General features: G+C 38.0%; 5 protein-coding genes and 1 long non-coding RNA gene across 6 annotated transcripts; 5 read left to right on the top strand and 1 right to left on the bottom strand.

Moving 5' to 3' along the window:
- The first annotated feature begins 62,421 nt into the window (after positions 1–62,421).
- Positions 62,422–64,446, top strand: LOC149610736 (uncharacterized). The gene is made up of 2 exons (XM_089858812.1): positions 62,422–62,440; positions 62,548–64,446. The coding sequence occupies exon 2, from the start codon at positions 62,840–62,842 to the stop codon at positions 63,653–63,655; it is 816 nt and encodes a 271-aa protein (XP_089714938.1). The 5' UTR covers positions 62,422–62,440; positions 62,548–62,839; the 3' UTR covers positions 63,656–64,446.
- Positions 64,447–79,610: 15,164 nt separating this feature from the next.
- Positions 79,611–82,744, bottom strand: LOC149610735 (uncharacterized). Its single transcript, XM_089859406.1, has 5 exons — positions 80,565–82,744; positions 80,195–80,500; positions 80,002–80,130; positions 79,910–79,939; positions 79,611–79,843 (listed from the first exon to the last, which is right to left on the bottom strand). The coding sequence occupies exons 1-5, from the start codon at positions 80,603–80,605 to the stop codon at positions 79,696–79,698; spliced, it is 654 nt and encodes a 217-aa protein (XP_089715532.1). The 5' UTR covers positions 80,606–82,744; the 3' UTR covers positions 79,611–79,695.
- Positions 82,745–82,754: 10 nt separating this feature from the next.
- On the top strand, positions 82,755–87,435 carry LOC149610734 (uncharacterized). The gene is made up of 2 exons (XM_089859405.1): positions 82,755–87,204; positions 87,294–87,435. Exons 1-2 carry the CDS (start codon positions 83,762–83,764, stop codon positions 87,298–87,300), a joined length of 3,450 nt encoding a protein of 1,149 aa, XP_089715531.1. The 5' UTR covers positions 82,755–83,761; the 3' UTR covers positions 87,301–87,435.
- Positions 87,436–87,541: 106 nt separating this feature from the next.
- On the top strand, positions 87,542–90,169 carry LOC149610733 (uncharacterized). Its single transcript, XR_016376753.1, has 2 exons — positions 87,542–88,295; positions 88,389–90,169. It is a non-coding gene; the product is annotated as an uncharacterized LOC149610733 (long non-coding RNA).
- A 6,374-nt stretch (positions 90,170–96,543) lies between these two features.
- On the top strand, positions 96,544–98,594 carry LOC149610732 (uncharacterized). The gene is made up of 2 exons (XM_089858695.1): positions 96,544–97,953; positions 98,433–98,594. Exons 1-2 carry the CDS (start codon positions 96,544–96,546, stop codon positions 98,592–98,594), a joined length of 1,572 nt encoding a protein of 523 aa, XP_089714821.1.
- A 5,460-nt stretch (positions 98,595–104,054) lies between these two features.
- On the top strand, positions 104,055–138,892 carry Pnn (desmosome associated protein-like protein pinnin). The gene is made up of 9 exons (XM_089858767.1): positions 104,055–104,270; positions 104,740–104,826; positions 109,627–109,674; positions 110,766–110,850; positions 110,910–111,007; positions 121,677–121,752; positions 131,141–131,296; positions 131,381–131,519; positions 136,950–138,892. The coding sequence occupies exons 1-9, from the start codon at positions 104,137–104,139 to the stop codon at positions 137,420–137,422; spliced, it is 1,296 nt and encodes a 431-aa protein (XP_089714893.1). The 5' UTR covers positions 104,055–104,136; the 3' UTR covers positions 137,423–138,892.
- The last annotated feature ends 5,287 nt before the right edge of the window (positions 138,893–144,179 follow it).

The following is a 144,179-nucleotide window of genomic DNA, read 5'->3' as shown; positions in this document are numbered from 1 at the left end:
AAAAATGTACCTCGATTTTTAATAACATTTTCAAAATCGACGTTTCACGGCCAGAGAAGCATATTTTGAGTATTTCTTCATTATTTTCAAATTTAACCACTGAAACCATAATTTTTGTACTTTTTGCTTTAATTCAAGCAAATGTAACGATATTCATTCAAAAAACTTTTAAAATTCAATTTTCAACAGGAAATCGTAGTCACGGATTTTGTATCTTGAAGAAAAAAAACATGCGATTTTTTCGGTACATTTTTGAATGCATTTTTTTCTGGACCAATTTTTTACCGAATTCAGCTTAATTCCCTATAAAATACTCCTTAAAAGTGATTTCATCTCGATTGAACAATAAATAAAAATGTACCTCGATTTTTAATAACATTTTCAAAATCGACGTTTCACGGCCAGAGAAGCATATTTTGAGTATTTCTTCACTATTTTCAAATTTAACCACTGAAACCATAATTTTTGTACTTTTTGCTTTAATTCAAGCAAATGTAACGATATTCATTCAAAAAACTTTTAAAATTCAATTTTCAACAGGAAATCGTAGTCACGGATTTTGTATCTTGAAGAAAAAAAACATGCGATTTTTTCGGTGCATTTTTGAATGCATTTTTTTGGACCAATTTTTTACCGAATTCAGCTTAATTCCCTATAAAATACTCCTTAAAAGTGATTTCATCTCGATTGAACAATAAATAAAAATGTACCTCGATTTTTAATAACATTTTCAAAATCGACGTTTCACGGCCAGAGAAGCATATTTTGAGTATTTCTTCACTATTTTCAAATTTAACCACTGAAACCATAATTTTTGTACTTTTTGCTTTAATTCAAGCAAATGTAACGATATTCATTCAAAAAACTTTTAAAATTCAATTTTCAACAGGAAATCGTAGTCACGGATTTTGTATCTTGAAGAAAAAAAACATGCGATTTTTTCGGTGCATTTTTGAATGCATTTTTTTGGACCAATTTTTTACCGAATTCAGCTTAATTCCCTATAAAATACTCCTTAAAAGTGATTTCATCTCGATTGAACAATAAATAAAAATGTACCTCGATTTTTAATAACATTTTCAAAATCGACGTTTCACGGCCAGAGAAGCATATTTTGAGTATTTCTTCACTATTTTCAAATTTAACCACTGAAACCATAATTTTTGTACTTTTTGCTTTAATTCAAGCAAATGTAACGACATTCAATCAAAAAACTGTTAAAATTCAATTTTCAATAAGAAATCGTAGTCACGGATTTTGTATCTTGAAGAAAAAAAACATGCGATTTTTTCGGTACATTTTTGAATGCATTTTTTTCTGGACAAAGTTTTGACCGAATTCAGCTTAATTCTCTATAAAATACTCCTTAAAAGTGATTTCATCTCGATTGATTAATAAATAAAAATGTACCTCGATTTTTAATAACATTTTCAAAATCGACTTTTCACGGCCAGAGAAGCATATTTTGAGTATTTCTTCATTATTTTCAAATTTAACCACTGAAACCATAATTTTTGTACTTTTTGCTTTAATTCAAGCAAATGTAACGACATTCAATCAAAAAACTGTTAAAATTCAATTTTCAATAAGAAATCGTAGTCACGGATTTTGTATCTTGAAGAAAAAAAACATGCGATTTTTTCGGTACATTTTTGAATGCATTTTTTTCTGGACAAATTTTTGACCGAATTCAGCTTAATTCTCTATAAAATACTCCTTAAAAGTGATTTCATCTCGATTGAACAATAAATAAAAATGTACCTCGATTTTTAAAACATTTTCAAAATCGACGTTTCACGTCCAGAAAAGTATATTTTGAGTATTTCTTAACTATTTTCAAATACAACCACTGAAGCCGTTATTTTTGTACATTTTACTTTAATTCAAGCAAATGTAACGACATTCAATCAAAAAACTGTTAAAATTCAATTTTCAATAAGAAATCGTAGTCACGGATTTTGTATCTTGAAGAAAAAACCATTCGATTTTTTCGGTACATTTTTGAATGCATTTTTCTCTGGACAAATTTTTGACCGAATTCAGCTTAATTCCCTATAAAATACTCCTTAAAAGTGATTTCATCTCGATTGAACAATAAATAAAAATGTACCTCGATTTTTAATAACATTTTCAAAATCGACGTTTCACGGCCAGAGAAGCATATTTTGAGTATTTCTTCACTATTTTCAAATTTAACCACTGAAACCATAATTTTTGTACTTTTTGCTTTAATTCAAGCAAATGTAACGATATTCATTCAAAAAACTGTTAAAATTCAATTTTTAATAAGAAATCGTTGTCACGGATTTTGTATCTTGAAGAAAAAAACATGCGATTTTTTCGGTACATTTTTGAATGCATTTTTACAGGACCAATTTTTGACCGATTTCAGCTTAATTACCTCTAAAATACTCCTTAAAAGTGATTTCATCTCGATTGAACAATAAATAAAAATGTACCTCGATTTTTAATAACATTTTCAAAATCGACGTTTCACGGCCAGAAAAGTATATTTTGAGTATTTCTTAACTATTTTCAAATACAACCACTGAAGCCGTTATTTTTGTACATTTTACTTTAATTCAAGCAAATGTAACGACATTCAATCAAAAAACTGTTAAAATTCAATTTTCAATAAGAAATCGTAGTCACGGATTTTGTATCTTGAAGAAAAAACCATTCGATTTTTTCGGTACATTTTTGAATGCATTTTTTTCTGGACAAATTTTTGACCGAATTCAGCTTAATTCCCTATAAAATACTCCTTAAAAGTGATTTCATCTCGATTGAACAATAAATCAAAATGTACCTCGATTTTTAATAACATTTTCAAAATCGACGTTTCACGGCCAGAGAAGCATATTTTGAGTATTTCTTCATTATTTTCAAATTTAACCACTGAAACCATAATTTTTGTACTTTTTGCTTTAATTCAAGCAAATGTAACGACATTCAATCAAAAAACTGTTAAAATTCAATTTTCAATAAGAAATCGTAGTCACGGATTTTGTACCTTGAAGAAAAAACCATTCGATTTTTTCGGTACATTTTTGAATGCATTTTTTTCTGGATAAATTTTTGACCGAATTCAGCTTAATTCAATATAAAATACTCCTTAAAAGTGATTTCATCTCGATTGAACAATAAATAAAAATGTACCTTCGATTTTTAATAACATTTTCAAAATCGACTTTTCACGGCCAGAGAAGCATATTTTGAGTATTTCTTCATTATTTTCAAATTTAGCCACTGAAACCATAATTTTTGTACTTTTTGCTTTAATTCAAGCAAATGTAACGATATTCATTCAAAAAACTTTTAAAATTTAATTTTCAGTAAGAAATCGTTGTCACGGATTTTGTATCTTGAAGAAAAAAACATGCGATTTTTTCGGTACATTTTTGAATGCATTTTTACAGGACCAATTTTTGACCGATTTCAGCTTAATTACCTATAAAATACTCCTTAAAAGTGATTTCATCTCGATTGAACAATAAATAAAAATGTACCTCGATTTTTAATAACATTTTCAAAATCGACGTTTCACGGCCAGAGAAGCATATTTTGAGTATTTCTTCACTATTTTCAAATTTAACCACTGAAACCATAATTTTTGCACTTTTTGCTTTAATTCAAGCAAATGTAACGACATTCAATCAAAAAACTGTTAAAATTCAATTTTCAATAAGAAATCGTAGTCACGGATTTTGTATCTTGAAGATAAAACCATTCGATTTTTTCGGTACATTTTTGAATGCATTTTTTTCTGGACAAATTTTTGACCGATTTCAGCTTAATTCCCTATAAAATACTCCTTAAAAGTGATTTCATCTCGATTGAACAATAAATAAAAATGTACCTCGATTTTTAATAACATTTTCAAAATCGACGTTTCACGGCCAGAAAAGCATAATTTGAGTATTTCTTAACTATTTTCAAATATAACCACTGAAGCCGTTATTATTGTACTCTTTGCTTTAATTCAAGCAAATGTAACGATATTCATTCAAAAAACTGTTAAAATTCAATTTTCAACAGGAAATCGTAGTCACGGATTTTGTATCTTGAAGAAAAAACCATTCGATTTTTTCGGTACATTTTTGAATGCATTTTTTTCTGGACAAATTTTTCCACAATACCTGACGACCATTTCATTTCTGAGCTTCCTTGGCTCCATGGTTAGCGCGTTCGGATGTTAACCAAAAGGTTGGTGGTTCGAGCCCACCCGGGAGCGGTGTTGTGAAGTCTCAAATGTAGCGTAAAAAGCCAAAGTTTTTACACAATACCAGACGACCATTTAATTTTTTGGGCTTCCGTGGCGCAATGGTTAGCGCGTTCGGCTGTTATCGAACCACCAACCTTTTGGTTAACATCTCAACGCGCTAACCATGGAGCCAAGGAAGCTCAGAAATGAAATGGTCGTCAGGTATTGTGGAAAAACTTTGACTTTTTACGTCACTTCTGAGACCTCACAACACCGCTCCCGTATGGGCTCGAAAAAACAACCTTTCGGTTAACAGCCGAACGCGCTAACCATTGAGCCACAGAAGCCCAAAAATTAAATGATCGGTTGGTATTGTGGAAAAACTTTGACTTTTTATGTTACTTCTGAGACCTCACAACTCCGCTCCCGGTTGGGCTCGAACCACCAACCTTTTGATTAACAGCTGAACGCGCTAACTATTGCGCCACGGAAGCCCAAAAATTAAATGGTCTTCAGGTATTATGGAAAAACTTTGACTTTTTACGTTATTTATCACAAAACACACCAACGTTCCCGGGTGGGCTCGAAATAGCAATCTTTCGGTTAACAGCCGAACGCGCTAACCATTGAGCCACGGAAGCTCAGAAATTAAATGGTCGTCAAGCATTGTGGAAAAGCTTTGACTTCTTACGTTTATTTTAAAACTTCATAGTGCTTAAAATTATGAACTGTTTCTTCTTTTATGACATCTGATTGCGATATCTTCCCGCAAAATCGTCAACAGTTCATTGAACGTCGTATTTACTTTCAGTTATTAAATTTGATCCGATAAGGTGATAATTTTCATCCGACCTAGCGCTATCTGAACGATTTCTAATCTTATATCTGTTCAGAAATCTTTAAAGTTTTACAGATATCCGTGTTTAACTTTATACACTAAGTTCCATTCCAGTACACATGATTTTGCGGCTTCTGCTACCAAAACGACAGCCGTGGAATTTCTAATCAAATCTTGATCTAAGTACTTTTAGTGCTGGCTGGTTCCTGGAAAGTCCATTTGGAAGTAAATACAGTGATAGTTAATCATTTAAATATAAAATGACCTTTTACGCGTAATGAGCCCTTGACCAAAATTAAAGAGCACTAGCATGCGCGTGTGACTACTTGGTCCGGCTTTTAAGTAAACACTGCTAAAGTGACTAACAATATGAGGATGTTTGAACCACTATTTTAAGCTAGAACAGTCGCATGAACGAAAGGGGTATAGAGGAAATCAGAGTATTAAGTTAAACACGGATATCTGTAAAACTATAAAGATATCTGAACAGGTATAAGATTAGAAATCGTTCATATAGCGCTAGGTCGGATGAAAATTATCACCTTATCGGGTCAGATTTAATAACTGAAAGGAATTATGACGTTCAATGAACTGTTGACGATTTTGCGGGAAAGATATCCCATTTAGATGTCATAAAAGAAGAAACAGTTCATAACTTTAAGCACTATGAAGTTTTAAAAGTAACGTAAAAAGTCAAAGTTTTTCCACAATACCTGACAACCATTTAATTTCTAAGTTTCCATGGTGCAATGCTTTGCGCGTTCAGCTGTTAACCGAAAGGCTGGTGGTTCGAGCCCACCCGGGAGCGGTGTTGTGAGGTGTCAGATGTAACGCAAAAACTCAAAGTTTTCCACAATACCTGACGACCATTTAACTTTTAGGATTCCGTGGCGCGATGGTAAGCGCGTTCGGCTTTTAACCGAAAGGTTGGTGGTTCGAGCCCACCCGGGAGCGGTGTTGTGAGGTGTCAGATGTAACGCAAAATGTCAAAGTTTTTCCACAATACCTGAAGACCATTTAATTTTTGGCTTCCGTGGCGCGATGGTTAGCGCGTTCGGATGTTAACCTAAAGGTTGGTGGTTCAAGCCCACCCGGGAACGTTGGTGTGAAAATTTATAAGTAACTTAAAAAGTCAAAGTTTTTCCACAATACCTGACAACTATTTATTTTCAAAGCTTCCGTGTCGCAATGGTTAGCGCGTTCAGCTGTTAACCGTAAGGTTGGTGGTTCGAGCCCACCCGGGAACGATGGTGTGAAGTTTTAGAAGTAACGTAAAAAGTCAAAGCTATTCCACAATACCGGACGACCATTTAATTTCTGACCTTCCATGGCACAATGGTTAGCGCGTTCGGTTGTAACCGAAAGGTTAGTGGTTCGAGCCCACCCGGGAGCGGTGTAACGTAAAAAGTTTTTTCACAATACCTGAACACCATTTAATTTTTGTCCTTCCGTGTCGCAATGGTTTGCGCGTTTGGCTGTTAACCGAAAGGTTGGAGGTTCGAGCCCACCCGGGAACGATGGTGTGAAGTTTTGTTAGTAACGTAAAAAGGCAAAGCTTTTCCAAAATACCTAACGACCGTTTACTTTCTGAGCTTCCGTCGCTCAACGGTTAGCGCGTTCGTCCGTTAACCGAAAGGTTGGTGGTTCAAGCCCACCCGGGAGCGGTGTTGTGGGGTCTCGGATGTAGCGTAAAAAACATAATTTTTCCACAATACCTGACGACCATTTAATTTTTGGTCTTCCGTGGCGAAATTGTTTGCGCGTTTGGCTGTTAACCGAAAGGTTGGTGGTTCGAGCACACCCGGGAGCGGTGCAGTGAGGTCTCAGATGTAACGTAAAAAGCCGAAGTTTTTCCACAATACCTGACGACCATTTAACTTTTAGGATTCCGTGGCGCGATGGTAAGCGCGTTCTGCTGTTAACCGAAAGGTTGGTGGTTCGGGTAGGATTTTACTTTACCTACCTAACCCAACCAACACTTGATTCTGATTAATTAGGCCACGGGGAGTTCGAAAAAAATAGTGAAAAAATTCTAAACCCGCCGCAAGTTGGTGAAAATTTTTTTTGAAAATTTGAAAATTGCATGTACTTACCGCCATTAAGACCGCTACGCGCCTAAACATTCTGCCCTCGATCTTGAAAAACTACCCGGGGGGGGGGTAAATATAATAACTAGGACTCGCGACGGAAATCAAGGAGCACATACTGCTGAAATATAGCTATGAAATTTTATACACCCGCTGAAACATTTACAATTCTCAAAGAAGAATATTTCAAAGAAGCTCCAATTTTAAAAATAAACAGCGATATTTTGCTAAATTGCGTAGATTATTTCGGAAGTAAATGAAGATAAACCACAATATTTTGGAAAAGGCGTAACATTATTTGGGAAGTAAATAAAGATAAACAATAATATTTTGGAAAAGTCATAATATTATTTGGGAAGTTAATGAAGATAAACAATAATATTTTGGAAAAGGCGTAACATTATTTGGGAAGTAAATGAAGATAAACAATGATATTTTGGAAAAGGCGTAACATTATTTGGGAAGTAAATGAAGATAAACCATAATATTTTGGAAAAGACGTAACATTATTTGGGAAGTAAATGATGATAAACAATAATATATTGGAAAAGGCGTAACATTATTTGGGAAGTAAATGAAGATAAACCACAATATTTTGGAAAAGGCGTAACATTATTTGGGAAGTAAATGAAGATAAACAATAATATTTTGGAAAAGGCGTAACATTATTTGGGAAGTAAATGAAGATAAACAATAATATTTTGGAAAAGGCGTAACATTATTTGGGAAGTAAATGAAGATAAACAATAATATTTTGGAAAAGGCGTAACATTATTTGGGAAGTAAATGAAGATAAACAATAATATTTTGGAAAAGGCGTAACATTATTTGGGAAGTAAATGAAGATAAACCACAATATTTTGGAAAAGGCGTAACATTATTTGGGAAGTAAATGAAGATAAACAATAATATTTTGGAAAAGGCGTAACATTATTTGGGAAGTAAATGAAGATAAACAATAATATTTTGGAAAAGGCGTAACATTATTTGGGAAGTAAATGAAGATAAACCACAATATTTTGGAAAAGGCGTAACATTATTTGGGAAGTAAATGAAGATAAACAATAATATTTTGCAAAAGGCGTAACATTATTTGGGAAGTAAATGAAGATAAACAATAATATTTTGGAAAAGGCGTAACATTATTTGGGAAGTAAATGAAGATAAACCACAATATTTTGGAAAAGGCGTAACATTATTTGGGAAGTAAATGAAGATAAACAATGATATTTTGGAAAAGGCGTAACATTATTTGGGAAGTAAATGAAGATAAACAATAATATTTTGGAAAAGGCGTAACATTATTTGGGAAGTAAATGAAGATAAACCACAATATTTTGGAAAAGGCGTAACATTATTTGGGAAGTAAATGAAGATAAACAATGATATTTTGGAAAAGGCGTAACATTATTTGGGAAGTAAATGAAGATAAACAATAATATTTTGGAAAAGGCGTAACATTATTTGGGAAGTAAATGAAGATAAACAATAATATTTTGGAAAAGGCGTAACATTATTTGGGAAGTAAATGAAGATAAAGCACAATATTAAGTAAATGAAGATAATTAGCAATATTTTTGAAAAGGCGGCCAATTATTGGGAAGCAAATGATGGCGAACAACAATATTTTAAAAAGGCTTCAATATGTTGGAAGGAAGTGTATATTAAAAAATTATACACTATTAACTGCAAAACTGTTTATACCGATGGCTATGCAGTAAAGTGTGGCACTTAGCGTTACCCGAGAAACACCACTTGGAGGTGGCCACACGTCGTTTCTCATGAGGAGTTTTGATAAGGCAGGCCCCCTTGCCTACTGCCGCTATAACCCAACCGGGGAGTTTTGATAAGGCAGGCCCCCTTGCCTACTGCCGCTATAACCCAACCGGGGAGTTTTGATAAGGCAGGCCCCCTTGCCTACTGCCGCTATAACCCAACCGGGGAGTTTTGATAAGGCAGGCCCCCTTGCCTACTGCCAAAAACTAAGAAAACGTTGCCTTATTCGTCAGTGAATTCGGCAGTGTTTTCTTCGTTTTGACCAGCAATTAAAAATGCTGGTTCTGCCTCGGGATCGAGAGTAGCCAGCTCTTCCTCCGAGACCCCGATTTCAATTAATTCAAGGCCTTTTTTGCCCGGTCCAGGGTAGCAAGACTTTACGTCTTCCAAGAACCGAGCAAAATTGGTTCCAGGAGGAAGCCAGTTTCCATCCTGGTCCTTGAAAAATAGGCATCGGTACCAATAAGAAGCCATATAGCTACTTAATGACCTGTCTGTTCTGTGGGACTTAATGGCATCCTTCACTTGTCTATTTCGGTTCTCGATGTTGTTCGTATGGGCGCGAGAATCTTCCGAGTTGACAAACTCGTACTTATGAAGCACGGTAAGGTGCTCCCGAAAGCCCATTAACGTACAATTCATGTACATAGGGGCTCCGTCAGACACGATGATGGACCCAGGGGCTATATATTTTGCCATTTGCGTCCACAGAACAGCACGGGACTTATTTTTGACTTTCAAAAATAGACCATCTTTTGTATCCCGGCAATAAATTCCAAAGATACAAATGGTTTCTCCGGCTAACTCCGCCCCTCGGTTGTATTTGCGAGTATGAAGGTAGGTTTCGTCCACCTCCACAAACAGTCCTGGTACTCCAATCTGGACTTTGTCGGCCCTATTAGAAATGACAATTTCCGTTACCTCACGACACATGGAAAAATAATCCACAACTGTTCGTGAGGAACATTCACTATGGGTTGTAGCGTCAGTGACGCTCATTTTACAAACCCAAAGGAAAACGAGGAAAAGATTGTCGGTAACCGACAAATTTTGATTATAGAACCATGTGTTTTTGGAGGGGACGAAAGCCTTCACACACTCGGAAACCAAATGATCGGGAACCTTTTTCCTCGATGCCCTTAAAGCCTTTCGCTTGTTGGCTCGAGATTGCCCAGTGGAACATCGGATTACGTATCCAAACCGACTTTGGTTGTTAAACACCCCCACAAGAAATCCATCGATAATTCCATCGTCGGATTTATTTCCGCAAGTACAAGCGATCTTTCTTTCATTGAAAGAAGTAACGCTTGGAACCAAGTCCAATGAAATCACCAGAGTTTTAGCGTCCCTTTCAGATTTGGCCCTTAACTCTTCGTTCATACATGGAAAAAATCCACCCCAATTTTTTAACGAAACACTGTGGAAAAACTGTTCCGCAGTTTCAAAATTAGGGTTTTCAAAAGCTGGATTTTCCATTTTTGATAATAGGCCAGCCACAAAACCAAATGCTTCCCACCAAAAATGTGTTTCTTCCCACCAGAAATGTCTCTTCCCACCAAAAATATCTCTTCTCAACAAAAATACCTCTTCCCAACAAAATACTGCCACAAAATTGAGTTTTATTAAACCTCTCGCTTAGCTCGCTCAAACGCGTCTGATGAGTAATAAAGAATTGTCTTAAAAGGTCACCTGTTACTTAAAAACGGTTCGCGCATGCGCGAACCGTTGCCATGGCAAAGAAGAAGGTTGCCACGTTACCATGACAACCATGGTAGGATTTTACTTTACCTACCTAACCCAACCAACTAATTAGGCCACGGGGAGTTCGAAAAAAATAGTGAAAAAATTCTTAACCCCCCGCAAGTTGGTCAAAAAAATTTTTGAAAATTTGAAAATTGCATGTACTTACCGCCATTAAGACCGCTACGCGCCTAAACATTCTGCCCTCGATCTTGAAAAACTACCCGGGGGGGGTAAATATAATAATGACTCGCGACGGAAATCAAGGAGCACATACTGCTGAAATATAGCTATGAAATTTTAAACACCCACTGAAACATTTACAATTCTCAAAGAAGAATATTTCAAAGAAGCTCCAATTTTAAAAATAAACAACGATATTTTGCTAAATTGCGTAGATTATTTCCGAAGTAAATAAAGATAAACTATAATATTTTGGAAAAGGTGTAACATTATTTGGGAAGTAAATGAAGATAAACCACAATATTTTTGAAAAGGCGTAACATTATTTGGGAAATAAATGAAGATAAACCACAATATTTTGGAAAAGGCGTAACATAATTTGGGAAGTAAATGAAGATAAACCACAATATTTTGGAAAAGGCGTAACATTATTTGGGAAATAAATGAAGATAAACAACAATATTTTGGAAAAGGCGTAACATTATTTGGGAAATAAATGAAGATAAACAACAATATTTTGGAAAAGGCGTAACATTATTTGGGAAGTAAATGAAGATAAACAATGATATTTTGGAAAAGGCGTAACATTATTTGGGATGATAAACAACATATTTTGGAAAGGCGGTCACTTATTTGGAAAATTATATAAAATTTGCTTAAAATGTGGCACTTAGCGTTACCCGAGAAACACCACATGGAGGTGGCCACACGTCGTTTCTCATAAGGAGTTTTGTTTAGGCAGGTCCCCTTGCCTACTGCCGTATATATTTACTGAAATTCCACCAAATCTCGTAAAAATCGGTAAATAATAAATTTATTAAGATGACTCAATTCGAGAACCAAAATATCTAGTAGCCCCATCGTAATATTTTATAAGTCCTGAATGAATATCATATGAATAAAATCTACCCTGATTTTCCGGTTTTTTCATGTAAATGAAAAGATCTGCAACCTTACGTTCGTCCTGCCTTGAACAATCTTTCCAACGAATGATTCGCCAAAAATTGTATTCCGATATTCCATTCAATATTACTTCGGAAATAATCTACGCAATTTAGCAAAATATCGTTGTTTATTTTTAAAATTGGAGCTTCTTTGAAATATTCTTCTTTGAGAATTGTAAATGTTTCAGTGGGTGTTTAAAATTTCATAGCTATATTTCAGCAGTATGTGCTCCTTGATTTCCGTCGCGAGTCATTATTATATTTACCCCCCCGGGTAGTTTTTCAAGATCGAGGGCAGAATGTTTAGGCGCGTAGCGGTCTTAATGGCGGTAAGTACATGCAATTTTCAAATTTTCAAAAATTTTTTTGACCAACTTGCGGGGGGTTAAGAATTTTTTCACTATTTTTTTCGAACTCCCCGTGGCCTAATTAGTCAGAATCAAGTGTTGGTTGGGTTAGGTAGGTAAAGTAAAATCCTACCCAATCAATTGTGCAATTGTGTGTTATTACGAGAAGAAATTATTACAAACTTACCTTGAAAGGAACCGAGATAATTCCAACTTTACCATTAAGAGTGTTCTCTCATCGCGCTCAAAAAACTTCAAATCAGTGGGCAATGTGAGTTTTAACGTTACTGCTCCCTATACCAAGACGAGAAATAAAGAATTTTACTACTGAAAGGCCACATAGAATAGAACACGGCTCCATCAATTTCTAGACACTGCAGGGCCGGAAATAAGAAAAATTTGTTATAGGACATGTGTCCAGTGACCCCCTGTTTGACTGGAAAATTTATAGGACATTGTCCACTGGAGTGTGCAAAAATGGTGTCGCTTCTCCATAGTCAAGCTATCAAAACTTCGGAAAATTTATAGGTCAAAATGTCCAGTGACCCCCTTAGTTTTTAAAAAAATTATGGGACATTCTAAAATTTTATTGGACAATGTCCAGTGTCCTGTGCTTATTTCCGGCCCTGAGTAAACTCTCCTGAGTCCAAGGTTCGTGTCCTGACCAGTCTGGGAAATAAGGATATTTTTGAAACTGGTCCTTGTGACCAGTGACCCCCTAGTGTCCTAAATAATAAACTGGTCTCCGGAGTGGTCCTAGCCTTTGTTCTCCTATAGATTTGCAATTAATATACCGGGCCGAGGACCAGTAACCCCCACTTTTTGAATTAAAAAACTAGTCCAAGCAATTAATAAACTGGTTTTGGACCAGAGGAAGTGTGCTATTTCCCAGACTGGTCCTGACTCCTGAGTCGCCTCTACCAATGCCTAGTGAGCAGACTACGTTGGCGGTTATACTCTAGAGTTATCTCCAATGTGTAGAGAGCAGACTACGTTGGCGGTTATACTCTAGATTTCTACCAGTGTGGGAAATAAGGCACAATCACAGGCCAATAGCCAGTTTAAAAATTACTTGGGCCAGTTTAAAAATTAAACGCTTTGGGGTCTACTGGCCCTGGTGGCCACTTAATTAATTCAAAGTTTTTAACCCTCAACATTTTGGTTCATTAAATAAATACTATGGGATTAATCCCTAAAATTGTCTCGTCTTTGCTTCTATGCTGTTTGCTTGTTTGGCCTGAATTGTGTATTTGGGAGTGGGATTATGGGTGGGTTTCGTATGTCTGTCTACGCTCTTCACACAGTGTAGAATCTGTAGATGAAGTGAAGCTAAAGGGAAGATAATCTCTCGGTAGTCTTGTTTGGGAAAGGCAGCCTGCTGATTTTGACTGTATTAGCGTGTATGGGAAGATAACAATGGAGTGCCAACTCCCTCCTACCTACGGGTCGAATTTTTTAATTTAGCATTACTCAATAAAGACTAATAGTTCTTAATTTAGGACTCCAATATTTTGAAATACCCATACCTCTAAAAACTAACCTACTAAGCCTATGCCATAGCACATATTGTCAAGAATAGATAATTTGGCCATAAATTACGAAAGCCTGATTTTTGAGGCTAAAAATGGTAGGTGGCACTGTGGCCAGTTTTTTAATTAAAATACCTAGGCTCTACTGGCCACAGGTCCAGTTTTAAAAAAATCCTTATTTCCCACACTGATTTCTACTAATCTACTTACCTCCAATGTGTAGAGAGCAGACTACGTTGGAGGTGACACAATAGCCTCTAGTAGGCCTAGATAACTCGGTTTTTCACCTCCATACTTCAGCCGCCATATTTACAATCTCGCGATGTAAATATTTTATTATGTATGGTTTTAGTTTTAGTTTGTTTTAGGTTCATTAAACTTAGAGAAACTGCTATTAGCGAGATTATTAATGTCAGAGAGAACATCATCATTATTTGCGAGACATTTAAAAATCCAAACTCTACATTTTATTTAGGTAAGCTGAATGTTTTTAGTATGGATGTTAGAAGTTATGCATATTTAATGATAGACTTGATTGATCAACGATGACTAAATTCGATCTATGGTCATCACATGTGAACTTTAATGTTTAGATATCTCATATATATAACTTATAAAAACTTATTTTTGTAACCGTTTGTGTCGGTCTACAAAATGACGTTCATTCATGAACTTTTATAGGCAAGTTTTAGGTCCTAGCATAGACCATGCATAGACATTTTAAACACGAAAATTGTTGAAGTGTTTTCAAAAACCCATGCAAACCCGATTACACATTATTATTATGTGTGCTTATTAAATTTTATCCTCAACTAAGCCCTAATCAGTACCAATTTCATTAATAGTCAAGCTTGACTTGTCTTCTATCTTAGAAACCATTCCATTGTGGTGGTTTTTTACTTTTGCACGCCAGATGGCGTTCAAAAGTTATATTTTTATAAACGGAAGACTTAAAGCCCGTCGAGCACGCTCGGGTGTCAATTGAAATATACGGGCCCACGAGAGGGAAACGATGAAAAATTCCCCAGTGGAATACCGGCGGTGGTTTGCTGACGTCATGGTGTAACCAAGAATCTGATACGCATGCGCGAGCTTTATAAAAAAATACCCCTAGAATATGAACTTGATTAACTACGCTCGTGGTATGGTGGTTAGAGCCGTTGCCTTTTGCGCGGCAGAACCATGGGTCGCAGTTCGAATCCACACGAGGAAATATTTTTTTTTTTAAGTTTTATTTTAATTAAGGATATTTTGAGACGAAATTCATCTTAAAATAACGAGGAAAAAGTTTTAAAGTTTTAACAAAAGTAAATTTATTATTAATACAGGCCTAAGCGCGCTATCTCAGGGAAGGCAGTCAAGGTGTATTTGGTCACCACGCATAGTGGCTTGGATAACTAGGCTATTGGTATGGTGGTTAGAGCAGTTGCCTTTTGCGCGGCAGAACCATGGGTCGCAGTTCGATTCCACACGACGAAATTTTTTTTTTTTTAAGTTTAATTTTAATTAAGGATGTTTTGAGACGAAATTCGTCTTAAATTAACGACGAAAAAGTTTTAAAGTTTTAACAAAAGTAAATTTATTATTAATACAGGCCTAAGCGCGCTATCTCAGGGAAGGCAGTCAAGGTGTATTTGGGCACCACGCATAGATGTCGCTTTTCGAAACCTCAAATCTAGAAAATCCCCGCGAATTTTTAAAACCAGCAAAACTTTGAGATTGAGGAATTTTAAAAATATAAATAAAATATTGCCACATTTTAAAAATTGGAATAAAATGGAGTCATATTTTAAAAATAGGAATAAAATAGAGTCATATTTTAAAAATAGGAATAAAATAGAGTCATATTTTAAAAAAAGGAATAAAATAGAGTCATATTTTAAAAATAGGAATAAAATAGAGTCATATTTTAAAAAAAGGAATAAAATAGAGTCATATTTTAAAAAAAGGAATAAAATAGAGTCATATTTAAAAAAAAAGGAATAAAATAGAGTCATATTTAAAAAAAGGAATAAAATAGAGTCATATTTTAAAAATAGGAATAAAATAGAGTCATATTTTAAAAATAGGAATAAAATAGAGTCATATTTTAAAAATAGGAATAAAATAGAGTCATATTTAAAAAAAAGGAATAAAATAGAGTCATATTTTAAAAATAGGAATAAAATAGAGTCATATTTTAAAAATAGGAATAAAATAGAGTCATATTTTAAAAATAGGAATAAAATAGAGTCATATTTTAAAAATAGGAATAAAATAGAGTCATATTTTAAAAATAGGAATAAAATAGAGTCATATTTTAAAAATAGGAATAAAATAGAGTCCCATTTTAAAAATAGGAATAAAATAGAGTCCCATTTTAAAAATAGGAATAAAATAGAGTCCCATTTTAAAAATAGGAATAAAATAGAGTCCCATTCTTAAAATAGGAATAAAATTGTTCACATTTTAAAAATAGGAATATTATTGTTTTAATGTGGCACTATATTAATACTAGTTTTAAAATGTTTTAAAATAATCTGAATCATTTTTGTTTGACTTACGTAATAAAAATTAATGTTCTGTTTTAACATTCCTGTTTTTAAAATGAGATAAAAAAACTTAGGCATTCGGCGAATTAAAAGGTACCGAAAAAATTCTCGGGGGAGCGCGCTCAGGCTGGGCGCGTGGTATAGGTGGTATATCGGTTAGAAATATTGAGTTTTGCTCGGCAGAACCATGGGTCGCAAGTTCGATTCCACACGAGAAAATAATTTTTTTTTCACGTTTTATTTTAATTAAAGATGTTTCGGGACGAAATTCATCTTAAGATAATAAGGAAAAAGTTTGAAAATTATAACTTAAGTAAAATATTTGAATGATTGCGCTGTTAAAGAATTCACAACGAGGGCATACTCACTCACTTCTATTACTGTGTTGCACTATTAGAATAATAATAGAAGTAAATAAATTAACGTTAGAATTACGGGTAATCGTTTTAGCATAGTTACGGCTATTCACGTAAATTTTCTATACGCCTTTTAAGTTCGGTACGCTGTGGCTAATATTATGAGTCCATCCCTGGGCCATTTTTTGATAGTAATAATAGTAATTCGACAGTTGCCGTGCAAAAGTATTCTGTGCCCAGCCGGGCACATCTTGTTTTTTTTTTTTTTGGTTTGCCAGACGTATGGATATTTTTAGAAAGGGTTGAACGAGTGGCCACACTTTTATTAATTATATTTGGAAGATTCGGGTAATCGATGAGCAATGTCTAACATCGTCTATAGATAAACGGATAAACAGTTGGATCTCGGAAAGGTTTACGCGATACTGCGAAAAGTTGAATCCGGGAAAAGAAAGAAATATGTTTTGACCGAACCTCCAGTTAAACCTAAAGCTGGGGAGGTATACCTCTACCGATGCAAAAGTTCCACGGACAAGGACTACACACATTAAGCTAGATTAGCGATTACAGCTAATTAAGCTAGTTTAGCGATTACAGCAAATTAAGCTAGATTAGCGATCAGAGCTAATTAAGCTAGATTAGCGATTACAGGTTATTAAGCTAGATTAGCGATTACAGCTAATTGAGCTAGATTAGCTATTACAGGTTATTAAGCTAGATTAGCGATTACAGCTAATTAAGCTAGATTAGCTATTACAGCTAATTAAGCTAGATTAGCGATTACAGCTAATTAAGCTAGATTAGCGATTACAGCTAATTAAGCTAGATTAGCGATCACAGCTAATTAAGCTAGATTAGCGATTACAGGTTATTAAGCTAGATTAGCGATTACAGCTAATTAAGCTAGATTAGCTATTACAGCTAATTAAGCTAGATTAGCGATTACAGCTAATTAAGCTAGTTTAGCGATTACAGCAGATTAAGCTAGATTAGCGATTACGGCTGATTAAGCTAGATTAGCGATTACGGCTAATAAAGAAACAATAGTGATTACAGCTATTTAAGATAGATTAGCGATTACAGCTAATTATGCTAGATTAGCGGTTACAGCTAATTAAGAAACATTAGCGATTACAGATGATTAAGCTAGATTAGCGATTACAGCTAATTAAGCTAGTTTAGCGATTAAAGCAAATTAAGCTAGATTAGCGATTACAACTAATTAAGGTAGATTAGCGATAACAGCTAATTAAGCTAGATTAGCAATTACAGCTGATTAAGCTAGATTGGCGATTACAACTAAGTAAGAGAGTTTAGCGATTACAGCAGATTAAGCTAGATTAGCGATTACAACTAAGTAAGAGAGTTTAGCGATTACAGCAGATTAAGCTAGATTAGCGATTGCACATAATTAAGCTAGAATAGCGATTACAGCTAATTAAGATAGATTAGCGATTGCACATAATTAAGCTAGATTAACGATTGCAGATAATTAAGCTAGATTAGCGATTATAGTTAATTAAGCTAGATTAGGGCATACAGCTAATTAAGCTAGATTAGCGATTACAGCGAATTAAGCGAGATTACCGAACACGGGTAATTAAGCGAGATTACCGAACACGGGTAATTAAACTAGATTACCGAACACAGGTTATTAAGCTAAATTACCCAACACAGATTATTAAGCTAAATTACCCATCACAGGTAATTAAGCTAGATTACCCATCTGAGGTAGATAAGCTAGATTATCCATCACAGGTAATTAAGCTAGATTAAAAATCACAGGTAATTAGTTTATATTACCCATCACAGGTAATTAAGCGTGGTAGGAATGACATGTGACGGTGCACAACTTTATGACATGTGACGGTGCACAACTACATGACATGTGTCGGTGCACAACTACATGACATGTGTCGGTGCACAACTATATGACATGTGTCGGTGCACATCTATAACACATTTGTTCGTGCACAACTATATGACATGTGTCGGTGCACAACTATATGACTTGTGTCGGTGCACATCTATAACACATCTGTTCGTGCACAACTATATGCATGTGTCGGTGCACAACTCTACATATGTCGGTGCACAACTCTACATATGTCGCTGCACAACTCTACTTGTGTCGGTTCACAACTCTATGTCATTTGTTGGTGCACAACTATATGACATGAGTTGGTGCACAACTATATGACATGAGTTGGTGCACAACTATATGACATGAGTTGGTGCACAACTCTATGTCATGTGTGTGTACAACTCTATGACAGGTGTTGCTGCACATGTCTTCGGTATTTGTTAAGTTAAAGGAATCTGTTAACAGGTCCGCGGAATCTTTTTGCGCACAGGTCTAAAAATCTTTGTATGCACAGGTCAACGGAATCTTTTTGAGCATAGGTCTACAGAATATTTTTGTGTACAGGTCCATTTACATACTGCCAAAACTGTTTCTCTTGCAACCCGAAAATCTGACTTGCCAAGCTGTCAAACAGTAGTGCTGACTTTATGGTGTTGAAAGTGCGCATTGTCTTTTTGAAGCCTTGAAGAAGTTCAAATTTTGTCGATGAAGGAAGTTTTCTGGAAAAAATTATAAAATCATTCCCCAAAGAGATCCACAGGAGAAGCGAAATTAGACCAAGGTATTTAATATGTTTTTTGATGTTGGTTAAATTGATAAATGTAGGGTAGTAAAAACATCCTTTATGAGTATGAAACTAAAACAAACGTATACAATTTCGATCTCAAAAATGTAAATTTGTAAGAACAATAGAGTTAAAATCGAGGGATAACTCCGAAGAATCATTAGGACTGTTGTTCAAGTTCTCTTCGTTTTATAGCCCATTTATGAACGTGTTAACTATTTTTTTAACGAAGAAATCAGTTAGTGACGACAAAATACCTGTAGGCCGTGCCTGTCATCTTCATACGTAGGACAGTTCACGAGCTCGAGCCAGGTACGACTCGTGAGCTAGATTAGCGATTACAGCTAATTAAGCTAGTTTAGCAATTAAACCAAATTAAGCTAGTTTAGCAATTAAAGCAAATTAAGCTAGATTAGCGATTACAGCTAATTAAGCTAGATAAGTGGTTACAGCTAATTAAGCTAGATTAGCGATTACAATTAATTAAGCTAGTTTAGCAATTAAAGCAAATTAAGCTAGATTAGCGATTACAGCTAATTAAGCTAGATTAGCGATCACAGCTAGTTAAGCTAGATTAGCGATTAAAGGTTATTAAGCTAGATTAGCGATTACAGCTAATTAAGCTAGATTAGCGATTACAGCTAATTAAGCTAGATAAGCGATTATAGCTAATTAAGCTAGATTAGCGATTACAGCTAATTAAGCTAGATAAGCGTTTACGGCTAATAAAGAAACAATAGTGATTACAGCTAATTAAGATAGATTAGCGATTACAGCTAATTATGCTAGATTAGCGGTTACAGCTAATTAAGAAACATTAGCGATTACAGATGATTAAGCTAGATTAGCGATTACAGCTAATTAAGCTAGTTTAGCGATTAAAGCAAATTAAGCTAGATTAGCGATTACAACTAATTAAGGTAGATTAGCGATAACAGCTAATTAAGCTAGATTATCGATTACAGCTGATTAAGCTAGATTTGCGATTACAACTAAGTAAGAGAGTTTAGCGATTACAGCAGATTAAGCTAGATTAGCGATTACAACTAAGTAAGAGAGTTTAGCGATTACAGTAGATTAAGCTAGATTAGCGATTGCAGTAGATTAAGCTAGATTAGCGATTGCACAAAATTAAGCTAGAATAGCGATTACAGCTAATTAAGATAGATTAGCGATTGCACATAATTAAGCTAGATTAACGATTGCAGATAATTAAGCTAGATTAGCGATTATAGTTAATTAAGCTAGATTAGGGCATACAGCTAATTAAGCTAGATTAGCGATTACAGCGAATTAAGCGAGATTACCGAACACGGGTAATTAAACTAGATTACCGAACACAGGTTATTAAGCTAAGTTACCCAACACAGATTATTAAGCTAAATTACCCATCACAGGTAATTAAGCTAGATTACCCATCTCAGGTAGATAAGCTAGATTATCGATCACAGGTAATTAAGCTAGATTGAAAATCACAGGTTATTAAGCTAGATTGAAAATCACAGGTAATTAGGCTATATTACCCATCAAAGGTAATTAAGCTTGGTAGGAATGACATGTGACGGTGCACAACTTTATGACATGTGACGGTGCACAACTACATGACATGTGTCGGTGCACAACTACATGACATGTGTCGGTGCACAACTACATGACATGTGTCGGTGCACAACTATATGACATGTGTCGGTGCACATCTATAACACATTTGTTCGTTCACAACTATATGACATGTGTCGGTGCACAACTATATGACTTGTGTCGGTGCACATCTATAACACATTTGTTCGTGCACAACTATATGCATGTGTCGGTGCACAACTCTACATGTGTCGCTGCACAACTCTACATGTGTCGCTGCACAACTCTACTTGTGTCGGTTCACAACTCTATGACATTTGTTGGTGCACAACTGTATGACAGGTGTTGGTGCAAAACTATATGACATGTGTTGGTGCAAAACTATATGACATGAGTTGGTGCACAACTATATGACATGAGTTGGTGCACAACTATATGACATGAGTTGGTGCACAACTACATGACATGTGTCGGTGCACATCTATAACACATTTGTTCGTGCACAACTATATGACATGTGTCGGTGCACAACTATATGACTTTTGTCGGTGCACAACTCTACTTGTGTCGGTTCACAACTCTATGACATTTGTTGGTGCACAACTGTATGACAGGTGTTGGTGCACAACTATATGACATGAGTTGGTGCACAACTATATGACATGAGTTGGTGCACAACTATATGACATGAGTTGGTGCACAACTATATGACATGAGTTGGTGCACAACTGTATGTCATGTGTGTATTCGGTATTTGTTAAGTTAAAGGAATCTGTTAACAGGTCCGCTGAATCTTTTTGCGCACAGGTCTAAAAATCTTTGTATGCACAGGTCAACGGAATCTTTTTGAGCATAGGTCTACAGAATATTTTTGTGTACAGGTCCATTTACATACTGCCAAAACTGTTTCTCTTGCAACCCGAAAATCTGACTTGCCAAGCTGTCAAACACTAGTGCTGACTTTATGGTGTTGAAAGTGCGCATTGTCTTTTTGAAGCCTTGAAGAAGTTCAAATTTTGTCGATGAAGGAAGTTTTCTGGAAAAAATTATAAAATCATTCCCCAAAGATATCCACAGGAGAAGCGAAATTAGACCAAGGTATTTAATATGTTTTTTGATGTTGGTTAAATTGATAAATGTAGGGTAGTAAAAACATCCTTTATGAGTATGAAACTAAAACAAACGTATACAATTTCGATCTCAAAAATGTAAATTTGTAAGAACAATAGAGTTAAAATCGAGGGATAACTCCGAAGAATCATTAGGACTGTTGTTCAAGTTCTCTTCGTTTTATAGCCCATTTATAAACGTGTTAACTATTTTTTTAACGAAGAAATCAGTTAGTGACGACAAAATACCTGTAGGCCGTGCCTGTCATCTTCATACGTAGGACAGTTCACGAGCTCGAGCCAGGTACGACTCGTGAGCTAGATTAGCGATTACAGCTAATTAAGCTAGTTTAGCAATTAAACCAAATTAAGCTAGTTTAGCAATTAAAGCAAGTTAAGCTAGATTAGCGATTACAGCTAATTAAGCTAGATAAGTGGTTACAGCTAATTAAGCTAGATTAGCGATTACAATTAATTAAGCTAGTTTAGCGATCACAGCTAATTCAGCTAGATTAGCGATTACAGGTTATTAAGCTAGATTAGCGATTACAGCTAATTAAGCTAGATTAGCGATTACAGCTAATTAAGCTAGATTAGCGATTACAGCTAATTAAGCTAGATAAGCGATTACAGCTAATTAAGCTAGATTAGCGATTACAGCTAATTAAGCTAGATAAGCGTTTACGGCTTATAAAGAAACAATAGTGATTACAGCTAATTAAGATAGATTAGCGATAACAATTTATTAAGCTAGTTTAGCGCATACAGCTAATTAAGCTAGATTAGCGATTACAGTTAATTAAATAGTTTAGCGCATACAGCTAATTAAGCTAGTATAGCGCATACAGCTAATTAAGCTAGATTAGCGATTACAGCGAGTTAAGCTAGACTACCGAACACAGGTAATTAAGCTAGATTACCGAACACAGGTTATTAAGCTAAATTGCCCATCACAGATTATTTAGCTAAATTACCCATCACAGGTAATTAAGCTAGATTACCCATCTCAGGTAGATAAGCTAGATTATCCATCACAGGTAATTAAGCTAGATTAACCATCACAGGTTATTAAGCTTGGTAGGAATGACATGTGACGGTGCACAACTTTATGACATGTGACGGTGCACAACTTTATGACATGTGTCGGTGCACAACTATATGACTTGTGTCGGTGCACATCTATAACACATTTGTTCGTGCACAACTATATGACATGTGTCGGTGCACAACTATATGACTTTTGTCGGTGCACATCTATAACACATTTGTTCGTGCACAACTATATGCATGTGTCGGTGCACAACTCTACATATGTCGCTGCACAACTCTACTTGTGTCGGTTCACAACTCTATGACATTTGTTGGTGCACAACTGTATGACAGGTGTTGGTGCACAACTATATAACATGAGTCGGTGCACAACTATATGACATGAGTCGGTGCACAACTATATGACATGAGTTTGTGCACAACTATATGACATGAGTTGGTGCACAACTATATGACGTGAGTTGGTGCACAACTGTATGTCATGTGTGTATTCGGTATTTGTTAAGTTAAAGGAATCTGTTAACAGGTCCGCGGAATCTTTTTGCGCACAGGTCTAAAAATCTTTGTATGCACAGGTCAACGGAATCTTTTTGAGCATAGGTCTACAGAATATTTTTGTGTACAGGTCCATTTACATACTGCCAAAACTGTTTCTCTCGCAACCCGAAAATCCGACTTGCCAAGCTGTCATACACTAGTGCTGACTTTATGGTGTTGAAAGTGCGCATTGTCTTTTTGAAGCCTTGAAGAAGTTCAAATTTTTTCGATGAAGGAAGTTTTCTGGAAAAAATTATAAAATCATTCCCCAAAGATATCCACAGGAGAAGCGAAATTAGACCAAGGTATTTAATATGTTTTTTGATGTTGGTTAAATTGATAAATGTAGGGTAGTAAAATCATCCTTTATGAGTATGAAACTAAAACAAACGTATACAATTTCGAGCTCAAAAATGTAAATTTGTAAGACCAATAGAGTTAAAATCGAGGGATAACTCCGAAGAATCATTAGGACTGTTGTTCAAGTTCTCTTCGTTTTATAGCCCATTTATGAACGTGTTAACTATTTTTTTAACGAAGAAATCAGTTAGTGACGACAAAATACCTGTAGGCCGTGCCTGTCATCTTCATACGTAGGACAGTTCACGAGCTCGAGCCAGGTACGACTCGTGAGCTAGATTAGCGATTACAGCTAATTAAGCTAGTTTAGCAATTAAACCAAATTAAGCTAGTTTAGCAATTTAAGCAAATTAAGCTAGATTAGCGATTACAGCTAATTAAGCTAGATAAGTGGTTATTATTATTATTGTTGATGAGGAGGGTACGCGCCCTAGCACCGATGCCAAAGGCATATTGTGCATCCTCGTAATCAGGCCTTGAATAGGCCTGTAGCTGCAGCGTAGCTAAGAATTCGCTCCACCGTGAGAGAGGAGACCCTCGAGGGTTCCAGGGTGTGTGAATCAAAATATTCTAATCTAAGCGAGGCGAAGTAGTCGCACTCGCAAAGTACGTGGGCGGATGTTTCTTCCATCTCCTGACACGACCTACAGAGAGGGTCGTCGGCAAAACCCATCAGATGGAGGTGCCTATTAAGCCGGCAATGCCCGGTCAAAAGACCGGTGGCCAGCCTAATATCCCATCTGCCGAGCGAAATTAGGTCCCTAGCACGAGACCTGCAGGGACCATCGACAAACAACTTTGTCTGTCTCTGGCCCTCCATGCTGTGCCAGAGCTGATTTTGTATGACAGTCAACCTGTCATGCAGACACCGTTTGACGTGCCTGTAGGGGATGGGGACGGCCGGCTCCGGCCCCAAGAGCTTGGCCTCCGCACCCCTTTTCGCAAATCTATCGGCTTGCTCATTGCCATAATATCCGCTATGCCCTGGCACCCAGTACAGCAGAACCCTGTTGCAGGATGCCAGTCGCGCTAGCAGGTCGAGGCAGCTACGCACCAGTTGAGAAGAAATCTGACACTGGTTCAGAGCGTTCAGGGCAGCCTGACTGTCAGAATAAATTCTCACAGTCCGTCCGGTATACCCTTTGTTAATACAGTAATCTGCGCAATAACAGATCGCGGCAATTTCAGCCTGGAACACACTAGCGAAGGTGCCCAGGCAAGCAGAAAAGCCGACCCTTGTGGTTTGACAGTAATAGCCGGCGCCAGCGCCGGAATCAGTCTTGGAGCCATCGGTGAACCAAATGGTTTCACCCCCAGTGCCAAGAGGCAGCAGGTTAGTCCACTCTGCCCGACTGGGGAAGTGGATACTGAATGGCTTAGTGAAATCAAAACTGGTGACGGTTTTGTCAGAGCACATCGTAAGCGACGGCTCAAGTGCGGCGTACTCCCGAAAGAGCTTCGTATGGCTGTAATCCCAAAGTCTTGGAACCCAACAGCCACTAATGTTGAGCCTGTAGGCTCCCATGACAGCCTCCTCCTCAATGAAGAGATGAAGAGGAAGCATGTCGAGGAGCACCTCCAGGGAAGCAGTTGGGGTCGATCTCATGGCCCCCGTAACACCAATGCAGGCAAGCCTTTGAAGCTTGCGCAGGGCAGCCTGCACCGTCTTAAGCCGGACCCTTGTCCACCAGACAAGTGCCCCGTAAGATAGTATGGGTCTGATGATCCCAGTATAGAGCCAGTGTACAGCCTTGGGGTTGAGGCCCCAAGTCTGGCCGACAGAGCTCCTGGTCCTCCAGAAGAGCATCTTGGCCTTCTTAATACACCGATCAAGATGCGGCTTCCATGTGAGTCTACAATCAAAAGTCACCCCCAGGTATTTCACCTCGGAGGACTTTGTCAGGACCTGGCCAAAGAAAGAGATATCATTGAACAGATCCTTAGTATTCTTCCTCGTAAAAGGAACAAGGACAGTTTTATCAGGATTAACGGTGAGGTTAACCGCCTGACACCATTGCTCCACGCTAGAGAGAGCAGATCTCATAAGCGCGGTAACAGTATCCGGGAACTTCCCCGTAAAGACTATCGCTACATCGTCCGCATACCCGAAGCAGCAACAGCCCCCAGCACCCCCGAGCCTCCCCAGGAGCTCGTCCACCACCAGGCACCACAACAGGGGGGAGAGCACTCCACCCTGAGGGCAGCCCCTGCTGGTAGTCACCCCTAGAGAGTCCCCAAGGAGGGACGCCGACACCTCGCGGTCGGTAAGCATGGACTTGATCCAGCGGCCAAGAGTGGCGCTGATGCCAAATCTCTCAACAGCTTCAGTAATAACCGAGCTAGAGACCTTGTCAAAGGCCCCCTCGATATCGAGGAAGACAGCCAGTGAAATTTCCTGAAACTCGAATGCCCTATCCAGGCAATTCGTAAGGCCGTGAAGGGCCGTCTCAGTGGATTTGCCTTTTTGGTAGGCAAATTGTGAAGAAGAGAGAGGAGTTACCGAAAGTACCTCGTCTCTGATGTACCTGTCCACCAACTTCTCCAGAATTTTGAGGAAGAAGGAGGTCAGGCATATGGGTCTAAATGCTTTCGCCTCGAGATAGGAAGCCTTCCCGGGCTTGGGAATAAAGATGACCCTAGAGCGTTTCCAGTCACGAGGTATGTGACCGAGAGCAATGCAAAGTCTGTAGATCTTGCATAGCGGAGAGGCGATGTGGTCTAAGCCCTCCTGCAAAAGCAGAGGGAAGACCCCATCGGGTCCCGGAGACTTGTAGGGCTCAAAACAGTTGACAGCCCACCGAAGCTTGGGAATCGTGACAACCTGTCTGGCTACAAGCCAGTCTTCCCTCTTAGCCCTGTACAAGACAGGGTAGAGAGAGTCAGGGTTTGTTGGATTAATAAAAGTAGAATCAGGAAAATGGACCTCCAGCATATGCTTGAGAGTCTCAGCCCCAGATTTAGTGTACACACCCTCCCGTAGCTTAATAGCATTAAGTCGATGTGTGCTGTCGTGCGCTAGAATCTTCATGACCCTAGCCGTGGCAGGGACATTGGAGATTTGCTCACAGAAGGTCCGCCAGGAGTCCTTCTTAGCAGCTCTAATGGCCCTGTTGTAGGCGTTAAGGGACTGCCTGTATCCAGCCCAGTCACCCGTGCGCTTGGCTTTGTTAAAGAGCCTGCGCGTGTATTTACGAAGCCGGCTGAGATCCGCGTTCCACCAAGGGACAAGCCTCGAGCGGTTGACGGTCTTAAGTGGGCAGTTCCGGTGGAACGACTCCATGATGGAGCACTGTAAATCACCAGCAGCCCGATCAAGATCCTTAGGTGAAGTAAGTTTAAGAGTGTGACCCCCTCCGTAGCGTAGGATTAGGTCTTCCCTATAGCCGGCCCAATTAGTCCGTTTTGGGTTGCGTATCTCCGTCCCCGCCGGGACAGAAGTAATCGCGACAGTAAAGCAGATGTGCCTATGATCCGACAGAGACGGTTCATTTGACACATGCCAGTTAGACACGGAAGACACGAGGTTTTCTGTGGCTAGCGTGAGGTCAATGACCTCCCTTCTATTAGAAGTAACAAAAGTAGGTTCATTGTTTTGATTAAGAATATAGAGTTTACAACCAACTAAATATTCTAGTAAATCATCACCCCTCTTGTTGCAGTCAGAGCTGCCCCACGTGATGTGATGAGCATTGGCATCGCAGCCAATGATTAGCTTGTCCCCTCTCTTTTCACATTGATTGACCAAATTGATCACCTCAATTGTCGGGAGAGAGTCCGCGTCGTGGGCAAAGTATGCGGAGGCAGCCGTGATAGTCAACTTGGCATGCCCAGTGGCCAGGACTAGATTCACGGCCGCCGTGTCCTGGGAAGTGTACAGCGGTAGAGAGATACAACAAAGATCCCTCCGAACCAAAATACACGCCCTAGGTCTAGCAGCAGTTTGGTCATAGAATAGTGACCCCGCCGCGTCAAGACCGAGGATTTTGCCATGGCAAATCCACGGTTCTTGTATGAGGGCCAGATCAAGACCCTCTATAGCAAACCTCCTGCAGAGTACCGCAGAGGCCGCCTTACTGTGGTGCAAGTTGATTTGAATTGCACGTAGCGTCCCCATGGTCCCTAAGAGAGGGGTTCAGAAGGGACCTAGCTACACCTCATCGGTCCCGAGAGGGCTAATGGCACCTCCCCCCCCGACAGGCGAGCTCCCAGTCCCAAGATCCTCCCCCTCACCAGGACCACTAGGACGCTCATCGGCTGAACCCCGAAGGGTCCCATCCGATTCTTCCAGTAGGGTGGACTCATCCATGGAAGAACAGACTTCCGAATGAGCCACCCCCCCCTCCCCCTCTGTGCCTAGAGCGACACCAGAGAGCTCCTCCGCGAGATCCCCCATCTCGCTAGTCCCACCCCCCGCCGCAGACTCGGCTACAGTGGTTTTAGTGGTTTCCGTGTTCTGAAGGAGTTTGAAGGAACCCTTGTCCACTCCAGTATAGCCCACGAAACCAGCATTCTTAATGGCTTCCAATGAGGAGCCATCAATTAGCAGTACCCAGTACCGTACGGCCCTGTCCACGTACGTCCGGATACATTTCCAGCGTTCAGTGGCAAAACCTGCATTAAGGACCTTTAGGCGCCGAAACAGCACCGCCGGCTCCTTGGTGATCTGGTCCTTGGTGCGGAACATTACCTTAAACGGCTTAGGGAGTTCGCTAGCTCTCATTACTGAGAGCACCGCATCCCCCACCACCGAGTAGGCTAAGTTGTCCTTCAACCATTGCCCAGTGAACGAATCCTCACAGGAGTATACTAGGGCCCCGGTCGTCAGGCTAAAGTTCGCAAGGCGCGGTAGAGGGCTCCCCGAAGGTATCCCATCCAGCGCCCTTAGAATCGCCTTCTGAATTGGGCCCACGTCTTCCTCCGTGATGACCGCCGTCGGATAGCCTTTTTTGACAATGGCCATCTTTTCTGAGCTGGCGGCGTCACTATAGGACTTAGCCTTTTTCGACGCCGCCTGCGAGGTACTTGGTGAGGGAGTCGAATCCTCCGCTCTGGGCCTCTTCATTGGGTTGTCACGAGCCATCGCACCCCCAGCGGCGGTGGAGACCGTTTCAGACCCCGATTTGACCTTTTGCCGAGCAATCCGTCGTTTGAGACGACGACGCAAGGTACTTTTCGAGGGCTTGCCAGACACACGCACCGATAAATCGTCACGAGTATCGCTGGATACAAGCCCTTGTGAAGTGGTATCAGTGTGGGTTCTGCCTTGAGCAGACCCCTGCACTGTAGGTTTGGTAGTGTTAGAGTTGTTTTGATTTAATTTATCCATGGGAATCCCACGAGTAAGGGGGCAAGTAAAAGGTCACCACCCGGTAGTCCCCCACCCGGGTGGAAGGCTAGATACAACGGGGTGTCGCCCGGTGCCCCGAGGGGATCGTTAGCGATACCGAAGTTTTACTTCCCCAGTACCATGCAGCCCTCGGCACGATGCCTCAACACCTTGGCTTGGGAAGGGCGCGTATCCGCTTAGCCCACACAACGTAGTGGTTAACCAGCTCTCACCACCGAGGAGGTGTGATACTCCGCATCGATGAGGACCCAAGCTAGCGTGTGTGAAGTTAAAAACGCGAGCGGGAAGCCAAAGCAAGGGGGGGAAAAAGATACACCCCATCTAGCTTGCGTCCCCAACTTCGAGAGCCTAGATAAGTGGTTACAGCTAATTAAGCTAGATTAGCGATTACAATTAATTAAGCTAGTTTAGCAATTAAAGCAAATTAAGCTAGATTAGCGATTACAGCTAATTAAGCTAGATTAGCGATCACAGCTAGTTAAGCTAGATTAGCGATTAAAGGTTATTAAGCTAGATTAGCGATTACAGCTAATTAAGCTAGATTAGCGATTACAGCTAATTAAGCTAGATAAGCGATTATAGCTAATTAAGCTAGATTAGCGATTACAGCTAATTAAGCTAGATAAGCGTTTACGGCTAATAAAGAAACAATAGTGATTACAGCTAATTAAGATAGATTAGCGATTACAGCTAATTATGCTAGATTAGCGGTTACAGCTAATTAAGAAACATTAGCGATTACAGATGATTAAGCTAGATTAGCGATTACAGCTAATTAAGCTAGTTTAGCGATTAAAGCAAATTAAGCTAGATTAGCGATTACAACTAATTAAGGTAGATTAGCGATAACAGCTAATTAAGCTAGATTATCGATTACAGCTGATTAAGCTAGATTTGCGATTACAACTAAGTAAGAGAGTTTAGCGATTACAGCAGATTAAGCTAGATTAGCGATTACAACTAAGTAAGAGAGTTTAGCGATTACAGTAGATTAAGCTAGATTAGCGATTGCAGTAGATTAAGCTAGATTAGCGATTGCACAAAATTAAGCTAGAATAGCGATTACAGCTAATTAAGATAGATTAGCGATTGCACATAATTAAGCTAGATTAACGATTGCAGATAATTAAGCTAGATTAGCGATTATAGTTAATTAAGCTAGATTAGGGCATACAGCTAATTAAGCTAGATTAGCGATTACAGCGAATTAAGCGAGATTACCGAACACGGGTAATTAAACTAGATTACCGAACACAGGTTATTAAGCTAAGTTACCCAACACAGATTATTAAGCTAAATTACCCATCACAGGTAATTAAGCTAGATTACCCATCTCAGGTAGATAAGCTAGATTATCGATCACAGGTAATTAAGCTAGATTGAAAATCACAGGTTATTAAGCTAGATTGAAAATCACAGGTAATTAGGCTATATTACCCATCAAAGGTAATTAAGCTTGGTAGGAATGACATGTGACGGTGCACAACTTTATGACATGTGACGGTGCACAACTACATGACATGTGTCGGTGCACAACTACATGACATGTGTCGGTGCACAACTACATGACATGTGTCGGTGCACAACTATATGACATGTGTCGGTGCACATCTATAACACATTTGTTCGTTCACAACTATATGACATGTGTCGGTGCACAACTATATGACTTGTGTCGGTGCACATCTATAACACATTTGTTCGTGCACAACTATATGCATGTGTCGGTGCACAACTCTACATGTGTCGCTGCACAACTCTACATGTGTCGCTGCACAACTCTACTTGTGTCGGTTCACAACTCTATGACATTTGTTGGTGCACAACTGTATGACAGGTGTTGGTGCAAAACTATATGACATGTGTTGGTGCAAAACTATATGACATGAGTTGGTGCACAACTATATGACATGAGTTGGTGCACAACTATATGACATGAGTTGGTGCACAACTACATGACATGTGTCGGTGCACATCTATAACACATTTGTTCGTGCACAACTATATGACATGTGTCGGTGCACAACTATATGACTTTTGTCGGTGCACAACTCTACTTGTGTCGGTTCACAACTCTATGACATTTGTTGGTGCACAACTGTATGACAGGTGTTGGTGCACAACTATATGACATGAGTTGGTGCACAACTATATGACATGAGTTGGTGCACAACTATATGACATGAGTTGGTGCACAACTATATGACATGAGTTGGTGCACAACTGTATGTCATGTGTGTATTCGGTATTTGTTAAGTTAAAGGAATCTGTTAACAGGTCCGCTGAATCTTTTTGCGCACAGGTCTAAAAATCTTTGTATGCACAGGTCAACGGAATCTTTTTGAGCATAGGTCTACAGAATATTTTTGTGTACAGGTCCATTTACATACTGCCAAAACTGTTTCTCTTGCAACCCGAAAATCTGACTTGCCAAGCTGTCAAACACTAGTGCTGACTTTATGGTGTTGAAAGTGCGCATTGTCTTTTTGAAGCCTTGAAGAAGTTCAAATTTTGTCGATGAAGGAAGTTTTCTGGAAAAAATTATAAAATCATTCCCCAAAGATATCCACAGGAGAAGCGAAATTAGACCAAGGTATTTAATATGTTTTTTGATGTTGGTTAAATTGATAAATGTAGGGTAGTAAAAACATCCTTTATGAGTATGAAACTAAAACAAACGTATACAATTTCGATCTCAAAAATGTAAATTTGTAAGAACAATAGAGTTAAAATCGAGGGATAACTCCGAAGAATCATTAGGACTGTTGTTCAAGTTCTCTTCGTTTTATAGCCCATTTATAAACGTGTTAACTATTTTTTTAACGAAGAAATCAGTTAGTGACGACAAAATACCTGTAGGCCGTGCCTGTCATCTTCATACGTAGGACAGTTCACGAGCTCGAGCCAGGTACGACTCGTGAGCTAGATTAGCGATTACAGCTAATTAAGCTAGTTTAGCAATTAAACCAAATTAAGCTAGTTTAGCAATTAAAGCAAGTTAAGCTAGATTAGCGATTACAGCTAATTAAGCTAGATAAGTGGTTACAGCTAATTAAGCTAGATTAGCGATTACAATTAATTAAGCTAGTTTAGCGATCACAGCTAATTCAGCTAGATTAGCGATTACAGGTTATTAAGCTAGATTAGCGATTACAGCTAATTAAGCTAGATTAGCGATTACAGCTAATTAAGCTAGATTAGCGATTACAGCTAATTAAGCTAGATAAGCGATTACAGCTAATTAAGCTAGATTAGCGATTACAGCTAATTAAGCTAGATAAGCGTTTACGGCTTATAAAGAAACAATAGTGATTACAGCTAATTAAGATAGATTAGCGATAACAATTAATTAAGCTAGTTTAGCGCATACAGCTAATTAAGCTAGATTAGCGATTACAGTTAATTAAATAGTTTAGCGCATACAGCTAATTAAGCTAGTATAGCGCATACAGCTAATTAAGCTAGATTAGCGATTACAGCGAGTTAAGCTAGACTACCGAACACAGGTAATTAAGCTAGATTACCGAACACAGGTTATTAAGCTAAATTGCCCATCACAGATTATTTAGCTAAATTACCCATCACAGGTAATTAAGCTAGATTACCCATCTCAGGTAGATAAGCTAGATTATCCATCACAGGTAATTAAGCTAGATTAACCATCACAGGTTATTAAGCTTGGTAGGAATGACATGTGACGGTGCACAACTTTATGACATGTGACGGTGCACAACTTTATGACATGTGTCGGTGCACAACTATATGACTTGTGTCGGTGCACATCTATAACACATTTGTTCGTGCACAACTATATGACATGTGTCGGTGCACAACTATATGACTTTTGTCGGTGCACATCTATAACACATTTGTTCGTGCACAACTATATGCATGTGTCGGTGCACATCTATAACACATTTGTTCGTGCACAACTATATGCATGTGTCGGTGCACAACTCTACATATGTCGCTGCACAACTCTACTTGTGTCGGTTCACAACTCTATGACATTTGTTGGTGCACAACTGTATGACAGGTGTTGGTGCACAACTATATAACATGAGTCGGTGCACAACTATATGACATGAGTCGGTGCACAACTATATGACATGAGTTTGTGCACAACTATATGACATGAGTTGGTGCACAACTATATGACGTGAGTTGGTGCACAACTGTATGTCATGTGTGTATTCGGTATTTGTTAAGTTAAAGGAATCTGTTAACAGGTCCGCGGAATCTTTTTGCGCACAGGTCTAAAAATCTTTGTATGCACAGGTCAACGGAATCTTTTTGAGCATAGGTCTACAGAATATTTTTGTGTACAGGTCCATTTACATACTGCCAAAACTGTTTCTCTCGCAACCCGAAAATCCGACTTGCCAAGCTGTCATACACTAGTGCTGACTTTATGGTGTTGAAAGTGCGCATTGTCTTTTTGAAGCCTTGAAGAAGTTCAAATTTTTTCGATGAAGGAAGTTTTCTGGAAAAAATTATAAAATCATTCCCCAAAGATATCCACAGGAGAAGCGAAATTAGACCAAGGTATTTAATATGTTTTTTGATGTTGGTTAAATTGATAAATGTAGGGTAGTAAAATCATCCTTTATGAGTATGAAACTAAAACAAACGTATACAATTTCGAGCTCAAAAATGTAAATTTGTAAGACCAATAGAGTTAAAATCGAGGGATAACTCCGAAGAATCATTAGGACTGTTGTTCAAGTTCTCTTCGTTTTATAGCCCATTTATAAACGTGTTAACTATTTTTTTAATGAAGAAATCAGTTAGTGACGACAAAATACCTGTAGGCCGTGCCTGTCATCTTCATACGTAGGACAGTTCACGAGCTCGAGCCAGGTACGACTCGTGAGCTAGATTAGCGATTACAGCTAATTAAGCTAGTTTAGCAATTAAACCAAATTAAGCTAGTTTAGCAATTAAACCAAATTAAGCAAGTTTAGCAATTAAAGCAAATTAAGCTAGATTAGCGATTACAGCTAATTAAGCTAGTTTAGCAATTAAAGCAAATTAAGCTAGATTAGCGATTACAGCTAATTAAGCTAGTTTATAAATTTAAGCAAATTAAGCTAGATTAGCGATTACAGCTAATTAAGCTAGATAAGTGGTTACAGCTAATTAAGCTAGAATAGCGATTACAATTAATTAAGCTAGTTTAGCGCATACAGCTAATTAAGCTAGATTAGCGATTACAGTTAATTAAGCTAGTTTAGCGCATACAGCTAATTAAGCTAGATTAGCGATTACAGATAATTAAGCTAGTTTAGCGCATACAGCTAATTAAGCTAGTATAGCGCATACAGCTAGTTAAGCTAGATTAGCGATTACAGCTAATTAAGCTAGACTAGCGATTACAGCTAATTAAGAAACATTAGCGATTACAGCTGATTAAGCCAGATTAGCGATTACAGCTAATTAAGTTAGATTAGCGATTACAGCTAATTAAGTTAGATTAGCGATTAAAGCAAATTAAGCTAGATTAGCGATTACAGCTAATTAAGCTAGATTAGCGATTACAGCTAATTAAGCTAGTTTAGCGATTAAAGCAAATTAAGCTAGATTAGCGATTACAGCTAATTAAGCTAGATTAGCGATTACAGCTAATTAAGAAGCATTAGCTATTACAGCTGATTAAGCTAGACTAGCGATTACAGCTAATTAAGAAACATTAGTGATTACAGCTGATTAAGATAGATTAGCGATTACAGCTAATTAAGAAACATTAGCGATTACAGCTGATTAAGCTAGATTAGCGATTACAGCTAATTAAGATAGATTAGCGATTACAGCTAATTATCATTGATAAGCGATTACAGCTAATTAAGCTAGATTAGCGATTGCTTACAGCTAATTAAGCTAGATTAGCGATTGCTTACAGCTAATTAAGCTATATTAGCGATTACGGCTAATTAAGCTATATTAGCGATTACAGTTAATTAAGCTAGATAAGTGGTTACAGCTAATTAAGCTAGATTAGCGATTACAATTAATTAAGCTAGTTTAGCGCATACAGCTAATTAAGCTAGATTAGCGATTACAGTTAATTAAATAGTTTAGCGCATACAGCTAATTAAGCTAGTATAGCGCATACAGCTAATTAAGCTAGATTAGCGATTACAGCGAATTAAGCTAGACTACCGAACACGGGTAATTAAGCTAGATTACCGAACACAGGTTATTAAGCTAAATTGCCCATCACAGATTATTTAGCTAAATTACCCATCACAGGTAATTAAGCTAGATTACCCATCTCAGGTAGATAAGCTAGATTATCCATCACAGGTAATTAAGCTAGATTAACCATCACAGGTTATTAAGCTTGGTAGGAATGACATGTGACGGTGCACAACTTTATGACATGTGACGGTGCACAACTTTATGACATGTGACGGTGCACAACTTTATGACATGTGACGGTGCACAACTTTATGACATGTGACGGTGCACAACTTTATGACATGTGACGGTGCACAACTTTATGACATGTGACGGTGCACAACTTTATGACATGTGACGGTGCACAACTTTATGACATGTGACGGTGCACAACTACATGACATGTGTCGGTGCACAACTATATGACATGTGTCGGTGCACAACTATATGACATGTGTCAGTGCACAACTCTACATGTGTCGCTGCACAACTCTACTTGTGTCGGTGCACAACTGTATGACATTTGTTGGTGCACAACTGTATGACAGGTGTTGGTGCGAAACTATATGACAGGTGTTGGTGCGAAACTATATGACATGTGTTGGTGCGAAACTATATGACATGTGTTGGTGCAAAACTATATGACATGTGTTGTTGCAAAGCTATATGACATGAGTTGGTATACAACTATATGACATGAGTTTGTGTACAACTATATGACATGAGTTGGTGTACAAATATAACATAAGTTGGTGTACAAATTCTACAGGGCCGGTAGGCCCTTGTAGATATGACTTGATACTCTTTTGTAACGTTAAAGCAAAATTCTCATGCTTTTACCAATTTTCCTATGGAGATTAACATGGGGTTTTTCATGATATTTAGCCACCTCTAACTGAAAAACTAGAGCGAAGTTACTTTTCGGAATACTCTTAATTTAACAATTAAGTATTCAGGGTGTGCCTTTTGCAAGTGTCATGAAAAACAATTAAGTCTAAGTATGTTAATTTTAGTTAATTACGGAAGTACGGCTCTTGAGTTAAACGTCAGGTTAACCTGTTAGCGCGCTGATACCATTTCTTCAATTTTCAACCAGATTGAGAACAAGGGAGGGCCTAGCTTTGTGGCTGATGACAAGTTATGTTGACGTTTCAGTTTGCTTCATTCTGTGGAAGTTGAACCTATAGCGCGAGCAGCCTGCGTCCGCGAGTCGCGTGATCCAGGTACTTGTGGGTACTTGTAGGTGCTTGTGGGTACTTGTAGATGCTTGTGGGTGCTTGTAGGTACTTGTGGGTGCTTGTAGGTACTTGTGGGTGCTTGTAGGTACTTGTGGGTTCTTGTGGGTACTTGTGGGTGCTTGTAGGTACTTGTGGGTTCTTGTGGGTACTTGTGGGTACTTGTAGGTGCTTGTGGGTGTTTGTAGGTACTTGTGGGTGCTTGTAGGTAATTTTGGGTACTTGTGGGTGCTTTTAGGTACTTGTGGGTGCTTTTAGGTACTTGTGGGTGCTTGTGGGTACTTGTGGGTGCTTGTAGGTACTTGTGGGTGCTTGTGGGTACTTGCCCCGGGTGCTTGCCCAGGGTACTTGTGGGTGCTTGCCCAGGGTACTTGTGGGTGCTTGTCCAGGGTACTTGTGGGTGCTTGCCCCGGGTACTTGTGGGTGCTTGCCCCGGGTACTTGTGGGTGTTTGTAGGTACTTGTGGGTGATTGTAGGTACTTGTGGGTGCTTGCCCCGGGTACTTGTGGGTGTTTGTAGGTACTTGTGGGTGATTGTAGGTACTTGTGGGTGCTTGTAGGTGCTTGTGGGTGTTTATAGGTACTTGTGGGTGCTTGTGGGTGTTTATAGGTACTTGTGGGTGCTTGTGGGTACTTGTGGGTGCTTGTAGGTACTTGTGGTTACTTGTAGGTACTTGTGGGTACTAGTAGGTACTTGTGGGTACTTGTAGGTACTTGTGGGTTCTAGTAGGTACTTGTGGGTAATTGTGGGTACTTGTAGATACTTGTGGGTGCTTGTAGGTACTTGTGGGTATCTGTGGGTGCTTGTAGGTACTTGTGGGTGCTTGTCGGTGTTTGTAGGTGCTTGTCGGTGTTTGTAGGTACTTGTGGGTGCTTGTAGGTACTTGTGGGTGCTTGTAGGTACTTGTGGGTGCTTGTAGGTACTTGTGGGTGCTTGTAGGTACTTGTGGGTGCTTGTAGGTACTTGTGGGTGCTTGTAGGTACTTGTGGGTGCTTGTAGGTACTTGTGGGTGCTTGTAGGTACTTGTAGGTACTTGTGAGTGCTTGTAGGTACTTGTGAGTGCTTGTAGGTACTTGTGAGTGCTTGTAGGTACTTGTGGGTGCTTGTAGGTACTTGTGGGTGCTTGTACGTACTTGTGGGTGCTTGTAGGTACTTGTAGGTGCTTGTAGGTACTTGTGGGTGCTTGTAGGTACTTGTGGGTGCTTGTAGGTACTTGTGGGTGCTTGTAGGTACTTGTGGGTGCTTGTAGGTACTTGTGGGTGCTTGTAGGTACTTGTGGGTGCTTGTAGGTACTTGTGGGTGCTTGTGGGTGATTGTAGGTACTTGTGGGTGATTGTAGGTACTTGTGGGTGATTGTAGGTACTTGTGGGTGATTGTAGGTACTTGTGGGTGATTGTAGGTACTTGTGGGTGATTGTAGGTACTTGTGGGTGATTGTAGGTACTTGTGGGTGATTGTAGGTACTTGTGGGTGATTGTAGGTACTTGTGGGTGATTGTAGTTACTTGTGGGTGCTTGTAGGTACTTGTGGGTGATTGTAGGTACTTGTGGGTACTTGCCCCGGGTACTTGTGGGTGCTTGTAGGTACTTGTGGGTGATTGTAGGTACTTGTGGGTGATTGTAGGTACTTGTGGGTACTTGCCCCGGGTACTTGTGGGTGATTGTAGGTACTTCTGGGTACTTGCCCCGGGTACTTGTGGGTGATTGTAGGTACTTGTGGGTACTTGCCCCGGGTACTTGTGGGTGTTTGTAGGTACTTGTGGGTACTTGCCCCGGGTACTTGTGGGTGATTGTAGGTACTTCTGGGTACTTGCCCCGGGTACTTGTGGGTGATTGTAGGTACTTGTGGGTACTTGCCCCGGGTACTTGTGGGTGTTTGTAGGTACTTGTGGGTACTTGCGGGTGTTTGTAGGTACTTGTAAGTGCTTGTAGGTACTTGTGGGTGCTTGTAGGTGCTTGTCGGTACTTGCCCCGGGTACTTGTGGGTGTTTGTAGGTACTTGAGGGATTATTTAGTGGTTCCAAGCAATCATTTTAGCACTGTTAAAAGCAACGCGTCGAGGGGCTATTCACTAATGAAGATTTTCTTTCATTGGTGATTTTTATTGATGCTTTTAAATGTTATAGGGATTTATTGATGATTTAAAATGGATGGGGATTAAGGGTAACTAATACCTATTCCAAAGATAGAACGTCCTCGATAGATGGAGCCTTACAAACGATGGGGCTCTAATTTGGCCGGGGCCATCTTGTTAAACTTTCATAAATAAAGTACAACATTATATGCTTATGAAAATCAATGTTATTGGATATAAGTTAAATGTAATTAACTATAATTAAGTACTTCTTTAAGCAATTAGAAATTGATCAACCCCAAATGTATGACGGTAAAGCAAAAATAAAATTATTCAAATTTTAATTACATTAAGACTGAAGTGACAGATATTATAAAAAAAACGTCTTGGTTTAGACCAACGCCGAAAAAACAAACGATATGTGTGAGGTTTATCATTTGACTGAAGTTTCAGATATTGCAATTGTTTTAGTTATTTTTATCCATTTAATCCTTAATCAATATTAAATTCAATCAACTGATTTTACTGTTAATCGATCCATTCCCTCTAAATTAATTGAAAAATTACATATCTACGCTTTTTCAAGAACAATTACATTTTCCGAAAACATTTTATCATGAAATTAATTATTTTGAAGGGATTTCGTGTCGACGATTAATAACTTGAAAGCACCTTGACGGGCATAGTTTTAATTAAGGCTGGCTTGACAAATTTTGAAGTTTGCACCAAAAAAGTTTAAATCTGTAGTAAGTTTCTGAGAAGACTGATGTTCAAGAAATTATGATAAATAACTTATTCCGGACTTGCCCGCCAACCTTAATAACCTAAAACTATAAAACATTCGTGTACATGAATGATTACGGTTGTGGCTTGACACTCGCTAGCGCCTGAAGGACCGATCACTCAGTGTAATTGGTGTTCATTTGTAAGTGAGTGGACCATTTTGGAAATTACATACAGATAATTAAAACACAGCCACCATTGAGGTCTTCTCTCTCTCTTGCCTAGAAGCCCCGCTATAGGCGGTGAGAGTTGACTAGCCTCTTGCCTGTAGTGAACTTTGGCACAGTCTGGCAGTGACCCTTGGTGTGAGGGAGAATACCCCAATGGTGGCCTCGCCCCTGTGTGTTTTTCGAAATGGTCTTTATGCGTACTAAAATGATTACACATAATACGTAACCGGTGTACAAGTAGCGCCAACAATGTAGAAATGACGTTTCAATTGAAGACTGAATAGCCCCTTCCAAAAAGTTTTGAAAAAATGTTCTTAGTCTGAGTCAGTTCAGTTCTTCCTACAAACAGGGAGTAGTTTCCCCGCATAGCCTAGTTCACAACCTAGATATGACGTTTTTTACCTCCAAGTGCGCATGCGCGAAGAACTTAAACAACAAGATGCACAAGGCAGTCAAACTTTTTGGAAGGGGCTATTATGACCAAGAAATTCTAAAGCACGGAGAGGGAAATTGCAGTGCAATCTTTTCTTCATAGAGGCGACAATTGAAATGTAGCATTTCGATTAACGAAATTAAATGTATAAATTCATGCAACACCCTTGTTTGGCATCCACTATTAAATATTTACATTTTCCTTTCGAATTATGTCAAAGTTCACCTGCTCTTTTTTGAAAGTCAGTAGAATATTTCAAATATTCAATATTGACCCCTTAACACGTACTCCCTTCAAAATAATTAATTTCATGATAAAATGTTTTCGGAAAATGTAATTGTTCTTGAAAAAGCGTAGATATGTAATTTTTCAATTAATTTAGAGGGAATGGATCGATTAACAGTAAAATCAGTTGATTGAATTTAATATTGATTAAGGATTAAATGGATAAAAATAACTAAAACAATTGCAATATCTGAAACTTCAGTCAAATGAAAAACCTCACACATATCGTTTGTTTTTTCGGCGTTGGTCTAAACCAAGACGTTTTTTTTTATAATATAACATGAGTTGGTGCACAACTCTATGACATGTGTGTGTACAACTCTATGACATGTGTTGCTGCACATGTCTTCGGTATTTGTTAAGTTAAAGGAATCTGTTAACAGGTCCGCGGAATCTTTTTGCGCACAGGTCTAGAAATCTTTGTATGCACAGGTCAACGGAATCTTTTTGAGCATAGGTCTACAGAATATTTTTGTGTACAGGTCCATTTACATACTGCCAAAACTGTTTCTCTTGCAACCCGAAAATCTGACTTGCCAAGCTGTCAAACACTAGTGCTGACTTTATGGTGTTGAAAGTGCGCATTGTCTTTTTGAAGCCTTGAAGAAGTTCAAATTTTGTCGATGAAGGAAGTTTTCTGGAAAAAATTATAAAATCATTCCCCAAAGATATCCACAGGAGAAGCGAAATTAGACCAAGGTATTTAATATGTTTTTTGATGTTGGTTAAATTGATAAATGTAGGGTAGTAAAAACATCCTTTATGAGTATGAAACTAAAACAAACGTATACAATTTCGATCTCAAAAATGTAAATTTGTAAGAACAATAGAGTTAAAATCGAGGGATAACTCCGAAGAATCATTAGGACTGTTGTTCAAGTTCTCTTCGTTTTATAGCCCATTTATAAACGTGTTAACTATTTTTTTAACGAAGAAATCAGTTAGTGACGACAAAATACCTGTAGGCCGTGCCTGTCATCTTCATACGTAGGACAGTTCACGAGCTCGAGCCAGGTACGACTCGTGAGCTAGATTAGCGATTACAGCTAATTAAGCTAGTTTAGCAATTAAACCAAATTAAGCTAGTTTAGCAATTAAACCAAATTAAGCTAGATTAGCGATTACAGCTAATTAAGCTAGTTTAGCAATTAAAGCAAATTAAGCTAGATTAGCGATTACAGTTAATTAAGCTAGTTTAGCAATTAAAGCAAATTAAGCTAGATTAGCGATCACAGCTAATTAAGCTAGATTAGCGATTACAGGTTATTAAGCTAGATTAGCGATTACAGCTAATTAAGCTAGATTAGCGATTACAGCTAATTAAGCTAGATTAGCGATTACAGCTAATTAAGCTAGATTAGCGATTACAGCTAATTAAGCTAGATAAGCGATTACAGCTAATTAAGCTAGATTAGCGATTACAGCTAATTAAGCTAGATAAGCGTTTACGGCTAATAAAGAAACAATAGTGATTACAGCTAATTAAGATAGATTAGCGATTAAAGCTAATTATGCTAGATTAGCGGTTACAGCTAATTAAGAAACATTAGCGATTACAGATGATTAAGCTAGATTAGCGATTACAGCTAATTAAGCTAGTTTAGCGATTAAAGCAAATTAAGCTAGATTAGCGATTACAACTAATTAAGGTAGATTAGCGATAACAGCTAATTAAGCTAGATTAGCGATTACAGCTGATTAAGCTAGATTGGCGATTACAACTAAGTAAGAGAGTTTAGCGATTACAGCAGACTAAGCTAGATTAGCGATTTAACTAAGTAAGAGAGTTTAGCGATAACAGCAGATTAAGCTAGATTAGCGATTGCACATAATTAAGCTAGAATAGCGATTACAGCTAATTAAGATAGATTAGCGATTGCACATAATTAAGCTAGATTAACGATTGCAGATAATTAAGCTAGATTAGCGATTATAGTTAATTAAGCTAGATTAGGGCATACAGCTAATTAAGCTAGATTAGCGATTACTGCGAATTAAGCGAGATTACCGAACACGGGTAATTAAACTAGATTACCGAACACAGGTTATTAAGCTAAATAACCCAACACAGATTATTAAGCTAAATTACCCATCACAGGTAGATAAGCTAGATTATCCATCACAGGTAATTAAGCTACATTAACCATCACTGGTAATTAAGCTAGATTAACCATCACAGGTAATTAGGCTATATTACCCATCACAGGTAATTAAGCTTGGTAGGAATGACATGTGACGGTGCACAACTTTATGACATGTGACGGTGCACAACTACATAACATGTGTCGGTGCACAACTACATGACATGTGTCGGTGCACATCTATAACACATTTGTTCGTGCACAACTATATGACATGTGTCGATGCACAACTATATGACTTTTGTCGGTGCACATCTATAACACATTTGTTCGTGCACAACTATATGCATGTGTCGGTGCACAACTCTGCATGTGTCGCTGCACAACTCTACTTGTGTCGGTTCACAACTCTATGACATTTGTTGGTGCACAACTGTATGACAGGTTTTGGTGCAAAACTATATGACATGTGTTGGTGCAAAACTATATGACATGTGTTGCTGCACAATTATATGTCATGAGTTGGTGCACAGTTATATGACATGAGTTGGTGCACAACTATATGACATGAGTTGGTGCACAACTATATGACATGAGTTGGTGCACAACTATATGACATGAGTTGGTGCACAACTATATGACATGAGTTGGTGCACAACTGTATGTCATGTGTGCATTCGGTATTTGTTAAGTTAAAGGAATCTGTTAACAAGTCCGCGGAATCTTTTTGCGCACAGGTCTAAAAATCTTTGTATGCACAGGTCAACGGAATCTTTTTGAGCATAGGTCTACAGAATATTTTAGTGTACAGGTCCATTTACATACTGCCAAAACTGTTTCTCTCGCAACCCGAAAATCTGACTTGCCAAGCTGTCATACACTAGTGCTGACTTTATGGTGTTGAAAGTGCGCATTGTCTTTTTGAAGCCTTGAAGAAGTTCAAATTTTGTCGATGAAGGAAGTTTTCTGGAAAAAATTATAAAATCATTCCACAAAGATATCCACAGGAGAAGCGAAATTAGACCAAGGTATTTAATAAGTTTTTTGATGTTGGTTAAATTGATAAATGTAGGGTAGTAAAAACATCCTTTATGAGTATGAAACTAAAACAAACGTATACAATTTCGATCTCAAAAATGTAAATTTGTAAGAACAATAGAGTTAAAATCGAGGGATAACTCCGAAGAATCATTAGGACTGTTGTTCAAGTTCTCTTCGTTTTATAGCCCATTTATAAACGTGTTACCTATTTTTTTAACGAAGAAATCAGTTAGTGACGACAAAATACCTGTAGGCCGTGCCTGTCATCTTCATACGTAGGACAGTTCACGAGCTCGAGCCAGGTACGACTCGTGAGCTAGATTAGCGATTACAGCTAATTAAGCTAGTTTAGCAATTAAACCAAATTAAGCTAGTTTAGCAATTAAAGCAAATTAAGCTAGATTAGCGATTACAGCTAATTAAGCTAGATAAGTGGTTACAGCTAATTAAGCTAGATTAGCGATTACAATTAATTAAGCTAGTTTAGCAATTAAAGCAAATTAAGCTAGATTAGCGATTACAGCTAATTAAGCTAGATTAGCGATCACAGCTAATTAAGCTAGATAAGTGGTTACAGCTAATTAAGCTAGAATAGCGATTACAATTAATTAAGCTAGTTTAGCAATTAAAGCAAATTAAGCTAGATTAGCGATTACAGCTAATTAAGCTAGATTAGCGATCACAGCTAATTAAGCTAGATAAGCGATTACAGGTTATTAAGCTAGATTAGCGATTACAGCTAATTAAGCTAGATTAGCGATCACAGCTAATTAAGCTAGATAAGTGGTTACAGCTAATTAAGCTAGAATAGCGATTACAATTAATTAAGCTAGTTTAGCAATTAAAGCAAATTAAGCTAGATTAGCGATTACAGCTAATTAAGCTAGATTAGCGATCACAGCTAATTAAGCTAGATAAGCGATTACAGGTTATTAAGCTAGATTAGCGATTACAGCTAATTAAGCTAGATTAGCGATTACAGCTAATTAAGCTAGATTAGCGATTACAGCTAATTATGCTAGATAAGCGATTACAGCTAATTAAGCTAGATTAGCGATTACAGCTAATTAAGCTAGATAAGCGATTACGGCTAATAAAGAAACAATAGTGATTACAGCTAATTAAGATAGATTAGCGATTACCGCTAATTATGCTAGATTAGCGGTTACAGCTAATTAAGAAACATTAGCGATTACAGATGATTAAGCTAGATTAGCGATTACAGCTAATTAAGCTAGTTTAGCGATTAAAGCAAATTAAGCTAGATTAGCGATTACAGCTAATTAAGCTAGTTTAGCGATTAAAGCAAATTAAGCTAGATTAGCGATTAAAGCAAATTAAGCTAGATTAGCGATTACAGCTTATTAAGCTAGATTAGCGATTACAGCTAATTAAGCTAGATTAGCGATTACAGCTAATTAAGCTAGATTAGCGATTACAGCTAATTAAGCTAGATTAGCGATTACAGCTAATTAAGCTAGATTAGCGATTACAGCTAATTAAGCTAGATTAGCGATTACAGCTAATTAAGCTAGTTTAGCAATTTGGTCAGGGAAATTTGTGTAATTTAGTCATAAAATTAGGCATGCAGAAAATTTGACTGAATAGCCCCTCGATGCGCTACCTTTAACTGTTTTAAAATTATTCCTTTTGTTACTTCCGTTATTATTATAATAATGTGATACGAACGGAAAAAGTGAGTGAGTACCTCCACGATGCGCATCCTTTAATAGTGGTAGAACGAAATAACCGAAAATAACCATTAAAAGAAACACTGAAGATCAGACTGAAGAGCCCCTCGATGTCCTGGCAAAAAACTATAACCCTTAATGCTTACTTCAATAAATTTACTCACGTTATAATTGTAATATCTGGGGCCCTAAGCTAGCATCTTCTTTTAAAACTCTTCTCGATTTATGGAGAAATAGACGTAACTTCAAATAAAAAACACTACCTTATAGCCATTCTAAATATAACGTCGGTACATACTTCCTTTTGCTTATTAAAAATGCCCCTCGATTTCTTTGAATTTTGAAATAGGGGAGCGAGATTGAAAGCGTGAATTTTAAAGGGAGTATTAAACCGTCCATTTAAATTTTATCCTCTCTCTCGCTTTAAATATATCGAGCAAACGTAAAACACAATTGTCAATGCTTAACTTCACTAGTACATATAAATTCAATGACTAATCTTACTGTTATAAATCCCTTCCTTTTAAAATACATGAATGAAAAATATCACCCCACCACAAGTCTCTCCTATTCACTCTCCCTTCAATGAGGATCGAAAAATTTTATACTGTTTAAGGCAGTTCTCTTTCACGACGCCACCACCACCACTATCACCGCCAACAACAGGTCAGATCAAACTAAGACCCACATCGTAGATGCTCATCATACGATGTGGCTAAAAATTAAAGGACACAGACTTTTAAAAATGAGTCTACATTTCTTTTAGCCAAAGTTAAACAATGACAAAATTGGCTGCCAAAGCAGACCTTATATTTCTATAAAATGTTCTCATATTACAAAATCCTTTTTTTTTTCTTAGAGATATTTCAAGATGGACGAGGAAGATTTTGGAAGAAAGTAAGGTTGTGAATTGGAAGAAGTTACACAAAAATCTACATTAACCATCATTTTTGAAACTCTAGGAAACGAAGATCTGCGAGCGCCGAAAAGGAGCTTGAAAAAAAAAGGGTTGAAGAGGCGATAAGGTCCGGGAAAGAGGAGGGATTCGAGGTAAGATATAGTTCGAACTCACTGAGACGCGAATTTAGAAATGTCTGGCTTAACTGTTCAGAAGGAACTGTTTTGCCGCAATCGAGGAATTCAACTGAAATCCGTGGAACTAAATATTAATTACATTTTATATAATAGCTAATATGACAGCTAAAGGGCCTTAACATTTATCCGGTTGTTACGCGCGTGGTGGGACCTTTAAAATTAGTTGCCCTCAGGCCAGAATCAATGTCGGAAAGCACTTTTCTCAAACTTTTATCATGTCTTCCTAAGCGATAATCGTCTCTTAAAGGGTTATTGTCAACCTCACGTGAACGAGAAGTCTTTGTTGCTATTATAACTTTGAGCGAAAAGCGAAGGTTTTCGTTCGTCAAAATAAGCATTTTACCCTACTTAATTATAACTCGCGTGATAATTTAAAAAAATAGTTAAAATTACAATGATAAAATGCACATTGTAGGTAATTAAAAAGGTAATTTTTTAATCTGACTTGTTATTTGCTTAAATAGCACGAGTGGAATCGAGGAGCAACGACCGTTTTTCTTCGAGGTTCAATGATAACTAAGACATCTCTCTTATTAAAAATTGGAATCTCGCGCTCTCGCAGAATCGCACGTTTGACGCCAACTCTTTAATTTTTAGTTATCGCTTAAGTTAGGGAGGAGTAGAGAAAGAAGAGGAATTATGTTGTGAATTAGTCAATTTCAACAAGTCTGACCTCGCACAGTGGGAGAAAGTGCGCCACTAAAAAGACAGGGTACTTTGTTTCCTTCTTGTCACATGTCCCCTCTTCAATAGAAAAGTCGTATTGCCCAATTAACCATGCACCTGTGTTAGTTTCGTCAGGGATTCATGTAATTTTAGAAGCAGGAATGGAGAACATGGTAATATAGGCGCGCGGCAAAGGCCACGACACCTTTCCCCGGGACGGGGGGGGGATATGAAAAAAGAGGCGGTCATAGTGACGGAGGTTGAAAGGAACGGCAACGTCATCAAAACGTACTTTTAGTGAGCCAATAAGATAATTAAAAATTTTCGTTACATGTTGGAGGGAGGGGCTTTGTACAGGGCTATGAGTCGGACTGAAATAAAGGCTAACCGTTCTCCATTAATGCTTCAAACATTACATGGATCCCTGAAACTATAATTGGCCGATTCGTAATGGGGAAATTGAGAGTTGAGAGAAGTGAGATATCCCATGGGAATTGTGAGAACTAATTCTTTTGAAATTCGTAAAATCAGCGTCAAACATAACGTGTTTACTATTTTTCACTCCGCCAATGTGCGCTCGTTGGATATAGTCTGTGTTGCAGAAAATCCAAAATGGAAGAGCTTGGTAAAAAAAATGGTCAAACCATTGCGGTTGGTCACTGAAATAGTTTGTTTTTGCAATGAAAAACTAATGGACCTGCGCTTTCCCCTTTTTTCAAAACTCGCTCTATTCAAGAAGGAATTTATATAAGAAGGCCTAAAATAGCATGCGGTGCGGGTCTGATAGTTGACAGTCCCCCTTCATGGTGGAAACGGAGGCGAGACTTAATATTTTAACCAACTCTGTTTTCCACCATCTTTCTCTTTTATATTTTCGTTAAGCCTTGGTTTGGTTTTAGGAACTCACGAAATCATTAGTTTAGTACACTTGATTATATAGAACGAACGACTTTCAGGTATATTCAAAATCAATCAAGATAGGTTCAAAACCTTTAACTAACTTGTTCATGGCAATTAAAAACAACCGTCGTACCGTTTCAGCACCGCGGGCAGCCTCCATTTTCTGTTTTCTTTGCTCGAGATTTGTTTTTTCTCTAGTCGGAATACGTCATTCGCGTCTGTATGACCTATTCCCCACGGGATCCAATAGGAAAGGAATGACGGGTATGAAAAGGGTGGGGCTTACTTGTCCGCTGACACCGGCGTTAGAGTAAAATCTCGCGACTTAGGTCTTCTTATATAAATCCCTTCTTGCTCTATTCCATTCTTTGGGAAAACTTAGTGCCAACATTACGTGAAACAAATTAAACGTTAGTCCAGGATCTAAGCGGCTAACCAGTTATCACGATTTTAGGTTCGTTGGACGGAGGAAAAAGGCAGAATATTGATGACGTCAAAATCAATTACAAAGGGTCAATTCGTTATTGAGTACGCGGGAGAGATTTTGATTAAGAAGGAAGCCGACGCCCGCGAAGCGAAGTACAGCGAAGAGGGACTTGGCTGTTATATGTACCATTTTAGGTACAACGAAAAGCCCTACTGGTGAGTGTATTATTTCTTGTTACGTTGAGCACTACTAACTAGTGCTGTGCGAGTACTCGATAAGAAATTTTCTCAGACTCGAGAAAAATCCGAACCTGCATTTGGAAGGGCTATAACTCTGAAAATGAAATGAACTAGTTATAAACACTACAAGGAAGTCATTATTATTAGTTAGCAGACGAAAGTTAGTGCTGATTTGGTAGTTTAAAATATAATGTCAATGTATTGAAGTCAAGGATTGTAGTAGAGTAGTAGCTCCTAGTTGTTTCAATAGGGGCAATAAAGTAGTAAAAAATGAAGTTTTTTATTTCGAAGCTCAGCTTAGAAATTTTCGTTTGAGCTTAGCGCGCGAAGTATAACAATGGCTAGCAGTGTCTTAGGTGAGGAATTGGTTTCCGCTAGATTCAACTAATGAAAAATTAGTTGGTTTAATTTAAAAGGAACTTGGCTAATACCGTCTGGGAATGATTTTAAGTAGTTGGTACGCAAATTTTGTGAGGTTTCAATGCAAATTAGGTCCATAGGTCCGCGTCAAGGATGCGATTAATCAAGTTTCAGTTTGTGTGTAAGCAGCAAAGGAAATGAGGTTAACTTGGGAGGTGACGGAAGGGTTGTGGAGGTCAGGTCACCACCAGCGGACACGGGGCAGTCGGCACCTATAGGGTGGGATCGCCGACATGTGTCTTATTCCCTAAAATTATTCTAAATGTCTTTTATGAGAGCGATAAATTAACAGAAAGTGTGATATTACTAGGAAAAAAATTCTTAATTACTCGATAAATACTCGAAAGAAATTTTCCAATTACTTGATTGTCGATTCGAGTAACAGAAGTTTTCGATACTCGAGAAACACGACTCGAAAACCAAAAATTCAACTCTCGCAATTTAACTTCGCAAACTAGACATGGTTACTATTCTTTCATAAAATATCAACCCTCAAAAATCGCCAGCATAAACAATAAAAATTTTGTTAATGAGAGCAACCTTATGTTTATTTTTAACCTAAAAATTCGCCTAAGCACACTACTCGTGTTGCAACTCCAACTTTGAACATCATCTTTCAATTTACAAACCCTATCACTTGGGAAAAAATCCTCTGCAGAAGTAAAACAGCAGTTCTTCGTTGATTAATAACAACTGTCTTTGTAGACAAAGACGGGAAAAAGTAAGAGATAAGTGTAGAAAATTAAATGCCTGAAGTAACAGATATTCAATTTTCACTTTTGAACACATGATTATAAAACATCAATTATTTGAAAAAATTCTTATCTTAGTTTTTTTCACCAAAATTACTTTAGTAAAAATATTTTAATATGACACTTATAGATCATTTTAAAAATAATACACGTTTTCCATTTTTTCTCTCAAATATTTACATTATGGTTGAGCCCTACAAGGGGAATAAAATGGACAGAAAAAAGTTAATAGCTGATAAAGTATAAACCGTATCAAAAGAAGTGTTCGTTAATTCGAAGTTTCAAAAATTGACCTAATGTATAGCTCCCTAAAGATCACGGTCAATCTACAGATCTTTTCGACACTAATGTATAGCTCTCTAAAGATCACGATCAATCTACAGATCTTTTCGACACTAATATCAACATCAAAATCAAACTGCCTATGTTACTTTCCGCTTCGCAATATTTCTCATTTAAAAATATAAAAATTAAACTCATAAATCTCAATTTTTTCAGATATGCAAGTATTTGAACCTTCTTAAAGACCATGTCAGTCGAAAGTAAAACCAGGGAGGAGAGACTTCAGTCTCAAGTCTCTCCTCCCTGGTAAAACGTAGTGTCAAGCTAGTATCCCTTAAAAAATTCTTGAAGAAGCCTTTTTCTAGAGCTAATATTTGAAGCAAAATACAAGGGGAAATAATATTGAAAAATATTTTTCGCATATGAAATTTTGGGGAAAAAAACTAAGATAAGAATTTTTTCAAATAATTGATGTTTTATAATCATGTGTTCAAAAGTGAAAATTGAATATCTGTTACTTCAGGCATTTAATTTTCTACACTTATCTCTTACTTTTTCCCGTCTTTGTCTACAAAGACAGTTTTTATTAATATCTGTTACTTCAGTCTTAATATTAATTAAAATAGTTTAGATACCTTAGGAGAGAAAACGTTTTAGGGCGTTGCACTTTTATTAGTTAAAGCTTATGAACTGACCAAGCATCTATTACATAACTTCAATCCTCACTGCTTGACTTGACAATCAACGTCCAGTCAAACTCAAATTGCTTTCCCGTCATTTTCACAAGCAAATTACAGAGCAAGCGGTAGTTATGCCACAAAAAGATAAAGTAGGCCTGAGCATAAAAAGATTTCATAGATCTGAGCACCAACAGATGTCATAGAATTGTGCAATGTGCACCAAGTCATATGCTTATCGGCAATCTAGCTTAATTCCACGCCACCAGTAATGTAGCTTAATTACCCGCCACCGGTAATGTAGCTTAATTACCCGCCACCGGTAATGTAGCTTAATTACCCGCCACCGGTAATGTAGCTTAATTACCCGCCACCGGTAATGTAGCTTAATTACCCGCCACCGGTAATCTAGCTTAATTACCCGCCATCGGTATTCTAGCTTAATTACCCGCCATCGGTAATCTAGCTTAATTACCCGCCATCGGTAATCTAGCTTAATTACCCGCCATCGGTAATCTAGCTTAATTAGCTGTAATCGCTAATCTAGCTTAATTAGCTGTAATCGCTAATCTAGCTTAATTAGCTGCAATCGCTAATCTAGCTTAATTATCTGTAATCGCTAATCTAGCTTAATTAGCTGTAATCGCTAATTTAGCTTAATTAGCTGTAATCGCTAATCTAGCTTAATTAGCTGTAATCGCTAATCTAGCTTAATTAGCTGAAATCGCTAATCTAGCTTAATTACCTGTAATCGCTAATCTAGCTTATTTACCTGTAATCGCTAATCTAGCTTAATTATCTGTAATCGTTAGTCTAGCTAAATTACCTAAAATCATTCAGTTTTGCAACGAAAGAGAGTAAAATCAAATAAAAGTCCGCGTTAAAACAGCGTATGTGCAAGAGTGGCTTTCTCTTAGGCTTTATCCACGGTAAAACGCCGTAAGTGCAACAGTATGACATATAGGGTGCAACAACGTAAGTCAAAGGGTGATTAAAAAACATGAAATTTAGCACTTAAACTTAATTTTTCGCAAAAACCTTAAAAATGGACCTAGAAAAAGGTTTATATTTTGATATAAAACCGTTCCCAAACGTAACAAACGAATATTTCATTTCAAAACGGTTACGACAAATGGGTAAAATGGAGAAAAACTCCCATGTTATTTCTATGGGAAAATTTGAACGTTTTCACCAAAAACACTGACTAATTTTATTGAAATGAAAACCACCCTTAGCAACTTTACTATTTATAAAATTAACTAATGCGTGGATCTTTTTGAAATTTTAACCACATGTTGAGGGCCCGAATTATAGTTCTGTGGAATATTTTCAAAACAGTTGAATCAATACGAAAAAAGTAACATCCAAACAAAAAACCCCCCTTATACATTAAAGTCAGTATGAAGTCTTATCTAAGAGAGCTATCGCTCTCCTAGAATAGTCGCACTGAGCAGAACATTTAAGTAGAAAGTTTAAGCCTGCGCTAAAGATCGTACGTCAGACATAACCCAGAAAGACGATACCTTTTTATGAAGCTTACCTAATTCCTGAAGTCCATTAATTTAGCCTAAGAAGTTAACAATTACTATAGCTGGTATATCCTACGTCACTGCTGGGGTAAGAACTCCTTTTAACGCCATGGATGGGGGTTTATTTTCCCCCCTTCCTAACACTGTTAGAAATCTTGAGTTCCGCTCTTGGAAATCTTTATTATAACGTGAGCGGAGCCTGACGTCTTCAGCCCATGGATCTATAAAGGGACCGAAAAACGGGTTGGATTTCCCTCTTTAGCATGTTTGCTTTATAAATAAACAAGATGACCCAGTCATATAGTTTTTACCGCCTTCTAGTGACAAGAATTAGTATTACTATATGCATTATAAGATGACCCCAGCTAATTTAGCATTTCGGGTTTTTTTTTTCATTGTTTGTAAAATAGCATTCCTATTATGAATAAAATCAATCTAGTAATAAACTACAGTAACTTACTCATTAGGTTCATTTTAAACTTAACCTACAGAACTTTATCTTAATTAAATTACAGAATAATATTTTTTAAACTAGGGTCGGTACTGGTAAATGTGAACGATTCTATTTTTTCTTTAACATTTTGTAGCTAATTTTTGGGCGGCTTAAATTCCTTTTAAAAGGGCTCTATTTGTAGATTGAATATTGAGGATTACGATTAAAATGGTATGAACATTGTAGGAATACGTGGATGAAAGATACGAACCTATATACACACCAACTCGGACTAATCAACTTAAGTTGATGCCAATTTTAGGTGTTGCTTAATACAATACCATCGGGGAATAAGCTCTAGGAAGAGTTAAAATAATCCCACGATAACAAACCTTTAATCGTTAGATAGATCACGTTTTTCACTATAAAATTGATATTAATATCTGTGGTTTCGATTCGGAATTCGATTTTAGAGTTGGAAAAAACCAGGTAAAAATTCAATTGTTTCAAGGTTAATTAGATTCCTTTTTAAGCTATTTTACTAAAAAATAAAAGTAAAAGTTATAATATTAACTTTAAAATACATCATTGACCCAAAAAAGACTCAAATTTCGCGCCATTAGTAAGTTTATCAATTTAGCGGTAAGAGGGCGGTAGCTACGACTACTTATTGGGCGGGAAAGCGAGAAAATGAGACAGCTGTTATGCGAGGTATCGAAATAAATAGGACTTCTCAACAAATTATTGAACATTTTGACTCGGGTATTGATTTAACTATATTATCCTATTATGACTTATCACATCTGCGTAAACTTTAATCTAGGTGCATGGATTTAGGCCCTACGTAATGGTAGCTCCTTCAGGGTTGCCACGGAATTTTCAGAACCAAATTCCCTGACCTTTTTCTCAGATTTTCCCTGACCTTTTAGGCCGAAAAAGTTTACTGCACGTTTCAAGTGGTTATAATTAAATAAACTCTCAACATTAAATTTTCCCATGTATTTGTTGCACCAATACAAATAAGAAACATTTTAACTATAAATAACAGTCTAAGAGAGCATTTACTTTACAAAAACAATTCTAGACATTTTTAAGGATTAATCTAGAGTTTTCTGTGTTGAGAGAGCATGAGGAGAAACTTTCATTACTCTTTCAATAAAGACTTATTCCCAGAAGTTTTACCCACTAAATCAAATTCCCTGACTTTTCCCTGACCTTTTCGGCCCATTTTTAAATTCCCTGACTTTTCCAGATTTTCCAGGATTTCCAGGTACTGTGGCAACCCTGTCCTTTCCTAGGGCCTTTTTTATTCCTCCCATTTGATTATCATTGTTGTTCACATTTGGGTCCAGTGTTCATTCACTACCTCCTTCAGTATTTAGGGTCAGGGTGTTTACATTTACCAGTGATTGTTCACAATTGGGGTCCTCCGAGGGGATTGGGAAATAGGATATTGTGCAAAATTTAAGAGAGTTAAAAAGCTGAAAACAGCGAATTGTGTATAAAGAATCATATTTCATATCCTGAAAGTTTCTGGTGTCTAACGTTAGCTCCACGGAAGTTATTCAAAGATTTGCAAAAAGTGTTCACAATTACCAGTACCAACCCTATAGTAACTTCCTCAATCGGTTAGTTTTAAACTTAACTAAACTACATCATTATTTGTAAAGTTATCATAAACTATAGTATCATGATAATATTAATTAAATTAAAGTATAATATTAATTAAATTAAAGTATAATATTAATTAAATTAAAGTATAATATTAATTAAATTAAAGTAAATTCCTCAATTAACTTACTTGAAACATCATTATTTATAATTATCATTAATCTCACTCGTGAATTTATATTTATTTTAATCTTAATTAAATTACAGAATAATATATATTGAACTATTGTAACTTCCTCAATTTTAATTAAATTAAAGTATAATATTAATTAAATTAAAGTATAATATTTATTAAATTAAAGTATAATATTAATTAAATTAAAGTATAATATTAATTAAATTAAAGTATAATATTAATTAAATTAAAGTATAATATTAATTAAATTAAAGTATAATATTAATTAAATTAAAGTATAATATTAATTAATCTACAGTGAATTCCTCAATTAACTTACTTGAAACATCATTATCTACCATTATGATCATTAATCTCACTCGTGAATATATATTTATTTTAATCTTAATTAAATTACAGAATAATATATATTGAACTATTGTAACTTCCTCAATCGGTTAATTTTAAACATCATTATTTATAAAGTTATCATTAATCTCACTGGTAAACGTGGACTGCTCGCTTAACTAAGTAGAGTAGCAGACGAGTTTTCAAGAGACGATATCATTGGTTAACTCATGGTGAACTTTGCCTGCTAATTCGTTTCTCTCTACATTCAAGACTGATAAGGTTTTAGGAAAAGAACTCTAAGCTTCAGACGTGACTTTGAGGCCGACTTAACGTCATATTAACGTGGTAGTGGGCGATTATTTAATTTCTCTCTCTTAGCGCGAAACGCCGCAAACGCGCCTAGACTCGAGATGGATTTCTATCCCAGCTTATATCTCATGAAAGCAAAGGTTTGTATAAGCATTCTGTGGCTCAGTTCTAGCGTACCGGGTTTCCGAACTGTAGCGTTAACGTTGGTACGTTCGAATCCCATCGGGGATTTGGAAATTTGCGAAATAAAATCATATGATGCTTAGCTACCCTAGGTCCATCTGTTAGCGTTTTAGAGCATTATTTATGAATTATGAATAAATTTGAATAAATTAACGCGAAAAGGGTGGGGTTAAGACGCCCAACCAGCCGTAACATAGGATATAATGGGGGAAAAAAGGGGGTAATATAGGGGGGAAAGGCACTAAAAAAAGGGGGAAATGGGGGGAAAAGAGGGGGGAAAGGGGGAAAAAGTGGGGGTGAAAGGGGGAAAAGTGGGGGTAGTAAATCTTCGGTATAAATGCATTAGTTTTTAGCCCATCAATAGATGGCGCTAAAAACTAAAAAGGAACGGCCACGGTCGTTAAATTTGTTTTTTTTTCGATAGGTTTACGAAGCATCACAAAAGACCGAAAGGCCTTAACTGTTTCTAAATTCACAGCCCCCATCCCTTCGTCTGATGCTATGCTTGAGAGGACTCGGTTTGTACAGTGGAAGGCGGGCGTTTTCCAGTTAATTTTCACCCAATAGCTCTTACTCTCCCAATAGGGCAAATTTTGGCGTGCAAGTTGCACCTAAACCGGAGAAGGGAATCCCAAACCCTTTCTTTTCGTTACTTCCTAGGCTAATTTAATGGACTTCTGCTAATTCGTTTCTACTGGAACAGGCAAAATAGGTTTTGATTCTGAACAAGTTGCAAGAAAGCTGAAACTTTCTGATTTATTTTTATTTTTGGGCGCTCTTTCACATGGTGGGGTCTTCTACACTCTTCCAGTGGTGGAAGTTACGTCCTATTTGAATATGGCGGCCAAAATTAAAAAAAAACTATTAACCCAATTTGCACGTAATTATGCTTAAAACAAGGCTTCTATTCAACGCCATTATTCACCTCATAAGAATGTTTGTCCTATAAATAACCGGAAGTTCAAGATATGGCCGTGAAACTAACACAAAAATGTTTATTGTCTTTTGAAAAGTTTCAAACGTATTAGTTAATCTTTATTATGTAAAATACTTAATCAGCAATATCTATATCTATATAAATCAAACGCCTGACTGACTGACTGACTGACAGACTGACTGATAATCAACGCCCAGCCCAAACCGGTTGCCCTAGAAAGCTGAAAATTTGCAGGAACGTTACTCATAAGCAGGGCCGGATTAAGGGGGGGGCTGGGGGGCACTGGCCCCCGGGCGCAAGGCTTGTTGGGGGAGCATTGAGTTTAACTATTCCCCCTTAGGGACATTTGCTGTTCCGTTTCTTCCGACACACTATCTCGGCCCCGGGTGCAAAATTACTTAATCCGGCCCTGCTCATAAGCGTACTAAGAAAGATTTTTCCAATCCGCCGCCATCTTAAATAAATGGCGACCAGAAATGTAAAAAACTTCTCTATGCAACAAAGTCCGCGCGTTTCAACCTATTTCACAAATATTTAATACACTGGTTTCCTTTAACCTATAGATAGGCTGAATGGGCTTTTGGGTTCGATTTGTTGCCATCTTTTTAAATGGCGGTCAAAAACTTAAAAACCCTTCTTTATGGAATAATGTCCGCATGAAAAATAATAAAAAATGTCCCGACGGGCTGACGGGGATAGCCGAGTACATTCGCTTCTAGGGTGCTACAAAATTATTAGTCATCAGTAAAATCTACCCATTTTGATATAAAGAATTCTTATTACACGAGAGCGGCATATTAGTATTTTAATCAAAATTAATCAACGTCGTCGTAAACTTCAATCTCTATATTGCTTTGAAAAAAATTTAGAAACACAGTTTTTCGGCATTCACATTTCAAATCACAGACGTCTTTGCCTTTTGTAAGAGTTTAAGTGCGTCTGGAGCAGGTTCAAGAGTGATTACAATAGGTTTTAGTTCGAATCCTACTGTAGGCGACACAGGCTAGAGCTCACTTTTCGTTTCACTTTGGGGGCCAAAGAACTCCGTAAGGGGCACAGTAAGGCCCTGTTAATGTAAAATATTTGGAGCCTAGCGCTAGAACACTAACCTAGAGACGGGGAATTTTTAAAACCTATTGTTTTTTCAGACAAAAAGGATGAGAAAAATTACGCGTCAAAATATATGTTGGCTTCATATGTCTAAGAGATCCTCCATAAACTACGTCGCACTCATGGGGGAGGGGTTCTAAATTTGTGACGGTTCATGACGAAGGGGGAGGTTGATAAGTGATGCCATATATAACATTTACTTGGTTACGAGGTCAGTAAGAGGCTTATTGGCTATCTTTTGTTATAAAAGCAAAATCACAACATTCTACCTGGGAACGACCACTATAAAAATTTACCAAAATTTCTATTCTATCATCGCTTAAATATTAGAAAATTAAAGCAATGATCTCCTACTTACGCGTACGTGTAGCATATATAAAACAAACAGACCAGTTCACTGCAGTACTTAGGTAGCTACGTGTACCCGTAAGGATTACTAAATAGAAATAGTTTCAGCTTAAACTCTCTTATGCCACTGTTTATACGACATTAGCATAAAGCATGGTTATCACTAGGCGTAAATCACGACTTTTCGCCCGACGTCAAGCGACAAACAAAAAAAGTAGTTACGCTGGAGTGGCTGGACAGAAATTAAGTTGCGTGTGGCGATATTGGCTTTCTATTTTTTTCGGCCGCGTTCAACGTTAAGGCTCTGCGCGAGCCAACCAGCAAGAAGCTTGTGTTGTGACGTCATTTTTGACCACGCGTCTTCGGAAGAGGACGTTCGTGGTCCGACATGTTTTTATATATTTTGTTGCTAATCCAGCCAGTTACTAGTACAAATCCCCGAGAATGCCGAAGTTCAATGCTGAAAGTTTTATTGAAGAGGTTGGGAACCATCCATTTCTCTATGAGATGGGACATAAATATTACAAAGACCAAAATAGAAAGACAATAGATGGGCCGCAATTGGTGCAATGTTCAGCTTGTCTGGTAAGCCATTGTTCCATTAGTTGCGGGAACTACGCTAGGTGAAAATGCTATAACGCTGGGCGACAACGTAAAAACGAATCTGACGTTTGACGTACAGCTGCCATGCATTTTTTTCGGTCAAGTGAAAACCATGCTTAGCGAGGATGAATCTGATCCCCCTTCCGATGGGCCATAAAAAGTGTGCAGAATTGGGCTATGATTCTCGAAAATTGTGCGGAAATGGGCATCCTTGTCTCTGCGGATACAACCCTAATCGAATTTGAGCTATTTTCTTCGTTAGTCCCGCGTTGCACTTTTCTAGTGTTTAAAAAAAAAAGAAAAAAAAGTCATTTTTATTATTTTCATTATTATTATTATTATTATTAATTTTAGCTGGTTTCATTATTTAAAAATTTTTATTGTTGCCAACGTTCTCCCTGTTCAAAAAGGGATCTCTTCAAGAAATCGATGAGACTAACAGTTTTACCCGAGTTGGATAGTAGTAATTTAATAAATAATGGTAATGAGGAAGTGTGGCGTAAGCGATGTGTGATTTATATTGCTTCGCAGCCATTGAAAATTTTTTTCCTCGCACCCTTATATTAGGGGTATTTCACTAGAAGTATATTTATTGCAGTAGGCATGTCGAGAGTACCTTAAAAATTTGCTTAATATGGACTAGACCATCTTATTTCCTTGCTGCTATTTTAACCACCCATAGTAATTTGCAACATCTCTTCGTAGCGTCGACGCCACCGCTGAAAGTGGCCGTTTGGGTCGGCTGATTTCTCATTCCTGCCAACCGAACCTAATAACCAAAGTCTACGCAATGGTTGGTCGTCCATTCCTTGTTCTTCTTGCGGCTAGGGACATTGCTGCGGGAGAGGAATTGACTTTTGACTACGGAGAGCGGAGAACGATGGTCCTGGAGAACAATCCCTGGCTTCGCCGGAACCCGACAAAAAGCTCCGTCTCCGTAGTCGAACCAAGCGCTAATTTCCCCTTGGCATCTAACAGCGATGCCGTTTACGAGCGTGCAGTCTCGCAAGTAATATTTCACTAAGTTAAAACATAGGATTGTAACATTCAACTTTTTCCCTTGATTTTAGGAATTTACATGCACGTTTCCGGACTGCCATCGCTCTTACAAATGCCGTAGCAGCCTGTAATTAGTTTTATAATTATACATATCCTGAAACCATTTTTAACCGTCGTTGCATTTCGTATAGCAAACTACATGAAAAAAAGCATAGAGACCAGCTCTACATTCCATGTAGAGTGGATGGTTGCCAGAGTTATTTCGGATTGACAAACGAACGTGTACTACACGAACTTCGGGTTCACGGCGTGTGCCCAGACCAGGAACGTTTACCACTATACCTTCCTCCGGTTAGTACAATTTCTTTCAAAATCCCTAAAATATACAGAGTGTGAAGGCTCATTTACATGCACGCTTGTAGCTCGTAAAAGCAGGATTTTGCTTGAAATATATTTTAAATCTTTTCTGCACAAGCTCAAGCTCGGCCATTTACATGACTGCTTGTAGCTTCGCTTGTTCCTTGGTTTGGTTTTTTACAAGCTCAATCCGCAACCAAAACGAATTTGGTTTTTTTCTAGCAAGCGCCAAAAAAAGCTACCGCCATCAATGAAATATCAGTTTTTAATCATTTTGACAAAATTTTAACTGGATATTAGGCCTCTTTGAAATGTACCGAATTGACGTTATGAATATCAAACAAATATTTGAATAATTAGGCCAAACACATATTTATAAAATTAGGCTTAGCAAAAGTTTGAAAAATTAGGCTTAGCAAAACTTTGAAACATTAGGCTTAGCAAAAGTTTGAAAAATTAGGCTTAGTAAAATTTTGAAACATTAGGCTTAGCAAAAGTTTGAAAAATTAGGCTTAGCAAAATTTTGAAACATTAGGCTTAGCAAAATTTTGAAACATTAGGCTTAAGAAGAGTTTGAAACATTAGGCCTAACGAAAATCTGAACAATTTCAAGTTATATCTTAAAATATATTTTTAAAAGCATGTAAATCAAAAAGCTTGAAGCTTGCGCTTGGGCCTGTAAAAACGTAAATAAAAAAATCTCAAGCTCTGTCACTAGCAAAAAGTTCACGCACAAGCAGATTTTTAGAAACCATGTAAATCAGCCTTGAGTGATCAGACGAACAATTATTTATTTGACTGTATTATTCAGAGATTGGCCGATACAAATTTAAACCGATACCGATATATCGGTTTAGCCAAATACTGGTACCGATACCGATATTGGTATCGGATCGGCCAATCTCTAATATCTTTGCTAAACTTTTTATAATTGATTGTTTTACGGAAAACCATCAGTATGTTAGAAAGGCTAGAAATAATTAGTAGTACTGCGGCATTGTACTCATAGTCAATGTGTCTACCTTGAATATTAATATCAAAAACTATACCGTTGTAAGGGTAAAAGAAATGGTTAGACAATAATGTTTGTTGGTGTATTTTGATCAATGAGAATACGATTTTCCCTTCGATTCTAAATACCCGAAAAATAATAATATACTAGATCAACACCTTCTACTCTTTGTTTCAGTAGCCTACTTTTTTATTTCTAATATGTTAAGTAATCCCACAAACCTTAATATTTTAATTTTTCACAATATATATATTATATATATAAACTGTATTTATACACAATCCTTGACGACTCTTTTTCAAACCCACAAAGGGCGAGAAAAGGTATTGCAATTGGAATTTAAGTGAAATCGATTTGAAAAATTTGGTTCCAATTGTGAAGTTCAAATATTTGATATGATTCGAGATTTTAAAACAAAAACGTGTATAAATGCGGTGCTTCGAGATAAAGGGAGCTTCGATTTTCACATACGAAATCGTATAGAATCAATTTTTGAGAAAACTAAGATAATACAAAATGAGCTTTTAGCATTATATTCATTGTGGAAAATATAAGAAGATCACTTATTTTTAATAGAATGTGGCGCGCGAGATAGCGCATGATTTAAAAAGTTTTTTCAAACCTGCACAAAAATGTCAACTAAACTTTACACTACTAGAAATGAGATACTATACCTTTACAGCCTTTGCTAGCCTGTATATGTAGTCCTGATCGGTCATTAACTTCTATTCTATGTTCGTATTCACGTTTTGTGCGGTTAGACACAATCCAGCTTTAGTATTTTAAAAATTTAGCAATAAAGCTATATATTGTTGAGGTATAACGAGAGGACAGTGTTTACACGTCAACCGAGTGGTGAATATTAGTTTTTATAACGCATTTAATTGATAATTTTCATTTTGACGTTAGCAGTTTCTTATCAATAAAAAGCAATAATTGCAACTCCAAGTAAATAAGTGGGTAGATAGTAGAGATGTGCGGTTAACCGTTTCAATCGAATAATTCGATCAAATACCGAACCGAATAATTCGATTCGGTATTCGATAAGCCCATTTTCACTATTCGATTCGAATATCGAATACCAAACTGAATATTCGGTTAAAGTTCGACTACCATAAATTTAGGTCCTTGGCACTAGAGCGACCTACCTTATTTAAAAAATATCATCCCAATTTTATTTGTCTCCCAACAAAAACTACCAGCAAGTGCATAGGAAAATTTTAAGAAATACTTGACCACCAATGAGGAAAGGTATTTTGAAATTTAGGAGCTTCTAAATGTTCTTCTCCTTGCTTTGTATTGACTATTGGCGAATATTAGGGTTACTACCCGATTAACCGCGAATATTTGGCCTAGTATTCGCGAATATTAGGGTTAAATATTCGCGGTTACTAGGCTTAACTATTCGCGATTAATCGGGAAGGAAAAAAATTACCAAGGCCCAACTATTCGGTATTCGATTCGGAATAAACTATTCGATTCGGTATTTGATAAGGAAAATTTTTGGGTATTCGATAACCGGTTCGATACCCAAAAGTGGTATTCGCACACCCCTAGTAGATAGATATTTTCTCGCATCAGAAAGGTGTAATTTTGCTTACCCAACTTGTTCATTAATTAATTAATTTTTGCTGGAAAATAAATATATACTATTGAAACGTCTCTATTTTAGACTCCAAATAGTCGTAAAGGAAATCCCGCGTATAACCCTGGAAGGCCACGGAAGAGAAGGGCCCCGAAAAAGTAACAACGCCCTTGAAAAGGCAGTGTGGTGAAAAGGTTAGTTTTAATCTTTCATTATAAATAGTCTCAAAAGTAAAAATATTTTTTAAAAACAAACTATCACGCTTTATTAGGGAACAACTAGCAAGTAATCACAACAAAAATCATGTAAATAGTCAAAATGATTCAAGATTGTAATAAGAAAGTTTTTTTGATGTTGCAACAGTATTTTATAGACTATCCCTTTAAAATGGCACTCTCCCTTTATTTTCTAGCCTGGCTGGTTTTACCTATTTATACCGTGAAGTGTTTTCGCAATACTAACGCGCTGATAAATACTGTGAAGAAAAGACCATTCAAGTGGGACATGATGACAACGAGGCCGAAGAAACTGGAGCTAGTAAGACGCAATCTTGAAAATGCTACAGCTTTCAGTCGATAAACCGAGTCGTCAGAATTGTCGATACACCCGGAATCGGAGATACCAGGGGTATCAAGCAAGATGCCAAGAACTTCGAAAACATTTTGCAATTCATCTCCCATTACTCCAGTATTCACGGAGTCCTTATGCTGCTGAAGCCTACTAACTGCCGTCTTTCAATCTTCTTTCGGTTCTGCATTCAAGAACTTACCTCTCATTTGCACAAAAGCGCGAGCGAAAATATAGTCTTCGTTTTCACCAACGCTAGAAGTACTTTCTACCGTCCAGGAAACTCAATACCTCCGCTCAAGCAGCTGTTAAAAAAAATCAAAGACAAAGAACCTTTGAGCCACGAGAGAATTTACTGTCTCGATAACGAAGCTTATCAATTCTTGGTAGCCATGAAAAATGATGTCGAATTTGACGATGATTATAGAGAGAATTTTTCATTAAGCTGGGAAAGGTCTGTATCTGAATGCGAAAGATTGATGAAACACATCGTCGGACTGGAACCACACTCTGATCGAGATACAATATCCCTTAATGAAGGCAGAAGATTAATTAAGGCTTTATCTAAACCACTGGGGGATATAACTCAAAATATTCAGTTAAACATTTCAATGGTACAAGATCAGAAGGACAAAATCCAGAGGGCTGGTGACGACATCGTACAATTAAAGAAGCAACTTTACGTACCGGTCGTGGATTTAGAGCCAGTGGCATTTAATTACCCGAGAACCGTATGCGCTGCCCCAGAGTGCTACGAACTTCACACAAAAGACGGTATTCAGAAAATTAACTACAAGCAAGTTTGCCACGCTCATTGCTACCTTACGAATGTCACATCCGAACTGGTAAACAACCCTGCACTAAGAAGCTGTAAAGCCATTATTGATGACTACTGTCACCATTGTGGCTGCCATTTTGAGAAGCACATGCACATCTACTATGAGAACAAGTAGGTCTACACTGAAATATTAGACTCGACTGTTCAAGAGGAAATTGACAACAAGGAGGATCGTCAAGAAAGTGTTCAAAAGGTTATCGATGATTTGGAAAATAGAAGCTTGAAATTAGAAGAAGAGCAGAAGATAATCATGAGAATCAGTGCCAAGTTTTCCAGTTTCCTGAAAAATAATGCTATAACACCTTATAATGATGCTCTCAAAGATTACCTGGAGTATTTGATAACCGTCGAAGGGCAAAAGAGCATCCAAGATACTGAAAGAAAGGTAATATCGATATGTTGAACTTTTATTGGTATTCTTAACTGTTGAGTGTGTTATTCATAATTTTCATTAAATCGGTTTTCCTTGTTTTAATGTTTCACTGGCTAGAAAAATGATGTTCAACAATTATTATAGAGTGACACTAGATTTTCTATATATTCATGGTACTAGAAGCATATTAGACTTAAGAGGATGTACAATCCGTTATGTAAGGGCGTTGCTTATATAAGGCTTTCCTTCATCAAACAGAGCGCTACTGGGCATGCGTGAATTTCGTAGCATTATGAATGCGTTAGAATTCCCCTTGAATCTATCCGCCAAGGCTTTCCACGCTTACAGTCTCTTGACATTTCCAAATCACTACTCCAAGAAATAGAAGTACCACTACTTCAAAATATATTTATTGACACGCCCCTAAATAGTGGATTGTACATCGCTTTAAGAGAATGATTGGCTTATGATGGTACTCGTCACACGTCGTCACCCCATGAAATCTAATATACAAATGAGAAAACGGGATACTTTTATAACCCTGGATTCGCTGACTACACTAGTGTCTTTAAATATAAAAGGGAAAATATTGGAAAAATAAGTTGTACCTTATTTCAAAATAATTAGCATTTAACTAGTCTTAAAAACAAGAAGCACTGTGCCGCCATTACTTTAGTGTCGTCTGCTAAACCGAATCTCTTACATTACTTCTCTTAGCCTGAAACCCAATGTGGTTTCGGGTGAATGAGAAATCAGAATTTTGGGTACGGTTGAATGGAATTGCGGTCCGATGGGAGGAAATCGGCCTAAAGCAAGTTATCCGTGGAAACAGTTATCACAACCGCCTTCAATTAGAAGGATTTCATGACCTGATTAGTAGGGGTGTGCGGATGTTGATTTTTGGATTTCTAATCGGTTTCGGGTAATCAAGAATTGCTTGCTGGGTATGTGGGCGGGAACCCGAATATTTTTCAGGAATCCATCAAATTATGGTTAGTTGAATGTGGTTGTCATGTACCAGTCTGGTTTTAAAAGTTACAAGCAATAACTATGGGGTAAAATGTTTAAAATTGGCGACAATCATTCAAATTAAGTTAAAAATCCTTGTTTCAACCTAGAATTTTTTTTATAATGAAATAAGGGCGCAGACGGGTCCCACGCTGCCTGGGAAAATTTTCAAATTCCAATATTTATCTGGATGATACTGTCACAGGGTGCTTAGTTTAGGTGAAATAAATTTAACCTCTTCACATGGTTTCACATACTGAATAAAAAAAGTGTATGTTGTCCTTGGAATTTTAACTGGGGGAGGAGGGTGTCCCACCTAGTTTTTCCTCCCTCCTTTCTTGTTTACAACCTGCGAATAACAAGAAAACCAGTTTGAACTTGACACGGGTAGTAGGACCAAACATTTTCTGTACCTGTATATCTTCGGGTAGTTTGAAAAGTTAAGCCCGACCCTTGACGAGTTTCAAGTACCCGCACACCCCTAAGGTTGAACCCGACGGTCTGAACCTGAAAATTCTTTTTAAATTAATATTTGTGGGTCAAAAAGCTTGCCAATATAATTTCAACCCATTTTTTGCAGATTACGTCGTAAAAATAAGTATGTCACTTAAAGTGAATAGTCGTTTGGCTTTCGGACGGGATGCAAAAATTGGACAACTATTCAATGCGAGATCTGAAAGTCTTCTTGAAACCTGTATCTACGACGAAGAAAGTTGGCCTGGTGTCACTGTCACCGATTTTGAAAGTTCCAAGAAATGCCACTTGCTCTACTCTCGTGATCATCCACAGTTTAACATCTACGAATTTGCCAACTTGAAAGCGGATCAGCAAGCAAGTATCATGGCTGGTTTGCAAGTTGCAACAGGATCTGGAGCTGTACTTCGTGATGATGCGAAACCCAACACGTTCAACGCTTACGTGAAATACAGCGTCCGTACTCAGGGTCACCACTTGAAGTTATCGGACACTAAAATGAAAGGTAGGCTTCGAAGTTCGAACTACTTAAAGAAGCAGTTGCCAATTTGCGTTACTTCCCCTTAAAGACCATAAAGGACACTGATTTTGCCCTGTAGTAGAAAAACTGCAGAGTGAGATATATTATAAAACGACGGCGGTTGGTAACCTTGGGAATCTTGCTAGTTTCTTATCAGACGTTTTTCACAAACGTGAAAAATATAAAGTTTGCTCTTTGCTTCCTTTCTCACTGAAAGCGGCCAAGCTAATAACATAATAACCCAAAAAGGCACTCAAAGCCATACCTGCTGTGGCGTATGCTCTTTCGAGCAATTTTTCAGTGTAATAGAGACATAGTACTCGATTGCCGTACGTTAGACTTTTAAATACAGGATCTGCGTTAGAAAATATTTCACGCAAAGGCTCACAGTTTTGCACCCTCTAATCTTTTTGCTCTTTGTGTACGAAATTCTGGATTAAGCTGCAGACAGTTCAACTATGTTCTGTTCTGATTATTGAAATCCTCCTTATGTGGTGCAACTCTCTTTTAGAAGCATTTATAGAGTGTGACACTTGGAATACTTTTTCTGTTTTTCAAGGGGAAAATGTTAAATTTTTTTACATATAAAATCCATGACAATTCCGCCACCATTTTGGCCAGCGGTGCCACCCATATGATCTGCGGTATTATCTACGGAGCTGATGTTGTGGCCTCTTACAATGGCGTTTGGTCTTTGCGAGATTATGATAGCCACGCGCTAATACTTGAAAACGTCATTGACCAATTCAAAGAAGCAGTTGAAAAGAACGATTCCGCCAATTTTATTGATAACGACCTGACTGATATCGAACACTTAAAAGCTACAATATACAGCGACGTCAAACTGGAAAAAGAAATTTCAAACATCACTTTAAAAGAATCCCTGTTGTATTTTCAAGAAACCTTCGATTACGTAAAGCTTGGAAATGGGCGGGGTAGACCGATTATCTTATTGCTTTTACCACTTCAAAAATTACTTGGCATCGAAGGAGCGCAATTGCATTTTCACCCAGTTAGCAAGATGGCCTTGTTTAAATTTTTCGGATTCCTTAACAACTTGCGGATTTTCGATGATTTCTACAACCTTGTCAGCAAGCACGGATCGCTTGTCATGTCCGACAGTGTTCTCAGGGAGATAACTACTTTCAAAAAAGGTCTTACAATTAATATGCGCCAAAAGCTGGATCACTTCAAAAAGTGGTTATTGGAGTACCGTGAAAAGGAATCCAAAATGGAGTTTTCATTTGTTGATTCCTAGTTTGATGTTATTAGAATTATAGAGTTACTACATCGATTCGCTGCCGAAGCGAATGATCTTAAATGGCATAATGAGTTATCTTTACGTGGAATTGCCTACCTGAAGAAAGAGCATAAACTTTGGGGAAAATATCCAAGACTGTGACGAAGTCTACGTTTTCAAATTTGACAGCATTTTCAGAAAGGAGCGTAAACGCGAATTTGACGCAAAGTACTGGTATTTTTTGACCCTAATGAAGGAAGTGAAAGAAAGGATGCAGGCGCCTTTGTTGAAAATTAGGGATGATGATTTTCCATCGTTCGTTGCCTTGTCTAATGAAGTTACCGTTTACTTCATCGTCTTTGAGAAAATAGAGGAACAAGCCAACAATTTGAAATCCATATTTGAAATTGATGATGATGTTGATGATAAAGCAAGTTCATCAAACACTGGCGTCATTGAAAGATATCAAAACGGCGAGTTGGTTCATTTTATAAGCCGTATCAATCAACGGTTAATGATGAATTCGGAAGCTTAGCCACGGCCGTTCCGTACGATGACGTTGATAGTTCTTCAAGTTCATCAAGTTCTTCGGAATCGGAACATGCACCACCATCGTCATGCCGATGGGTCATTGAGTTTGACAATGATTATAAAAACATCAAGCCAACAACAAATGCTGTGGCTAAAATAATCTGCCCTGGTACCCTGCAAGGTAAATGCAAGACGACGGAAGTTCAGATCTGGACTTGCGAAAATTGCGTCAAAGTTCTGGAATTTGATTTCGACGAAAGCTTTTATTGCGGATGCGGCGTGGGTCCAGTCACCAGTTGCACATTTAAATGCGACAGCAAATCTCACGAAGGAGATTACTACACTTTGTAAGGAGATTTAAATTATTTATAATAAAATATAAGATAGGGGTTGATTCATATTCATGATGGTTTAGAATTAACCCACGTGGTGGTTGATAGTCTCCCTACAAAGGTTTTAATAAAAGCCCGGGTAACCGCTAAGTTTTCACTATTGGGACTTGCGGAGTAGATAGAAATTAATACGTTGTCTAGGGGATGATTTTGTTTAATTATAGATATATAGTGAGAGAAATAACTAAGAAGTTTTAGGGTTGCCAAATAACATAAAAGTTTAATACTAATGATTGAGAGAAATAAAAAAAACTAACGTACGTACGTGTCTAAAAATATACACAGGTGATTATCCGAATCTTAAGGATCCGGATTAAACAAATATAAAATAATTGAAATAAATGGAATTAAAAAAATAATAAAATAAACCCGCGAACGGGGAGGTACTCAAATTTTGAAAGTAGGGAGTCATCTCTAGAGTTTTATCCACGGTGATCCATAACGCATCCTAGGATTTATTCCACGCGCACCAAAAGATAATTGTCGCGTACAAAAAGATATTTTCGCGCACAAAGAGGTAATTACACTTTCTCTTTTAAAATAGAGGTTTGTCGTCTATTTTCCGTCGACGCGGGACGGTACGTTATTCGGACTAGCGGGTATACATGTAGTTACGGCGCGAGAGCCCGACGTATAAAGTGCGGGGCCTGGTTTTAACTTAGAATTAACTTAGAACCCATAGTCTGACCATAGTCGCGAGAGTGCGCTTGGTTCTGACCTCCGTCCTTCGCGTCCAAAAAGAGAATCTCTTCTTTAACTATCCTTCGCCCTGGTCCTCTTGGCTCTGGTCCTCTGGGCTTTTCCATTCCATTGACCTTATCCTGTTTTTCAACGACTCCGTGCGTCATGGGTTTATTTTTCGCGTACGTCAGAGGTATTTGCCTCTTTTTAAAAATATGTTTACACCTTTTCAAATTGCAGGTGTTTTCTTAACTTACATACATATACAAAGGTTTAGGTTTGGCAACCCTATTTTCTAGTTATTGTAATGGCATGGGGCATAGTGACAAAAGGGGGAGATGGGTAGAGGTTAAGAAACTACTGTCGTAGTATCCCAATAGATGAACTGCGGAACAAATGGGTAACCTCTGCAGCAGGTCAACCACGCCCGTTGAGTAAAAGAATTCAATAGATATTGTTCAGCTTAAGATCCCAAACGACCAGCATCAGGGACCCCGTGGCTAAACAATACTATTGGAGTTCTTTGAGCTTTAAATTTGACTTATGGAATTTAAGAATAGTGTTTTTGAAATAATTTGAGTGCGTGAATTTTGAATTTGGAAGAATTTTAAGTCATACCAACATGAATATTTATTAAATTTGGAAAATAATTAATTTGGACGTTACACTCTCCCCCCACTGAAAGTCCATGTCCTCATGAGACTCAATGTTAACGCATAATTAAAGGGGAAAATTTTGAATAAGTAAAAAAAACAATTTGAAATAATCATAAAGAGCGCAATATATTTACATGGTACCAGAAAAATTTATACAAGGCCAAAAAAAAATTGGGACTAAAGTCCTAGAGAGAGAAATATACTGGACTCAACGATCACGCCATAGCGCAACCGTCCAGAAAAAAATTAGTCCGCTCTGGGTTTTGGAACCTCTTGAGGGCAAAAACATATTGGGATAAAAAAAATTAAGGCCGCTCTGGGTTTGTAACCTCTTGAGGGCAAAAATATATTGGGATATACTCCCTAAACAGTCGTAATGACTTACATAAAATAAACTACCTGGGTCAGGGACTATTCAATTGCGATTGACCCTCCCAGTCGTACCTCTTGGCCTTAGATTATGACCTCCGTAGGACTTGGGATCTGTGGCATTTGTACTAGAGATATCGGAGTCGACCGTATCGTCGGCTAAATCTGACTCTTGTAAGACAAGGTCACTGCGAGCCACACAGGGCTTCAAGTCTCGTATGTGGTATGTGCCTTTTAAAGGTCGACCTTTCTGGGTTTCCAACCGATAAGTGAGGCTAGATAGCTTTTGCTTTATTATAAATGGGCCATCATAACGAGGGGCTAATTTCGCAGAAAATGCATCTGGGGCATTAGATAGATAATGTGATTTCTTATAAACAAGGTCTCCTACTTCAAACTCGATGTCCCTATGACGCTTATCGTAGACCGTCTTCTGAGAGGCTTGGGCCTTACGTATATTTTCTTGCGCTAATTTAAGGGCGTCCTGAATTTTTGATTGAATAGTTAACCCGTTAACTTTTGAGGTTTCCCCGTTATCATAATAATCGGGGTCTTGGTTGGAGAGAGGGGTCGCGGCTGTTTTCAGCTCTCGACCAAACATGAGATAGGCCGGGGTGAACCCGGTGGTGTCTTGAACCGCGGATCGTATAGCCATTGCGAATTGCTGTAGGCCACGATCCCAGTTTTGTTGGTTACCAGATATATATGAAGAAATCATTGTTCCTATTGTTCGATTAAATCGTTCCGTAGGATTCGATTGGGGAGAATAAACTGAGGTACATCGGTGTTTAACCTGTAGTTTTGCAAAGACGTCTTCAAATAAATTGCTTATGAATTGACTCCCATTATCACTGACTACCGTATCCGGTAGACCGTACCTAGTAAAGACGTCGTCCACCAAATGGCGAACAATAGGTGTGGTCGTAGCTTTCCTAAGCGGGAAGATTTCCACCCATTTAGAGAGGTAGTCTGTCACCACTAAAATATACTTAAATCCGCTTTTTGAGCGGGGGAACGGCCCTTTAAGGTCGAGAGAAATAACTGACCAGGGGGTTCCTATTTCACTAGATTTCATTAATCCTGGGGGTGCCTGGTTAGGAGCTTTTCGTGTTTGACAAATTGGACAAGAACGCACGTAATTGACAATGTCTAATGTCATTCTGTCCCACGTATACTGGCTTTGAATTCGGCGGAGGGTTTTCTTAATACCAAAATGTCCAGAGGACGGGATATCATGACTGATATGCAAGAGCCGAGCCTTAAGGGCGGAGGGAAGGAGGATTTTAAAATTATCCCATCCATATAAGTCAATTGTGCCAGTGTCTTTATATAAAATATCGTTCCTTATGTCGCATTGAGGAGCCAGTTGTTCCACTTTGGCGCAAATTTCGCTATCCTGTGGTATTTCATTGTTCTCTAGATATCTAATTAACGGGCCTAGTTTCGTGTCCGCGCGCTGGGCGTCTATCAGCTCTCGGTTGTCAAATTTAACTAGGCGCGGGGGCGCGTCATTTGCGGCTAGGGCAGAAATATGGCCTTCTTCTAGGCTTTCGGGGATTCTCGATAAGGTGTCAGCGACAACATTGCTGCTGCCTGGTACGTGTAAGATATTAAAATCATAAACCTGTAGACGAGCGTTCCAACGGGCAAATTTCCCAGTTGGATCCGGAGCTTTGTGAAGCCATTTCAGCGCGCTGTTGTCTGTATAAAGATCGAAGTGGGTACCCTCTATATATGGTCTAAAAGTTTCAACCGCGAATAACACTCCCAGTGCCTCGCGTTCCACGGCAGAATATTTCCTTTCCGCGTCATTTAGGGACGTGCTTGCATATTGTATGACGCACTTTTGTCCATTAATCTTTTGGCTAAGGACAGCTCCTAAACCAACGTTAGACGCGTCAGTATGTATAGAGAATGGGTGGTTATAATCGGGTGTACAAAGTATTGGGGCTGAACCAAGTTTAGTTTTCAAGATATTAAAGACGGTTTCTTGCGCCGTGGTCCACTCCCATTTTGCATCTTTTCTTAATAAACTATTTAAGGGGTTTGCAACTTTTGCGAAGTTTTCGACGAATCTCCTATAGTAAGAAGCCATACCTAAGAAGCGCCGCAGTTGACGGACGTTCTTAGGGGCTGGAAAACTGCGAATAGTCTCAGTTTTGTCGGGGTCTACACTTATTCCTGATTCAGACACAATGTGTCCTAAAATCTTGGCTTCAGTCTGACAAAAATTGGTTTTGGAAGCTTTGATTGTTAATCCGGCTTTTAATAGTCGGTCGAATACTTCGCCTAAAGTTTGTAGGTGGCTTTCAAAATCGGAAGAAGCGATTATAAGATCGTCAAGATAAGCGCACACACCACGTTCCGAAAGGTCTAAAAATAATGCGTTTACCATTCGTTGGAACGTAGCGGGAGCGTTCGTCAAGCCGAACATTAACACCTTTGGGCGAAAAAGTCCTTTATGCGTAACGAACGCGGCCATATCTCGATGCGCTTCATGCAGCGGAACCTGCCAATAGCCGGCGCGCATGTCAAGGGTCGTTATAAATTTTGGATTATGCAACGATTCCAAAATATCGTCAATTCTGGGCAATGGGTACACATCTCTACGTGTAACCTGGTTTAATTTGCGATAGTCAATGCAAAGTCTGGATCCCCCATCCTTTTTAGGAATGATTATAATGGGGCTAGCCCAGGGACCATTAGCGGGTTCGACGATATCTTGTTCAAGCATTTCATTTATTGTTTCTTCAATTAAAATACGCTTAGGAGGGGATACGCGATAAGGGGGCGCAGAAATTGGCCTACTGTCAGTTAAGTCTATATAATGTTCGACGGAGGAGGTTCTTCCAGGTACCGTAGAAAATATTTGTTTATATTGCTCCACTAGATTTTCTAGAGCATGTTTTTGATCAGATGGCAAATTTGCCGTTTTAAGAGCCTGAGAAATACCTTCCTCGTCGATTAAATGCTTAGGATCGTGATAAACTTGCTCCTCAAGGAGTAAACTATTTATGGCGGCTAGTCTACAAACACTACCATGACTAAAAGCTGCGAAGCCCTGTTGAAACGAGGGTCGCTGGTTTAATGAATCGCTAAAATAGTAACTATTAGTGCCATAATCGACTATCATACCTAATTGGTTAAGAATATCTTTTCCTAAAATGCATGGGTACTTTAAATTAGAAACGTATACAGCTTGAAATTCAATCTGCTTTCTTGGGAGACAAAATGGAAGCTTAACTGCTCCTTGTGTAGCTAAGAGACTGCCGTCAGGTTGGTGCAAGGCCAACAAGCCGGTAGTCAGGGTAGGGTATCCTAATCCTTCCAAAATCGGCTGTAAATCAGTATTCAAAATTGTATGGGTGGAACCTGGGTCAATCAGAGCCAAACACGGTAAGGTTCCTAAAAATATGTCAAGGAAATCTTGAGATTCCTTGGGAAAATTCCCTGAATCCAAGGATGGCTCCGTGTTGGCGAGGGTTGTACTATTTAAGGACGAGCAGGCGGACCTCCCACCCTGGGGGCGGCCGCCTCTAGCGAGTTTCCCGAACTAGAAGAGTTCGTGGGGGCTGTTGCCGTTTGGGTATGATTAGGCTGGTGATTGCCATTGTTTAAAGGTCTTGAGGGATACCTATTTGGGCACCCTGGACTGAGATGCCCCTCTCTTCCACAAAGGTGGCAAGTGGGAACAAAACGTCTTTGGGTATTTTGATTTGGAAAGGTTTGGTTGGTTTGTTGAGGTCTGGTATTGTTTCCAGTTACTTGATTATTAGGATTAACTGAGGGCCTTGAATTCCCTCTGTTTACATTTTGACTTGCATTGTGAGAAATAGAATTATTTTGGGCCACTCTAGTGTCTACTACCTTAACTACGTTACGCTTTTGTTTGTTTAAGGACCTTTCAATACATGCTACATCATCTAATAAATCCCTAAGCGTGTCGAAAGTTTTTGTTTCTAGATATGGCTTAATATCCTCACGAAGGTTTTGAAAAACTTTTTTAATTTGTTTCCTTTCTGGTAAAGGTTTAATTAGTTGGCTAAATAATTTTAATTGGGCTTCCGCGTACTCGTGGACTGTTTCATGGGCCCTATGAATTCTGTCGCTAATTTTGCTTTTGACGTGTTCGTCATTTTCACGTCTTTCGAACCTAGTTCTAAGAGCGTTTTCAAATTGGGCGAAATTAATAAAATCAGGCTGCGAGAAAAACCACTCTTGGGCCGGACCAGTTAGAAGTGTCGGGACCCATTGTTGTACAAATACGGTTTCCGGTATATTATACGTTTGCCGCATTTGGTTTACCCTTCTAAGAAACATTTTTGGGCCGGGATCCGTAGGATTCCCGGAATAGGTAGGCGCTGGCAGCCTGGTTCGAATACATTAAGGGCATAGTAGGGGGGCAATACGCAGGTGGATTTTGCGCGGGCGCGCTCATGCTGGGCCCTATTGTATTGTTCGAAAAACTACTCGCTGCGGTTGAAGGAGCGAAATTAAACTGAGGGGCATTGACTGTTGAGCCTGAATTAGGTAATTGCGTCATATTCCCTTGGCTAAGAGGTATTGGCGGTGCAGTACTTTGCACTTGAAATCCCGTATTGGGGTGGTTAGCAGCAACTGCAGAAAACGTGTTTGGTGGTGTTTGATTTACCACTGGAGGAGCTACATTAGTATTTTGCAAAGTGGCTAATTGTGTCTGGACTTGTTGATATTGCAGAGATAAAAATGATAATTGGTTCATTATCTGCGTCAAAACATCACCTGGTACGGTTACTGGAGCTGAACTCGTCGAAGCTAAGGGGACGCTTGGAACAGCGCTAGGCCCTTGGTTATTGGTTACAGTACCAGCGGGAGTTTGAAAATTAGGGGCATTGTTGTTAACGCCTGTGGGTGCGATATTCCCTGTGGGTGCGATATTCGCAGAGTTCGTGGGATTTCCCAAGTTAAAGTCTGGTAAAATTTTATGGTGGACGCTAGGGGGTTGCGTCGTGGGTGAGCTAGCACGAGACGAACTATTACTGTTAGTGGCCATGGTTACGTTTCTAGTACTCTTACGAGAAATAGTGCGCTTTTTGGGTAGATATTTTGGTAAAGTTTCGCGCCTTTCTAGACGTGCTTTACGTAACTTATTGCAATAAAATATATATTTGGGATCTGGCTTATTACTCATTAGATAAAAAAAACTAGTTAAAAATTTTTGTCACTAAAAGATTTGCTTATTCCAAAAATGGGCAAAGAAAACTATAAACAATGAGAGAGGTGTGAGACTAATTATCCTGGGATGGCCAAAAACGCAATTTAAGCGAGATAAATAAAAACAACTGGGTTTGAGAGAGAAAAATACTGCACAATTGTGCTTAACTGGCAAACCATGGATATATTTAGGCACTCTACACTACTTCACACATAGAATTTAGTAATAAAAATGGAACAAATAGGTTCATTAACTTCGTTTAACATTGAAATATCCCGGACGGACCGACCCCCAATTTGTAAGGAGATTTAAATAATTAATAATAAAATATAAGATAGGGGTTGATTCATATTCATGATGGTTTAGAATTAACCCACGTGGTGGTTGATAGTCTACCTACAAAGGTTTTAATAAAAGCCCGGGTAACCGCTAAGTTTTCACTATTGGGACTTGCGGAGTAGATAGAAATTAATACGTTGTCTAGGGGATGATTTTGTTTAATTAATAGATATATAGTGAGAGAAATAACTAAGAAGTTTTAGGGTTGCCAAATAACATAAAAGTTTAATACTAATGATTGAGAGAAATAAAAAAAAAACTAACGTACGTACGTGTCTAAAAATATACACAGGTGATTATCCGAATCTTAAGGATCCGGATTAAACAAATATAAAATAATTGAAATAAATGGAATTAAAAAAATAATAAAATAAACCCGCGAACGGGGAGGTACTCAAATTTTGAAAGTAGAGAGTCATCTCTAGAGTTTTATCCACGGTGATCCATAACGCATCCTAGGATTTATTCCACGCGCACCAAAACATAATTGTCGCGCACAAAAAGATATTTTCGCGCACAAAGAGGTAATTACACTTTCTCTTTTAAAATAGAGGTTTTTCGTCTATTTTCCGTCGACGCGGGACGGTACGTTATTCGGACTAGCGGGTATACATGTAGTTACGGCGCGAGAGCCCGACGTATAAAGTGCGGGAGAGAATATAGACCACCGTATAGCGACAAGATTGTCGCCATACGGTGGTACTGTGAGGAGGAGGAGGGGGGTCATTTCTGCCCCTTTTCGTTCTTCTCTCTCTAGGTCGTGCCGTACCTTAGGGGGAAAATATGGTGGGGAAGGAGGTGGGGGGCATAACCATAGTAACGCCCCCCTCCTCGTTGTGGCGGGAGATTTAGTTGATTATTAAGGTGATGGCGCGAAATTTGAATTTATTTTTAGTGTATTGGTATGACGTCACGTGATTTATCGATGGTGACGACATGCATTGTCCATAGAGTTATTAGGATATGCTTTAGGATATTGTATGCGTTTAGGGTATGATTTATTGGTAATTCTATACGTTCTGTGGGCGCTTACTGCACATAACCTTCTAGTATTGCATTACTGTGTATGATTTTAACGTTTCTCCTGGTATGTTTATGTTATACTAAAGAACTAGATTAGGTTTACGTAGTTTATTGAAAATTAAGCAGCGACTAAGTTCTACAGTAAGGGTGTATGTTTTGTATTGTTATTATTAGGTGTATCTTTAGGATATTGTGTACATTTATGGTATGATTTAATGGTAATTCTACGGATTCAGTAGGCTCTTTCTAAACACACCCTTCCCGTAATGTTGTTCTTTGTACGGTTTTAAGGTCTCTACATGTAGGCTTATGTCATACTAAAGAACTAGTTTTAATTGAGATATGTTTACATTGCAAAAGGGTACAAATTAAGCTACTACGTGGTACTACAATAGGGTGTTATAGTTAGTAAACGAGATACATGGGCTAGAACAATAGTGCATTTTAACAACATGAAAGAGGAATTACGACAGTTTTTACACATTTTAGTATTTGGTAAGTAGTTAAAATGAAGCAGTACTGCTAAAACATCAGAACATAAGGATTACATTAGTTTTAATACGAATTTGAAGAATAAGTACAATTACTGGAGTTAAAATGCAAAGTAGTACTAAAAAAAACATCATAAAATGCTGATCCTAACTAAAGTATACACGAATATAGCTTGACTGTTTCGTATATTTTCTAATTAGCACACATTTTAAGGGATATTTTTACGAAAAAAGAATTACATATTACGTAACGCGCATCGGAGGAAACACATGATTTCTTACTAGCCTTGCCCCCCCCCCACAATTTCTCTCCAGAATTCGGAATTGAAAGTGACTCTCTATAGTTTACAAAATACCCTTTTGGGATCACCCTCCAAACGTAGGTTATATGACATTAAGAGGGAGGAGGTCGAACTTGGTACATAACAAAAGTATTTATCCCCTATCTGTTTTTATTTATACGTAAACACATTCAAACGTGTCTAGATTTTTTGAGATAGGGGGAGGGGGGGCAGGGCCAATTGATTCCTTGTATTCTTATCAGTGGAATTTATTTTTCTTTAAGTGGACCACCAACCAGGTGGTTTAGGGCCTTAAAAGGGGGCTTGGTCGAACCAATTGTATTGTTATCAATGGAATCTGAGTGATTTATGACTCACACAACCGTGTTAAGACATTCCATTCGTTTTTTATTTATACGTAACCACGCTCAGACGGGTCTATGACCATAAAAAGGGGCAGAACTTGAACAAAAGAATTTATCCCCATCCGTTTTTATTTTTACTATAAAGACGTGTCTTAATGTGTTTAGGGGGGGGGTCGTACCATTTGTATTGCTGTGAATGGAATCTATTTTCGGATTTATTGCTTTGTTAGTTGGTGACTCAATCTACCACCAAAACATTTAATTGTTTCCAGATGTTTGCCCCCGAAGGCATTATCCGGACAAGTCTCAACGAGTTATGTTAGACCGAAGCATTAACCTAAACGTACTATATTTATCAAAATTATCAGCAGCGTAATCAAAAATTTGTGGAAAACGTAAAACCGGTAATGTATTCGCAACGCATTTCGTGTTAGAAGTAAAAAACAATCGAAACGTTTTTGATCATTTAGGTTACATTTTTTCGAACCGAAATTGATCATTTGAAATTTTTAAAATCCCATAGGAATACATGTAAAAACGAATAGACCACCGACACAAAATCAGTTGTTTAGCATACATTTAACCGACACTAAAAGCGTAATTTGAAAAACATTTCAAATTGTTAAAAACGTGTCGATAAATTTGCACCGCATTTATCAAAATTACTCTATGTTTCACGAAAAACACTTTTGTTTTAGCAAAATTTCACCAATTATTTTCTATTTAAATAAAAATTTAACACCTATTAAGAATTTGTGATGCATTCCCTAGCGGTGTATTCTCAAGCCGCTGGGTGGAGGTCAATAGAGATCTTGAGGGCATAACAAAATGATTGTAAAAATAACTCTCTCTGGCAAGCTGAAGGGTCCGCTACCATTAGGTGCGGGAGGTTTCTACGTTCTCCCCATCTCCATTGTATTTCATGAATTGTTATGGAGTCGAGTACACAAAGGTTGACAAGAATACGTCAGATCTTGGCGATCAACCCCCTAAAATCTACTTATTGTACTATTTATTTTATTGGTCTTGGGAATGCTGGAATTCCTTAATCTTCAGAACTTTGACATAAAAATACGCTTACAGTCTAACATTGCAATAACTAAGGACAATAAATATTTCGTAATAGCTGCGTAAAAAATTTGGTATAAAAACCCCCTGACTCAGTAGAGTCGAGTATCATTATTCGAGAAGACCTTAAACTTACAAGATGGAAAATAAAGAAACGGGCAAAAGGAAGATAGGTGTGACTAACGAACGTAAAATTAACGGGAGATTCCACATCTCGAAAGAGTTGTTCTTAACAACAGGATTTGTAAACGGTACGCTGGATCCTGAAGTTCGCCTCTGTAGGCAACAATCGGTAAAAAGCTTCGCCATTTCAACAAGTACATGGGAAAAGCTGATTCCACGTTTACCCGTATTAGCAGGTTGGACTGCCGCCCACGAAACCAACAATTTTGAAATCGTGTTAAACGATAACCCCAACGAAAAGACAATGGTTGTGGCATACCATAATATATGTCATATTAAAGACATGCTAAAGGAGGACTCAATTGTTTTGAACAGTATGGAAACAGCGGCCCTGAATCGCGTTTCGGGAGCTGTAAATGAGCATCTTATTAAGGTAAATGACCATGAAATTGTGTTCACACATATGGCCGATATTATCATAGAGTTTTATAACGACATTTATGATAATTTATACGGTGATTACGAACGCATACCGTGTTTGGATGGCCAACCTGAGAAATTTGACGCCGTGATAGGGTACTTCACTAACTTTATAACGTCGTACCAGGTAGTGACGAAATTCAACACTGTTCTTCAAGAAGAAAATCTTGAAAACTACTTTTATAATTATAATTTATTTTCTGTAATTTCGGGTCAGATAACTTATTTAAAAACCCGTATGCATTTATTAACTCATTTTTAATTTATATCTACTTGCTAATTTGTTTTTTTTTTGGTGTTTAAAATAAATTGAATTTAAATCCGAAAAAACTGGTCCATTTGTATATAACTAATACTAAGCATATCTTTTTTTCTTTTGCTGTTTAAGCCTAAAACACTTTGACGCTAAAAAATATAAGCTTAATTTAAATAAAGAGAGAAGTATATAAAGCGAAAACAAAATTCTTTTTATTTTTAAAAAAAAATATTTACAAAAATTTTTTTGCATTTTATTTATTTTTTTTTGGGGGGGCGCCCACCCTCTCGTTCACGGCAACGAGAGGGTTTGCACGAGTGCACGAAAGCCTTCGAACATTATATTGTCCCGGCATTCGTACACCCGTGCGTGGCGCTCGGGGACTTCTAAAAACCGCACCCGGCGATACAGATGTAGCTGTGAGAGTTCTTGGATCACCCTGTAGAGAAGAGAGAAAAAAGAGGATTAATAAAGTATTGGATAACTAATAAAAAAATTAACTTACCGGAACCCTCGACAGTTTAAGGCCAGGAGGCTGTAATAAAAATTATAAAATTAAATTTAGATAAAATCATAAAATAATGCGTGAAAACTCACTCGTGGGGGATGAAGATACAATTATTATACACGATCTGCCTAACTTGGTTTAGCAGATCGTGCATAAAATCATCGTCCACCACGACCTCGGCGAGTATCACCAAGTACGCCGTGATTTGATAGATTAAACTACGAATAAGCAGAAATTATAATTTCGCGTTATATTACCCCCAAAGATAAAAGAGCCACTTACAAGTCCCCGTTGACGTTCAAATCAGCCTCTCCCGGCCGAGGCATCACTTGCCAAGGGTAATAGATAGCCGGGAGAGGAACGTAATGGTCTGGTGATGGTGTTCTCGGAGGCGTGGGCGGAAGTGATGGGCTGGACGGCGGTGATGGGCTGGGAGGCGGTGAAAGGCTGGGTGGCGGGCGCCGCTGCGGCCCGACGACACACATTTGCGGCCGCCGCTGTGGGGCCTCGGGGGTCCCTGAACGGGATGTCCCCGACGAGATTTCGGACCCGCCGGGGGAGTACGGAGTGTCCACTCCGTGGATGTAGCTGTAGAAAAAGATTTTTTAGATCTTCTCTTAAAAAACTAAGTTTTAAAAAAGTTTTTTCTTACCATGTTGAAGAAAGGTCCATCGCGTCTTGTTGCTGGCTCATGGTTCGAAAGAAAGTGGTGCCTTTGGGGGGTCAACCTCGTCGTTTTATACTTTTTACTAGGGTCAAGGCGTGTTCGAGATCAAACAAGTCACTCCAATATGGTTAGCATGTACAAGGGTAAAAATTTTCGCGGGCAAAATTATCAGAAGCCTTGCCATTGGACTAAAAAATTTCTCAGATGTCTTTCATTGGAAAATGTCTTACATTTGGAAAAACTCCCTTCAGCATTTCTTTGATCTACCGTACAAGGGTCTTTGGTTTAACCATATTTACCATTTCGAATGTGACAATCCATGTTAAAAGCTTATAGAATCTACTATAGTGAAAGGGAGTATGATGTCCTTAGTTTTGAAAATGATTTCAACGCGTTCATGGCGTCTTACGGCCCTTTTCAACTAGTAATAATTCTATTGTGATATATTTTTTCTTGAAGGGGCTTGGTCAGGGGGGGGGAGGCTATTTTCATTGTTTGGTATTCTATTTTATGATCTTTTAGTACAATTCATGTAGAAACATCTTCGCTTTCAATCCCAAGATTACCTAACAGGCGAATACCATAAAATTCCTCTTACTGCTGTAGAGTCAAGCCAACGCCATTAGGGAAGGCCCTATAAACATTTAAAAAATGTGAGATATATACGGAATCAGTTGTGTCTTACTACAAGCGCTACAGGACAATACAAATCTCGAAGAAGCTATAACACGCAGGCAATGGCTGCTTTGTCAACGCAAGGTTCCACTCCTAAATTAGAATGAGTTCAACGCGTTCAAGGCGTCTTACGGCCCTTTTCAACTAGTAATAATTCTATTGTGATATATTTTTTTCTTGAAGGGGCTTGGTCAGGGAGAGGATGGGGGGGGGCTATGTGCATTGTTTGGTATTCTATTTTAGGATCTTTTAGTACAATTCATGTAAAAACATCTTCGCTTCCGATCCTGAGATTACCTATGCTGATACCATAAAATTTCTGTAACTATTGAATAGTTCTAAAAAGTGTTCCTTTAGGGTGTTATTTTTCCGCAGTATGCAACCATGTTGGGGAATAAATTCGATAACAAGCTAACGCCCTTAGGGAAGGCCATATAAGCAATTTAAAAAATGTAAGATATATACGGAATCAGTTGTATCTTACTACAAGCGCTACAGGACCACACAAATCTCGAGGCAACAGGCCTGGGGGGTGGATGTTTTGTCAACGTAAGGCTCTGCTCTTAAATTAGGTATACCTTTGATGTTTGGTCAATTGTGAGTTTCTTCAACTCTTACAACCCCGCCCCTTTTTTCAATTGGAAACTTGTAAAAGATAACACCTAGTTCTGTACACCATCTGTACATCATAAGCAACATTTTTTTAATCAATTACTAGGCCACCGACCAAAGCGAAAATGATATTTTACATCTTCTGTAATCACATAAATGTGCATGGAAAACAAGAGGACAGGTACTGTTAAGAAAGGGACCTGATTTTTCGTACTCTCCACTTTTTTCTCAACCTGTCAATATTTGACTGATTATGTAGGCTTATAGTTTTGTAAGCTTATAACAAAGGATGCTTCTGTAGGGATAAAGATCATGATATAAAGTAAAAAGTTACTTTCTTTAAAAATATATCTATAATAAGGATATTTTTTCAATTTTCATTTTAAAGTGCATTTGATTTAATATATAGTAATTTCCTCTATCCTCGTAAGGAAGATGATAAATTTTAATATTTTTTTTAAAATCTTACGAAAGTCATTAAGTTTTTATATACAAACCCTTTAGTTGTTTTCTAACGTAGAGTTCCAAGACTAATCTTTCGAGAGGTGTAGTTTTAACTTTAAAGGTATGATAAGCTTCTTCTGTGTTTTCTAAGGGTTTTTTCCGAGGTCGTGATTTCGTTATTTATTGACTTGGTGTACGCCTTTGTTTCGTCAAAGCTGAAGGGGATGTTTTTAGTAGACCCACCTCTGATAAAATTACATTCAGGGAAATGTTTTAAATGTTCTTCGTAAGGATTATAGGTGGGTTTCCAGGCTAATAAAATGCCGTTGCATTCGAAGCATTGTACTAGATCATCGGTATGTAACGAATAAAACCCCGCTCTGCTGTCTCTTCTTTAAAAGTTTCGAAATTTGGCTTTGGTTGCATATGAAATTAAGACTTATGTTATATTTAAATGTCTAGTTGCTACCGGGTTGATTAGAAATATCTGATTACCAATTGCAATCAGGCAAGGTCTTTGGTGGGTGGTCGAACCATTTGTTATTATTGGGATTTATTTTGTGATTCATTGCTTTTTTAATTGCGTAGGCCAACTTCTCTCCTACACAATCATATTCATGATGGCGAGAATATCTCGTCATAGGTTAGCATTTGTTTTGAAAAAGTGTACAATGTGAAAATATCAGAGGATATTTTCATAATTGAGGATCTCTAGAAACTTTTTTACACACCTTGTTTTTTATTTATTACAAGTGTTGTCCCTTATTTGCGGTGTTTGTAACAAAAAATCTATTTATAGGCCGCTCTTTGGTTGACAATTTATTTGACATAAAAAACCAACGTTCTTTTATTATAAAATTGGTAAACTATTAACAGACATGGGTCCGAAAATGCATAGTGAGAAAACATCTGATGACTGATAGGCAATAAATCATGCTATTGTTAAATGATTGAATAACGTGGGCGTGTCTATTAAGAAATTTCGTTAGCTTATGGTAGCATTTTTTTGAAAAATGTACAATGGTTTTTATGACCTGTTAGAGAAATTCGGAACGTTATTATTTATCAGTCGTGAAGATAACAAAGGATATTTTCACAATTGAGAATCACTAGAAACGTTTTACACACCATGTTTTTTATTTATTATCCCTAATAAAATTAAGTATTTACGGTATTTATACCAAAATTCTATTTATAGATCACTCTTTTGTTGATAATTTATTTGACAAAAAGCAAATCCAGCGTTTTATTTTATTATAAAATCGGTAAACTATTAACAGGCGTGTGTCAGAAATGCATTGTGGGAAAACATCTGGTGACTGCTAAGCAATAAATCAGGCTATTGTTAAACGATTGAGGAATATGGGCGAGTCTATTACGAAATTTAGTATAAAACCGGCTGAGGAAATGATCAAAATACACAGTCGATCATCAAACACCGAAAGCTAAACATGGATCCTGAAACTCTTCGTAGAACGTTGAACGAACTGACTATAAATAGACCTTGGCCGTTACGGTCAATATACGAGTTTTATTTCTACCTATGCGCTTATCTGCGAATAGATCCGATGTACGGACCTCAGACTCTACCACGACTCGTAGTACAGGCTGACTTAAATGCTATTCGCGCGTGTCTGGACTTACTCGAATATATGAAAACAGTTGCACGAGTACCAGAGGACTGTAATAACTTAGAAGAATTGAAAAACCTAACGAATCTAATTCCTAGTCCCTTAATAACTGAATACACAGATCGCCTAGCGAAACGACAAGAAGAAATTGAGCTGGGTATACACGAAGAAGCTCAAATCGCCGAATTCAACAACTCGCAATATGACAAAGAGATAGCCGCATTTTTAGACGGAAAAGATCAAGGACCACCCGTAGAGACACTATTGAACGATACCTTAGAGAGGGAGAACGGCTCTGAAGAGACGCTTTCTGACGATGAAATTGATGTACAATGGGGAGCAGGAGCCCAGGACCCGCCCACACCTATTGACACCGTACCCTCTTGCGAGATAATAGGTCAGAGTGAGAGATTTTACAAACATTTTAACATGTATGGCCGAGAGATTGTTCTTAGAGTTACTGAAGATCCTGTCGCTAGTATTTGTACCGTAACCAAATGCGTTCTTAGTAGGTATAGACCTACAGACTACGTCCAAATTACTTTAAAGAGTGCGGCGAATATTTGTAGGTCCGAACTAGAATTATCGTTTAGAAGATCAGATCAAGTTGACCCCAGTATTCTTTTCGACCAGCTTAGTGTTACGCTCTATGATGACGAAATGGAGGCATTTTTCCTAGGTCCAGTTAAAATGATTTTTAGCATTGTACGATTGCCTGAGGGCAAGACCCTCACTTTGCCCCGAGGGATTAAACCTTTTAATCTATTCTGTAAAGATAGACGAGGTATTGTACGTATAGCCAATTCAGATTATCTCTGTCAAGCTAGAGCCCTTTGTGTAGCTGTTTCTCATAGAACTTATGCTGATGATACAACCGAAGACATGACTCTAAAGACACATTACAAATCAATATCTCAATCTAGAGATGAGAACAAAATGCAGAAAGAAGCTGCTTTAGAACTATGTCTTAAGGCAGGAGTAAGGGCTAGTGAGTGTGGGACGGCCGAGTCTTTTAAAAAGTTCAAAATTTATTTAAATCAATATTCGATTTTCGTCTACAAATTCGAAAATAGCGTTCCTATCTTGATTTTAGGTGAAAACGATCGCCTCTTTTTATTAAACGAAAATAACCATTATAACGTTATTACGAAATTACGACCACTTTTCAATCATGACCGATTCTGTGAAAAGTGCCTTATCCCTTATTGGCGAATACAGTCCCATAAATGTAATGACTTTTGTTTTAGTTGCATGAGACCCACTATCTGTCAAGGCCCCAAGATAGCTTGTGAATCTTGTTTACGAAAGTTCTTAGGCGACGATTGCTATCAAAGCCACTTAGCATCTTCCAGCAGTAAAAAGCCGCTATATGAGCGTCTTTTTCACTGTAAAGACTGCTTAAATATTATTGATTTTTCCCGAAGAACTGAGGTGCATACGTGTGGGGAGATATTTTGTCAGGTGTGCAAGAAATATCAGCCGAGCAATCACTTGTGTTATATTCAGGTTATCCAAGATAAACCTCGGAAAGTGCTATCCGTTAAAAAGCCTAGACCTAATCTGCCCAACCTTATGTATATTTTCTTTGACGTAGAATGCGTACAAACGAAGGTGTGTCAGGAAAAGTTAGGAGCCTACGAACACCAGGCTATCCTGTTAGTCAGTATAACCGTGTGTGAGTTTTGTATAGATGAAACATCCCTAAATTTCAATTGTATTATGTGTAGTCAGATTGGTAAGCGTAAACAACAATTTTCAGGTGGTAATCCTATATCTTTATTTTTAGATTATTTAATGCAATTGCATGCCGTTAAGAACGTCATCATACTGTCACATTTTGGCAGTAATTATGATAATCAATTACTAATTAGAGAAATAATTAATCGAGATGAAAAATTCGTTCCGTCTTTGAAAATTAACGGAACTCGAATTTTAGAAATGAAATTGTTTAACTTGCTATTTCTGGATTCTTATAATTTCATCCCTGTAGCTTTAGCAAAGTTTCCCGCTACTTTTGGTATAACAGACGTAGTCAAAGGGTATTTTCCACATTTTTTATTCAATGTCGTAGAACACAATTTCGATGTAAATAGACAGGATGAAACCAACTATGTTATAGAAACCAATCTGCCCCCTACCGAAGCATATGGTTGTCAATATTTTACAAGGAAAAATTTAGATACCTTCTTAAAATGGCATAGCACCGAAGATAGTAAAGGTACAGGTTTCGACTTCTTGAAGGAACTCAATTATTATTGTGAGAAGGATACGGTTTTACTATTCCTTGGATGTATAACTTTTCGTACCCTACTCTTTAAAGTAACGGGTGTAGATCCATTTAATTGCGGCGCAATTACTCTTCCTGGCGTTTGCTCTTACGTATTTCGCAGGAATTATCTTAAACCTGATACTATAGGCATCATACCCGCTAATTATTATAGACTTAGCGAAAATCAGTCAATAGGGGCTATAGAATGGCTGGAGTGGACCGCGCACAAACGAAATATATCTATCCAATCCTCCTTTAGAGGTAAAGAAACCAGAATACAAAAACTCAAAGTTGACGGATTTTGTGAAATCAACAAGGAAATATTCGAATACTGGGGGTGTTTCTATCATGGGTGTAAAATACACTTTCCCTTAAACAGAAACAAGGCTTTGCACGGAGATCCTGCACAGACTTTGAATTCCAGATATTTTAGAAGCATGAACGTGCTAGCCACATTAGAATCCCTTAGTTTTACAGTAAATGTCAAATGGGAGTGTGACTGGCAGAAGGAAAAAGTAAATAAACCAGAAATAATAGAGTTTTTAAAATGTAATGACATTAAGCCTAAAATAGTAAAAAGATTAGACCCCCGTGATGCATTCTTCGGGGGGCGATGTTGCGCAACAAAACTATACCATAAAACAACAGGATCGGAGCGTATTCATTACGTCGATTTCACAAGTTTATACCCTTTCATTAACAAAACCACCAAGATACCTATAGGACATCCTGAAATCATATTAGACGATTTTCCTGACATATTTTCGTTTGATGGACTTCTTAAGTGTGACGTCTTACCGGCTCAAAACCTGATTCATCCAGTTTTACCTGCTCGTATTAACGGGAAATTAACATTTCCACTATGTTACACCTGCTGCAAAACCCAATTTCAAGGTGATTGCGACCATACTACAGAACAAAGAGAATTGCGAGGCACATGGGTAGTCGACGAGTTACGTCATGCAGTAGAGAATGGCTACAAAATCACGCGAATGTACGAGGCTTGGTCATACAAAGTGACGCAATACGATCCCAAAACAAAACAGGGAGGACTGTTTAAAGATTACGTTAATACCTTTTTAGAGTATAAAGCCCAAGCTAGTGGCTTCCCTGCAGATTGCCAGACTCAAGAAGACAAAGAGGAATATATCAAAAACTTCAAAGACGAAGAGGGTGTAGAACTCGATATCACGAAAGTAGAGAAAAATGAAGGTCTCAGATGCCTTAGCAAACTTATGCTTAACTCTTTTTGGGGTAAATTCGGCCAGAAAACAAGACACATCTCTACCGAATTGATCAAAGATGCCCACAAATTATACGCACTAATATTCTATGAGAGCGATAGCTCTCTTAGATAAGACCTCATACCGACTTCAATGTATAAGGATGGTTTTTTGATTGGTTATAACTTTTTTTGTATCGTATTAACTGCTTTGAAAAAATTCCACAGAACTACAATTCGGGCCCTAAATATGTGGTTAAAATTTCAAAAAGATCCATCCATTAGTTTTTCTTATAAAAAATAAAGTTGCTAAGGGTGGTTTTCATTTCCATAAAAATTTTACGATATTTTGATGAAAATCCTGAAATTTTCCATAGAAATAACATGGGAAAAATTTAACAGATAGCCTTTTTGTGGAAGCCGTCATGAAATAACTATACGTTTGTTTGATTTGAAAACGGTTTCAAATGAAAGCCTCATATTTAGTATTTGTGCTTTCTAGCTTTCATTGATTAATTTTAAGTTTAAGTATGTTTAATTTTAAATTTTCAAAATTACCCCAATCTGCGTTATTTAAGCATGGATAGACTGATTTACTAGAAAATATCAGCGCGACCAAAATTGGCCTTTTTTTGCGTTTAGTTGCGTCATATTAATCCGATTGTTTTTTCTTAATGCCTTTTGGTTGAAATGGCCTATCGATAGTGAAATAAGACTGCTTTAATAGCTCTTTTCCCCTTTTTCACCCCGTTTGTGGCCGCCATTTTTTTAAGGTGAAAAAATTTGAGAGTGGGTCCTTTTTCGTTGTCATTTTCATATATTTTGAGGATTTGCTCATGGATGGATTTTAAATATAATATAAAGTAGGTTTCAAGCTTTAATATAAGCCCAATTTCATAATTTTCCAACTTTTTATTGTCCCACAATCTATTTCTAAACTTGGCACTTTTTTTAAGGCGGTGAAACCCGTGAAATTGCGCTAAGCCTTGGCTTACCGTTAATTTTGCCATTTAAAAAAATTGTTTACCTCTCGTTGCCCGTTACTTCGCCTTCTCGTATCGTCGAATTTTTAAAGTTTAGACTTTGAAAGTAGTGCTTAGTTTTCTTAAATATTATTTAATTGTATAAAATTTTAATATTATAATTGCGTAAAACGAATTCAATGTTTTTTGTTGATGGAACGCGCCTTGCATTTGAATTTCGTTCCCTCGAAACTACCCCCTTTAAGTTACTGGCCGGACTCCGCTGGAGGCTTTTCCTTTATCGCCGCGGTCGCTCCTTCAGCCTCGAAAACAGCTGTAGTGAGAATTGTTATTTACTAAAATGTATACGCTCAGTGTGTTGTTGTGTTTGCATTTTAATGCTTCTAATCGTAGTACGTGTCGAGGTTTACGAATCCAACGTGTGTTGCGAAATGAAAATCAAGGGTGGATACTATATGATCTATGCTTTAAAAGGAATTTGACGGCGACATGCAGCCAAGCAAAACGGTATTAGGCCTTGCCAAAACTTGACTGAGCTATTGCGCCTTGTCATATTATCACCTATCAATGATATAATAAATTCACCCTCGGATATCCTGTGACGAGGAGATGGTTTTAAAGTTACTAACACTCGATTTTGGAGTAGATATTGTCTTGTGACACTTGAAGTAACGATTTAATCTTATAAACAAACTAACATCATGAGCCCATATCGTAAATTAACCGATGTTGATATTAAAGCTTAATTGAAATACTGATACCAATTTTTTTAACTCAATGAATTTTAATATCAACATCAACAATTATCTTCTGAAAGAGATAACTACTTATATTCCATTCAAATTTCTCGCAACATTTCAAATTAACGAGTAGAAATGTGCAAATGAAGTTCAAACTGATTAATTGGGCAAATTGCTATATTGTTCACCGTTACCGATGACAGATAGATTTGCGTCCTTCAGTAGTGTTTATTATACTTGTAAAATGGTAAGCGAAATCTGTGATTAAAGTTTAAAATAGACATGAGCAAAAACAGCTTTATTCATATCAACTCGGTTACCGAATATCTAAAATTTGACCAAAATTAAAAAAATATTCTCTTCGTGATTAAAAATCTTGTTTGAAGCAGCAAGCGGCCATCTAATCCTTATTTACCTTCTTTTGAAAAAAAATAATAGGTTGATACCTCTTTCAGTAGATTGTTCATTGATATTTCAGTTTCATTGAGTTTAAAAAAAAATTAGTTCCACCATTGGTTGATTTTCAATATTGACCAATCAATAATCACAAATTTTAATAACTAAATCACAAAAACCGGTTCAAAACCATATTAGTTTTGAAACGATTAAATTATAATTTTAACCATATATACTAGTTAATTCCTCGTAGGTAATTAGTTAATTGTCTTAGTCAAATTAATGCTGAATATTACATACAAAAAGTAAATAATAAATTAACTTCTAAAATTTAAATGTAAAGTGTGTGCATTATTTCCCAATTAATAAAAGATATCCACCTATTTTCACTCAAATTAATTACTAATTTGTGGATAATGGATAGAAAATGTCGAGCTCTAATTGCGATATAGCTAAAATCAATCCCACTGGCTATTTATAATACAATATAACCTTTGCCCTATGCTTACTATATTGAATTTTATTTGTAAAATTTAAAACATAAAATAGTATTACAATTTATTTAATTAAATAATTATTAATAAATTTCAATAAAATAAATTCTGGTTAAATACATAACACTACTTTTTATTAATTTTCTGAAATTATCAGAGCTAAATATCAAAGACACATATTTAATTGCTCTCATTTTGACACAACTGCAACCGTATAGATTTATTCATTTAATAACATTTCTCATTTCTAATTATTTAAATTCAAAGGGCTGTATTAACTTTTAAAGGTGAAAACCCAGCTGACTTAGAAGTAAAAAAATACCAGGCTGCCAGGCTGTCTCTAACACAACAAAGTTGGCCATTCTCGCTTATGAGAAATGAATCCTTGTCATATGCATCTCTGGACTTTAGGAGCTCCAGGACTCCCAACTGAAGCAGGGTGGGAAATAGGGATTTTTTTAAAACTAGACATTGGGCCAGCGACCCCCCTGCCCTGGAATAAAGAACTGGTCCATGACCATTGACCAGGGCGCGGCGTCTGCTAAACTAAAGAAGTGGGTAATTAAAATAGTTGAGATAATGTCTGGACCCTGGTTACCCTAGAATTTCCTTAGTGGTCCTGTGGACCACTGCTCACCCTCCGATTTAATTTTTAAACTGGTCATTTTCCCTGTGCCACCGCCTTATTTACAACGCTGAACTGAAGATTTCTTTTGACCGGACCATAGCCTACTCGATCACGCGCAACACGTCGCAAGCTGCTTGCGCTATAGCGCGAGTCAGGGTGGGAAATAAGGATTTTTTTAAACTGGACATTAGGCCAGAGACCCTCCTGACTTGGAATAAATAAACTAGTCCGTGACCATTGGCCAGAGCACGTCGTCTGCTAAGCTAAAGAAGTGTGTAATTAAAATAGTTGAGTTAATGTCTGGACTCTGGTTACCCTTGAATTTTTTAGTAGTCTCGTGGACCACTGACCCCCCTCCGATTTAATTTTTGAACTGTACCAGGCAATTTTTAAACTCGTCATTTGCCCTGTGTTACCGCCTTATTTCCCACGCTGGCGCGAGTTGCTTTGCGTTGTCGAGTGCGTGATGGAGCGGGCTATGCCTGGAGTCCCAACCCCCGTTCTTGGAAGAGGGAAGTAACCCCTAGGAGGATGGAACTCGTTCCTCCTAGGTAACCCGTTACTTACTACCAAAATACCCACTAGCATAGCTCACTCGATCACGCTCTCTTTTCCCCGGCTACATATTTTGAAGAGGGCACTTTTTAGGCGTATTTTTAACAATCTTGGATCACCTTTGTGGACTTTTATGGTAGCCCTTATAAATTGAGTCGGCATTGCCCTGACTATATTGTGTTTAAGGTTTATAAGCTTAATATCAAACAGACGTTAGTTAATGCTACAAAAAAGTTCGAAATTGATAATCTCGGATCGTCTTTGAGAAGTTTTAAGGATATCCTAATTTCATATTGGGCTTATGAAAAGTTTGAGCTAAAGGTTAAACAGACATAAATCAGCGTTTTAAAAAATTGTGTAAAACTGTCAATTTGGTCCGATTTGTGGAATTTTTAGGGGAGCGCCTCGCGTTTCAATAAAGGGTTGTAAAAAATTGTATTATGTTAATTACAATAAGAATACAATGAGTTACGTTTTTATTTTTTGGAGTATCATTATAAATAAATGACTGTTGAGCTAAAGTTACGGTCCCCTTTATATATGTTTCTGCTTAGTGTAGATTTTGAAAATGTAAAACAGTTTCTTAACAATCTTAATTAAAATGAAGACTGAAGGAGCAGATATTAATCAAAAATGTCTTGATTAGAATCAAGTCCTAAAAAGTATCGATAAGACTGAGGTTATCACTTGACTGAAGGATCAGATATTAATTTTTCTTTTAATTGAAACTTAAAGGCATGCTTAAGAAAAAGCAACGTTCCATTACCGTTTTCCGTTGAAATAACTTATTTTACAGGTAATCAATTTCAAAAATTTACTTATCTCGGGTTTTCGGGCACAATTCCATTCCCCCAAAACATTTTATCATTACATTAATTACTTTTGAGAGATAACGTGTCAAAATAAGCTTTAAAACAATAAAAAACTGAATGAGCGGTCTGTTTAGCCATGACCAAAACCTTCAAATCAGTGTTGCTAATGTTAGAAAGTGGATGTTCCCACTTCCATTTTAAAAATTTGCCGCATTTCCCACACCCCCTTTTTTACAGTCATATTTATCTGGACTATTTTATCATACTAAGTTTAATATGGAATATCACTCCGCATGGCTTTGACAATATGTACAAATGCTATAAAGCTTTAAAATTCTCAAAATATGCTTTCTTTTTTTTTTCAGTGCCAAACTTAAAATCACCGAATTTATTTCAAAATGTCGCTTGAAATTATTAAACCGGATAAAATTTTCGAAAATGCACTAATTTTAACTGTGCAGTTAAAAATTAGTGCATTTTTGAAAATTTTGCAGAAAATTCCGACATTTGATTAATTTCGGAAAAATATTACTTTTTCCCCACAGAGCCTAAAACCAAACCTAAATCTCCCACGATGTGGAAAATTACCCACACATTGTCAAAACTGCTTTAAAAACTTACAACAAGCACACTTTCGAGACATGTTCTGAACAAATTAGTGCTTAACCCGCTAATAGTACGACCACGGAGAATTGATGTAAACTGTAGTTGAAATATATTCATGTGCGAACTGCGGCACTGAATGGTCTCTAACCATTGTTTGAAACTAGAGAGAGAAATAGTGAGCAGCATTAATCATGTCCTGAGCTATGAGAATGAACAGTATGACTGTTGACTGAAGTACACTAGACATTACATCATTTTGCATAACCACGAGTAAAAATCTAACTGTCCCTACTTAATTTTCCGCCATTTTTTTAAAACGTATCCACTGCGAAGCATGCCGGGCACAAATGAGGGAACCTTTTAAAACTCAATGTCATACACATACTCTCTCAAAAGTAATTAATGTAATGATAAAATGTTTTGGGGGAATGGAATTGTGCCCGAAAACCCGAGATAAGTAAATTTTTGAAATTGATTACCTGTAAAATAAGTTATTTCAACGGAAAACGGTAATGGAACGTTGCTTTTTCTTAAGCATGCCTTTAAGTTTCAATTAAAAGAAAAATTAATATCTGATCCTTCAGTCAAGTGATAACCTCAGTCTTATCGATACTTTTTAGGACTTGATTCTAATCAAGACATTTTTGATTATTAAATCCAGACTTGGAGGTTAAAAGTTTATTAACAATTAACGAAAGCACAGTACTTGTAAAATACGAACACATCCTAGAAAACGAGCTGGTGCACAAACACACAAACGTAGTTATCGCTTGTTACACAACATCTATGGCGCGATTACATTTATTAAAGCATCTTGAAAAGGTCGGTGACCTTTGTTTTTACTATGACACTGACAGTTTAGTGTACCTCTCGCCAGACGGCGCTCATTTGGTACCCACAGGCGATTATTTGGGGCAACTTAAAAATGAATTAGAACCTTATGGGCAAGACGCTTATATTTGTGAATGGGGGAGTGCTGGACCAAAGAACTATTCTATGGACATTCTAGATCCTAAAACAGGCGCTAAAACTAACATTATCAAAGTTAAAGGATTTTATTTAAACGCCTCTACAGAAAATTATATAAATTTCGAAACAATGAAGAAACTACTGGGAGTAAACAATGAAGGTGAACCTCTAATGAACTCGGTTCAAGTCCCTATTGGCCCACAAATCAGACGTCTACAAGATCACACTCTGATCACGCTCAACCAGACCAAAACATATCAGGTCGTAGTGGATAAAGTTCGAATAATATCTGATTATAAAACTACCCCATACGGTAATATTAAATAGAATCTTTGACATTTTTGACATAAGTTACTTGTATATATTTTAGATACCCAGTATCAGTATTTTAATTAGTAACTCAAGTATTATTTATAGTAATATTAACGTATTTCAACTAGTAACATGTAACAATATTTTAACGAATACGCAGCGTTTTTGGTAATATTTTTGCATTTAATAAGCTTTTTTTTTAATTAGTATATATTAACACTTTAGTCTAGTAGTATTGAATTGTTTTGTATAAGTGTAATTTTTATTTTTTGATGATAATTATAACGTTTTTTAGTAATATTTCAATATTTTTATCCGTGCTCGTATATCATTATTTTAGCGTGTATAGAAAAGTATATTTTTTCGTCAATCCTGGGAATAGCTTAATAACTAGCCTAATATTTGTACTATAATCGTATAATAACCATTGTAGCTTTTAAATCCTATTAAAAGTAGTATTGCTATATTTTCTATGAAGGTACATGGGTATATATGTACTTAATAATCTCGCATGCAGTAATATTGATCTATTTTCTAGGATGGTAAATGTCTATGTATTTAATCATCTTGTACTACCATTTTTTTGAAGTAGTATTAATTTTGCATTTTAGTGAATTTGTTTGTTATCAAAATCAGTGTAATTCTTGCTTTTTGATGATGTTTTTAGTAACAATTGCGCATTTTAACTGTATATCAATATTTTAGCGCGTAGTAAAATATATAATTCTTAAACAAGATTTAATTTAATAACGACCTAATTGTGCTTGTTTGCCATGTATTCTATGTAAATCGTATTTTCTCATGTTTTTTAGTAATATTTCGCATTTAAACTCCAGTAATTGTACTTATTCTCCAGATTCGTATTAAAGCTAATGTAATCCTTATGTTCTGAGTTTTTTAGCAGTACTGTTTCATTTTAACTACTTACCAAATACTAAAATGTGTAAAAACTGTCGTAATTCGTCTTATATGTTGTTAAAATGTACTGTTGTTCTAACCCATGTATCTCGTTTACTAACTATAACACCCTACTGTAGTACCGTGTAGTAACTTAATTTGTACCCTTTTGCAATGTAAACATATCTCAATTAAAACTAGTTCTTTAGTATGACATAAGCCTACATGTAGAGACCTTAAAACCGTACAAAGAACAACATTACGGGAAGGGTGTGTTTAGAAAGAGCCTACTGAATCCGTAGAATTACCATTAAATCATACCATAAATGTACACAATATCCTAAAGATACACCTAATAATAACAATACAAAACATACACCCTTACTGTAGAACTTAGTCGCTGCTTAATTTTCAATAAACCACGTAAACCTAATCTAGTTCTTTAGTATAAAATAAACATACCAGGAGAAACGTTAAAATCATACACAGTAATGCAATACTAGAAGGTTATGTGCAGTAAGCGCCCACAGAACCTATAGAATTACCAATAAATCATACCCTAAACGCATACAATATCCTAAAGCATATCCTAATAACTCTATGGACACTGAATGCCGTCACCATCGATAATTCACGTGACGTCATACCAATACACTAAAAATAAATTCAAATTTCGCGCCATCACCTTAAAAATCAACTAAATCTCCCGCCACAACGAGGGGGGCGTTACAATGGTTATGCCCCCCACCTCCTTCCCCAACCATATTTTCCCCCTAAGGTACGGCACGTCCTAGAGAGAGAAGAACGAAAAGGGGCAGAAATGACCCCCCCTCCTCCTCCTCACAGTACCACCGTATGGCGACAATCTTGTCGCTATACGGTGGTCTATATTCTCTTGCGGGGCCTGGTTTTAACTTAGAATTAACTTAGAACCCATAGTCTGACCATAGTCGCGAGAGTGCGCTTGGTTCTGACCTCCGTCCTTCGCGTCCAAAAAGAGAATCTCTTCTTTAACTATCCTTCGCCCTGGTCCTCTTGGCTCTGGTCCTCTGGGCTTTTCCATTCCATTGACCTTATCCTGTTTTTCAACGACTCCGTGCGTCATGGGTTTATTTTTCGCGTACGTCAGAGGTATTTGCCTCTTTTTAAAAATATGTTTACACCTTTTCAAACTGCAGGTGTTTTCTTAACTTACATACATATACAAAGGTTTAGGTTTGGCAACCCTATTTTCTAGTTATTGTAATGGCATGGGGCATAGTGACAAAAGGGGGAGATGGGTAGAGGTTAAGAAACTACTGTCGTAGTATCCCAATAGATGAACTGCGGAACAAATGGGTAACCTCTGCAGCAGGTCAACCACGCCCGTTGAGTAAAAGAATTCAATAGATATTGTTCAGCTTAAGATCCCAAACGACCAGCATCAGGGACCCCGTGGCTAAACAATACTATTGGAGTTCTTTGAGCTTTAAATTTGACTTATGGAATTTAAGAATAGTGTTTTTGAAATAATTTGAGTGCGTGAATTTTGAATTTGGAAGAATTTTAAGTCATACCAACATGAATATTTATTAAATTTGGAAAATAATTAATTTGGACGTTACAACTTTCAACCGCAAAGAATGCCTTAAACGCCTGAATCAACTTAAACCAAGGGAGGAATTGAACATCTTAGTACTAGGTGAAACTGGAGTTGGCAAATCAACATTCATCAACGCTATGGCGAATTATCTCACCTTCGAAACTATGGCCGACGCCGAGGCCTCTGATTTGATCAGTTTAATTGCCTCGTCTTTTACGGTGACTGATAAATACTGTGAAGAAAAGACCATTCAAGTGGGACATGATGACAACGAGGCCGAAGAAACTGGAGCTAGTAAGACGCAATCTTGCAAATGCTACAGCTTTCAGTCGATAAACCGAGTCGTCAGAATTGTCGATACACCCGGAATCGGAGATACCAGGGGTATCACGCAAGATGCCAAGAACTTCGAAAACATTTTGCAATTCATCTCCCATTACTCCAGTATTCACGGAGTCCTTATGCTGCTGAAGCCTACTAACTGCCGTCTTTCAATCTTCTTTCGGTTCTGCATTCAAGAACTAACCTCTCATTTGCACAAAAGCGCGAGCGAAAATATAGTCTTCGTTTTCACCAACGCTAGAAGTACTTTCTACCGTCATGGAAACTCAATACCTCCGCTCAAGCAGCTGTTAAAAGAAATCAAAGACAAAGAACCTTTGAGCCACGAGAGAATTTACTGTCTCGATAACGAAGCTTATCAATTCTTGGTAGCCATGAAAAATGATGTCGAATTTGACGATGATTATAGAGAGAATTTTACATTAAGCTGGGAAAGGTCTGTATCTGAATGCGAAAGATTGATGAAACACATAGTCGGACTGGAACCACACTCTGTTCGAGATACAATATCCCTTAATGAAGCCAGAAGATTAATTAAGGCTTTATCTAAACCACTGGGGGATATAACTCAAAATATTCAGCTAAACATTTCAATGGTACAAGATCAGAAGGACAAAATCCAGAGGGCTGGTGACGACATCGTACAGTTAAAGAAGCAGCTTTACGTACCGGTCGTGGATTTAGAGCCAGTGGCAGTTAATTACCCGAGAACCGTATGCGCTGCCCCAGAGTGCTACGAACTGCACACAATTGACGGTATTCAGAAAATTAACTACAAGCAAGTTTGCCACGCTCATTGCTACCTTACGAATGTCACATCCGAACTGGTAAACAACCCTGCACTAAGAAGCTGTAAAGCCATTATTGATGACTACTGTCACCATTGTGGCTGCCATTTTGAGAAGCACATGCACATCTACTATGAGAACAAGCAGGTCTACACTGAAATATTAGACTCGACTGTTCAAGAGGAAATTGACAACAAGGAGGATCGTCAAGAAAGTGTTCAAAAGGTTATCGATGATTTGGAAAATAGAAGCTTGAAATTAGAAGAAGAGCAGAAGATAATCATGAGAATCAGTGCCAAGTTTTCCAGTTTCCTGAAAAATAATGCTATAACGCCTTATAATGATGCTCTCAAAGATTACCTGGAGTATTTGATAACCGTCGAAGGGCAAAAGAGCATCCAAGATACTGAAAGAAAGGTAATATCGATGTGTTGAACTTTTATTGGTATCCTTAACTGTTGAGTGTGTTATTCATAATTTTCATTATATCGGTTTTCCTTGTTTAAATGTTTCACTGGCTAGAAAAATGATGTTCAACAATTATTATAGAATTGACACTAGATTTTCTATATATTCATGGTACTAGAAGCATATTAGACTTAAGAGGATGTACAATCCGTTATGTAAGGGCGTTGCTTATATAAGGCTTTCCTTCATCAAACAGAGCGCTACTGGGCATGCGTGAATTTCGTAGCATTATGAATGCGTTAGAATTCCCCTTGAATCTATCCGCCAAGGCTTTCCACGCTTACAGTCTCTTGACATTTCCAAATCACTACTCCAAGAAATAGAAGTACCCGTACTACAAAATATATTTATTGACACGCCCCTAAATAGTACTGCGCTGTAGTCCTCATTTTTAACACTAAGTAAGCTATGTATTTTCCATATTTAAGGCGTTGGTCGATGAAGTGACGAAAATGAAGCAATCCTATGAAGCCGAAATTACATTTCTAGAGGACAGTATCAAATTAGCGTCCACCGATGGCACCATCGAACAACTTCACTCTGTTACCAAATATGATATCGATCAAAGCGTTAAGGAGCTATACACTTGAGAAATCAACGGAGCTGCTATCAAGAAAATGGTTGATGTGTTTGAGCAAGTCCGTGCCATAGAACGCACCAATTATTCTGAGAGTGTCTATCAACCAGCTCCCTATTTTGAGACTGGTTCCAGGAGACAAAGTGGGGAAGCGTCATTTATTGGAAAGGCATTCAACGCTCTTCAGAAGTTGTGGTTTTAGGCTCTGTTAAATAATCCCGAATTCATTTTTCGCCTTACATTCGAATATTTTTTTTCGAAGTATTTAGATTTGACAAATCAATTTTGATATTTTTATAATATTTGTAAAATTGCATGTTTCTTTGTAGAACAATATTAAAGCAAAATATGTTCTAATTTATTTCTATTGCAAGCTTTTTATCTATAAGTATCACAAGTGACTATGTACGATTTTTCCGCTTTGATTCCTAGTCCTTTGCCTATACCAAATAGGCCACGACAGCTTGATAGTTTCAGAAGTCCAAGTGTCGGATCTTCTTCCTTGGTTTCGATAGCACCATGTGGAATGCTGTCAGTAATATCTACTTGGGATGCCAAAGCTATTAAATTAATTCTAAAGTCGACTGAAAAACGCTAGAGTTTTTGGCTAAAGCTTAGTTTCCACTTGACTGAAAACGCTGTGTGAGAACCTCTGCGGTGAAACATCTACAGCTTTCGGTCGGACGTAATCGCAGAGGCCGACTTAAAATTATTTTGATAACTAATCAAAATTATATTCGGGATGAAGCTTCTTTTGACGTCATTGCCACATTTGCATGTTATGAACTTTTTACTTTGACCTCTCTAACCAGATTTGATCGCGAGTCGCTATCGCCGTGTGTGTATGTTGTAAACCTATGAGTTTGAATCTCTGTGATCTGCATTTGGTAAAAGTAAGCTCCCTAATTAAAATACCATCAAGAAATATAATCGAAGGCCAAGGCTTGATTGAAGATGAAGTCATCGTCTTTAATCTAGCTTAACTACCAGTCGTCGGTAATCTAGCTTAATTACCAGTCGACGGTAATCTAGCTTAATTACCAGTCGTCGGTAATCTAGCTTAATTACCAGTCGTCGGTAATCTAGCTTAATTACCAGTCGTCGGTAATCTAGCTTAATTACCAGTCGTCGGTAATCTAGCTTAATTACCAGTCGACGGTAATCTAGCTTAATTACCAGTCGTCGGTAATCTAGCTTAATTACCAGTCGTCGGTAATCTTGCTTAATTACCAGTCGTCCGTAAACTAGCTTAATTACCAGTCGTCGGTAATATAGCTTAATTACCAGTCGTCGCTAATCTAGCTTAATTTGTTTGGATGTAGTTTTTTTTGTATTGTATTAACTGTTTTGAAAAAATTCCACAGAACTACAATTTGGGCCCTCAATATGTGGTTAAAATTCCAAAGAGATCCATAATTAGTTTATTTTATAAAAAATAAAGTTGCTAAGGGTGGTTTTCATTTCCATAAAATTAATCACACCTTTTTACGAAAAACAGGAATTTTTCCCTTATAAAATAACATGGATAATTTTTCGAAAAAAACAAATCGGTTACTCGTGATTTAGAAAAACTATACGTTAATTGGTTAGTTTTGGGAACGGTCTTAAATGAAACTTTACACTATAATCTAGGATTATTTTTATTGTTTTTAAGAAGAATTAATTTTAAGTATGTTTAATTTAAAATTTTAAAAACTACCGCAATCTGCGATATTAAGCATGGATACACTGTTTTATTAGGAAATATCAGAGCGACCAATATTAGCCTTTTTTAACGTATAGTTGCCTCATAATAATCCGATTGTTTCTTCTTAATGCCTGTTGGTTGGAATGACCTATCGATGGTGAGATAAGACGGCTTTAATAGTGTCGCCGTGACGTTAACGCGGCCGCTGCGGTGACGCCATCAAAACCGGGTCGAAATTGTCGCGGATATAGTCCAATTAATAGAACAAATAGCTAGCTTAATAGACATTTTAACTTTTCCCTGCTAATTAATCTGGATTACCAATAAAAGATGATTAAACTAGATTATCACTTAAAGATAATTAAATTAGACTCCCAATTAAAGATAAATAAACTAGATTTCGAATTTAAGTAATTAAAGTAGTTTAGCAATTAAACGTACTTAAAGTAGTTTACCAATTAAACGTACTTAAAGTAGTTTACCAATTAAACGTATTTAAAATAAAATACCAATTAGAGGTAATTAAACTAGACTAGCAATTAGAGGTTATTAAACTAGATTACAAATTAAGAATAATTAAACTAGATTACCAATTAAGGTTAATTAAAGTAGATTACCAATTAAGGTTAATTAAAGTAGATTACCAATTAGGGTAATTAAGCTAGATTACCGACGACTGGTAATTCAGCTAGATTACCGACGACTGGTAATTAAGCTAGATTACCGACGACTGGTAATTCAGCTAGATTACCGACGACTGGTAATTCAGCTAGATTACCGACGACTGGTAATTAAGCTAGATTACCGACGACTGGTAATTAAGCTAGATTACCGACGACTGGTAATTAAGCTAGATTACCGACGAATGGTTATTAAGCTAGATTACCGACAACTGTAATTCAGCTAGATTACCGACGACTGGTAATTAAGCTAGATTACCGACAACATAAACTATTAAATGGATCTTTTTGAAATTTTAACCATATAATGAGGGCCCGAATTGTAGTTCTGTGGAATTGTTTTAAAACAGTTAATAAGATACAAAAAAGTTATATCCAATCAAAAACTCTTCCTTGAGGTACCTTCGCAAACGAGCGGAATCCGCTGTACAGAAGCTTAAACTGGTTGTACACTTTCTGCTTTCGAGTTCAGCTTTGTGCTTCAGAATCGGAAATTCGTTTCTGATTCTTTACTACACCTATCGCATAGGCGCACTTAATTATTTCCAAGGATATTAAAGTTTGCCTTCCAACGCGCCATCTAGTTAAAGAACATAGTTTGTAGAGATGGCTAGTGCAAGAGATAAGCGTTTGTTAATGTTAACGCACTGTATTAAAAACATTGAAAATTAGGAACAGTCCTCGTTGGTGGGTTCATTCCATTTTGCGAAATAGAAAGAAAGAAGGTGATTTCCATATTATATAGAATATTTTCTGCTATGCAAGGTTTTGAAGCACGATCCTTGATACTTTCAGAACCACGCAAGGATGTGTCCCATACTATTTGACAAGCTTTTAGCATTTTTTTCTTGTACTAATGTTTTGGCCGATTTCATTAATATTTCAAGGGATTTGAGTCAGTATTTGCCAAATTAGGGCTTGGATTTTTGACAAAGTTTTAATTATTTTACAAAAAAACTACAAGATATAATCTTTTGAAACTTTGCACAAAAATCATAAACCTTATTTTACACATCTCATCAAAATTTCAAGAGATTTGAGCCAGTATTTGCCAAATTAGGGTCAAAAAACGTGGTTCCCTCCATAGACGGCCATGCTAAAAGCTGACGGCTTTGATTTTCGTCTAAGTTTTATTTTTTTTTTACAAAAAAACTACAAGATATAATCTTTTGAAATTTTGCACAAAAATCACAAACCTTATTTTACACATCCGATTAAAATTTCAAGAGATTTGAGCCATTATTTGCCAAATTAGGGCCAAAAAAGGGTGTTCCTCCCATAGACGACCATGTTAAAAGCTGACGGCTTTGATTTTCGGCTTAAAATGCAGAGTTGCCAGATAAGTTTTGCAGATCCCGCCCAACCCAAGCGGAAAGCAGCCCAAATTACCGCCCAAACAAAAATTTGGTTTTTGCAAAAAACCGCCCAATTTCCGCCCAATAAAGAAAGTCTTTTAAACAATAAGCCAGGTTATTAACTTACAATATAAACATATTTAATAGACAGTAATATCATAAACTTGTTTAGTTACAGTAGTTTCCCTGATACACTGTCCAGAGAATACGGTATTAACTTCGTTTTCATTTTTCAAATATCTCTTAGCTTAAAAATGAGTTCATTTTTTATTAGATTTTAGACATTTCGACTAGTAGAATCCCTAAATTAACTTCGTAAACCCTCTAATGCTAAAAATGCATTTTATAATTTTTTTTTAATTTTATAATTGTAGCGCTCCCCGTTTTTAAAATGCCAGTCTACCATTCGCGAATTTCCCGCCTAGAGTTTTCAATCCAGTCCGCTACTAGGGGCTAGGAGCCTAGGGCCTAGAGGCACTGCGTGTTAGATGAATGGGGGAAGGTAGCTAAAGTGGCACAGAACAGAATGAATCTCACGAGTTCCGAGTGGCCGGCCGAACCCCTCCTCCCTTCACTGAATCACTGCGCTTACCCGTAACCGCCGACTCGCAGACCGAGACCGGCAGAAACCTTACCAAAATACCAGCCCAAAAAACCGCCTTCCGCCCAACCATTTTTTTCCCGCTACATAGATCAAAAACAAGCCCAATTTGGGCGGGAAACCGCCCAACTGGCAACTCTGTTAAAATGCTTGATACGCGTTTTTGGGCCTATTGCAGTCTGGGAAATAAGGATATTTTTTAAACTAGTCCTTGGGACCAGTGACCCCCTAGTGTCCTAAATAATAAACTGGTCTCCGGAGTGGTCCTAGCCTTTGTTCTCCTATAGATTTGCAATTAATATACTGGTCCGAGGATCAGTAATCCCCACTTTTTGAATTAAAAAACTAGTCCAAGCAATTAATAAACTGGTTTTGGACCAGAGGAAGTGTGCTATTTCCCAGACTGGCCTATTGGGCGGGCTTCTATAGCGCGAGCAGCCTGCGTCCGCGAGTCGCGTGATCCAGGGGGCTATGGTCAAGATGAAGAGTCAATAGACTACAAAATTTTTGTAGGGAAGTTTTAGCCAAGGAGTACTAACTACATAGGAGTAGAATTGGTAGAAAATGTGTTGAGCTAGAAAAATTCTATTAAGAAACCCCGAATTAATAAACTGGTCCCACCGTCTATTTTTACCAAAGACGATAATTAATAAAGTGGTCCCTGGGACCACTGACCCCAAGTTTTGGAATAAATAAACTGGTCCGAGTAATTAATAAACTGGTTTTGTACTTGTAAACCCGTCTTATTTCCTACCCTGCTCCGGTGCTCCCAACCAGGCTTGGAAATAAGGTTTATTTCTGAACTAGTCCTCCGGACCAGTGACCCCTGATGTCTTAAATATGAAACTGGTCCCGGGACCAGTGACCCTTCCCCTATTTATTTTTCTACTGGTCCTAGGCTTGTGGTCGTTCTCTCTTCTAAAAAAATCTCTCTCGGCTTAGGGTTGTATACACACTGGACTCATGGAGTCGAAATTTATCTTAAAATGAAAATAATTAAAGAGGTCCCCATATCAATTTTTAATAAAAGTAGGAATTAATAAACTAGTCATTGGGACCAGTGACCCTCACGTTTTGAATAAAAAAAGTGGTCCAAGCTATTAATAAACTGGTTTTTGACCTGTAAACCTGTCTTATTTCCTAGCCTGCTCCCAACTTCCCAAAGAATCCATTCCCAATTTCACACTGACTGATGTCGAGGTTTGGTGCTGATCAAATTATAATTTAAAACTATGGCTGTTGCTGTTGCGGATAACAATGACTTGTTTGGTAAACTTAAAATTGAGTATGAAACGGCAACCACTAACTTGAAAGAAATTGATGAGTCTATTAAAAAGATTACCGGACGGGATCCAGCAGAATCAAGGTTGGCCAAGGCTTAAGCTATTTCCTAAGATGAATATGATGGTGTAACTTGGTGTTTGAGTTTTGAATTAGGATATTTAATGGGCTAATTATGATTCGAAGCTTAGATCCAAAACTTTTCGGCCTTTTAGAATCTTACTATGGTATCTTTTAGTTCAGCTTTCAGTTTTTTCTGACTGCATTGATAAAACACATTGATAAAAAAGTATAACGTTGATTAAAACCTTTTTAAAAGCAGTCTAAAACTAAAAGGTACTGCAAAGCATCATTTTTCGTATTAATTAGGTGGTGAGGGTGTGTTAGTTTCGCATGCGCTGATGTAGAGTAATAAAAATTTATATAGATAGATGGAAACCATTTGCTACGCTTTGTTAATTCTAAAAAGGACAAAAAAGTTCTTGTTTTCCCTTCTACTACTTAAAAGAGTTCAATGAATTTCTTACATTTCATTTGTTTGTTGTTATTTTTAGGCAAAATGCTAGACGAATGGCGCAAGCGGCTAATGGAGAGTTTAGAGGCCGAGAAAAGGGAGATCGGATGCAAGGTCAAGCCTTGACGTGAGTATCTACCAAATTGTAACGCTTGTATGTGGAAACTAGCCGGGAAATTTTGGGATAACGAGAGTATTTGAAAGAAGTCACCCCCCCCCCCCGCCCTTGAAACTTGCACTGACATGATACAGTTCTGCAAGTGTATTTAAAGCAAATGTCAGCACCTGTCCTCGCTCCCGAAACGCTCTGCCTAATCTTCTACACACTAATTTTAGGGAGCTAAATGCAAGAACAAATCAGAACTCTAGTGACATTTGTTGAAACTAAGCCACACTCGCGACTCGCTTTGATTGCGTATTTAATTTTCCCGCTATTAGAATGCTCGCGATTCGCTTTGTTACGTCATGAACTCTGACAAAGAGCGCCAGGATTCTTCCCAGATTGCTCAGGGGAAAATAAATATTTGACATTTCCGGAGCTTCTTTCCGCCAAAACGTCTTTACAGAGTTGCCCCCTTGACCTCCATCCAAGCGCGTGGTAAACGAAATGCAGATGATCTAGATCAACAAATGAAACAGGCGAAACTTTTCAGAGCGTTCTGAGACTGCTCCGGAACATTAAAGGGAATAGAATATAAGTTTATGCAGAGCGTTTTTTGTCTTCTTGAGTCTTCAACAAGGAAATTATAGAGGTTACAGGGTGAATCTTTTATCGCTATTGTGTAAGGATGGAACTTAACCTTCTGGGCTGGTAAGACGTAAAAATGCCCCATGCAGGGTTCATACAAACCTGGAAAAATCAGGGAAATAAATAGTTGACAAAAACCTCAGGCAAATTCTGGGAATTTTTAGTAAGATTCAGGGAAATCAGGGAAATTTGTGTCAAACAGTGGCCGAGTAATTAAGCAAAATGTTCATAAACATCCCCTCCATAGGATTAACATTACACTAAATACTTTGGAGTCTCGTAACTCTGGTTCTAATAGAGGTACGGGAATGTCCTCTATTTGCCCCCCTCCCCCCTCCGTTAACATTTGCTCCATAGGATACTCCATATGGGAGAAAAACCTGGAAAACTCAGTGAAATTTGTTTTCCAAAAGTTGTATGAACCCTGCCCATGTCACCACCCGAGTTCAGACTAAAACATGTTTAGTGTGCAAGCAATCTAAGACCATTAAAGACAGATGGACTGGAATGGAGATAGGGCGGGTGGTTCCTTGTGGGAAGCGTCTCTCTAGCGCCTCGCCGCGACCAATATTGAAACTATTTCCAATCAAACAAACAGGCGCGTAAAATAGCAGACGACATTAGGCCCGGTAAAGCTCGAAAGTCTATGTTAGGTTAGAACGTAACCTAAGTTAGAGAAAGTGTTTAGTTGAATGTAAGTTACTTTCAATTATGTTTTTGATTTGAATAGGTATAAGAATTACTATACAAGCCTTAATCCATAGTTCATTTTTAGAAAGTTGATATTTGGGGTTTGGTATTGTGTAGAAAGTAATGCCATTCCTATGGGATTTATCAGAATAACGTTGATCATTTTTACAAACTCCGAAAGCGCGCCTTTTGCTTGGCATCTTAAATACCCAAACTAATCCTTTAAATTACTTATAAGAAAACGAACATAAAAGGCGAAAAAGCGGAGAGGAAAAACCTAACCGTGCCTTAACCGTACAATCATAAAAATTCAACAGAGCAGACGACATAATAAAGGTCACAAAGATGCCTTGAAATGTTTCGGGAGTCTCCCGCTAGGGGCGACGTTACGCGCTGAAATTTCAAGATATGGGTTTAAGCTTATCATTCTAGTCCATCTGTGTTTAATGGTCTTAGAAGCAATCCATCTTCCGATTGGTGTAATTATTTGAAGTATTCCCGAGCTTGACTTTGCACATGCTGGTTTTTCAGGATGATATAGTTTAAAGGCAGGATTTTACAAGATGGGAATCATGGTGTCTAAACTCCTCCCTTATTTCTTCACTCTTTCAACTATAGGCGTGGATTTATGAAGTAGACTCGCAAGGACAAGTTTGCGTATTGAGAATAAAATTGGGGATTAGCTTTGTTATTTATAGGGGTGTGCGAATACCACTTTTTGGGTATCGAACCAGTTATCGAATACAAAAAAAATTTCCATATCAAATACCGAATCGAATAGTTTATTCCAAATCGAATACAGAACAGTTAGGCCTTGGTAAATTTTTTCCTTCCCGATTAATCGCGAATAGTTAAGCCTAGTATTCGCGAATAGTTAACCCTAATACTCGCGAATACTAGACTTAACTATTGACGATTAATCGGGTGGTAACCCTAATATTCGCGAATAGTTAATACAAAGCGAGGAGAAAAACATTTAGGAGCTCTTAAATTTCAAAATACCTCTCCTCATTGATGGCCAAGTATTTCTTAAACTTTTCCTAGGCACTTGATGGTAGTTTTTGATGGAGGACAAATAAAATAGGGATGATATTTTTTAAAAGAAGGTGGTCTCTCTAGTGCCAAGGACCTAAATTTATGGTAGTCGAACTTTAACCGAATAGTCAGTTCGGTATTCGATATTCGTATCGAATAGTCAAAATTTGTTTATCGAATTCCGGATCGAATAATTCGGTTCGGTATTCGATCGAATTATTCGATTGAAACGGTTAACCGCACACCTCTAGTTATTTATTAAGGAAAGAATGAATTGACCATGCAGACAACCATTTTTTAAATCACTTTAGAAGATCAAAAACCCTTCCCACTTTTTTTACGTAGACACAACCAACAAATCTTTTGAATTTTTATAACGGCTCACATTTCGAGCTTGGGTTTTGAGGCGAGAAAGGGATTACCTGATTGGCTAGATTTTGCCATGCGCGGAGCCCGTTTTACCCCAAGAGTCAGACCCTAAACCAATCAGAAAAATAAGAGATTTATTTTCGTCGCTCAACGACAGTCAATTTTGTTAGTCGCTTGATCCTATCCCTTAGATGGGCATTAGACCAAAGCAACTTGTTTAATTGTTGGTTGGGTCTATTAGGAATAGGGAGCTGGTAATTGTTTTGAATAAATTAGACGGAGTTAGCCAGATATCCTCGATGAAGATGGCTTGGGTTTTTACATCTCAGTACTTAGAGGGGCGTGGACTTACGCTAAATGTTTTAGTAATGTACTTCTTTGGGCGTCGTTTTCAACTGAAATTTGTACTAATTTGAGACGTCCTAAATCTAGCATCAACAGCAAACCAAAGTTATTATCAGGGCTCATAGAAACCTGGAAAAATCAGGGAAATAAATAGTAGACAGAAACCTCGGGGAAAATTCATGGAAATCGGGGAAATTTGCGTCAAACCGGGCCGAGTAATTAAGCAAAATGTTCATTAACATACCCCCTCCATAGGATTAACATTACACTAAACTTTGGACGCTCTTAACTCTGGTTCTTTGATTATGTAATAGTCCTATTTGCCCGCCCCTCCTACTTCGTTGACGTTTGCTCCATAGGATACCCCAACCTGGAAAACTCAGGGAAATATATGGGGAGTAAACCTGGAAATCTCAGGGAAATTTGTTTCCCCAAAAGTTCTAAGAACCCTGAATGTGCTTTACATAAGTTTTTAAAGGGACTCCAAAGAAGGCAAAAGCGGGTGAATAAAATTATTTGAAATTTGTGACGGGGACCACGTGACGCGTAGGTCCAAAGACTACGTTAACATAGCCTTGGTTTTCACGATATTGCCGCGCCAATTCCCTGAAGTGGTAGTTTTGAAATAAAACGAACCACGCCTCTCCTTGGTCACAGGCCTCTGACGTACTTCAAATAACTTTTAACCACCCAGCGCTGCCTTCTTTGGACTCCTTTAATTTCGATTTTAAGCCCCGCCTAGTCGATCTCAACGAAAACTTTTCCCTTGGATGTTAGAGCTGTATGCGGTAAAAGGAAAACTGAAATGACTTAACAGCTGGTTTTTAATCAATAAAGATGGAAAATCTTCAACGAAACTTTCCAAACTCCTCAGTTAATTTTATATCAAGTTTCAAAGGTGACACGTACGCTAATATGAACAGGCAACAGGCGTGTATTTTTAGAGTTGTAGGTCATCAAAGGGGAAAAGGAAATGCAGGGTTCATACAAACCTCAGGGAAAATTCAGGGAAATTTCGAATTTTTAGTGAAATTCAGGGAAATTTGCGTCAAACAGGGGACAAGTAATTGAGGAAAATGTGCGTGAACATTCCCTCCATAGGATTAACATTACACTATACTTTGGAGGCTCATAACTCGGGTTATATTAGAGATACTGGGATGTCCTTTGATTATGTAATAATCCTATTTGCCACCCCCTCCTTCGTTAACATTTGCTCCATAGGATACTCCATATGGGAGAAAAACCTGGAAAAATCGGGGAAATTTGTTTTCCAAAAGTTGCATGGACCCTGAAATGGTCAGGCAGTCATCTTTAATCAGTTAACTTACTAAACGCTTTCGGTTAAGTGTTAAAATTATGAATTGTTTCAAAGTGTGCGTGTTTATCTCAGAGACTTGTGGCCAATTAGCGATTGCGTACCACTTGAACTTAAAGCAGACATTTTACAAAGATCCTCGTGATGCAATTGGTTTCTGGTATTAAAAATAAAAACACGCTTCAATTAAAAATATTTAAAATAAATAACACGCTTCAATTAAAAAATAATTAGTGTAAGGCTTAACTACTGAAACTTTATTTTGTTTGAAAATGTTTGGATATTAAGTTATCTGAAACGATTAAAAAATGGTTGTGGAGCCATTTCATTCTACCTTCAAAGAGCCCACGCCAAATAATATATTTTTAATGCTAGTGTTGATGTACGCGATATTAAATAATAAGACTGGTTTACATTTACAGAGGAAATGAATTTTCGATTCGTGGCAAGCGAGGAGTAGGACCTAATAGGTATGTAAACAGTTAATATACAAGATGTACGAAAAGGATTGGGTTCTATGAACGATTGTGATTCGAAACTGTTACTGGCATTTTACCCTAATGACATCCTAAACAAGTTACGATCGGAGTGTCTAGTGTGACGTCACCCATATAACCAAATCGGTGTCAAAGCTAAGCACGTGACGTTTACGTCACACTTACTATTTACGTAAGATAATTAAATGTTTATTTAATTAAGAAGATGCCATTTGTAAAACACTAATCATAACTGTAAACGCGGGCACTTGGAGCGAAATGTAGTAGAGCATTTGCGACTCTAAATTGTTCATACAATCCACTGTAGTTCGGTTTTTACTGAGAAGGAATTTACTGTAGGAGGCCGGTTCTCGCTCGCGTGATAGTCGACAATCTCCCCTCATGGCGTGGAAACGGAGGCGGGACTTAGTATTTTCACCATCTATCTCTTTTAGTTTTACCTTTTCGTTAAGCCTTGGTTTGGTTTTTGGAACTGACGAAATCATACACTTGATTCGATTTAGAACGAACGATTTTCAACGTATAGACACGTATTCAAAATCCATCAAGTTCGGTTCAAAACCTTTAACTAACTTGTTAATGGCAATTAAAAACCATTCGCGAACCGTTTCAGCACCGCTGGCAGCCTCCGTTTTCTGTTTATTATAGAGAGCTTTCAATTGGAGGAAGAGCCGAGTCTCGTGACATAATTTACGCTGCCATATTGGTTGGTGGGTGGGTGGCTGGGTGCAAAGCGGGAATGAAGCTGAGACCACCCAATATGGGAGGGTGTGACCTACTACTACTGTCCCATCTGAAAGCTCTCTATGCTGGAGGATTTTTTTTTTTCTAGTCGGAATACGGCATTGGCTTCCGTATGACCTATCACCCACGGGATCCAATGGGAAAGGGCGGAGCAATGACGGACATGAAAGGGGTGGGGCTTACTTGTCCACTAACGCCGGCGTAAGAGTAGAAGCGTAGAAACTCGCTACTTATGTCTTCTTATAGTAAATTCCTTCATGGTTTTTTATCATAAGTTTTGGAACACCAATGGTAATAAAAACTGACGTGATGTTTTGCAGGATGGGTGGTGCTAGAGGAAGAAACGCCCGATTTTTGCGCCCAAACAAAGACGAAAGCCCGGATGAAGACGAACCGCCTCGCAAGGTTTGGCCTTCTTCCAGTTAATCTAACTTTTCGAGTACTTGAACAAAATGTTTCTCTAGGTAAGCGTCCAGTCATCGGTGGTAGCAACCCCCAGGGAGGTGAAGAGCAGGAAGGACACGATTGAAATCCAGAAGGGTGATAAAAAAGTCGTTGAAAGGTAATCACTTTAAAAATGAATAATTTATTATCAAGGGTTGGGTTACAGGTGGTTTTGTTGAGAATCTATTTTAAGGGTTAAGGGGGAAGTCTAGCGTTTTGAAGGAATAAAGGCAAATTTTCTTGAACTAAATGCAAGATAACTAAAAAAGATAGAACATCGCGGTTTGTTTTAAAAATAAATTTAATGTCTATTGTAGCGATTGAAATAGTTTTCAAAATATTTTAAGTTTAATTACTATTCGTTAATTTTAATTTAAAATAAAGAACTCCCTGAACTGGAATCTCCAGTTCTAAACACTCGAATTGCAAAATTCCAATTGCCAGCGGTCCGTACCGAGGCTTTGTAGCGAATGATTTGCTTTGGTGACTCTGGCTTAAATAGATTTAAATTAAATGCGAAATTTGTAATCCGAAGCCTGCTTTTCAGGTTTTCTAAAGATGGCACCACTATGTATGAGTTGGCTTTTGATATAAACCTTATCTCAACCCTGGCCGAGTTCTAGGCCTTCCTGTCAATCATTCGACCACGCCCTTGTTTAACCCCATGCTCCCCAAATTTTACCGTCATATTATCTTTCTCTATACCGTCCTTCCATTGAATGGGGGGGGGGGAGATTTTTTTCTTGAATAGGCTATTCTTGTGTATCCTTTCTCGAAGGTGGGTGAATTTTGTAGCTCTTCATATATGGTTTGATAGATACCAACTATTTCTCAAACCCCCAGCCCCATCTTCTTTGTCCTGTTAGGGATTAACCTTCCCTGCTTTTTCTAGGAAGGGTTCGACAGTTTTACCCTTTATTATTTTGGTTCCATAGAAATAGTTTCGCCTGCATTAGCAACTTAGACTGTCCCCATGAAGTTTATTTAGACACGATATTTTTCGCACCTCCCCAAAACCGCCCTTCTCAAGAGACGATTTTTCGAGCCATCTATATTTTCGATTAGGCAAAACAAAAATGTAAAGTGCTGCCTCTAGTGGCTTGTCTGCGTACTTCAAATCGCTAGACTTCCCCCTTAACATTTCCGAATTTTTTTTGAAGAAGAAGAAGCTTAAAAATTAAAGGTTAGGGAAGACAGATTTTATTCAATTTGGAACTTGCTTCGGAAGGATAAAATATTCTCGGAAACGTCATTAAAGGGCCGTCCACACTGAGCTGTTTCGCGTTGCTTTGCTCCTTTTTGCGTAGGTAACAGTTTCCACATTGGCAGCGAAAACATTTATCTTCGCGTTGCTGCACGCACGTCAAACGCTACAAGGCGCCAGGAATAGACTAGTAGCGAAAAACTTGCGCTTCACGGTTAGCAACAGGGTTCATACAAACCTGGAAATCAGGGCAATAAATAGTTGACAAAAATCCCAGGGAAAATTACAATTTTTAGTAAAATTCAGGGAAATTTGTGTCAATCAGGGGCCGAGTAGTTAAGCGGAGCCTCCGGGATGAAATAGGCCCATGCGTGTGGCGAAGCGAGAATATTTTTTTAACTAATTTAGTTCGCCGTGTTTTCCCGCTTGGGGGCGCTTTTAGTACCGTAAAATAAACAAAGTTCAACCCCGTGACCCTGTCGACTGCTTAAGTATTTGGGCCAAGGTCGCGGATTGTAACTATACGTTTTTATAACTCTTACTGAATTATTTTAATTGAAATAATTTATTTTGTTGTCATCAATACTAAGGTTTCCCACAGTTCGGTTCAATTCGGTTTTGGACTAAAACTGAAACTGAACTGAAACGTTTCAGTTATGATTTTCAAGAACTGAAACTGAACTGAAATTATCAGTTCGGTTCAGCCAGGAAACCGAACTGATCAGTTCAGTTTTCAGTTATAACTGAACTGAACCGAAAACTCCTTCAGAGATTATCAAGAAGAAAAATACGGTGTCAGAGGCCCAAAATCCCCAGATTGTAACTATTAACCGCTAACATTTTCTACTACTACTATTTTGGAATCGTCAAGTGCCATACCTTAAAAGTCATGTTTATTTCACTAACTACTAATTATTAACAATTAGCAATTAACCTTTGACTAGTTAACTAATTATGATACCCTTTTTAGTTACTAATTATTGGTATTCTTTTAGCCTGTGTCTCTCTGCAGAGGGTTCCAGCTAATCACGGGACTTAAATTAATATAATTAATTAATATTAATATAAATAAAATTTAATATTAATTTATTTATTATAATGTTAATTATTATTAATATAAATACTAATAAATAATTAATATTATATTATGCGTAATTAAATATACGCGACATAAATGATGAAATATACGCGACAGAAATAATTTAACTCTACGCGACACTAATAAGGTAACTTTACGCGACACATCCCCCAAAATATCATACAGCATGCAATACTAAACGACGCCAGTTTTCTATTGTTCTACTAATGTTTGCGGGAACGTATTGATATCGTTTCTCGCGATAGATCGAAAGAGTACTTAACTATCTCTTCAGTTCAGTTTTTATCAGTTCAGTTTAAGAAATAAACCGAACCGAACTGAAAACTGATCAGTTTGGAGATGTGCAAACTGAAACTGAACTGAAGCAATCAAATCAGTTTAGTCCCTAAACTGAAACCGAAAATAACTGAACTGAACCGAAAACTGAACTGTTTGAACTGAACTGTGGGAAACCTTAATCAATACAATCTAACCGAAAGATTCAATAAAACGTGAATAGCCCCAATAACATTTACGTTAATTTTAGGATGAAACTTTTCTCTATCCTAAAAATTTTATGACCGACCCCTACAATATCCACGATAATTTAAGGAAGACCCCTGTCACAACGGAAAAATAAGCGCCATCTATGGTAAAAATATTTTTCCTAACAAACTGGATGTTTCCCCACATAAAATTTGACATGCATGGGCCTAGTTCATCCCGGAGGCTCCGAGTTAAGAAAATGTTTGTGAACATGCCCTTCACAAGATTAACATTACGCTATACTTTGGAGGCTCAAAACTCTGGTTATATTAGAGATACGGGGAAGTCCTTTTAGTATGTTATAGTCCTATTTGCCCACCCCTCCCCTCCTTCGTTAACATTTGCACCATAGGATACAATAGATACGGGAAAAACCTGGAAAACTCAGGGAAATTTGTTTTCCAAAAGTTGTATGAACCCTGAGCAAGCGCCTAGTGACGACCAATCAGAGGAAAGGAATATTAAACGAGACAGGAAAGCCAACCTGTAGTTTAGTTCAGACATTTGAAATGTCGAACTGTCTTGAGTTTAATTACTCTGGAAAGAGACAATCCAATTAAGGCTCTATGTAATTTGAGGTGCGCTTTTCAAGTAGAGGAGTAACCAATGACTGTAAAAAACTCGAATTGAATTGGAGACAGGCCAGGGTTGCCACGGGTCAGGGAATATGAAAATGGGACGAAAGGTCATTGAAAAGTCAGGGAATTTTATTTTGGTGGGTCAAATTTGTTGAAAGAGTAATGAAATTTTCTCCTCTATTCTCTCTTAAGGGCCAAGACACCCAGGGCTTAGTTTGATTTTACGAACGTAGATGGCGCAGAAATTCAGTACCTATTTTGAAATGCATAGTAGGATATCGATTGATTTTAGAGGTTTTACTCCTAATTTTACTACCTATAACGGTTCCATAATGTCTAGTAACCAGTTGAAAACTGTCAATGGAACCCCTCAATTTCTAAGAAAGATAATTGGGCAGGGAATTAAGAGAAAGGTTTTACAATAGGATAAGGAGTCGAATAGATAAAAATCTATGAACTCATCCTGAGGCTGTAATCAAAGACTAGAAAAATCTTTTCTCGTCATACTCTCGGGAAACGTTGCTTCAACTATAAGTTTATAAGATATGTTAAAGAAGTATGACACTACAGATACTTTGTAATGCTAGAGCCATACTTACAGCTAGTACAACATCGACAAGCGAGAATATCTACCGCGGTTTTGCAGTCCATCATCCTATAAAGTCTGTGCTAAGCTTGCAAATCTATGACGTTTCACCAACCATTACTTCATGGTAGGACTGTTCACGAGCTCGAGCCAGCTCGGGCTCGTGACGAGCGAGCCGAGTTCGAGCCGAGCCGAGCCGCCACTTTTGCGGCTCGATTAATTAACGAGCGAGCTTTTTTATGGTCGAGCCGAGCCGAGCCAACAGGCATCGAGTCGAGCCGACTCACGAGCCGGCTCGCGAAATTAGTCACTGATATAGTGCTTTCCTTTTAGCAAAAGCGCATAGATAACCAGAAAGTGAAGAACGAGAAGCCTAAAACGCAACGTGAAAAATGAGTTCCCCCATAGTCGATTCAAGATTTCCGTCCCCCTTACAGAGCGACGGGAAGAGTTGGTCTTATGCCGCGGCGGAGAGTTACTTTCGCGTAGTTTTACACAAGGTACATGCGTAAGTTTTCTCGAAAATATAGTTCACTTATTTCTTTATTTTCATGTCGTCTGCTATAGTTTAATTCCAAGGCTTAATATAATCTAGTCATTTAGGTAGTCGGGAATCGGCACATTTGTCAAAATGTCAGATTTGAATTTAGCAAACATTTTAGAAAGCTACGAAAAGGATGACTTTTTCCTGATTGATAAAGACGGAAAACTTAAAGGTGCAATAGAATGCATGAAAAACAATATCAAAATTCAACTTAACGAAACTTGAAAATTCCACGACGATTGAACCGAAAGAGCGCTAAAGAACAACCGTTAAGCCTAGTTAAGCAGCCGATTTCTCAATAGTATTCCCCACTATCCCCAGGAGCCGCTACCATCGCGAACTACTTTCCGCTTGTCACGTGACATTAACGATGACCTAATATATCTCTGATTCGATTGGTAGTTGAAAACGAGGCTCACCAACCACCCATTTGTGTCCCCCCTTGCTTCTCATTTTACACGAATACCGTTGCTAAAGGCTGGAAAGGTTTAATGTTCTTCACTTTCTGATCTATGCGCTTTTGCTTTTAGTCTTTATTCTCTCCACCAATAGCGTTCCGTTTATTTTTACATGAAATAAAGCGTGGGAAAAATCTCTCGTCTCTAGCCTTGAGCATATTTTAAAGAGCGGGTTTTACTGAACCACTACATTCCTAAACATGGGATGGCATTTATAGTCATTCTCAAGTTTGACGTTGGTAGTAGCAATTTTTTTTTTAAACATGTATATGTTAATCGAGCCAGCTCGGCTCGGCTCGATCATTTTCGAGCCGAGCCGAGCCAAGACCCAGCTCGGCTCGAGTCGAGCCGAGCCGTCGTTTTTTTTGACTCGAGCCGAGCCGAGCTTTTAAAAAGCTCGCTCAGCTCGGCTCGTGAACAGTCCTACTTCATGGTAAGCTCTCGGTAACCAGTGACAAACTTATGGAACATATCTTATGAACTTATGATACTTCCAGTGGTACTATCGAGAAGACTAAATACACAAGGGGGGGGGCGTTGAAGACAAGTTTTGCCTTACTCTGTGATTACAATCACCGTTTTCCTGTCGCCATAGCTTTTCAGTTTAGTATTAGAGACCTGCCACAAAGCGTCTATAAAGAGGGGTCTTATTCAGGAAAAGGGGGAGGTGTGCTAGTTGTTCTAGGGGGTAGCGGTCATTTAGTACCTTTTTTTTTGAACGGGGAGAGGGGCACATTAACTTTACCTAACTCCTAAACTCCCCTTTATCGAGGGTGGACCTACCCCTTTCTTTCAATTTCTGCGGGAACGTAGCTACCCTACCTTTTCTCAACTCAATGTTTTTTTTTCCTTAGCGTCGTCTGCTTGAAGCAAAACAGAGTTTTTTTTTCTTATTTCCAGTATTTTTTATTTTTCCCGCGAGGGTTTCCAGCGCTGTTAGCCAGGCGGCGCTAGTATCGACTTGATTACTTTTTAGTATAGGGAGTCGCACATCCTGTTGAGCGTCGAATGTTTTTCACGCGCATCCTTCATCCATGGACTGAATGGAACAGCGAAGCAAATTGTTCGAGTTGCAATGTACCGCGTTTGCGCGCTTGTCGGAAACTACGCGAAGTGGCGCGTGCCAAAGCGTAGCTCAGTGTGGACGGCCCTTAAAGCTCGCCGTTTTATGCGCGTCCATTTTTACCAATTTCCAAAGTTAGCCCTGAAAAACCCTTAATGAGTTTGACGAGGTCTGATTGGTTCCTGCCTTTGGAAAGATAAAATTCGTGTCCAGAAGGTTGGCCAGAATGCAAAGGGTGATAATGGAGCCGCTATTGCTTAAACAAATGAAAAAATAGTTTTCAAAAAAATATATTTCAAGGGAAAGTGAAGTGGAAGTTGAAGTGATTTTGTTTTTTACGTTGTTTTGTGGAATTTAGTCAGAGAAAACCTAAAAAAGTCGGGGAATTACATTCCAAAAATTTGTACGAACCCTGTTATAACATCGCCCGCAAATTTTATCAAACTCGCCTAAAATTTAGTTCGACACGAAGCCTGCCACGATTATTTTGTTAACAAAAGGCAGGGCGTAATGCGATTAGTCGTAGGGGCTTATTTTAAATTATCCTTAAAAATCTGAACCTAATTTGAATTTTAAAATCATTCGGAGACTGTATTTCGTGAATGTTTCACTATGCAGATTTTCCAATTTACCCTCCTTTTAATGGACATATTACATAAAAATTAATAGACATTCTCTTATACCTTAGCCTTTGCTAGCCTCGTGTAAGAGCGCCTGCACTGACAAGTGACAATTACGCAGCCACGGACTGTGAAATGTAATGCGTTATCGGTTATCGCGCGTGTCAAATAAAGCTATATCAGGCTTTGCCTGCGTTGTGGAGTGACATAGCCTACTCGATCATGCGCTGCTAAACGCGTAAACGAGTGGCTTATGGTACTGAAACGCGTCGTGTAGCTTGCTTTAGTTGACCCCTCGCGAAGAAGGAATGGACTAGTTCAATGAGAAAAGTCTCGTAAAGGGTAAAAATGGACTCGTGAAGTAATGTTACTAGCCTTACGGGCGACTCGCGAGTACCCACAAATTTTTATGAAAACAGGCTGCGAGGACTCGCGCGGGTCTCGTGCTATTTTCCGATTTAAGCCAACAAAATCTGACCTCCAGTTTCATCCCTGACCTTAAAATGGTCAGGGATATAGGCAACATTTGGTCAGGGATAACCTGGAAAAGTCAAGGATTTTCAATGTAAAAATTTCGTAAAAACCCTGTCGTATTATGTTATTTATTTTGAAGAAAATATTGGCAGAAATATTTGGGTCTTCAAGTTTGACATCATTGTACCAAAAGTATATAGATATAAAAACAAAAAGTACCCTTCGTTGAAGCTTGTTTGCGCCATGATGTAATATGAGAATCCCTCCTTCATCTCAGAATAGTGTCGACCCCCCCAATCTGTGTACGGGTGACTAGGCTTATAAATTAGCAGCCTACTACTATTACCAGAAGTCCATTAAATTAGCCTAGGAAGTAATCAAAGAAGAGCGACTCATTCGCCACCTCGCCATAACTTTTCTCAGATCTCTGCTTTAGGCGCGACTCGTACGCCTAAATTTGCCCATTGGGAGAGAAACAGCTATTGGCTGAAAATGAACGCTGGATCTCAAAAGGGACTGGAAAACGCCCCCCTTCCACTGTAAAACCGAACCCTCTCTAGAATCCAGCGTTCATGGGCTGAAGAAGTCACGCCCCGCTCACGTGAAGAAAGACTTCCTAGAGAGGAGCTCGAGATTTCTAACAGGGTTAGGAAAGGGGCAGAAAACTAACCCCCCCATTCATGGGGCCAAAAGGTGTTCTGAGCCATGAACCTTCAATCTAGAGGTTTTTTTTTTCTGAATACAACGTCTGCGCAGTTGCCCGCCAATCTTGCAGGGTACGCGCACCGCGGTACAGCGTAAACAAACGTGATGGTTTTGGGAAGGGTACAAAACCTAGAATCACTTTCACAGTTGCCAAACGCGCAAATCTTTATTTTTCCTATTTTTCATTACTTTATTAAACTTTACTTTTAAATGGATACAAAAAAACTATCATTAGTCCCAAGGCTTAGCGAAATGAGACCACGCGGCCATTGTACCGTCTTTCTCCAAGACCTTGTCGTCTGCTAGCTTTTTTTTCTTTATTCATTTGGGACAGTTTAGCGAGAAAACTTTAACATGGGATCCGCCATTAAGATTCTGGTCCATTATATAGAATGTTCATGTCTTACCCCTTCCTACAGGCCCGTAGCCAGAAACGTTACGCAGAGGGGGCAGTATTTTTCTGTGAGGGGGCATGGCAAATGGAATTTTTTTTGTAGAATAACATAAATATCAAAATGTCAGACAATAAATATTTCCGAAGGTATTTCATTATTGACACTCATTTAACAATTGAAAATCAAACTTTTTTTAAAAAGTTTAAAAAAAATAAATTGTTAATAAACAATTCTAAATCTAAATTTCAAGTCAGATCTTTTTCGTAGGCTAGGGAAGTTAAGTTTCACTTTCTTTCAAGTGACATAGCTCGTCGTTAAAGTGAAAATACGCGAGTAGGGCAAGAAAAGCTTGCCTCGCAACTTCGCAAGTCGCTGTTGAGGCGTCAAATGTAAGTCTGTACCCCGAGGGGTCGGTCATTCATTAATTCCCGTACGCTACCCGTGAAATCCAACTTAAGAAATCCGAAATCAATGCTGATTTTGAAATCAAATAAAAAATCAGCAACGAAATCACAAAATCATTAAAGAAATCATAAAATCAGGAAAAAAACACAAAATCAACTAAGAAATCACGAAATCAACATAAAAATCACGAAATCAGAAGCGAAATCACAAAATCAGTAAAGAAATCGTGAAATCCATTACAAAATTCACGAAATCCAAAATCCAAAGAAATCACAAAATCCGACGAAATCAAGGGGAAATTCTCAAAATCCGAGGATATCACGTAACAAATCTCAAAATCCAACGACATCAATGGAAATATCGCAAAATCCGTCGAAATAACGAGAAAAATAGCAAAATCCGACGGAATCATGGGAAAAATCTCAAAATTCGATGAAATTCATTGCATTTTATCGAATTCTGAAATCAAACGGAATCCGAAGAAATCAAATTGGATTTCGAAATCCCGAACACTTTTTCCAAAACGCCCGACCCCTCGCTGTACCCCGACATAATATTTTGGTCCTGGATGACAAAACCAGCGATATATATCAAGGATAACGACAAAAGCTAAAAAAAATTCAAGTTTATCAGGAATATACACAGATAAAGACAATAAAGTCTAAAATATGTTGATATACATTCTAAATAGTTTTAATATTTGTGTACCAAAATAAAAAGTTAATTTGATAAGGGGGCATTGGAAAATATTTAGGGGGCATTTAGGGGCAAACCGAAATCTTATTTGAGGGGGCAGGATATATTTTTGAGGGGGCATTGCCCCCTGGTGCCCCCCCGTGGCTACGGGCCTGCCTTCCTAGGCTAATTTAATGGACTTAAAGTTTTGGATCGCCAGCATCATGTACTACTTTCTATAGAGCTATTTCAATTCGGGGGAAAGGAGAGATTTTGAGGCGGGGTTTCGCTAGTCCCCGCCTAGGCGCCATATCGTGCGGGAAATTAAGCATAGAGTTCTTCAGCGGCCCGCACGGAGGGAGGGAGGGTGAAAAGCGGCTCCGTTTATTGGCAGGCCCAACTGTGACGTTTCCCCTCTTCAACTGATATAGCTCATCCCTGATTGCTTAGTTTTTGTTGGAAGTTGAGAGGAGGGTAGTTTGCTTCTCAGTTTGCACGTCGTCTACAGCCAAAGGCAGGAAATTGTTAATGATATGTACTTTTTGTTTTTATATCTATATACTTTTGATTACCTTCATTGCTTCTGTACTAGAATGTGTGATGTATCGTCAGTATAGCCTTAATTGTGCTTATAGAGCTATTTCAGAGGGGGTAATGGCTACGTCACCAATGCTATTTGCCCATAGAGAAAACCCTCATAAAATGGCCGCCCTACACTCAAAGGCAGGCCCAATTTTCGTAGCAGACGAAATTTTTCCCCCACTGAAATAGCTCTATTATTAGAGAGAAAATACACTTGCAGCATCACTGTGACGTTTCACATCAGGCGCGTCAGAAAATTAAAGCCGTTGTAGTCAAATATATCTTAGGTGAGAAAATGAGAATTGTAGTCAAATTACGTCTTAACAGAAGTATATAATACTTCTCTTCGAGAGAAGTGTACCAGCACAAAGCGGGATAAGTGTAACGTCATTCTTCTCAACATCATTTTACATTTGGAGCAAGGTTACTAAACCGAATCACATACGCGATAAATAGTTCCCTCATCATTAGTCTATTTGCGTTAAACTATTTGGCAAGACGCACTTGTGGATTTTTGTCTCACTCCAAGACGAGGTTAGGGAGTTGATTGCCGAGGATTTAGTAAATACCAAACAGTTAGAGAATTGACCCTAGCTCGGTGCGATGCCCATCTGAAGTTTGATAAGCGGGAGAGCAAACAAAAAGGGCTCCTTCGCCTGGGAAGAATGACGTTACGTAACAAATGTATTAAGATGATACAGAGTGGCATCCTTCTTCTATTATCCCCTTCTGGTCTTAAGCGTATATATCCCAAATGGTTTTATAAAATTGAAGCTCTCTCACGTTACTTATATGCGGTGACGCTTCGGGTACTTTTGGACAATTTAATCAAGGATATTATAAATTTTAATATTTATTTATTTATTTAATTTAGAAACCGGAGGATGTTTGGAATGATTCTGGGAACTCTTCAAAAATTTCAAAATGAGGAGACCAAGAGAAAAGATCAGGTCAGAAAGATGTTTAAAATTAATTATAGTCGCCTTAAAACTGAATAAAATTATCAGCTGTCAAATATATTTTAAATAATGCCAAAAGGACAGTGCTTTTCCTTCTAAAGTTAGAATAACATATCACACCAAGATGAGCACAGATCATATCATATGATCTGTCGTCATAAAGCTACGCGACTCCTGATCATTTTTTATTTATCGGAAAGACACCCGACATGTGTGACAAATAATTATCCTTTATTGACTTGAGAGGAACCCGACATGCGTGACAAATAATCACTCGTTATTGACCCAAGGGTTAGAAGGTCGACTTACCCCCCCCCCCCCGGTTTAACCCATCCATATAAATTAATATATATATGGTTTAATTTTCTTGGAGTGAGAACGGAAGCTCTTTTAAAATTGCATTATATGCCTCTATGCCTCATTTGATATTGCTCCATGGTGGCAAATTGCTAGAAGCCAAACGAAGCTCAGTAATTAACAAGTGACGAAGTTTGAAGCTTTTACTAGCCACGCTAAGGATGTGACTTCACTGACTCACTGCGTCACCAAAAATTAAGTGACTGAATGGTAGAGAATATTGGGCAATTTTAATTTTGTGATTTAAAAAACTGATTCCGTTTTGGGCTTTCATTTCTAAAACCCGAAAAATTAAAAAACTGGTGCTCTGATCGAAGTTGAAGGAAAGAACGGTTTTTGACATTCGTACCCGAGAGACGCCCGACCCAAGTGAGAGTTACTAATACTAATATCAAATACCGACTGCCATAAATTTAGGGCTTTGCCGTCTTGGCACTGTAGCTCTCTCTACAGAGTAGAAAGACCCACTTTGTTTAAAAAAATATACGCGATGTTTTAAATGTTAGTAGTTTTTGGTAAGCGCCATCTAGTGAGCGAATTCTGTACTTTGATTTTATTCCGTATTTTAAAAATTACCGCGGACAACAACAATCTTTATAACACAGAGTTAACCCTTTGTCAGGTCCAGAATGAAGTGTGCAAACCCGCGATCTCCACTTCCTTAAATCCCTATCACTACTTTTACAGCCAAGAACGGAACATGTTCTACCCCAACTTGCCATTTTTATTTTTCAAAACTTACTAATTACCAATGAGAATTAAAAAATATGTTCAAATCATCGGATTCACCGCGAAAAAGGATTTCAGACGATGGTTTTGAACACAATGAGATAGAATATATGTATTAAACCTAGAGTCATAACGTGGGATCTTGAGATCGACGTTTCGCGATACACTTTTTGTCGAGCATGAATCTTTATCAAATACGGGTGGCGCCACCTATTAATCACTTGAAGAACTTTTTTATTACAGTTTGCTGCTATAATCTGCGTAGCAAGCTATCAAGACCAGTCTGGGAAATAAGGATAATTTTTAAACTAGTCCTTGGGACCAGTGACCCCCCCCCCTAGTGTCCTAAATAATAAACTGGTCTCTCAGTGGTCCCAGCCTTTGTTCTCCTATAAATTTGCAATTAATAAACTGGTCCCGATTACCAGTAACCCCCACTTTTTGAATTAAAAAACTAGTCCAAGCAATTAATAAACTGGTTTTGGACCAGAGGAAGTGCACTGCTATTTTCCAGACTGATCAAGGCAGTTCTTTAAACGTGTTAAATAAAATACGCGAGTTAAATAATAAAAACTCTATAGTCCTTTTTAATCTAATAAATAGATGAAATAAAAATCATAACGATGTTTCTGATTGCAAATTAGCAAGTCAGGGAGCCCAGCGGTCCTATAATTCCTATAAAATCCTATATTTTTGAACCTGTCCTGTATTATCCTATATATTCACGAAAGGTCCTATAATATCCTATATTTTTGACATAGTCCAAGTTGTCGTATAGTTTAGCATCAAATTTATCAAAATTTCGCCGTTTTTATCGAGATCACATTTGAATAGACACCGAAATTGCGGAGCTCGCTTAGGATTTTTTTATATATTATATTTTCTTATATTTTAATTATGTTCCTCTGAATTTTTCAAGTAAAATCCAATTAGGCCTAGTTATTATTTTTTTTCTTTTTTTGAGATTTTTCTACATAGTTTAAGCCCCAAAATTGTATTATATACGAGCATTTTTAGTCCCATATTTTCCTATAAAAACACATTTTTTTCTCCTATAAAATCCTATAATACCGGGAAAAAATTCCTATATTTCCTATATAAGGAATTTAAATTTCTGACTGGGCTCCCTGGCAAGTGAAAGCTGTAATTGGTTCCGTGAAATTCTCACAGATGGCGCTGTCATGTTTTGATAAACGTGCTTGATAAAAACAATGTGTTTCGCTGTAAGCCGATTTGAATTGTAACTCTAGGTTCAATACATATTTCTATCTCATTGTTTAAACACCGACGTTTAAAGAGACAAAAATACCGAATTTTACAAAGCTTTACTTCGACGCTAGATGGCGGTAGCGAAAACTATGACGTAATGGTAGGGCCCCCTGGTAAACGACGTATACTCCCAATTTTATTTGTCTCCCATCAAAAACTACCAGCATGTACCTTGGAAAATTTTAAGAAATACTTGGCCACCAATTAGGAGAGGTATTTTGAAATATAGGAGATTCTAAAAGTTTTTCTCCTTGCTTTGTATTAACTATTCGCGAATATTAGGGTTGCTACCAGATTAATCGCGAATAGTTAAGCCTAGTATTCGCGAGCATTGGGGTCAAGTATTCGCGATTAATCGCGTAGTATAAAATATACCAACTATTCGGTATTCGATTTGGAATAAACTATTCGATTCGGCATTGCTACCCGATTTAATCGCGAATAGTTAAGCCTAGTATTCGCGAGCATTGGGGTCAAGTATTCGCGATTAATCGCGTAGTAAAGTATTTACCAAGGCTTAACTATTCGGTATTCGAATTGGAATAAACTATTCGATTCGGCATTGCTACCCTATTAATCGCGAATAGTTAAGCCTAGTATTCGCGAGCATTGGGTTCAAGTATTCGCGATTAATCGCGTAGTAAAGTATTTACCAAGGCTTAACTATTCGGTATTCGAATTGGAATAAACTATTCGATTCGGCATTGCTACCCTATTAATCGCGAATAGTTGAGCCTAGTATTCGCGATCATTGGGGTCAAGTATTCGCGATTAATCGCGTAGTAAAATATTTACCAAGGCTTAACTATTCGGTATTCGATTTGAAATAAACTATTCGATTCGGCATTGCTACCCGATTAATCATGGATTAACTAACGCTAGGGATAGTTCGTTCCCCCAAAAAGATAACGCATGCATGTTCCAAACGCCCCCTAGCAGCAGTTACTATCCCTAACAGGAAGTTATAAGAAAATTGGACCAAATATCACGTGGTCTATGACGTCAAAATTGAAATACTGCCTAAATTGGGCAAAAACGATTTATTTTGCCGAGAGATGGCGCTATATCTACATCCGTTTTGGTCCAATAAATTGGGGGAATGAAGAGGGCAATCAAGGAATAATCCGGAACATGTAGTTGGCGATAGAATTACATGGGAAACCCAGTTAGTGAACAATCCCTATAGCGTTAGTTAATCCATGGATTAATCATGAAGTGACGTAGGTCATAGATTCTCGTAAAACGGCGCCTGGTGAGGCACTGTCAAAGGCTTAGTGCAGAGTAAATTCTAGGAGAGCGATAGCTCTCTTAGATAAGACTTCATACCGACTTTAATGTATAAGGATGATTTTTTGATTGGTTATAACTTTTTTTGTATCGTATTAACTGCTTTGAAAAAATTCCACAGAACTACAATTCGGGCCCTCAATATGTGGTTAAAATTTCAAAAAGATCCACTCATTAGTTTATTTTATAAAAAAATAAAGTTGCTAAGGGTGGTTTTCATTTGCATAAAATGATTCAGCCCCATAGATATATATACGGGTCTAGATACCCTACTGAATCGGGGGAAAATACGGAGATGACAGCTAGCAGTCGACGCGATTTTCCCGGGGGAAGATACCTAGTGCGCCATCTATCGCTGAATTTTGAAAGCTAAAAAATTGGATAAATAACTTTTGCCAGCGGGCGTGCTGATGCTTTGCAATTGTATTTGGTAGTTATAATGTTATTATTTGGTTTCGAGGTGGTAAACAAACTTTTAATCATACTTATGAAAAGATATTCCTTTCCAGAAGTTGATAAATTATGACAATGTGTGAAAGAACAACTGTTAACCATCTTTAATGCCTTATTTCACTAACATTTCATTAAAAACACTACTTCTTTTACGTAAAAACTATTTATTTCACTTAAGAACATAATTACACGTATAAAGGAGATCAAAAATACGTAAAGCTATTTGAAAAGTTAAGCCTAATTTGAATTTCCCGCTCTTTTCATATTCGAATTTTTCGTTTTTTTGTTTCTTGAAACTCTCAATAGATGGCGTTTGGATCTAATTCCCCCTCCGTAAAGCGTCGACTGCTAGTTCTCACCTCCGCATTTTTTAAAGGGCCTAACAGAGGGGAAGTGTATCTAGACCCGTATATATATCTATGTTCAGCCCTTTTGGTGAAAAAGTTAAATTTTCCCATAGAAATAACATGGAGTTTTTTTCAAATTTAGCCATTTTGTCGCCACCCTTTTGAAATGAAATTTTCGTTTGTTACGTTTGGGAACGGTTTTATATCAAAATTTAAACCTTTTTCTAGGACCATTTTTAAGGTTTTTGAGAAAAATTTATTTTAAGTATGTTTAATTTTAAATTTTAAAAACTACCCCAATCTGCGATATTTTAGCATTTATACACTGTTTTATTAGGAAATATCAGCGAGACCAATGTTGGCCTTTTTTGACGTATAGTGCCTCATAATAATCCGATTGTTTCTTCTTAATGCCTTTTGGTTGGAATGGCCTATCGATAGTGAGATAAGACGGCTTTAATATTGCTGCAGTGACGTTGACGCGGCCGCTACAGCGACGCCTTCAAAACACACGGGTCTAAATTGTCGCGGATATAGTCAAATTCAAACTAGCTTAATGGACATTTTAACTTTTCCCTGCTAATTATTCTGGATTACCAATAAAAGATAATTAAACTAGACTCCCAATTAAAGATAAATAAACTAGATTACGAATTTAAATAATTAAAGTACTTTACCAATTAAACGTTCTTAAAATAAATTATCAATTAGAGTTAATTAAACTAGACTACCAATTAGAGGCTATTAAACTAGATTACGAATTAAGGCTAATTAAGCTAGATTACCAATTAAGGGTAATTAATCTAGATTACCAATTAAGGGTAATTAATCTAGATTACCAATTAAGGGTAATTAATCTAGATTACCAATTAAGGGTAATTAATCTAGATTACCGACGACTGGTAATTAAACCAGATTACCGACGACTGGAAATTAAACCAGATTACCGACGACTGGTAATTAAACCAGATTACCGACGACTGGTAATTAAGCTAGATTACCGACGACTGGTAATTAAGCTACATTACCGACGACTGGTAATTAAGCTACATTATCGACGACTGGTAATTAAGCTAGATTACCGACGGCTGGTAATTAAGCTAGATTACCGACGACTGGTAATTAAGCTAGATTACCGACGGCTGGTAATTAAGCTACATTACAGACGAATGGTATTTAAGCTAGATTACCGACGACTGGTAATACCGACGACCGGTAATTAAGCTAGATTACTGACGACCGGTAATTAAGCTAGATTACCGACGGCCGGTAATTAAGCTAGATTACCGACGACTGGTAATTAAGCTAGATTACCGACGATTGGTAATTAAGCTAGATTACCGACGACTGGTAATTAAGCTAGATTACCGACGATTGGTAATTAAGCTAGATTACCGACGATTGGTAATTAAGCTAGATTACCGACGACCGGTAATTAAGCTAGATTATCGACGACCGGTAATTAAGCTAGATTACCGACGACCGGTAATTAAGCTAGATTACCGACGACCGGTAATTAAGCTAGATTACCGACGACCGGTAATTAAGCTAGATTAACGACGACCGGTAATTAAGCTAGATTAACGACGACCGGTAATTAAGCTAGATTACCGACGACCGGTAATTAAGCCGTATTACCGACGGCTGGTATTTAAGCTAGATTACCGATGGACGCGCAACGGCCTAGGACTTTTTCTCCCATATTTTAAAGAATTTTAATTAATATGAAGACTGAAGTGACAGATATTAATAAAAACTGTCATTGTAGACAAAGACTGGAAAGTGTAAAAGATAAGGTTTGAAAATGAACTGCCTGAAGTAACAGATATTAAAATTTTCACTATTGAAGACATCATTATAAAACATCAATTATTTTAAAAAATTCTTATCTTACTTTTTTTCACCAAAATTTCATTTTCCCGAAATATTTTTCAGCAATATTTACCAAGTATTTTGTCCTCAATAGTAGTTGTCACCTAGAAGGGTTTAAGGGATACTAGCTTGGTACTGGTTTTACTTTCAACTAACATTTGATTCTAGGAGATTCAAATGCTTCGATATCTGAAAAGATTTCTCTTGAAGAGTTTAAATTTTTATATTTTAAAATTGAAAATATTGCGAAGCGGAAAATAATATAGGCCTTTTCTTTGTGATTTAGTTATTAGTGTCGAAAAGATCTGTAGATTAATCGTGATCTTTGAGAGCAACACAGCACGTTAATATTTATTACTTTGAAAGCTTTACAATTTAAGAATACGTTTTGTAAAGTTTTAATACGGTTTATATTTTGTAAGCTCTCAACGATTTTCTCACGTTATAGGGTCAATTTTCTACCTAATTTTAAATTTTTGATAAAAAATAAAATGTAAAGCCGTAGTATTTTTAAAATAACGCGCATGTTCCTTTTTAAAATACTTTCCCGAAGTAATTTTGGTGAAAAAAAGTAAGATAAGAATTTTTTAAAATAATTGATGTTTTATAATGATGTCTTCAAAAGTGAAAATTTTAATATCTGTTACTTCAGGCAGTTCATTTTCAAACCTTATCTTTTACACTTTCCAGTCTTTGTCTACAATGACAGTTTTTATTAATAGGGATATGGACTGCAAAACCAGGTGTAGTCAATTCTCGCTTGTCGTTCTCGAACTAGCTCTCGATCTACAGGAAGTGTCATACTTATGGAAGGAACATATCTTATAAACTTATGGTACTATCAGCAGAAGGGAATAAATAATGATGGCACACGCCCTAACAAATCTGTAAAACCTTAAATTTCATTTCCTTCCCTGATAGGCTAACGAGCTTCTGTCATCGCTGTGATGTCCTGAGCGACACGTGAAGAACAAAATAGTAGTTCAGAGTTTAGTCCGCTTTCTTTGAATAAAAATTGCTGAAGTTAGTGTCGTAACTCTTGAAACAGAATCAAGGCTCAAGCTATTCACACTGTAGCGGACAAAGTCAGGGAAAAGTTAAAGTGGCGTGATCCATAGGGACTTTGTTTTAAACGGACTATAAAGAAGGCAACGGCGGGTGGGTAAAAATTATTTGAGGCGTGGTTCAATGAAGCTTAGTTCGTGTTATTTCGAAAACTACCGCTTCCGGGAATAGGCCTTTCCGAAAAAGTTTCTGAGCCCGGGGCACCTTGTTTAAAAGGTCCCCGGGATATAGTTAGGCTTAACGGATTTTTTAACTGTTATAAATAGATAATATTTACACTATTTTACGAAATTAAGTATAAATAATAACTAACAGAAACTGGAAACTCGAATGTACAAAAATACGACTATGACGTTAAATTTTGGACAGAAAGCGGCCTGCATAAGTACTGAGCTAGTATAATTAGGTTTGATTGGCTGCTGCTAGAACTGAACTGACTCGAATGAACTGCTGTCGGACCTTTTACCCAGGATTCCTTTGGTTTTTTTCAGAAAGTCCTATTGGCGCTGGAATCTCGCGAAAAACAAGGACTAGGTGTCCAGTCCCACTCTATGTGGAGTCTTTGTATCTTGTTGTCACGTATTGCCTGTGACGTATTTCAGATAATTTTTACGCGCCCGTTGATGCCTATTTCACAGTCCCTTTAAATTAGTTTTACGCTGTGTTCTTGGGCGTATTTGCAGTTAATGTTTCGTTAGTTTGATTAAACTTAAATAACGATATTGTTAACGATCCAAAAGGATTTAAAAAATCACGTGAACTTAATTAGAGAATCAAGATGGTGAAATTAAAGGAATAGTGACGTTATTTAAAAATTATCTCAAATCTAAAGAAAACCTTACTTTTATTTAAACTCTTCTGATTCCAAAAATATGCTTGATAGATATTTAAACACAGAAAAAAAAACGCTTCGAAAACTTGAAATTTGGGGGGCAAAAGCAAATTTGTGGAGAAGATTTTTGGCGGGTTTTTCTTCTTGCTACGTCACTCACGGCATCTCGCGGAAAAGCCAAGCGCGAGCGCCCAAGACTCCCAAGTATACCAATGCCGCGCGAATCTGAATAAAATAGGCTTAACGCGGCGCTGAGACAGGCGTCACGTGAGCGACATCTAGAGAGAAAATTTCTCCTTACTACGTCGTCAAACGAAACAAAACTTTATCTAGGCCTTTTCCAAACACAATACTTTTATTGCAATTTTATAAATTGCTACGAAACCAAATAAAAAAAGTAAACATATAATAATAAACTAGATTTTTGAAGGATTTTTAGCGCAATTTAAGTTTGTGGATGACGGAAATTATGTCACTAACACTTTAAAGTGTTAGTGCCACGTTTTTTGAAAAGTGGCTAATTTTCGTTTTAAAACATCAATTGGGTTATAATAACAGTAGATCCAAAGAAAAAAGTCTTAGAAATTTATTCATTTTGTAATATGAAAAGGAAAATTGATATTTCACATACCTCATTAAGACGGAATAAGTTATAAATATACTCCTGGTGACGTCATAAGAGGTTGACCAGCGCGAGACAGATTTCATTACGAGAGCTAAGCCTAGTTTTTAAACATAGCGCGCGCGTCAAATTCGATCACTTTGAAAGCACCACCTATCAATAAAAAAAAATAGGACTTGCGGAGTCGCGGTTCACGCGCGCTCCAATCGTGACGTCACCAGGGGTACCGCGAAATTTAACTGTCAAAATAATTTTAAAAAATTCTGCGAGTAGGTTCCGAAAGCCGGGGTTTAATAACATTTGAAAAGTTATAATGCAATATATAAATTGATATTCTGAATCAGAAAGATTTGATCTTTCAGATGGGAATAAAACCTTTTAGTTTTAAAAATAGCGATTTTTGGTGACTCTAACACTTTAATTAATAAATATTACAAAATTGTTTATGAATGCTAGCTGCCCTCAGCCTGTTGAACAAAAACTTTATTACTTTTAATTTGCTGTTTAAAATCTTATTAAATACTAAAAGTTAGTGTTTTTAATTAGTTCCAAAAGCGAGCGGAAATTGAACAGAAGTTGGAAGAAGCCGCCAATAAGGAGAAGGAAGAGATGCGTAAGGAAAGGCAAGGTCTCTTTCTCACCAGGAGAGAGAAACAAGCTCAAATGCGCAGAATTGAACAGAAATTGGAAATTGTGCAATTGGTTAGTCTTAGTCTTAGTCTTAGCATTTGTAATTGTTATTTCTTTTAAATTTTATCATAATTCTTGTATATTTCCTTTATTAAGCATGATGAATGGGAAAAGAATCAGCTGTTGTTGCTGAATTTTATCATGACGAAGTGTGCTCCATCTGTCGCCTACAAACCAAAAAAACCCTGTCCTGAAAGTGAAAAAAGGTTCGCGGAATCTCGAGAACGAATTCTAGGTTCGTAAAGTACAAACTTACGCTCGTATAATTTTTTTTTTTTTTTGTTCCATTCAACTGCCATTGCAAATTAGCAGCTCCATTTAAACCAATGTTAAACTCCAGTTCATTATAATATCAATGTGACTACGTTTAAAGGGGTGATGAAGTAGAAAAAACAGTTACTTTTAATTAGACTTATTCCTGATCAGCGCCACCTACCCATAGCGGCGACTTTGAGAACTACTGTAATTGGCAAGCCAACCAGATGTCGCTAAAAATCTGGTGACGACACTGACGGGCACTCTCGGTGTGCGTTCTGTAACGCTCAACGGAGACCAAACGCGTTGAGCTCCGTTGTATTAGGCTACTGAACGGTTTTTTGCAAACTTTGCGTTGTGTCGTCTGCTTACTGTTCATGGAAATGGATATGCGAGGGCCTGCTAACTGAAATAGGAGAAAACTCTGACCAGTAACTTAGCCAAGGCTTAAACTTTAAAACCCAATAACGTTTTAAGCTTCATAGATATAATCGAAAAAATTTCATAAAACTCTATCAGACATTCTTTCGCATTCAGTCGCTGCTAAACCGATTTTATAAACATTGCCGAAATTATCCGTCAAATTAATTTCTCGAAATCCTTCAGGGAGATAAGTTTCCGCCATTGCTGATACGATACGTCACAAATTGCGTTGCTCAACGGAGTAATCGGCTCTTATAGCCGGTGACTTCGATGCCTCTCCTCCGCTTACAATCGTGACGTCAAACCGGAAGTTCCTAAAATTGTTCAGTGGCGAATGCGCATTCAACGGAGCCTCCGTTGAGCGTTAATGAACGCAGCCTCGGAGTCTGACCAAAAATTGGCCCGCTTTATTTAATTTAAGGTAGCACGCCAAGGCTTAGCGAGTAGCGCTACTTTAAAAGCTCCAAAAACGCCATAAAACAAGTTTTTACCTTTAGGTAAGTGTTGGATATCGTCGACAAAGAAGTTTGGAGCCTGATTTAGTCCCATTTCATAATATAATTCAAATAATGACGCTGAAATTAACTTCAACGAGCTTTAAAGCGTGCTAATTTTTGGTCAGACCCCGGGAGTGCCCGTCAGTGACGTCACCAAATTTTTAGCGACATCTGGTTGGCTTGCCGATTACAGTAGTACTCAAAGTCGCCGCTATGGGTAGGTGGCGCTGATCAGGAATAAGGCAAATTGATTAGGGGTGTTAAAATATGCGTAAAAATATGGAGATAACTCACCGAAACTTTCTTATTAAATTATATTCAATTTTCAAAGTTGTGTTAGGGTCGCCAAGCCAAAGTCCATTTTGCAACAAATTCTGAAGATGGTAATTGCTTTAAAAAAATTAATAGGGCCGCTGAAAATCTCTCATACTCACAAGCATGGATAAAGAATGCGCGTGAGGAAATTTGTTTTCACTCTACAGGATAGGCAACTCCCTATCTCGAGCGACAGAATATTCTGTATACACTCTGTTACAGCGTCGGTTGGCAGCACGCGTAAAGCCATTTCTCTATGTAACGTAGCTTTGTATGTGCTGTCAAGAGACAAAAAACTTCAGGATCTTCAGGATTTAAAATATCCGGAAGTTGTTTTTTAGCTCGAATGCACGGACCTCTAGGCCTTAGTTTCAAATACGTGTGAAATTGCCTACAGCCTACTACACGTATTTGAAATTAAGGAATAGAGGTCCGTTCACTCGAGCTAAAAAACTCGCGGATATTTTAAATCCTGAAGAACCTGAAGTTTTTTGTCTCTTGACAGCACGTACAAAGCTAAGTTACATAGAGAAATAGCTTTGCACGTGCTGACAACCGACGTTGTAACAGAGTATATACAGAATAAGCTGTCGTTCGAGATAGGGAGTTGCCGATCCTGTAGCGTGAAAACAAATTTCCTCACGCGCATTCTTTATCCATGCTCACAAGGATGATGCATGATCAGATTGAAATCGGCACGCATAGTTCTAGCAGGACGTTAGAAGTGAGGGTAGAATACGCGAAAAAATGGAGGGTGGCCTACGTCAGATGAATCAGGAAGACCGCCCGCAATTTTTTATTGTATTCCACCCCCATTTTCTAGCGTCCCACCGGAGGCTGAATGGTTCCACATATGGATTAACTAACGCTAGGGATTGTTCAGTAACCGGGTTTCCCATGTATTGCTATCGCCAACTACATGTTCCGAATTATTCCTTGATTCCCCTCTTAATTCCCCCAATTTATTGGACCAAAACGGAAATAGATATAGCGCCATCTCTGGGCAAAATAAATCGTTTTTGCCGATTTTAAAGATGGCGGCGCCCAATTTAGGCTGGATTTCAATTTGGACGTCATAGGACACGTAATATTTGGTCCAACTTTTTTTTATAACTTCCTATTAGAGATAGTAGCTGCTGCTAGGGCTAGGATATTCAAGAAACTTTCTTTCCCACCCCGTCTCAAAATACTTAGCATCCATAACGGATTATTTTGCATCCAGCTCCATCGAGTTGAGAAAAGTTCCACTAGAGTGGCCTTTCATCCGCTTGGATATAAGACCCAATTAACTATATCACGCGCTTGTGGCGCCATCCATCCCGGTGCAACCAAGGGAACTAAAAGAAAAGGCGGGAAATTTGACTGATTTCCAGAATACATGTATTTATACATTTCTTATCTAGGCTTCGAGATGGCGACGCCATCGCGTGATAAACATGGTAGCTGTCCCTTCTGTCCCGATGTTTTCAAAAGTGTCCCAGTCCCACGTACCCCAATAGGCAAGTTAACGCAAAGCCTACTCTAGTGGTACTTTTCTCAACTCAATGTCAAGCTCGTGTCAACATTATTCAGGGTGACCACAATTCCTATATTTTATAATTTTTCCTATTTTTTCGATACCTTCCTATTAGTTCCTATAATTTAGTCAATTTTCCTATATTTTCCTATTTTTCGAAATTTTTTCACATTTTGCGCGCGCTCACTGTTGTTTTTAGTAGATGTCACTCAAAAATTTGAAGTGTGACAGACATGAATGCAGTTTTACATTTCTGCCACCAAGGATTAATAATGCAAGCTAACGTTTAGCTTGCATTATAAATCCATGCTGCCAGCCTGCCACCATGGAACTATTATTTAGGAAACTTAGCTGCAATGTAGGGCACTTTTAAGGAAACATAATTCGCACTCCGATAATATTACACCATGGAAAACGTTATGTGGAAGCGGCAAAAATAGAGTTAAAAAAACTTGTCTGCTTCAGATCGTGTTTTCAGTTTTAGTTTAGTCAGGGCCGGAATAAAAGGGAGGCCGATGGGGCACAAGGCTTGTTGGGGGCGCATTGATTTCACCATCCAACCATACTAAAAACTTAGGGATCGAGTAAAAAGGAGCCGAGTAATTGAGAAAAATTTTCAAAAACATACACTCCATAGGAACAGCATTACACCCAATTTTGGAGGCTCATAACTCTGGTTCTAAGAGAGATACGAGGATGGTCTTTGATTATGTTATAGTCCTATATAGCCCCCCCATCCAACCATACTAAAAACTTGGGCATCGAGTAAACAGGGGCCGAGTAATTAAGCAAAATGTTCACTAACATACCCCCTCCATAGGAATAGCATGATTACCCCCAACTTTGGAGGCTCGTAACTCTGGTTGTTCCAGAGATAGGGAGATGCCCTTTGAGTATGTTATAGTCAGGACCGGATTAAAGGGGTGGGAGCGAGGGGTGCTGGCCCCCGGGCGCAAGGATTGTTGCGGGCGCATTGAGTTAAACTATTCCCCTAAGGAACATTTGCTGTTCCTTTTTTTCCGACTTAAGGGGGCGCACATTATCTCGGCCCGCGTGTGCAAAATTGCTTTATCGGGCCCTGAGTTTAGTATTCCGTCATTTCCATGAGGTACCTGGCTATCGAATTTTTTTTAATCTTTTTAAATTGAATTGTTTAATACTGTTTCAGTATGTATTGAAAATCATGTCTTATTAATTCCAAATCATTTGAAACCTATATTTTCTTATTTTTTCAATGGCAAATATCCTATTTTTTAATGATACATCTCCTATAATTTCCTATAAATCAATTGTAAATTTCCTATTTTCCCATATTTTTTTCAAGGCTTTGTTGTGGTCGCCCTGCATTATTGTTCCAGCGACCTGCTTAGAGCTAGTTTAACACGAGTATAACCATAAGTTTATAAGATATGTTCCATATGTGTGAGACACCCCTTCCTTCGTAATGCTAAAGTCTTACTTAGAGCAAGTTCGAGAATGACAAGCCAGAAATGACTACACGCGGTTTTATCTTAGTTTTTAGTGTGACTGTACTAAGCCTTTGACAGCGCTTCACCAGGCGTAGCTTTACGAGAGTCTATGACGTTTCACCTACGTCACTTAATGACAAGCTCTCAGTAACCAGTGACAAACCATGAACCTTCCTATATAATGGACCCGAATCTTAATGGCGGATCCAGCGGTGGCACTGGGCAAATGACCGGGTTAACAATTGCCCAATGTCCAGTTTAAAATAAATTCTTATTTCCCACCCTGGTAAGCAGATAAAAACCTTCCAGTTTCTGGTCCTTCTAGATTGAAGGTTCATGGACAAACTTAAAGAACAAATCTTATGAACTTACAGTATAACTGTTAGGGCTTACCTTTTCACTTTTGTGACTTTTATTGCGATCTCTACGCCATGCTTGCGCGAGGAAAAATAGAGCATAATAAAATTTAAACCCAACGCTACCCAGGCTTTTGTTGCCGAACATCCAATATGGGAGAATGGGTTGAGCTGAATTGTGTAAGCAGGGATAGATATAATTTTAGAAGCAGGAATGGAGAACAGGGTAATCTGGGCGCGCGTCAAAGTCCCGGCTGCCCTTTTCCGGGGACCGGGGGTGGGGCGGTATGAAAGAAGAGGCGGGTCATAGCGACAGCGGTAAAAATTAATTGTTTTCGCCGTTCCCGTCAGCGACGGCATCAAAACGTAGTTTAAATGAGCCAATAAGATAATTTAAAATTTTCGTTACGTGTTGGAGGGAGGGGCTCTATACTGGGCTATGAGTCGGACTGAAGTAATACTAACCGTTCTCCATTCTTGTTTCCAAAATTACATCTATCCCTGGTGTAAGTCTTTGCTAATTAGGTACACTTTGAAAGTTTTTAGAAATCTATTTCTAAAATTCGTCATGTCAAAAACCTTAGGTAGCTGAAATTAAATTGCTAATGTCTCATGCCATCTTTGTCTAGCTCACGTCTAGGTTTGGAGGAAGGGTCAAAATTCATACCCATTTTTTGTGGACAAATAATGTCTAGCTTTTTTAGTAGACATTCCTTCAATACAGCTCCGTGATATATGGTTGTCTGACCATTTCAGTTATTTCCTTTTAAGCTTACTTGATATTTCTGCGTTTTACATTTTGACCAACGTATGATCATTCGTTTACTTCCACAGAAAATATTAGACAGCAAAAAGAAAACATTTTCGCCCAATTGGCCGAGATTGACGAACTGTACCATAAAGATGGTGGAGAGGATGAGGACGAAACAGAAACTGTTGAACCAGTTAAAGACGACAAGGAAAACTTAGGACCCTCGGCTGAAGAGGCAGTTGCTGCGGCTGATGGTGACAGGACCTTGACTCTCAAGGAAGAAGCTGACCCTGTTGTTAATCCCATCATAACTGATGAACCCGCGACGGTAGTAGAGGGTGAAAAGGCGTCTTTAACGCAAGTTGAAGATAATGGTTCGAGTCTGTTAGATAATCGCGTTAGTAATATGGAAACTGAAAAAGAAAGCATTCCCACTGAACCAAAAGAATTGCCAATGCAAACAGAAAGCGAGGGTAAGATTACGCCTATTGTGGAAAGTGGAAAGCCACTTGATGCCCCCATTGGCGATCAAGAATTTGAGCCTATTTACGATTAAGGACATAACCATTTTTTTTACCATTAAAGACAAAGAGTTATGTATTATAAGGCTTTTTTTTATTGTATAGTCATTGGCAACTTCGGAACCATCGGGCTGTGGGGCAAATTCTCAAAAAAACATTTATTAAGTTATTGTAACTTCTGAAGTGGTAACTATCATTTAAAGGATTAGTGTCAACCTCGCTAATTAATAACCGCGAGCCATAAATAAGTGAAGAGTCCTTGGTACCATTATATCTCGAAGGAAAATCAGTTGTGGTCTGAAGATTTCATTTGTGCTAATGAAACAACAAGGGGTCGAATTAGATTTTTTTCCGTTTTTAACTACCACGCTAATAAGTTAACCAAGATCGTTGATTAGTGGTCACTCACGTGATGATTTTGATTCCATTTGTTGGTTTATTAGCAAGAGCGGAATCAATGGGGTAACACCGCTTGTGTTCAAGATTTAAGGGCACCATTGACTGCTATAACTGATTTATACCTCCCGCACTTACACAATCAGATATTAACGTGCGAGATTAACGCTAACACTTTAATCGTTAGTTATCGCTTGCAATGCGTTGATAAAATGTTTTGAAGAGCTGGCTCCTGTATTTTATGGAAAATCCCGGTGTTTTCAAGCTTGTTTAACTAAGAGTGTAGAATTATTTGTGAATATCAACTTGGCTTTTAAGTCATAAGACTAGAGCTGAAAAGTTAAGTTCTTCCATCGTGTAAAGGTATCACTAATCACTCTCGGTTTTCATAGTAAATCGCCAGCCAGCTTTTTCCACACCTTGTAACAGCGACTAGACTGAAAGACTTGAAACAGCTTATTAGCTGTACGAAAATTTACAGTAAGGAAAAAGGCTTTATTCCAACTCCATATATTGTCTATTGGCCAAAGAGCCATTATATTAAAAAAAAGCATTAATGCTAACTTCTTTTTCCCGCGACAATTTAATTATAATCCTAAAAGCATGCTTTATAGTCTTTAAGTGGTTTGAAAGGGAAAGATTTCTATAGAAACGCCGGGTTTTCAGAGGAAATAAGTCTTTCAAATCCGTTTAAAGATTATAATACATTTCATTTCATTTTAGTTTAAATAAACTTCGATTGGATAATAAAAAGGGTCAAGAAGATCTTTATGCTTAATTAACGTAGTTAATAATTAGAAAACGCACTGTTTGCATCATGGCAGCCAAGCCTATTATTTAGAGAAATTGTCTTTTGTATTACGGGGCAATGTTTGAATTGGGTTGCTTTTGAAGCGGACTAAGGCTTAGCGGCTTTCTTTTGACAAGTGCGTGGTAACTAATGGGAAACCTACGATTTGAAATAAATCGGTTCTGGCACTTCTCCCTTTGCTCCTTTTTAAACTATAAAGATTATTTCATTTGAAGTTGTTTAGCAATAGCAAACATTTTGTATTGTAAAGAATGTACATCATTTCTTTAATGATTAAAACACTTTTCTCATTTAACAATTGACTTGAATTTTATTCTCTGTAAGTCGCGTACAATCATAACACTCCATTATAGATATTGTACAAAAATTTCGCTGGCCAAAATTATTAATTTTACCTGATTAATACCGATCTCTTAGGTAAATGCTTCGTATTAATCTATTCTAGCATGGAAACTTAATCTTTTCCATGTTTAATTTCATTTTAACTAGAATTAACCATTAAATTAAACTATTTTTAATAGCATTCTAGTGTTAGCAGAAATAGATGATATAAATCTCATCATTTCTGGTGTTAGATCTACAGAAACCACGATTGAAAGTGAGCCACCATAATATAACCAGTGTAAAAAGTAAACGTTTTATTAGTGGAAAGCCCCTTCTTCTATACGGGATTTACGAGAGGTTTTCTGTGGGCGCTGCCATAACCTGTCGGCGGCCTTTAGGTTAGTGACTGGCATTGCCTGTCGTCGAACGCGCTCTGTAGCCTTGGCAGAACAACTCTCCGAAAAGGGGGCGGTAACCTCGTAAGTCCCGTATAGAGTGAAATAATTACAATTTATTTAAGAAAATTTCACCAAATACCTAAACAACAACTAAAATAGACTCGAAGCAAATGTCGGCTCCTTTATCGCACTTTTACATGGTGGCTAATCTTTTACACACCAATTTTACCTTGCAGGAACCAACCAGAACTCGTCCATGAAGGCGGAGCCTAAACTAGCCTTTGCTAAGCTTAGCGGTCCAATTAACTCCACCCCTCGACTATAGTAGGATCTAGGGGTATAATTAAAGGACAGTTGAACCTTATCACGCTTTTTCAGATTGAGGAGGGGGTAGGCACTACTCTCCCTCTTTGCATCAAATTAGTTTTGTATGGTGTTTTACTTGCGGCTACTCTAACTGCCCCTAGAGCCTTCAAAAATACGTTGCGTTAATGGTTTCTGGGATCAGGTCAGAGGGACCGTAAGAAAAACGGCATTAGGTGTTTCCTCGGCTCATTAACTTCTGGATTGTGGTAATCTTATGTATTGTTGTATTTGTACGTTATTGTGAAATAAGGAGGTCAAATAAACAGTTTAGTTTTTAATGTAAAAAGGGTTAATAATTACGGTTACAAAGATTTTGGGTTACTCTTAAAGGGTTTAATGTTCCGTTTTGGGCGTAGGGTGCTAGGTTGAGCTTGAGATACCACTGGTTGTGGTGTTAGGTCGGGTAACGAAGCTCGGCGATGTTGAACGTTTCCCGTGGTCTGTAGTGGGGCCTGCGGAATTCTTGAACTCGTTGCGATGTTTGTAGTTTTAGGCATCCATTCGAACACGTCGGTAAATGTTTCGTTAAGATGTTCTTGATAAGAATCATTGTTAGGGTCCATAGGTATTGGAGGTTGCGAGCGTGAGCGAAGTTGGTTCTGATGTCTTTTCGTAGTTCCATAAGCCGTATCGATCTCATACATCATCTTCCCCACATGTTTGGTGATGGTTCCCTGGCGCCATTTGGAACCTTTTCCATAGTTCCTCAAATAAACAAGGTCGTTAAGAGCGAATTTATGCTCTTTAGTTTCTGTAGTTTCTTGTGTAGCTTCAGTGTCTTCATTCGACCTTGGAATGAGATGATTTTGATCGCGTGGAGCGTCGAAGCGAAGGGGACTGTGATTTGGGCGACATAAGTCTAATCGTGTCATGATGCTTCTTCCCAGCATCAATTCCGCTGGAGATTTACCCGATTTTAACGGTGTGCGCCTATAATTGATGAGGATTCGGTTTAGGCGTAGTTCCAAACTTCCTGTTTTGAAATTGTTTAGTCCGTTATTCATCATGTTAATTTCTTCTGATGAACCCCCTGTGAGTTTCTTTAAACTGGTTTTAATTGTTCTCACGGAACGTTCCGCTTGACCATTACTTTGGGGGTGATAGGGCGCAGAGAATAAGTGCTTGATGCCATTCACAGTTACAAATTCTTTAAATTCTTTGCTTGCAAACCCCGGTCCATTATCCGTTACTAGTGTCGGCATAATGCCATACCTAGCAATATTTTCTCTTAGGCATTGTATGACCGCATCGGAAGAGGTTGATCGCGTGACCGCTAATTCGATCCATTTCGAGTAGGCGTCTACTAGAAGGAGAATGTATTTACCTTCTATGGGCCCCGCAAAATCGGCATGTACCCGTTGCCAAGGGCCTTTGGGCGCGATCCAATCTTGAAACTGTTGGGCTGGCATGGACGAATGTTCCTGACAAGTATGGCAAAGGCTAGCCAGTTCCGTAATATCGTGATCGATGGAAGGCCACCATATCCGCGATCTAGCCAACGACTTCATTTGCACAATGCCCTGGTGAGTACTGTGCAATTCTTCCAGTAATTTGGCCTGACATGACTTCGGTATTACTAGTCTATTCCCCATAAATAGGATGTTCTCAAAAGTTGATAGTTCCATGTGTCTTTTTCTGTAAACCTCCATGTCTTCTTGTAGTTTGTGGGTGGGCCAACCCTGACGCATATACGCCAACACCGCAGACAGTGTGGCGTCCTTTAAGGTTTCCTGTTCGATGCGTATGCTCGTGATAGGACTAGCATCTTGCTCTTGCAAAAGTAAAACATACTCGGTGGGAACCGGTGTGGTGGTTGAAGAGCAAGGCAACGGCAATCGACTCAAAGCGTCGGCGTTTTGGTTAGCTGAACCTTTTCTGAATTTAATTTCGTAATTAAAAGCGGACAAGAGTAAAGCCCAGCGTTGGATGCGGGCAGCAGCCATTGGTGGTACGGGTTTTTCCGGGGCGAATAATGAAACCAAAGGCTGGTGGTCTGTCATCAATGTAAACTTTCGCCCGTACAGATAGTCTCGAAACTTGGTGACTGAGAAAACTATAGCTAAAGCCTCCCTCTCTAACTGGGAATAATTACGTTCTGCCTGTGTTAGGCTGCGAGACGCAAATGCTATTGGACGTTCCTGTAACTTGTTGGTGGAATTTGCTTCCATATGGGAAATGACTCCTCCCAATCCATACGGGGAAGCGTCGCATGATAGAAACACTTCTTTTTCGCTATCGTAATGGACCAAAAGTTGAGAGCTTTTCATGGCTTCTTTGGCTCGTTGGAACGCGCTCTTCTGTTCCTCTCCCCAAGACCAAGGCGTGTCCTTGTGTAGTAACTGATGCAGGGGGGCGAGGTTTGAAGAATGATTTGGCAAGAATCGTCCGTAGTAGTTTATGAGCCCCAAAAACGATCTGAGGACTTCGACGCTGTCTGGCTCTGGAGCATTCATGATTGCCAGCATCTTGTTGTTTAAAGGGTGCAACCCTTCCGCATTGAGACGGTGCCCCAAAAATTCAATCTCCGAAACAAAGAATTTACATTTTTCTTTCCGTAACTTGAGGCCTTTCTGTTCTAGCCGTGATAACAAATCATCAATTTGCTGTAGGTGTTCTTCCTGCGTTTTGGCTCCAAGTAGTGCATCGTCTAGAAACGGCATCGTTTTATCTAGGCCTTGGAGAACCATTTCCATAGATCGTTGGAAAATGGCCGCGGAAGAAGAAAGTCCAAATGGTAATCGGGTATATTGGAATAAACCCTTGGAGGTGTTTATAACAGTCAAACCGCGCGACTCCTGATCCAGCTCAATTTGATTGTATGCTTCACTCAAGTCTATTTTTGAGAAAAACTTGCAGCCAGCTAGGCGCGAAAATATGTCTTGAGCTCTTGGTAATGGGTAAATTTCCATGTTGATCGCTGGGTTTGCCGTGGCACTAAAATCTCCGCAGATTCTAATTGACCCATTCGGTTTTACGACCGGTACTATGGGGGATGCATAACTTGAGAAAGGTATGCTCTCAATAATTCCTGCGGTTTCTAATCGTTGCAGTTCTTGTTCCACTTTCTCAGTCATGGCATAGGGAACAGTCCGAGCCTTGCAGTACTTGGGTACCGCATCGGTTTTCACATGCAGGTGGGCCTGGATGTCTTTCAGTTTCCCTAGACCCGGCGTGAATAGGGTCTCATGTTTTTGTAAAATTGAGTTTAATTTCGAAGAGTCGTCCGTTACTTGACTTATCGTTGCTTCTTTGTTTTCTGGCCATAATTTTAAAGTAGAAGACAACCACGTTCTGCCACACAGATTAGGACCTGTGCCCCGTACTACTAAAATAGGCAATTCTTCGACTTTATCTTTGTATCTTACTGTTACTGATGTACAGCCCAGTATGTTAACTGCTTCCCCCGTGTAGGAACGTAAGGTAGTTGTGAAAGGTTTCATCTCTTGAGTGTTAGGGATATTTTGATAATGACTTTCATTTATCATGGAATGCCCTGATCCCGTGTCGATTTCGAAATCGATTAATGTCCCATTAACTTTACATGTAACCACTTCCGGAGGTGGTACTGGTAATCCTGTGCCATCCTTAGCTGGGGAGATATTGCAGATAGGGAAATCGTATTCCCTTCCAGGCTCCGGGTTAATAGGCGGATCAGTGACGTGATTAGCCCGAACGTAAGAACGTTGGGGACGAATATTGTTTGGTTGTTGTACAGGTTGTGACTGACAAGCTTTAGCAATGTGCCCTATTTTCTGGCAGTTATAACAAGTCTCTTTACTAAACGAACAGTCTGCGCTCTTATGGTTGGTGCCCGTGCACCGATTACATTGATTCAGGTTCGGTTTGTACCGTGTCGGAGGTTGTGAAGGATTCTTTTTCTTCTTGTAGGAGCACTTTTTCTGAGGTTGTTGTGCTGGCTTACCTTGGTGTTGTGGTTGTGAAATGTGATGTGCTGAGGAGCCCGAATCACCATTTTGCATTTTCACGAGATGAGTGTTTTTAGTGGCCGTTTCCATGGCTTGTACGATTTTTATAGCCTGAGCCAAGGTAAGCGTATCTTCTTCAGCTAGTAAGCGGCGTTGCATTGGTTCGTCGTTTATACCACAAACCAACCTATCGCGTAACATTTCATCTAGCTTGTCTGTATAATCACAGTGTTCAGATAACCTTCGTAATTCCGAAATATATATAGCTACTGTTTCGCCAGATTTACGGTTACGGTTGTTGAAATTCAACCTTTCCACAATCTTTGAAGGTTGTGGGTTAAAATGTTGCTTTAATAGAGCAACGATTTCAATATAGGTTTTATCTGTGACTGCTAGTGGTCGAATCAAATTACGTAAGAGGGCATACGTAGTAGAGTCCAAAACTGTCTGTAATATAGCGCGTTGACGATCATTTTCCGTAATGTTATTAACAACAAAATATGCTGTTAGTCTCTCCGAATATTGGGACCACGATTCGCTTGTACTGTCGAACACGTCCAAACGACCCAAA

Source organism: Phalangium opilio, unplaced genomic scaffold, assembly GCF_054372755.1.
Source record: "Phalangium opilio isolate 3A_F unplaced genomic scaffold, DU_Popi_V2 ptg000329l_1, whole genome shotgun sequence".
Taxonomy (NCBI): Eukaryota; Metazoa; Arthropoda; class Arachnida; order Opiliones; family Phalangiidae; genus Phalangium; species Phalangium opilio.
Note: the sequence above shows the minus strand (reverse complement) of the source record. Positions and strands in the feature narration are given on the sequence as shown.

What these genes read in the sequence shown, in the direction of transcription:
- LOC149610736 (XM_089858812.1), top strand. Translation starts at nt 62,840, where the DNA reads ATGCTGCTGAAGCCTACTAACTGCCGTCTTTCAATCTTCTTTCGGTTC.
- LOC149610735 (XM_089859406.1), bottom strand. Translation starts at nt 80,605, where the DNA reads ATGAGCCAGCAACAAGACGCGATGGACCTTTCTTCAACATG. An exon ending in ATGGACCTTTCTTCAACATG is followed by an intron (nt 80,501 to 80,564) that starts GTAAGAAAAAAC and finishes CTTTTTCTACAG; the next exon opens with CTACATCCACGGAGTGGACA. An exon ending in TTGAACGTCAACGGGGACTT is followed by an intron (nt 80,131 to 80,194) that starts GTAAGTGGCTCT and finishes GCTTATTCGTAG; the next exon opens with TTTAATCTATCAAATCACGG.
- LOC149610734 (XM_089859405.1), top strand. Translation starts at nt 83,762, where the DNA reads ATGGATCCTGAAACTCTTCGTAGAACGTTGAACGAACTGACTATAAAT.
- LOC149610732 (XM_089858695.1), top strand. Translation starts at nt 96,544, where the DNA reads ATGGCGAATTATCTCACCTTCGAAACTATGGCCGACGCCGAGGCCTCT. An exon ending in TCCAAGATACTGAAAGAAAG is followed by an intron (nt 97,954 to 98,432) that starts GTAATATCGATG and finishes TCCATATTTAAG; the next exon opens with GCGTTGGTCGATGAAGTGAC.
- Pnn (XM_089858767.1), top strand. Translation starts at nt 104,137, where the DNA reads ATGGCTGTTGCTGTTGCGGATAACAATGACTTGTTTGGTAAACTTAAA. An exon ending in CGAGGAGTAGGACCTAATAG is followed by an intron (nt 109,675 to 110,765) that starts GTATGTAAACAG and finishes GATGTTTTGCAG; the next exon opens with GATGGGTGGTGCTAGAGGAA. An exon ending in AATTGGAAATTGTGCAATTG is followed by an intron (nt 131,297 to 131,380) that starts GTTAGTCTTAGT and finishes TCCTTTATTAAG; the next exon opens with CATGATGAATGGGAAAAGAA.